The 125,430-nt window shown below is 40.6% G+C and overlaps 2 protein-coding genes across 6 annotated transcripts; both read right to left on the bottom strand.

Annotated features, from left to right (window-relative positions):
* Positions 1–4,676: 4,676 nt before the first annotated feature.
* On the bottom strand, positions 4,677–25,592 carry FBXO38 (F-box protein 38). 5 transcript variants are annotated; one of them, XM_072347996.1, is made up of 22 exons: positions 25,480–25,592; positions 23,072–23,213; positions 22,065–22,198; positions 20,797–20,960; positions 20,231–20,396; positions 19,741–19,878; positions 19,363–19,500; positions 19,116–19,209; positions 18,615–18,745; positions 18,127–18,297; positions 17,356–17,498; positions 16,528–16,750; positions 15,710–15,829; positions 15,109–15,285; positions 12,623–13,342; positions 10,245–10,345; positions 9,465–9,567; positions 8,281–8,447; positions 7,040–7,185; positions 6,126–6,229; positions 5,785–5,898; positions 4,677–5,316 (listed from the first exon to the last, which is right to left on the bottom strand). In XM_072347996.1, exons 2-22 carry the CDS (start codon positions 23,197–23,199, stop codon positions 5,138–5,140), a joined length of 3,561 nt encoding a protein of 1,186 aa, XP_072204097.1. In that variant the 5' UTR covers positions 23,200–23,213; positions 25,480–25,592; the 3' UTR covers positions 4,677–5,137. The 5 variants fall into 5 exon arrangements, with proteins under 5 accessions (XP_072204097.1, XP_072204098.1, XP_072204100.1 ...); XM_072347997.1 differs by having other exon boundaries at positions 18,220–18,297; XM_072347999.1 differs by having other exon boundaries at positions 20,797–20,884; positions 22,065–22,182.
* Positions 25,593–44,895: 19,303 nt separating this feature from the next.
* On the bottom strand, positions 44,896–78,021 carry IL12B (interleukin 12B). Its single transcript, XM_072348478.1, has 12 exons — positions 78,004–78,021; positions 67,255–67,398; positions 55,439–55,504; positions 55,110–55,301; positions 53,743–53,946; positions 52,846–53,023; positions 50,887–50,968; positions 49,408–49,689; positions 48,359–48,476; positions 47,161–47,354; positions 46,288–46,433; positions 44,896–45,021 (listed from the first exon to the last, which is right to left on the bottom strand). Exons 7-12 carry the CDS (start codon positions 50,966–50,968, stop codon positions 44,896–44,898), a joined length of 948 nt encoding a protein of 315 aa, XP_072204579.1. The 5' UTR covers positions 52,846–53,023; positions 53,743–53,946; positions 55,110–55,301; positions 55,439–55,504; positions 67,255–67,398; positions 78,004–78,021.
* Between the last annotated feature and the right edge of the window lie 47,409 nt (positions 78,022–125,430).

Below are 125,430 nucleotides of genomic sequence, written 5' to 3'. Positions count from 1 at the left end.
GTTTCTGCAAGCCCTATCAACAATCATCTGCGTATCACTGATTTCTAAACCCAGTCCCACTCAGGGGCATCCCTCTCTCTGTAAGAAAACAAAGTAGAGTCAAAGGAATTATTTCAATAAGAGCACTGTCAGGAACAGAAAAACAGCTATTAATTCCAAGGTTACTTTATGGATGACATTGATTAACACAAACACCTATGGAGATCCCAACAGATTAACACAGGTATGTTTATTCCATGCCAATTCCCATGATTGTTCTCCACTACTACGTCCAACCCTTACTCACTTGCTACCACTCCCACTGCCTTCAACAAGCAGCCCAAGATCAGTATCAGCAATCACCTTCACGCAGAAAATCAAGCTGTGGACATCTGTGCTCCTCCTGCAGAAGCCTGGAACAGCCAGGCATTGTGTCACCCACCCCAGGAGCCTACACTGAGCTCTACATTGCCAGGGCTGGCCCCCTGTGGACAGTCATGAGCACAACCCACTTCCCACTTCAAAGACAGATTGTTCTCCCTTTGTTAGACCAGGCATGTTTAAGCTGATAACCTCTACTTACTTGCTCCCATCCTTGCTACTACTGAGTCAGAAAGAGAAGTGCAGTGAAACCAGAAGCTAAATCCATGATTTTTTGACTCTCCAATCCTTGAGAAAGAAGAGCTTGAAAGAAAGATACGGAGATCAAACTCATATTGTTGTTGGTTTTCATGGCAAAGAGTCACTGTGCTCTCTCACTGTTGCCATCAGACTCGTGTGCTGATCTCCAGTTCAGCCACAGATCTGGCAGCTTGTCCTCACAGTAAAACTATGAATATATGCAGCAGATTGACCCTGCCACTCCTCCTTCTGTGCCAGAACTGCAACGTGCAGCTCTTTGTATGTACTTCACAGCACTATTTGTTAAGTATAAAACATAAACTCTGGCCCATCAAGAGAGAGATTTGCTGAAGGTGTACAGGAACCTCTTCTGTGCCTTTCCCTTTGATTCATTTGCCCCATGGAAGCATGGATATTTTAATGGTCCATTCTGTCACAGTGCTGGATATTTTCTTGCAAAGGGCTGTTATGTAAAGTGTTCTCCAAGCATCCTCCTTACCAGAAATTCTTCCTTTTCTTCAGCAGCTCTTCTTCAGAACGGTCTATCCCTGAAAGCTCAGGGTCTTTAACTGAAGCACTTCAGAACAAGTTGTACTTATTGAATGCAACTTGGGAAGAGCTGCTAGCTTGCTGGGCGAAGAGGAAGCACAAAACAGCTCACAGACTTGTAAGCAGTGGCACAAGACACCTCAGACTTGCTTTGCAACTAGTGGAGAGTTAATCAATACCTACCTTTGGCCAGCAAAATTATCTCCTGGATTATTTTCACTGACAGTAAGAGGAGATCTTGGTGACAACTTCAGCTGTGCTACAAGCATATAAGTCTAACCTATATCCCACCCAGGAAGTCTCCTGTTGGCAAAGAACTGCTCGGTCAGAGCTAGCCAGGAGACACAATCCTTCCTGTTTAATCCTTTCCCTGAAACCACATGCACTGCAAAACACATGGAGGAAGAAGGGGACAGAAATGATGCAATCACATCGGGGTTTCCTTTGTCATTTTCAGTACTTATCTGATTCAATATCTGCAAAACTGCCTTTGGACTGCAACAAACTGCTTGCTTTGATATCGAGATGCAAATATCACTGCTAAGTGTGCTGTAAACGGATTTTATTGCTCACTCCAGAGCCAGCATGTATTAGCACAGTAAAGCTAAAAGTCCTGGCTGGAGGGCTCTCTGTGGGAGAAAGATGAGCAGAGCAGGATCACCCAACCTGCTGCCACAGACCAGCAGTGGGGCGGAGGGCTTCACTGTGCAGAGTGAAGCCTGTTGCACACAGACGGAAGCTTAGAAACCAGCCAGAACAGTACAAACCATTTTTATGCCCTCCAGGGTTTGACATGGACATTGAATAATAAATTGCCCCAAAAGGAAACAAAACAGATGGGGAAGCTCAGGTGCAAACAATCATACCTTCTTGCAACATAACTGCAGGAAGCTGCACAGCAGCATTTCTCAAGCCTTGCATATCTACATCTGCTTCTGTAAGCCTGGTGGCAACGATCCAGATGTACACAGATATCTGGAGATACATGTGGGAATGGAGAAAATGCAACGGACAGGTTTTCTGGATCCACCAATCTCTTTTAAAGCAGAGCATACAAACAGTCCATGGCATGCAGGATACCACGCACGGTACCATAAATCATACTTGTAAATGTCTAAATAAACTCCCTTGTATCTCCATAACCTGCTGCTGCTCGAGCACCAAACAAAGGGCAGGAAGCAATCGACGGCACAGAGCTCACCCAGCTCTGAGAGCACACACTGTGCGTGTCAGCTGCCCTGACCTGCATGGCTCAAGAAGAGACTGCAAATCTGTGCCACAGGAAGGACCTACAGCCCTCAGAGCCAGGGAAGGGAAACGCATTCCTTGAAAGAAGGAAGAAAACCAAGTTTCACTTAAAGTTATAACAAACGAGCTGCTCTTGACCGTGAACGACGTCACCCTAAGCCTCAGCTTCCCCTGAGCAGCCAACGAATGTATCTCATTCTGAAACCTCGCGAGCGATATGGCCTCGTGCACCCAGCGCCGTGCTAACAGCTGGACGCCAGCTGGGCCAACAGCGCAGCGCCGCCTCGATGCACAGCGCCCCCTGGCGGTCGGAAGCGGCGCCGGGCCCCGTTCGGTCGCTGTGCGTTGCGGTCACCCGGCCAGCTCAGGTTGGATTAGACGGGAAAATGATCCTAAAAGTTCGTGTTAGCGAGTTCAAATGCAAACACTGCGTCCCACATCCTGAAAAGGAGAAACGGTGCTCAGCCCTTGGAAAAGGGTTTAGAGTAATTTAAGAATCTCTGAGATTTCAGCACACAAACCGAAGGTATGTCCATCAAACTTGCTCACTACCACTGGCTCCTTTGCTACTGCAGCTCCAATAAACCACCTTTAGCTGACAGAATCAACAACAACCTGCAAAGTAAGCTCCTGTGACTCCCACACAGCCCAGCACTGTGCTGATGGCAGCGCAACCCGTCCTGTTCACATGCACCCCCAGCACAGGTGACACAGAGATCCACAAGGAAGAAATCAGACACCCAGACCACAACCTCCTGTTCTGTGCTGTTCCCAGGTATAACTTCAACCACCTCCATCACCCACAGCTCTTATACGGACACAATGAATTCAGCCAATATGTTACTACACTGCAGAATGGGAGTCATGTTGAAGAGGTTAAAAGTAGTGCAAGTTTCAACTGCTTACACAAAAGGAATATTGAATATAAATAAGTACACTATTTGTATAAAGACTTCCTCAAGAAGCTCTAGTTAGAGATACCAGATGGAGATCTGGTGCAATACTCCAGGAATGCAGCACATTTTCCTGTACATGCTGTGTTCAAATGGTAAACATGAGTGACCCTGACTCAGATTGCTTGAAACACTTCTGGGAAGGGTCACATTCAGATTTTACACTGTTAACTATGGTTAAATATATTTGTCACAATCAAACTATTAAGTCTGATCCTGTATTAAAGTGAATACGTGAACAGCATTGACAGTTAGACACCTCTCTCTTGTTGTTTCCATTATGCACCATTCTATTCCACTCATCTAATGTATTTTTAGTACCTCAAGAACTTCTGCTGAGGGATGGATATGGAGAAAACAAGCACTGATTTTGCTCTATGGAATGGCTTTGCCTCTCCAGTTCTACGGGGCTAGAAATCCTTGTTAGTCACATTCACACCAATGTTCAAAGAAGCGAAATCACTGACAGTGATGAGTAAGGCTGTATGACAGCATGAACTAATCTGCTTTACAGTTTTACCAGCCTATTAAAACACAGCCGTGCTAAACTCTCTAACTCGGAATAAAGCATCAACAATACATCAGGCCATAGCTGACCCCATTGGCACATCTGAAGGTGAATTTGTGCAGTTGTAGCTGTGTATGCACACAGATGTCATGTCACAGTTAAGCTGGCCTTTAACAAGTCTCCCACTTCAAAACAAGCCAGTTAGTTTAATACTAACATGCATTTTTATATGGGATTGCTGTATGGATGGAGTTACTCATGGACAGAAAGGTAAGGAATTTTAATTTGAAATTAAGTATAGAGGTTTGCTACACTATATCACCAAAAAACAACATAAAAGCAGTATTTGTCTGTGCAGGGAAGAACTGAGATTCCTATATATGTTAGTTCCAGATTGATATTGCTGACATATGCCTAAACACATCCAATCTCTATCACAAGGACTTCAGTGGGGTGTACAGAGAGCAACACCCATATATGGGACTTGTAGCAAATTCCAGACATACACACAAAACATCTCTGAATACTGTGGGAAGGAGAGGTATTTTCTAACTACAACGAAAACAACCCTTCACTGACTGTATGGAAAACCTGCATTCATGAGTGAGCATGAATCAGCCTGAAAGCTCACTGAGCCAGATGACTTAAGTGTTTTTCATAGTTGCAGCCCTGACAATAATTACGTATCCCTTTTCCTGCCTGTCTTAAAGAAAACTCTCATTTCAGCTCATTATTTTGCTACTTCCTTCAGCTTTTGGCCTTCTTTGCAACAACCGTAATTCTCTCCCTTTGAAAAACGCACACAAGACACAAAAGTTGTGCTCAACAGGTTTACTCAGACTGGACTCTTAAATGCTCAAGAAAAAGGCACAGATTAAAAGAGACTCTGATGACTCTTTTGAACACAGCAAATGGGATTTTGTTTATAAGGAAAAAAAAAAACAAAATGCAATGAATTGTATGGGCTGAAAAATTCAAATATTCTTCCCTGTTCCTAATTATTGGCCTTCATTAAAATGGAATTTAAATTAAATTGTATAAACATATGAAATAAAGTCTCAGTATTAGGAAGTTTTTTCTTTTGTTTCATCTATGTACAAACCTTAGTATACAATTTTTTACTTTTCATTATACATTTACTACATACTCTTTCCAAGCGGAGTAAGAGCAACTGCAAAGTACGTGTTTCAAAAAACCACTTTGCATTCAGAATGAATCCACCTGCTTCCTTGGCGGGCAGCGCCAGCCAGGACTTAGGAAGAGATGACAGGGGATCCACTCAGATGTAATCATCCTCGACTGGCTCACCGTTGACATCACAGTAATGGATGAAGATAGCCACCACACGCTGGAATACGCCCTTTTTCATCTGACGCAGTTCAGAGATCTCTTCTCCTATTGTTTCCATACAGATGTCTGCAGACAGCTGTCCTTTCCTCCGGGGTGCATAAATAGTAGCTGTGGAAAGTGTAAGAATAAAAACTGTAATCCTTCCTATTATGGAATTGACAGATTTATCTTCTCCTCCCCTCATTTAAACTTTTCAATAGCTCTAATCCTCATTTAATATACACTAAGTCCCTATACCTGTGGGTGAAGGGAACCTGAAAGCAGAACAAAGCCTTCCTTCTGAGACTTATCTGACATCCTTTCAGGTTCCCTGTTTCATCGATCACTTAAATGCTGTACAAACAAGAGTAATTAAGAATGAAGCAACGGTCTTTTTATGGCTTTAGTAACCTGTTTATGCTAACGACACCATTTATACAAATACATCATTTTTTGACATTTCAGACTGCATACTGAACTGCAATCACAGAGTACAAAAGTAGTGTAAGAAAACAAAAAAACAAAGGAGCACACTGTCAGATTTGGACCAAGAAACAAATTAAAGTTCTTTGAGGTTTTCAACAAAAGACTGCTCACTTCTCTCATCATCCTCAAAGTCGTATCTGGCATAGCTGTTTGGCTCTGCTGTCCTCAGTGATCTCAACCATGGGAAGTCAGTAATCATGGAGTAAGGGGCACCATCCACAACGCCTAGAAGACAGACAGGATGAAGATACAAGAGATAGCAGCACGCCTGTAGCATCAGCATTCTCGATGCAGAAGCATCTTCTCAACATAAACTTCTCCACTCTGTGCTAAAGGCCCTCCACTTCCCTCACAAGAATGATTATTTGTGCCTCTTATAACATGATGCAATCAAAGTTACTTATCTTAGCAAGAGAAAGAGCATCAACTCTCAGGTCTCTACAGACACACACCTTCTAGAGTGTAAATATCTCGTCCCCAAGGGTATTTAGTGTATTTCTTCAGGTCTTCTTCAGTTCGTGTTGCTTCAGGGAAGAACTCATATTTAATAAGCTCTCTAGAGAGATGGATGAAAAGATTACAGCCAGTATTGCTTGGAAATGTGAAGGGAGGAAGAAGAACCAAATGGGAAATCTTACTACATAACCTTTACTTTAATGAGCCTAAATCCATAGAAATGCTCCTCTAAGACCTTCACACAAAGACAGTATGCAGTCCCTTCACTTTTGAGTAACCACGGAGAATATGTCTTGTTTAGATCAAGAAATGAGTTAAGGTAACTTTTACACATAGCCTCTATCTGCAAGTACAACCCAACACAGTCGCATCTAAACAAACCTTCAAAATTAGATTTGTTCTTTTAACCATTTTAGTGACAAACCTGGATTTAAAGTATGTGGGCAAAAGCCATTGTATACAATTGCCTGCTGCTGGAAATTTCTGCTCCTCAGTAATAAATGAAATTGACTGTACACCATCTCCAAAAACTACTATTATTTCTTGAAGCAAATCAGTCTTCTCTCTTTTTTAAAAGACTAAATTTGTTTCCCAATTGAAAATATTCCTCAACCACCCTGACTTCTCCAATGTTAGATCGCATTACTGCTGTATGGAATAGAACTGGAGAATTCTACAGTACTTTTTATAGGACTAGTTTTATTTAACCTCAGTTTTTTGTTAGATTTATCGTGGCACTGAAATTATATCATTGCACCATGTAGAATTCAAACTTTGCTAGCCCACAAACTAGGGTGGTTTGGTTTGTTTGTTTATTTTGCAACTGAATACTACAAGTCTCCAGCTAACTGTAGCTTTGAATCAGGAATGAATATGTTTTCCATAAAGCTTCTGAAGGGCAAGTACTCACTGGTTAATGTTCGCTATCGTGTCCATCCAGCTCCGAATGCGCACCTTGTTGCGGACATTAGGTGGGTTACTGAACTCATGAATGATGCAAATATGGTAGGGATAGGGGCCACTAAATATCTTCTGCTCAAGAGTCAGTGTGTCAACCTGTGAAAGACAGGCAAACAAAGACTTGTGACCATGAGAAGCAAAGGAATGTGATTTTAGAGTCAAGAGCAGACTTCTATAAAATCTCCCAAATTCTGGGAGAAAACTAAATGACATTTCAACATCGTGCATAATGAAATACATGAGTAAAGCTTTCCTAGCACAGCTTTGCCAGTGACAAATTCCTAAGGAATTTGGTGGGATATTGCTGATGAGTTTTTCCAACTCCATTGTATGCATATCCATCATAAAACTATGTAACAGTCTGAACCACATTCACTTGCTCAGAATTGTCTTTGGTCCTGTTGTTTTCAATAGTATTATTACTGTCCTTCCAGATCTAAGATTCAAAGAAAGCTGGCTTTGATACCACATAAGCCTTCCCTTGTTAGTCAGGAAAATTGACCCAGAAATTTGCATTACTTCACACGAGAGAAGGGCCATCACTGTATAACACAGAACACTGTAGCTTAAGTGCAAGTCAAAAAATAGTCTGGATTCTAAATCAAGCTCGCTTCTTTGCTTGTCAAAATGACCTTGACAAATCACTAATGCCCGTGCTTAGTTCTCCTATAAGTAATACAAGGGTGAAAAAGATGGCTGCCAGTACCAAAACTTTATTCTAACATTGTTCAGTACCAAAAGAGGATGCAGCTTTTAGCTTTACAGCAGCATTCAAAACATTAATTGCTGTTACACAATCCAACAGGGCATCGGTAAAGAGTCCAGACACCTACACCTATGTCATACTTCTGTTTATATGTAACTACAAGTTATGTTAGTAGCATCTAGGTTCTTAAAGTTACCTTTAGTTATTCAGTTGGGAATTAATTCAATGCATCATGATTTTTTTTTAATATCTTGTAATGCAATGACTATTGGAGATATTAACATTAAGTCTTAAAATTCAGTATCATCCAAGTTCCAGAATCTGCAATAAAAGCCTTGATGGGACACAGTTTTAATAAACAAGTTATTGTAACATTCACATTTCTTTTATTAATTGAAGAACAAATGAAACCAAGAGAAGTGAAAGAATACAGGCAAAGAACTTAAGTTCTGTTTGTGATTAAAAAAGAGAAATTGGTTGCATACCTGCTGCATCGGACGAAGATAAATGATCCGGTTTCTTTCTGGGGGCATCCTGAGAATCTGATCCAGGACCTGATCCATGTTTAACTTCTTGCACTGGGCATAGTCAAACCGATTCACAACTGGTGCATTTTCTACTTTTAAGTGTTTCAATACCCGGCACCTTGTAGCTACAAACAAGCAAATAAAATTATTAAAAGAATCAAAAGAAAACAAGAAATAAATGACTGAAAAGGCTTTCTCCTTTCAGAGAACTTCAAAGCAGACCGTTTCAAAAGAAGGCAAAGAAATAACCTAAGTAACAATTACTGAAGTAATTTGGATACCTGGCAACTTAAGTATATTGAAGAAATACAGCATGTTAATTTCTTCCACATTCCGATCAAACTTTAATAAAAGGCCAAGTCAAATTTAATCTAATAAAACCCTTCCCTTCTCCTTTGTTTCTTTTTAAAAAGCCCCTTGAAACTTTTATGTATCCCTACAATTAAAATCCAATGACTTATAAATCAGATCCAATACAGAGTATTGCGAGGTAAAAGGAAGTTATTTCCTTTCTAGTAATCATGCTCACATCATCAAAATCTCATTAAAAGTTAATTTATGTTTTAAGAAGTATTCTCAAATAAATGAAGAAAAAATTTCCCCCTTCTCTGTTAAACAGAGATCCTTCACCTCAGAAGAAAACACACTGCTAGTATCCATGTTAGGGGAAACAATAAATGACACAACGCTTCACTTCAGGACTAGTCATACAACCTGGAATGTGAATCTAATGCATCTTAAGTGCCATAATTTAAAATAGATTTCTATCATGCCAAGAAGGAAGACATCATGTCAGCTAAATAATATGTGGAAGCAGGAAGAAAAGGGAGAAACAACAACATGCTTTAAAGCTCATTTCATCAGCTTGCAATTGTTGTGTTCTCTCTCTCTTCAACAAACATCTCCATCTTCGTTACTGTCATATAATTTCAACTGTTGATTGTCTGATAGCAACCTTCATTAAATCTGTTACAGTTTATAAGGAAAAAGGCATTCAAATTGAGAAACAGTAATTCTAAATATCATTTTGATTTGTAGCAAAGCAGCTAACAAATGGAAAACAAGCAGTGGATTAATTTACTTCCTTCAGAAACTTCTAATGATCCTGGATGGAGGAGACAGGCATAACATTAGCTACACACCGTGTATGAACATCATTTTGGGGCAGTCTTTCAGTACCAAATCTGTTATTCCACAGTTGGTCAAAGTGATTCCAACAAGATTTTTGGATTTCAAAGTCAGTACCTGGTGAAAACAAACAAACAAATCCATAACAGGGTAAAAACAAAACAAATAAAATAAGCTGCTACTGCCAGATACACAAAGATACTGAACGGATAGTAATCAGTACATTACAACTTGGGTTCACAGGCATTTGAGATGACTAGACACACAATGGCAAGCAGAAAAAAAAAGAATTCCTGCTGATCAGCAACATCACAAAATGCAAAAGAATAATTTCACAGGATCAATAAAAAAGATTCTCATCAGAAAACAGTTTCTATCAGAAAATCTACCATCTATCAGTTATTTACGTATTAAGAAAACCTTTCTAGAGCTAATTACATATATACATATATATATATATAAAAAACGTTTATTTTAACAACAGTAGCCTATGCTGTCATTTCAAAAATAAAGTGCCAGAGAATAAAATTTCCCTTTGCACATCACAGACAGCGCGGGAAGGCAGGACTTTATGCAGCACTGTAGCTGCGAGCATCTGACTTCAGTTTTAGCTTTAGCATTTACTTTGCTCTTCTCAAGCCAGCCCAAGTATCACTGCACCCACTGCACACCTATATACAGACCACAGAGAACAGCATCTAGCCCTAAAAGGAAGACAAGTCTATGTTACTGTATTGTTGTTCAAGAGCACCCCCAGCTGATAAACTTGTAGTGTGTGAGGAAAAACTTCTTACTTGAACATGATCATCCTCAATAACTGGGTCACTCGTGCTTGTGGACTTGTCAGCAGTCCTTTTCCGCTTTGTAGTTTGCCGTGGCCTTGGCTTGGTCACTTCTGAAAACAGAGAACCAAAACAGATTTTCCTCTGTTTACACTTAAGGAGAATATCAGAGGCATTTCCTAGGTGAGAATATCCATTAAGAACACTTTCATTTATGCAGCTATGTCAAAATACCTGTCTATTCTGAAAAAAAAATACGTATCTTCTCTTTGCACCGAAACATTTCCAGTACTTGAAGGGAGCATATAAGCAGGAGGGGGAACGACTGTTTACATGGGTTGACAGTGATAGGACAAGAGGGAATGGTTTTAAAATAAGATGGGGATATTTAGGTTAGATATTAGGGAGGTTTTCACACAGAGGGTGGTGATGCACTGGAACAGGTTGCCCAAGGAGGTTGTGGTTGCCCTATCCCTGGAGGCATTCAAGGCCAGGCTGGATGTGGCTCTGGACAGCCTGGTTTAGTGCTCTGCAACCAAAGATTTATAATCAAATAAACGCACAGAGTATTAGACGCAAAATCCTAATTACTCTATATTACTATTAACAAAAAGAGATCATTTTTAACATGTGTAACATCATCAACTTCCAGTACATGAGAGCTATTACTTACAAGTGACATTCAGTGGGTTTAGGAGCTGCAGAATTTGGCCTAAAATCCTTTAAGGGATCCAGAGGCTGAAATACCTGATGTTAAGTAGTTTATGACGAATGATCATTCCCATGTTTTGGTTGGGGGTTGCTCGATTTGCTTTTGTTGTTTGTTACTTTTTAAGAGTTCCCAGAGTATTTACAGACAGGAAGTATCTCACTGTCTATAACACAGGAAAAGCTCTCCAATTCTGTGTTGAATTGCTCAAGATACAGCCCACAGCCTTACATAACATCTTTAAACTCATGAAAACCTTGCTTCACTATGAATGAGAACTAACACATGTCAGAATGAAAGGATTTATTACAGGAAAAGTTGCGGCTTGCATTTTTACTGAGGTAAAAATCATAATCACATGCTGTATTTCAGCCAGTGGTCATTACTGGTCATAATGAAAGAAAACTTTTGACTATCAAAGAAAGGTTTGTTTCAGAATCTGAAAATCAGTTTCATTTAAGCCAGGATAGTGGAAAGCAGTGACTTTTACGGCACATTTCTAGCTTATCAATAGAAAAACAATTCAAAGCCTTTAGCAAAATAATATTAAGATCTGACTAAGCTATGAAGATAGAGAGGAAATATTTTCTTCTAATTTCTAGAGATTAATATTTAGACATAATGGAGCAAGGCAGAAAAAAAGTTAATAAGATCACTTCTTCTAAGATGCATTCAGCCATGGAACAATTTCCTACATGCCTTAGGTTTCATTAACTCTTGGGAACACTAAGATAAATTGGAAAGACATAAGGACTCACTGTGTTTGAATTATTCCATGGTAACAGAGATATGAATCTGCTATCAATCCTTTCTACCTCCATCACATACACACATACCATCCTGCAACCAGCACGCTTCACTTCTCAGTTTCATTTTTATGACCAGGTATTCTCAGCAATGAATGCTGGTTGTATGAAGTAATCACAAACTCTGCTATGCCAAACTAGGATGATTATTTTGGCAAGCAAGTAAATTCAGAAGAAATCGTAAGTTCATTGAATTTATTCTTCTTTCCCAACATTTCCAACTTCATTTCAGCCCCTCAGAACTTGTTTGTTGTTGTTTTATTCATACGTCTTATAATATGTGAATAGTGAACTAATTTAATAAAAGGACAGTTTTCAACACATTGGATTGTCATGCCTTACATGCTTGGAAATGAAATCCAACATGCAGGCGCACAAGCTTGTGCAGTATTACTTCTCAATCCTAATCATGGCTTTTGTTATTGCTTGATTAAGTATCAGTTATTAACTTTTGCCTTCCTTCTGAGATCTGAGAGTACCTGCCGTCTTCCTTTTAAAGGGAGAACTTTAATAGGGGAGGCAGTCTTATGTTTCAATGAATGACAGACTTCACAGGAAGAGAGATGCTGTCAAAAGAAGTTGCATTTGGTTTTCAAATGAGCAAATGAAACACTGTTTTGTAGGTATGGATAACATGCAGAAACACTTGCAAGGAGAAAAAAACGTCAGTGGCATTCTTTAAAGAGATACTTGTTAGTTTACGTAGCTAAGGCAGGGAAGCCAGTTGTTCTGAACCTCTGAAAACCACTTGAAGTTATTATTAAATATGTTTCATGCTTAACTTCAGTATTACCTGTGGGTGTTGCTCTTGTTCAACATTTTCTCATGGCAGCACGGTAGTTTACTCAGAAATGAACACTGTATATAAGCCATACCTGACTCTGACACCAGAGGGACATGTGACAGCTTGCTTCTAGCTCTCGTCAATGGCCGGCGAGGATATTCTTCTTTATACTGCATCTCACAGCTTCTCTGCTGTGAGCCCATGCTCTCCTCCCCACTGGCAGGCCCACAGGCACTCCCACTAGTCCTCTCACCACTTGACTCTTGGGGAGACCCACAGTTCGGCAGAGTCCTAAGTGCAAAATCTGACCCAGTGCTGCTCCGTCCATTCCTGCAGGCACCACTCGTGGATGGGCATTCCCCATCACAACACCCACTAGTCCTCTGTTGTGTGTCCTGTGGCTTGTGGCAGGAACACCTGGAACAAACAGATGTCTCCTCAGTCTCTCTCTCACTGGAACCTTCACTTTTACAAGGTGAGCAGACACATTGCCTGGATTCATCTGCAGCTGCTAGGCTGGTGCCAGCACAGTGGTTACTAGCTGTCTGTGCACAGTCAGGGCTAGAAGAAATAGCACTGCAAGAGCTGGATGATCCAGTTGATCCTGTTGCATTACCACAGCTTGGGTAAGAATCTTTGCCTTTGTTCCTTTCAGGCATGTCACTTGCTGCTTTCATGTCTGCTTTAATCTGCTCACTTGTTACTTGACAACCTTTCTCACAGCTGCTTTCTTCCATATGGAACTGCTTTGCCTGGCCCACTTGGCTGGCACTGCATCTCTTCCGCAGGGGTGTCTTGCCTTTACCACTCACTGTAAGTTAAATATCAGAAAACAATGAGACAACCAAATACACAATTCAAATAAATAACGAGTGCTACACTTTTAGGCTTCTTAAAACAGAATGTAGCCAAGAGGACAATAACAAATCCTATCACCACCATTATGCTATTCCTAACTCCTTCAGATGTTACGTGAATTAAGAGTAATTTGAGCAGTTGTTCAGTTTCTATGAAGTCTTTCAGCTATTTTTTAGTGGTGTGCTGGTGGGCTTGTCTCTCAATATGATACATATTTGCCTGAAAGGTTAATATTTTGACAAATCAGGTAACAAGTTTGTGAAAAAGACCTAACCGCAAAAATATGAAAAAAACACTGTAATTACAGGTTTCTCTTTTCTTAAATATGAGGAATAAATCTGAGGAATTAAATAATAATGTAGATGTGACAAAATTTCATGTTTCCAACAGTTATCCTTCAGTCCCCTCCTGAGCATGAAACACAGTGTAGGTAAGTACTAGATATTTCAGTTTACAGATGAACAAAGAAACACAGTGAATAGTGTACAAATCACAAGGAGAACCTAAAAGTCTACTAACTTATTTCTCTCAGGTAATTACACTAAACTAAGCGCCCCAGAATAATACTGGCTCTACAAAAGCTCAAGCCAACCGTCTCTAAATGCTTCTTGAGTTCTACTACAGGTTATTTCATCCTCCCAAAGAGAACTGATGTCTACCTTGTACGTGTACATTGTACCTTGTACCTGTATATTGTACCTGTAGCCCTCTACAGCCTCATGGAAATGTGCTAAAATGACAAGAGAGATTAGGTGCCGGGAGTATGATGGTTACAAGAAGATACTTCTTTCATTTCAGCTTTGATTCTTCTCAGGCCTTGCAGAAATGAAACCAGTATCAGACCAGTACATTCTCAAGTCTTTCATGATACAGGACTTTCATGCTAATTGCTTAGCTAAAGCTCACCAAGACTTAATACCACAGGCACTTCAACTGTCAAATACTTATAATTTGACTTTGACTTCCTCCTGTCTTGCGTACATATGAAACCACTTCACTTAAAATAAAAACTACAGGAAATAATAAGTCATCCCTGCTGCTGGAGAGGCAGCAAGTCACACAGTATCAGACACAGGACTGAGAATTACTGCCACAGCTGAGCATATTATAGATGTAAATTCTGTAAGAGAGGGAATGCCCATTTCTGCCTCTCTCTGTAGCTGCCATACTACCAGAAAGCTCCTGGCCTCTGACTCTTAGTAATATATTTGCTGAACAAAGAGTACTGAACAGAATCCCGAGGATTCTAAAGTTCCTATCAAAGTAAAGTTGAACTGGAAGCATCCCCTTCCTCCAGGACAATCCCACAAGTCCTGTACGAACCAAAATATGACTACAACTGTCACCTATATATATATATATATATATTTTAAACCAGCAGCAATGCTTTGGCAGGTGAATCATAAATACAAAAGAACTGCAAATTTGGCTTCACAGACATGATAAATTATGCACACTTGCAAATAAAAAGAGCCAGGTTTCCGCCTGCAGAGCAGTGCAGCACCATTACTTCTGATTTGTATCTATATAACAACTATATGATCAGAGCTCAGAAAGAGATGTCCTCGCATCTCCATTCTTTACTCATAACAAGGAAGAAAAGAGGAGAAGGCAAACAAACAGGCACACATTTACAAAGCTGTAAACAAGACTGAAAGACTGAAGTTTAAGAACAAATTTTGCAGAACACTGTCCAGCCCTCACCCAGCTGTTCCACACCTGAAGGTTCTTTAGTTTCCACTGGATCTCTGCTTTTCTCTTCTCCATCTGAGTAATTCTGTGCAATGTTGTTAGTGATGCAGGCTCTTGTTCCCATGTTTTCTTCCTCATCCTCACTGTCTGAATCATGAACAGTAATCGGTGCTGCTTTTACAACAGGTTGAATGCCACTTGGTCCTGAAAACAGAAGAACCAGAGCAGTTCAAGTAAAAATAAGAGAAGAGTGGATTAAAAGTGTGAAGAACTTTTAGAACTCCTTGAAAAAAGTTACAATAGATGAATTTAGTTCAATTTAGACACCTCATTCAACTTCACCACTCATTCTGTGGTTCCATCATTAAAAGAAGCATGAATTATCAACCTGGAGTACAAATACATATTGTTACCTAGTAACAAGAGCAGAAGAAAATTGGAAATTGCAATACAGACTTTAAAACAGATTAAATTTCTTCACAGAGGAAAGCTGTTCTAGCAACATAATTTTAAATGCACCAGATATTTCACCAGGAAAAAAGTAATTCATAAACAAACTTACACTGAAGTACTTAACACCTTGAGAAGGTGATAACAAAAGGCAGTTTCTTTCCAGAAGCATAGTTACCTGCTTGCTCTTCATCAACCTCCATAGGAACGACAGCCTGGCTGTGAGCAGGGACATCATTGTGACCCTGTCCAGCAGCCATCCCTTCTTCTGGTGCCACCTCCTCCATCTCATTTAGTGCTGAGAAGATTGAGATTTGGTTAAAAGAAGGAAATAAAAGCAACAAAGCCCATGCAGAGGAATTCATTCAACACCTAGCAAGTCAGTCACCAAGAAATAAGTAATAATTGCCTTGATTCCTTCACAGAGTCTTAAGGTTGCATGCTGAAGTCCTGCATAGGCCTGTACTACTTAGAAGAGCTCACAGCAACTTGTTCTACATAAGCCCTAACTTTTTTTGGTTTATTTCTCCCAAACTTTACACTCTTCAAAAGTCTTCTTCCATTGCAGTGAATAGTATAATCAAAACTTACATCTTCATTCCTTGAAATGACATCTGTCTTCACTGGTAAAGCTTAAAAATACACTATCTGACACTGTGACCCCAGTCCTGACCAGAGAAGCCAAGAAAACACCTCACACTTCCACAGATGAGTATCACACTTAAGCTCTACACTGCTAGCATCAGTACTGCTTCAAGTCATTGATTTTTAACGTCCCTGCATCAGCTACTAGATACAACAGAGAGATAGCTTTTATCACAGAAGTATCAGAGACATGCAGACAGCACTAGGAAAAGGTTAAAAAAAATTAAAGTTACATACCAGGAACCATAAGAACTTTAAACATATACTACGTGTTCTCTATGACTCTAGGTAAGTAGCAATACAAGCATACTGACTGACTGCCCAGTAAGGTTCACAAAGATCAGAGATTACCCTCAGCTGCAATCTGCTGCCCTTCAGCTTGCCCATCCTGCCGCAGTTCATTCTCCTCATTTTGGTCATTTGGATGTTGATGATTGTTGTGGTGGATGTTGGGATTGTTGTTGTTTTGGTGATTATTGTTGTTGTCATTGTCATTGTTAGAGTTCTGATTGCTGACTAAGGCAGATGAGACACCGATTCCTGTACCTGCACTTAAGCCCACACGAGCACAGCCCTAAAAGCAAAGAACAACTCTAAAGCTTTGAAAACACTGACAGATTACTTCTGTAATGTACCCTACTGCTAAGAGAAAAAGCATTCTGTCAGTATACAATACAGAGACCAATATCCACATGAAGAGCTAGGAAATGGTTCCTAATATTTCCCTGTGCTATACACTGCAAAGCTCTGTCTTAAGTTAGGCAATCCAAAAAACTTTCCTTGCTCCGTTAAGACTCCTAATGAAAGGAAACTCCATGAACTATATAATCTTAACTTATTGAAATATGCCATATGCTATTAGATGATTTTACATCAATACAGTGAGCAGGCTATCTAGTCTTCCTGGAACACAATAGCCTGAAGACAGAATTAATGATCACGAACCATGTTTTCTGGTCATATGTTCATACAGTGTCATAAATGTCACTGCTTTCTCTGCAGAAACTCCACCACTCTCCCTAACAGATGATAACAGCAACAGCAAACCTAAGTAATTTGTTCACCAAGCTATTCAACCTGATTACTAAAACTTTTAGAAGCATGCATAACTGCTAGAGTTCACTGTATTTCAAATGAGCAGGCACAAACAAAAAGCAAATTAATTCCCAAAATACACACCTTAGGAGGCTCACGGAACATCTGGTCCAGAGAAATAAATTCTAAGCTTGGCAATAACTCAATGAACTGACTAAATGAATCTAGCTTTATTGCGTGGCATCGCACCAACGTGAGGTCAACCAATCGGGTCCATCTTGAATGATCTGCAGAAGAGAGGAGTTTTTAAGGAAGAAGATCTCTTATCTCATTTATTTTTCACTATAGTCTTTCCAGATTTTAGAGTAGGCAGTTTTGGTATTGCCATTTTGACTGTTACCAGCAACATTCTGGTTCCAAACCATGCATCACTTATGACAAAACAGAGTACGCAGTAGTATGAAGATAAAGAAATCTGTTTTAAAATGACTCTATGGGGTTTTCATGTAGTACCAACCTTTGAATTGTAAAGAAGAGCAGATCGTTAATTCTGTGGATGTTCATTTTAGTTACATTGTACCATCCTGTGTACAGTTCTGTGAGTAATGTCACAAGTCATTTTATTATCTTACAGTTATTATCCAATGACTGCACAAATTCAATTTGTGTTTTCATTTTTAATTCATAGCATGTCAGTATTCATACCGAAAAGAATCCCAATCTGTTCCTCACACATTCTCACTCACACATTTACATTTCAACACTTACTTTTTTTTTTTTTTTTCTATTTAATACCTAATTATTTTGCTTTTACTAAGAGGATTTTATTTTTTAAAAGTTGAGATTTAGCATGAATTGCTCGTAATGTGAGCTATTCACACAATATTTCTATAAATTTCAGAAAGCGTGCAATACCTGTGATCCAATTATTTGGGTTATGTAGATGTGGACAGTTGTAAATGACCAGATACTTGATGCAAGAAAAAACCTCATTTACAGCTTTCATACCAATATCTGTAATAATTCCTGGATTTTCAACCACATCAGCCAAGCCATACTTCACCAAGTCTCCATTTGTCATTTTACCTATGGAAGAGACAGTAGAAATAATGGTAAATTTCAGAAAACTGCCCTTCATAGCACTATTTTCTAATTCCCTATTTCAGTCCAAATTGCGAAGTGTATCAGACAGTCACTTCAGTTCAATAACACTGAGACTTTCCTAACTTCAATTGCATTTCAAGAAGTGAAAAAATAAACAAGCATTTTGTTGTATGAGATCAGCAGCCTCGTTAAGTGTAAACTAAGATTACTTATAGTCACTCAGACACTGACTGAAAATACATTAACTGTTTGAATCCTTGTTTTCATCAAATAATATATGTATATTAAAAATGTCATACACTGTAGTAAAAACTCATCAACGTATCCTAGATGAAGTGTTTCAAACTGTGGAAATTCCAGTTCAGCCATCTTCAAAGCAGAAAAAACACCATCTTTGGTCAAGGAAGGCTGGATCCGCACTTCATGCAACCTGAATGCAATCAAGAATTGCTCATATTAAGAAGCATTCCTGAACAGCTGTCACAGAAACTACTCAAGAAGATGCACTCCAGTAGCACAAAGAAAATATTATCTCAACAATGGATTAAGAGAATATTTGTATCTTTATGATAGCATTTTGCAGTTACAAAGCGTATCAGAGTAGCAAGACTAAACAGCACAGCACTTTCCAGGCACAATATGATTCAGATGCAGAAAGAACTCCAGTTATTTTAGCCAAAGAATACAAGTACTAATTCCTTAAACTTTTGAACATTGCTCTGCTTCTTCATGTTCTTGAACTTTATTACTAAGACGCTTATTTTGAAAAGAGAGGAAACAAAATATCTGAAGGGCCATACCTTCGTGCAGCAGTTATGATGAGGTAGCCAAGATCCACTTCAAGTGCATTCTTGCAAGCTCCCAGAACTATAGTGTGCAAATTCCTAAAACCACCTGACAAAAAAACATTCTTTCATTTCATCACACAACCTCAACACTTCTACACTTCTACCAGTATTGACTTGACAAGAGAATTAACCAAATGCATCTATAATTTTTTTTTTAAAATCTATTTATTTAATGTACAAGGGAAGAAAAGTTTCATACCTGATCTCCAGCTGTCTTCTACCACATGCTGAATAAGTCCTCCAAGAAACGGAACACGAACCAGTTCTAGATGCTCCAGATTTCGGGCCGAAGCCAGGCCCGTCACTAGGGGAACATACTTCAGAGAATTTGTGGGTCCTACACAAAACAGACCAATGTTGGTAAAAGGCTGCTCACGTAACAAAATTAAACGTAAAATATAAAATAATTCAAAGAGGCCAACAGAATTACACAGCATCAAATAACAGAGAGAAATATATTCCTATACAATGCCTTAAATCAAACAACTCCTCTCAGATTTCCATTTGCAGCTGGTAGCTATGCAGCTTTAACAATTACATTTGCTATGTGCTGAATCAATAGATGAACCCCTCTTACCTGCACAATTTCTCATTACAAAAGTGCGTAAGCTGATACAAAGGAAATCTTTAAAAGGCTGTGGTTTAGTGAGTCTCACCCACTTCAAATAAAGGTGCCTCAGCATTGGGATACAAGGAATCTCAGGGACATTCACTCCTAATAACACATAAACAAAACAAAAGCTCAATTCAGGAACCACTTTTTTAAAAAAATGCATTTTAAAGTATAAACTTCAGGATAAATTTCTTCAGATTAATACTCTGGCTTTAAAAATGAAGCATTTCCTCTGCCACGCGACATGTGACAAAAGCTGTATACATTTTAAAGGCAAGACCTTCACCTCAGTTTGTGAATAGTTAAGAATTTACCTTCCTGCTTTTATATATATTGCAATAAATACTTCAAAAAATTCCACTAAATTAAAAAAAAAAAAGACAATCTCTCAGAGTTTCAAAGACTTTAAATCCACCTGTGATTAAGGCAACACACATCACCATTAAACACTCACCTACTAAGTGCAAAGTCTGAATTTTAGCTCCTATAGGAATTTTTAGCTTGTTCTCAGGAGGGATTGGAAAAGCACCATTACGATTACGAAACTTCCCTAAAATATGAACTTGTGGCATGTATGTCCAGATAGCTTCCACCAGCTCTAAATGGGAGGTCTCAACGCCCTGGAAGAAGTAAAGTAAATGCTTAAGCAACAATAAGCATAAGCAATAACAACAAGCAATAAGTTTAAGCAACAATATCTTATTAGCCATGTAAGTTTCTCAGCAACACTTTATAGACATTTGCAGTGAGACTTATTTTTTTAAAAGCAAGAGGAATCACAGTTTAAATTCATGGCTGAACTTAGCATTACCTGTGATTCCCACTGGTGCAACTAAAAATCCTTTTAAGCACTGCTCACTTGCATATATGGTCACAATTTAATGCTGTGCTGTACAGAAAAATCTGCCTATAAACTCAATAAATATGAATGCAAAATCCTCTAGGCCACATTTTTCTGTTGGGTTAACAAGGATTATGTCAGCTGTTGAAAGAATCTCTCTCTTGAATCTAACCACTCACCAACAGATTTGGACAGGCCTGCAAAGCCTCTAGAACTCCAGGAATGCTGAAAGCTTCATGGCCACGAACTCTGCGTCTTTCAAGATACCTGGGATGAAGACCATAAAGTTGTTCAATGTCTGGCATCTTCCTCAGCAGCGTTAGGAAACTGGAATCAGTGAAACCTAAGATAACAACAACAGATTTGGTACTTGTGTAACAGCAGACACCCAGCTGTAAAGGGAAAGCCAAATGTGTTGTCCTTTTTTTATAGCAGTATAAATTCTAACGTCAAAAGATGTACTCAGTGAAGCAATAGCTTGTCATCTGCTTCTAGATTATAGAAATTATATCAAGGCTTCTGCCTTGAATTCTGCAGGCTTGCCATGTCCCTTTCAGTGTATTTGCATAGCTACAAGGCTAACTATACTTCCTCCCATTTCAGATGATGGCCATTTGCAGACAGGCTTTATATCTCCTTCTTTTCTGGAATCCCATTTACGGCTCAACAACACCCAACTAGATCAGTTGTCTGTATCTGTTGCTATTCAGCAGAGCTCATAACTCCCCCAAAAAGGAAACAATATTTTTTAAAGCAAAAGATTATTGTATTCTAATGTAAGACAGCATATAAGAAGGATTTTAAACCAGTAAATTATCTCTATTTACATCTGTCTTTGATTAGGTGTAATCATCTACCTGATATCAGTCCTAATAAATTTAACTGCAGATTCTCTAAGTTATAGAATTCACTTATTTTAGCTCTCACCCCCAACAAACTTCGACCAAAATCCTAATACTCACAGGGGTGACCTAAGTTCCCAAACTTATCTACTGATCTGAAGATAGCTTGACGTGTGACTTCAAAACTTATTTATTCTTACATTGTAAAGTGGCGGCAGATGAGTTGCTCTCTCATTCCATTGTATTTTTTCCTGCCTGCATGCAAACAGACTCTTTTTGGATTAACCCTTGGTTTAATTCCCTTACAATAACCAGACAAACACAGACTGTATTTACAGAATGCTACAGAGAATCCCCATTTCTGCTACAGTAACATCCAGTACACATACAGATACACACACAAACACAGATAAATTTTCCAAGTCCTGAACCTGAGGAAGCCATCCAAACCTCACAATCAGACAAAAAGTATCCAAAGCCTAATTCCTTCCACTGCTTTTGAAAATTCACCCTGTACATGTCAGTAGAAATAACAGGACAGCATGCACAGCCAGTTTTGTTCAATACTACTTTAATGCCAGATCTTGAGTGAGTGAATTACTCACCAGTGGGCATGTATTCCCACCAACGGCCTGCACACAAATCCACAACCTTCACTACTCGCAGATAAAGAGTGACTGCTTCCTTCAGCTTCCGGGACAGGCATTCCATGCACATGATATCCTGCAAGGGAAGGTACCTTTGGGAGAGGAAAAAACACCCCTCTGATTTATCAAATGTGAATTCCTTCAACTTTTTCCAAAATAAAGAGCATCTCAAGGACGGCTACATGAGTTCATACATTTCTAATGTCTAATAACATTAATTCAAACAGAATTTTCAGACAGTACTATGCTAGAGTATGAAATCTGGTACAGAGAAAAAAAGATCCATTTTTGATGCTAGATACAGGATATTTAATGTACAAATTGAATACTAAGCAGGACACGTTTTAGCTCTCTAACTAATAATGTCAAGCAAACTCTGCCACAATAATTTTGACACAGTTTAATCAAAAGTATTTTCAGTGCCTAGTACATACTATCATGTTAAAATTGCAAATATTTTGTGGGAGCTACCGTTTTCAAAGAACTTATAACAAAAAATGCTATCTTTCAATATAGTTGGCAAGGGTGGACACCTCAGAGGATGACTGTTACATAGGTGAGGTAATGCACTCATCCAAGTTCCCTTTGTATGCACTGTGAAGCAGATACAATTTCAAAGAAAGCCTATCAGCTATGTAACACCTGAGATACATTTCTGCACCGAAATCAATATTTAAGCACTGGTTATCACACGCTTGTGAACGAAATTAAATCACTCCTTTTGTTGTTTCTCATTTATTATACTTCCCATCACACTCACAAGTTAATTCTCAAAGTGTCTAAATGAATTCTACAACTGAAAGGCTGGTCCCTCACCCTTTTAAATTCAGGTTTTATCCAACTGTTCCTACGTGATACCTCAGTACTTTCTGCGCAATTTGCGACTCAAGTATTAACGCAGGAAAGATTGGAAAACAAAACAAAAAACAATATCATAATAAACTGACTTCCGATAAGCTGCTCACCTGAAGATGTGGCAAAGCACTTCATGAGAGAGCTGGTTCATGTAATCTTTTGGCTCATCAGCTTTGGCAGACTCAGAACCTTCTCTGTTCGCTGAGCATGGTTTCACATTTTTCCGCCTGGGACCCATAGCTGCAATGATTTCTGATGAAAGGAAATGTTCACGTTACGCAAACTCAGCACAACTGAGAGAGAAAAGGACTGAATAGAAGATACACCATCTTAAGCTTATTTTCTCAAAGTAAGTACAACAGTAAGTTGTAGTTTGCTTGGTATATGACGCCTCACACATGACTTCCCAAATCTATCTTTCCTCACAGGGAGCAGAAGTGCAGGCACCTCATTGGTGACAGACAGAGGACCCAAGGGAACTGAATGGAGTGTCAGGGAGAGGTCATGAGGGTATCAGGAAAAGGTTCTGCCCAAGAGGGTGGTGAGCACAGGACAGGATCCCCAAGGCTGTGGTCACAACACTGAGCTGACAGAGTTCAAGAAGCATTTGGGCAACACTCAGAAATAAAGCTTGATTTCTGTGGGATCCAGCATGGAGTCAGGTGTTGTACTCAATGATCATCATTGGGCCCTTCCAACTTGAGACATTCTATGATTCTATGACCCTATGAAACCAGAAATTCCTTTTGAGGAAATTGATAAAGAGGAAAATCACCACAGATTATAGATTGTCTCTTTTGTGTGAATAAAATGTCTTCAGAGATACCATCCACATACTTGTCAATCAAGACATATCAAAAAAGAGATTACCAGACACCAACTAAACATCTCCCGGTGAAACAGCACAAGGCCTCTGTCCAGCAGAAAAACAACTTTCCTTTTTAAAGAAGCCAGGCTCCAGATAATTCCTGATAAAAGAAGGGCTACAAGAAGTGTCTGGCTCCTCTGAAAGGTTACAGTGCTAAACAAGCTACTCTGGTAGCTTAGTTAAAAATCAAAGTAGCTGAAAAACTCCAAGATCTTGCTTCAGCAGCAATGTGCAGCACATCCCCTCTCTACTCCCTTTATATTGCTTGTGCTTATACTGCCCAACAGCACACACTGGCACAGAAAGACTGAAATAACAATAAAGGAAGCTTTATTTAAAAGAATTTATTCTAAGAAATAAGAAATATATAGCTGAAATAAAGGTGAACTTCGTATTAATAACAGAGTAACTGAGTTAACATCTTACACAGACAAACAGTAAGAGAAATGTCCTAGCTACTGCTGTTCAGCTGAGGAATGCTTTCTGCTGAGTAGGGCAAAACTGCATTAACTCAGTAAACCTGTTTAACAGGTTGAATAGCAAAATTCAGTGGATGAGAGAAAACAAATTTAAAAGGATGGATTTTGGAAGATTTCTCAGAGGTGTTTCTGTTCAGTGCTCACTGTGATTTAAAACACCACAGGACTTGCTTGTTATTGGACGTAAATGGATCCTTAGTAGATAAACTAAGCGTCCCCTGGTAATTAAAAGAAAAATTCGGTGTTCTGGAACACAAAAGGTTCACACGCTGGCACAAAACTGGAAATACTGACAGCTTCGCTGCGATCTAATTACTGGAAAGCATATTCTTTCACATTTATTTGTTATCCACTTTCCATTAACAACTGCATGGCATCATAGCAAAAGATGATGGACTATAAATCAGAGGAAAATACTAACAAATCAGTGTGGAAAGGAAAAACCTGGAAAAATCCAGATTTAAAGGCAGCAAGCACAATTTTCTCTGAAGCTGGGCTGTAGCTTCACTTGGCTCCTACCAATACAGAATAAGTCTCCTATGCAGCAGTGCACGCTACTCAAGGTCCTACTTTGACAAGTTCGAGGTGCACATATGGTTCTATGCTAGCAACTTGACTCAAATATCAAAAATAATAAACAATAATAATAATGAAGCAGGCAAACGAGCTTGGCTCTTCCCGGCTCAGCTGCTGAGGGCCACTCTAAGCCTGAGCAGCTCCTCATTACCTTCTCGGTCAGCCGCCCCCGGTCGGAACAAGGACCACAGCGAAGGGCGCGGAACGACCCCCGCCTGCCGGGTCCCGCAGCTGTGACCACTACGGAGACAGCACGGAGGAGAGTGAAGCTAAGAGCAGTGCTCGCTCCGCGGGGGTGCAGCTTATTTTGTGCTGAGATACGCGGCTGTGAAGGCAGATTCTCTCATTTCCCGCAGCCGGCCCCAGCGCCGCCGCTTCCCCGCCTCAGCGGGCACCCCACGGCCGCCCCGGGTCCCCCCCACGTTCCTCAGGGCCTGTCACGCCGTCAGGGTCTCCACCGGCCTCAAGCGACAGCAAAAGGAGACAGAGGCGCCGCGCCAGGCCCGGCCTAGCAAAGGGCCGCGCACCGGGCGGACAGCTGCAGCTGACGGACACAGCCATCCCTCCGCCCGGCCCGCCGCCCGCCGCCCCTTACCTGCCCCTCAGCGCCGCCCTGTTATTGTGGCCGCGGGGATGAGTTAACCCCGGCAGCCTCTTCCTGCGCGGTCCCTTCCGCCAGCGCCGTCGCGCTTCCGGTCCCGCTTCCGGTCTGGGCGGAGAGCGGCGAATTTCGTCCCACCCCGCCGCCATCTTGGCGTGACAGCGAGGAGGTGGAGCTTTGCTGCCGCCATCTTGGATGCGTCCTCGAGTGTACGGCCTACCGTGTGTCGCACGGCGGGCGCCATATTGGTGGTGGCGGTAGCGGCCTGCTCTTCCCTTTATTGTGTACCTTTATTGTGTCCTTCCAAAGCGATGGAATAGAGAATAACCTGGAGTATTCATTGCACAGAGCTGACATGACAACAAGCTGAATACTCCTTGCCCTTGTTTTCTGTTCCTCTGCAGTTTATCTGGGAAATGGAAGAGTTTAGCCATTAGAAATCCATCCAAAAGAAGCCATTTGCACATTAGAGCCTCTTATAACAACACAAAGCGTAATCTGTACATGTAACTGATTGCCACAGTCATTTATAAACATGTGGTAAAATTAGTGAGTTTTGATTCGTTAGCTGCCATGAAGCGTTGCACTCCTATAAGATTTTAATAGGAAAAAAACCTTACAGTATAAGAATGATCAGTGTCAGAAACGTATATAGAATAATCTGAATTTAAGCTAAGTTGATAAAGGAAAGAACTGACTCTGTTGAGCATAGAACAGTTAATGTTGGAGCAGACCCTCTTGGCAAGAAACGTGAGGTTTGTCAGCAACAACATCCAAGCATTTAGTCCCCCAAATAGGAGGAAATTAAATGAGCCCTCCTAAGGAGAACCTACATAAAAAAGAGAAACTGGATAGAGCAGTTTATATGAGAGAGTTCAGTTCAACTGAAGTGTACGAAAGGTTGGGCGGTTTAAGATAGTAAAAACCAAAACACCTTGTTTTTTCTTGGAAGAAACCCAATAACTTGTCACACGGATCGGTAGTACATGCATCTTTGGAGGTTGTTTGTTGGCTCTATTTCTATCTACTGATACATTTCAGAAATTGTGGGATTTGAGATATTATACTTAAACAAGAACCAAAAGTAAAACATGTAGGAAACAGAACTAGTAGACAAACATCAATTTAAAAATTATGTTTCTGATCCTGATCCAATTTAAAACGAGATAGCATGCTACGTTACTTAGACATTACCATAGTTAAGAAGATAGTGTTACTTAAACTAATTTTAGAGCATTCACTTTGCTTACTTTTATCCAGAGTGTTGAGTCCTCTAATTTAGGGCTGGGGGATACTGTTCAAACATGCATCTCACAAGCCCCTATTTTAGGAAAGTTTGTTATCTTATTATTTAATAACCTACAGACTCTCAGTACTTACATGTCTCCCAAAAGTTGTTTCTAACCATCAGTTTTCTGGGATGCTTTCTATTCCATATTAATTTTCTAAGATGCTTCTCAGCTCAATTTATGTCAGAATTAAGAACTAACCACATGCAAAGTGGCTAACAAAGACCCATAAACATTTCAAAACTAAAAGATTCTAGGGAACAACTGTTGAATATCCACATGGTCACAAACAGAAACTACAAGCTGAGAAAATCTTTAAAAGCAACATATTCACTGTATCTACAACTGCTAATTAACAACTTATGTATCACTTTCCCCAAAGCTTGCCCTTTCTCTACCAACACAGTTTCTAGACATTTTCTTCACACATCCTAAACTCCAAGATATCCTACTTCCTTTCCAGAAAATTTTCTCCGTGTTTTATAAGAAAGCCTAATGAGTTTCACCTGCATCACTGAGTCAACAGTGTTTTGCTCCTCTCTCCACAGCTGATACCTGCAGAAAGCGAATCCATGGGATTCTGACATTGAGTCCCTCTTATTTGTCAGTAATGCTCTCATCAAGATTTAAATTTTTCCACCCTCATTTCATGCTGTCAATATCCATTTGAAGCAATAATGTTCATTCATGGGAGAAAGTATCTGTCTGCTGGTATTTGGACCCGTCAGAACTATAATGACATCTTAATAAATTGGTAGACCTGAGAGATCATATGCTGCCAAGGTGTTCTGGTTGTACGGAATGCAACTGTCTTGTAATCCCCAGTAATAAGTCACGCAGGAGTGTCCTCTGCTCACTGTCTGGCTCCCCAGTTAGCTCACAATAGTCATTTATCTGCTTTAGTTGCTTGAAAATGTGGAATCGTTGCTTAGAAATTCACATAAACTGCTGGCTGTTTTAATTTCATTAAGGTGGAAAGGCATATTTGGTTTGTGTTGGTTTACAGGGAGCCCTTTGTGGAATGTGTTGTTGCACTGGAAGGTGCGATCTGCTGACAGCCAACAAGTGCAGCTCTGCTCTCCTTTAAAAGCGTGCAGTCTGTTGAAACAACAGACCTAAGAGGATGTGCTGCAGGGCAGAATTGCAAAGCAAAAGCATCTTCCAGAAATAGCATAAAATCTTAATACAGTATATAACAAAAAATCAAATAGTAAAGCATCTCTGTGTCTGACTCTTCCCTCATGCCGGTGTGGACTAAAGGAATTGCTGCAGGTGGTGTTTTGTGATATCAAATATTTACAAAGGAAGCAAAGGAAACCTTGTCCTCTTTTGAGCTTCTGAATTTTTCACCTGTTCAGACTGGAAAGCTACAGTAAGTGTTGGACTTAAAAGGGAGCTATAGTTAAATGTATTTTTGGAGTTGAGCGATGGGGATAAATTCCCATTCCATTTCTGCAGGTTAGGTAGGGATGGATTGGGGCAGGGAGCTAAACTATATATAGAATTCTATCAGCATTGCTTTCTAGTGAGAACATAAATCTTCTACTTCCTCAGTCACCAATTTCTTTTCCTCTTCTAACAACAGTGTAGGACAAGAATTCAGATCCATAGCATGTATGGACAAAAACTTTTGTGGTAAAAATTGAACACATTAATAGAAGAAAATACTTCAAATGGACATGAGGTCCTGCACTAAAATGAGGAGTTTTGCATAACATTAACATGTAACATGGTCGCTGTGCTATCTTGAAATAACCAGGCTTCACTGTATTATGGTGGTGGCATTTTGTTTACCGTTTCTCTTTGCAATCACAAGTTAGTCTTATAAAGTGAGATGTTGTGGTCTTAAGATAAAAATAGGTTGAAATATCTTCTGTGTTTATTGTCTATATTTGAGACACTGAGGGCCTGCTTCCCCCCGCCCTGAATATGTAGTATTATTCAAAGATTGAGAAACCCTGAATAATTGTTGTAATTGGAAACGCTCAACGAGCATGAGATAACCTTTGAGCAAGTTATTGTAAACAGCCCGAGCACTATCACGCTATTTTTAGGGCAGGGTGAGAATCCAGCTCTCCAGGCTGACCAGACGCTGATACTACTGTAATGAAGCCTGTTGAATTATGTTCCATTATACTTCACCATTCAGTCATCTGGTATTATCTTTTGTTCAGAGATGAGGAATTCTGGTATGATCTAAAGAATGCTTTATGCAATAGCAACTACAGAATACAGCTGGCAATTTTTCATGTTGCCATTAATGCCTTTAAGAAGGTAATTGATAGTGTAGGAGTCAGGAGGCCTGGATTTTGGTTCTGGCTCAGCTTTATGTCTCTGGTATCTATGATTGAAGTGACTACATTCCCCCTCCACAGTTTGTCTTCCAGGTCAATCTCTGACATATCTGGGGCAGGGCTCATTTCTTACATTGAGCATGTAGATCAACAGTGCTCCTCATCCTCTGTACTCAGACATGTCCTACCTGCAGCCCGCAGGACACGTGTGACCCAGCCCCACTGGCAATGCATCCATGTCCTGCTCCATGCCATCATGGTGGTGGCTGTGCCCCATTGAGTGGCCTGGCCTGGCCCTTCAGCACCCACAGGGCAGCAGTGTGCTACAAACCCTGGCTGGGCTGGAACCAGGCATGGGATGCAGTGTTGTGCCAGCTCAAGTAATATCTTGGTATATATAGTGATATACCTACATTTGTGAGCAACTGTTTTGGAGGATGAAGTACAGGAAGAGTAAACCTCTTCAAAAATCTCTGACAAACATTTTGAGATCTCACCGAGAAAAACAAAGCAAATGGTGGTGACTATGCTGAAAAATAATGTTTTGTAGCCAGGAATTTGCTCAATAATGTAGTGTTATTGTGGTCTTTGTTGTCATTTCCATGGAAATATATAGGAGGCATTACTTTTGGAGCGAACTACAAACACACAGCCCAAGACATGTCCTCTTCACATGCTGCAGCCCAAGAGAGCCAAAAGGTTGGACATCCATGACTTCCATGCTAGAGCAATGACAATAAAACAGTATTAGAAAATACAGTTTGGGCTTTATGGACAAATGAGGTAGTTTTATTACAGCACCATCTTTTCCAGGAATCCAAGCCATCTGATTTTCAGGCCCATATTTCATTACCTCTTGTAACAGAAGGGAAAAACAAAGCATAAGAAGACCTTACTGTGAAGCTTCTACCTTCTCCTCCATGTATGTATAAAAACACATCAGTGATACATCAGTTCCTTTTCAGAAGAGTTTTGAAAACTCATATGCTCTTTTAGTGCAAGGACGTGCTCTGTTTTTCTGTTCTATGCCAGTATCTGGCTAGTCATGTTTCATTTCAAGCAAACAGGATCTGAGCGTGTTTCATCAGCTCACTCAAGCTATGTACATTTTTTCTTCCCCATATTTCTATGTCATTGCTCCATTGCACAAGCTTGACTGTCCAGATTGTCTGGCTGCTTCAGCTTTTATTTCCAGATGTCATTTAAAGCAGTATGCAAATTCTTTGGTCTGGTATGTGGCAAAAGCTGATGTGCTTCTCAGTGTTATCTGCAGCTATGGGCCACCACGTGTTGCTAGTAGAAGCAGATAAAGGGCACAAACATGCCATGCTGGAGAGTGATGCTCTCAGATGCTATCTGCTACTGTTTCATGTCAGAACTGATCAGAAAATCATTAGTGTTTCAGAAGTCTGTGATGGATGTATATACTGTGCATTTTAGGCCTTTAACTTGCAAGGTTCTCCATCACCCCCATGAATGTGCATGCCAAGCTACAAGACAATCAAGATGGACGGCAGTTCTGGTTTTAGTCCCTGTGCTAGAATAGGCACAACAGTTTTCTGTCAACATCCTCCATTATTCCTTCTCATTCAATACAAAGAGAATGAGGTTACTTACCTTTCTCAGCTTGTATATTTTAACAGGTAACAACTCCAGCTGATGAGAAATAACCTGTTGGCAGATATTTTTGTTGCCACCGGTTTATCTTTAGTTTCACAATCTGCCTACACGTAGATGCTTCATACATATCTTACTCCAAAAAACAGGCAGGGATGTCTGACTGGCATCTTTCACCAGTCAGTGCACTCAGACCTTAAGTCTCACTGTTCACATGGACACTTGTAGCCCTACCAATGACTTCTTCTTAGAACAGATGTACAGTTTAGCTCTTTACCAGCAGCATATCTAATTAATGCTGTAAGTACTAAGGTGAGCAGTCTGACTAAAGAAGAATGAATGAAAGCATTAATAGAACCTGAATACTCTTGTGGCCCAGTGGAGGTATTTTTCTAGTCAGCTGTCGTAACTGCAATTTCAAGACATGACAACATAACAAAATATTTCACTACTGGGTGATGTTCCTATCTTTGGCCAGAGGGAAAAATAATAATAAAAACCAAAACCCACTAACATGCATTCACTTCAGTGTTTTCATAATATATGCCACCATTGCATTGATCTCCAAAGACTGTAGGAAGGCAGTCATGCAAATCACTAAAAGGTCCATATTTCTTTATTTGTATTAGAATTACAAGGATTTCCAGCCTCTTCTATTTCAGAGAGAAAACAAACAGGTGCCATTTGTACCTAACTCTTGCTCCTGAAGATGATGTTCTCAACCTCTTTTCTCCCTACACACCACACATGAAGTCTGAGTGTGCTGAGAAGAATATGCCAAGCAGAAACACACACTGGGAGGTGCCATGAAGAGAGTGACCACACTCTGGAAGCTTTCTGTTCCTCACATAAGCCACTTATGTGATCCTGCATTCATAGCAGTAGTTCATCCTTTGACACATGGAGTTGCTAATTAATGTTGACTGTACTTTCAAAGAGAAGGGGACTGTGGTCTGCTCGGAAACCCTTCATCCATCTTCATTAGTCTGAATGTTTAAGTTTCCAGTTTTATCCTGGCACTTGGCTCAGACTGTTGGTCTAAACTGATAACCTCAATAGGACATCAAAATGAGTATCTTCTGCTTATGCGTCACTTAGAAAATAACACGTCGATTTTCTCCCTTCTGAAAGATGAGAGTTAAAGCCAAGGTCATAGATAGCCCGATATCGATCTTAATGACGTTTGAATTATATAGAGAGATGAGAAGGTTTTTCATGTACCACGAGTACCACTGTCCCTTAGAAAGGAGTCTGAAGCCTCCCACATAGGGGAAGAAACCTCACTCTTGTTCTGTGATTTCAGGGGACACAGAGTGAATGGGAATAGCATATACTAATGCTGACTAGGATTCCCATGTGTTTCGTAGTAGTGTTAACAGGATAGGTAATGCCTTCATATTATAAACCTGACTAAAGACTAGAATTGTATATACATGTAGCAGCAAATTAAATGGAACCTCTCTAACGTGGAGGATGGCAAGTCTGCATATCAACTAGTTTCATAGTGTATCTGTGCCAAGAAACCTCTTTCACCTTCCAAAACAAGGTGCCTTTATGCAGCTTCCTGTCTGGCAGTGACCCTGAGCCTTCCAGTTTGTGCCTGAGAAGTGTTGGGAAGAATTGTGATCCAAGACAGAGTCATGGTAGGATCAAGCTAGCTATTTCAAATTGAAGATGATGGAGTCTCAGTACTCACAGCAGGGTCCTGGCATGGTTTAATTCTATGGTAAAGAAGTAACCTGTGAAAGACCATCTCTTTGGTCATTTTCAACATCACATCATCTCAAGTACCCTCTTTTCCTGCATGAGGATGTTCTCAGTTCTGACAGGACAAATGGCAGATACAGAATAGACCAACAAATCCTCTCAGTCCTTCTCTTATGGAGCTCTGTCTGCCTGGTACTGCAGTGCTATTCAGCCAGCAGTGGGATGGTTCAGCTTTCTGATATCTCACCTTCAAAGGCAAGGACAGAAGTTTCCTTTCTCATTTTATGTTCCTCTACTTACTTCTGCCTACATTCCAGTTCCAAAGTTTTCTTCAGGCATAATCCCAGTAAATTCATTCATTAATAAGCTTTAATTGTGGAAATTGCATTCCTTTGGCCGACTGACTATTGAGGTGTGAAAGATGCAACAGCAGAGCACAGGTCAGTGAGCAGCCAGTTTATCAGAAATTAAAAGAATCATTCATAGAGCACATTACTGGATTCAACAGAGACGCAGCTACGAGGCTTATACAGCCCTACATCTTCGTGGATTTGTTTCATTTGAAGGGAAAAGTGGGCCTGATTGCAAGATAAATTTCAATAACATGGGGCCATCTAGTGTGTCTTGCTAATATTACAACATTTGGCTTGAGCACACGGCCTCTGGCTCCTACTCTGTACCTATTTACTATAATCTGGGAAGTGTCTCATTTGTGAATAGCTGATATAACAAACGTATTCTCTAGAGAGGTCACCACAGACAAAAAGAAAAGAGCCTACATTTGTTTTAATAAACATGCAACCTGAGAAGTTACACAATGTACGTGAATCAGAATTGTACAAAGTCAAAAGAAGAATGAGAATTAAGAATTTAGCTACAAAACTGGAGGAGTCTGAGCACTTCATAGGAAAGCTGAAGCTTTTGAAAGGAGGTACCTGAAAAGAGCAAGTGGGAGCAAACTCCAGCATGGAAAACTGAGCAGTGCCTGCAGGTGGCAATGTATGGATTTGAACTTTCACTATGGAGACAAATACATCATGCAGCGCTCACGTGAAAACCAATGTGCTACAGAAAGAGGAATGTCTATGGGTATCCTGAGGAAGATTTGCAGGGATGGCAGCAGTGTTGGCCCCTGCACTCCGGAGCAGTGAGAAGCAGCAGACATGAGAGCACAGCTGAACGGTGTATGTGGAGCTTTGTTCACTATTATTAGTACAGGCAAGATGAATGAAATTAAATTAGGAGATCATGGTAAGGCAGTGTAAAGCTGTTCTTGGCATTCTTCTCTGTCATGCGGAATTAATTCAGCATACGCCTGCTTGCTTCATATGCAAGGCTCCTCTGCTCCTCCTGCAAAGGAAAGGAAGGACAGTGCGGACAGTCAACTTTCCATTGTGGACTAAAATCTTTATGAAGTTCTCAGCCAACAGTTTGCTAACAGAAAAGACACTGTGAACATTTGCAGCAGATATATAATAGTCCTGTAAAGCTTTTTCTTTTTAAAAATGCAGAGTTTTATACATAAGAAGTAAGAAAGCTCTGATATTTCTGATATTTCCAATATGAAAATATTTCCAGTATTGGAAATTCCACATTTAAGTTCTGCTATCACTCAATTTGGTGCCTTGTTAGCCCAGTGCTGCTCAATGGACTCTTCTCTTGCCTGTTCCAGTTTCTGCTAGAGCTCCTACAAATACCAGAGACCCCTTTGGATCAACTAGGCCTTAGTGGGGGGAGAAACAGTTACTCTATAAAGGTTAAGCAAAGAAACAGAGGAGCAGAGACTCTGGATAAAATGAAGTGAAAATACCAGATAGCTCATATCAAATTTGAGCTAATTCAGAAGCTGATACTCAGTATATTACTTACAGGACTGCCTTGCAGAAAGAACATTTGTTGTTATATGTTTTCCCATCAGAGCCACAGAAAGGTTGGTAGAGCTTTTCACAGTAAATAGGTCTTCCTCTCTCTAACCTCCTGTATTCACTGCAGTCTACCTGCAAATACAATATCATTTTTGTTGGAATAAGTCTTTCTCACATTCATCATTCACACACAGAAATAATGGATAGACAACACCTTTGGGCAAGGCTATCAGCTGTTGTAGAGCTCCACCATCTGCACTAGCTGAGCTCAACCCATAAAAAAGCAATGTATGATGGCAAGTGTTGAGCACCTTTGGGGACTTTGCTGTGTACTTGAATAAAAAGAGGGAAATAATATAGCCCATTTTCCATCTACAGATTTTGAGTCTTTAAACATATTTACTCCATGCATGCAATTGTCATTAAATTAAAGTAAGATTATTTTTCACGGATGTGAAGGGTTTCTGTCTTTTCATTCCACAAATACAACTTTTCACAATGGTGAAGAGGATCCAGCCTGGCAGAATTAGACAAAGTCCTGGGTAAATGAAAAGAAATTGTTGAAAGGCTTTCTCTCATCTGACAATGGGAGCGTGTTTGTTATAGAAGCGGGAGTGCAAACTAACAAAAGAAATCCCTGAAAGAGCTCCTGTCCTCTTTCTGGAGCTCAGTCTTCCTTTGTGAAATGAATGTCATTCCTGGTATGTGCCAACTGAGGAGTTTCTTGAATAGTTCACGTGTTCTATTCAGTGTATTGTTTGTTAGCCTTGAAAGCTTGGAGTTTGCTAGTCTGGGAGATCACCTCTCTTTTTATGTGCTGCTGCAAGTAATGTTGGCTCAGCTCTGCTCACTGCCAGTCTTGTGAGAATTTGAAGTGTTAGACTTGGCAGGGAGGCTTTGACTGGAGCTTGTTCTTTCTAAAGATCTATCAAAAATATGTATTATACACAGTTAAAATAGAACCTGGCTTTGCTGCTCTCTTGTTGTAGCCCCATTTTTTACCCTTCATCCCGTCTTTTAGCGAAGGAATATTACTCCAACCAGGTCCTGGAGCTTATTGCAGGTTGAATGACTGTTTTTGTGACAGTTGTCGTCCAGGGGCTGCATGTGAGTGGGGAGCAATGAGCCTTGAATGGTCAGCTCCTTCAGCAGGCTGTGCTGTGGCTGCAGCGATGATTGGCAAATTGAGAGGGCTCCCCTGGCAAAAGGGTCATTAACCAATTACTCCTTGAGGTATTCTGGGCTCAAACCCATTGCCCCATAAGTGAAGCGTATGGGACACTGGTTAACCCAGTCTTTTCCTTCGGTTGGTCATTTCTGTCTCCTCCAACACATGTCAAACACTGTGGCCTAAGTTGCAGGAGGAGGTCAAAGACCTAATGGACTGCAATTTTCTGCCATATAACCCAACAAAGGCAGTGGAAGGGAAGGGAATCCATATCTGGTCAAACACTAACCTGGGGGAGGTGAGGGTCAGCCAACAAAACAAGCTAGAAATCTAATGGATTTGCCTCATATATACATAACAGTTGATAAAATGGAAAAGAAAGTGGCACAGGTTCCACCTGGAAAGGAGCATGTGCCTTAGCCCCGAACTAATCTAAGAACTGTCAGAGCAACTGTATGGAAACCACATATCTCAGACCTGAGGATTTCTTTTTGACTTCGGCAGCAATTGGTTAATGTGTTTTTTCTGACCCCATTGGTCTCTGCACACTGTTGTTACAAGCTATATATTTTTATTCAGAAATAAAGAAGAAAATGACTCACCTCGTCCTCTTTGGCAGCATCTGCAATACAAACAGAATCACAAAAGATGAAGAACATGGTTGGTGAATATTCACTTTGCAGCTGGGCTGCCCTCATTAGCACCAGCCCTTCCAGCAACACCACCTCCCTTGCTTTCTTGGAAGTAAATAGTTACGTAGTTTATCAGTGTTGAATAAGTTAACCTGTGTCAGAACTAATCCAACAAGTGGGTCTCATTGCCTCGTTTACCTTAGAAATCAGCGTCGGCAGCTTGAACAGCCTTTGCTATTTGGGGATATTTTTCCCCTTTTCATCAGAGAAAGATTAAAGACCCAGGAGTTAATATTACATCAAATGGCTCATGTTATCTGGATGAACTGGTTGGGGATGACTGGGTTTTAATTCCTGGGTCTTCCAAAAAGCTCATTTGTGGTGGCAAGCAAGTCACATGTTCCTTAGATTCTTTTTTTCCCCCTGTTTATAATGAGGATAATAACTTTATTAAAATATAATCTAGATTGTGATGATAACAAAATTAGGATCATAGGACCAATTTAATAACGTGTTCTCCCTTGCCCTGGGTTCTAAACTATTTGGCAGAAGGACTGTTTCCTATTCCATATACACATCGCACCCAATATAATACAGCCCTGACTTCAGGTGGGGCTTCAAAAAGCTCCTTCAAAACAGCTACTCAATGTTAATTACACCTCCCAGAAAGTAACCAATTAACACTGGAATGCCTCCACTGCAGTGACGCATTCATTACTTTCTTTAGGAATGTATTTTGTTCTTCTCCTGTGCCTGTCATTCAGTGGCTTCTAAAGGAGAAAAGTCATCAGGCAGAGGCTTTTTGTACAGAAAGGAGCAGGAAAAGAATGCAGTACGTTAAAAAGAGCAATACAGGCACTAGCACTTGTTTTTCTGATTAAATGCAGCTATTCCTGACCTTTAAAGACAGGCATCTTTCCATTAAACCTTGCTTCCATCAAACTGCCTACGTCTTCTGATTAAACAAAGTCATCCAAGGTAAAGAAAACTGGTATAAGTTACACAGCACAAAAAGATCTGGCTCATAAAGCACTGGTCCATAAAGTTTTGAAGTAGATAAGATGAACTGGAATGTCTAAGGAAGGGATTTGCTGGAGTTCTTATGGGAGCAATAATTGTTGCTGTTACTGCAGTGAATGAAACTGCCTGAAAGCATATTTCTCATTATAAAAAATATTCTTTAACATGAATAATACCATTGGACTTCTATACTAATAGCAAAGTAGTTTTGCATTCCTTTCCCTTAGTCCAAGTGTACTTAATTTTCTGTCTTATTTTCTTTTTAATATATTTCAAGTTTGTGCTCCAAAAAAATCTAAACTGCCAAGTGAAGGCTCAGGAAATTCCTCCCAGCTCCGTATTATATGATAGAGTAACTTGTGCCTCAAAGCTATCTCCAGCAGGGTAAACTAACCTCATAAAGAGGCTGCTCACAGCGTATTCTGTGACTGGTACATAATCACCTATCTCCTGCTTGCTCACTTTGGCAGGAGAAGGATCTCATTAGCTCCAAGCAACCCACTCAGATTGAAGAAGAAAATGAGTAGGTTAAAACCTGTTTGAGTTCGGAGGCTTTACAGATCACTTCTTGGTTACAGTGCAGAACGCAGCTCTGATTCACACTGCTGTCAAGGAATAGGTTTCATCTGCACAAGTTGGCAATTGCAAAGCTGCTGAAATGTTGCTTGTAAATGGTGCATGAGTGTAAAATTTCACTTGCCTTCTGCCACACGAGCCCAGCAAGCACCGCTCTCTATCATAGTCTCTATCTCTATCATATCTCTATCCAAGCAGATCAAGAATTTTCAGTAATAAGGCATTTTAACTATAGCATGTTAACCAATAAAAAAGGTTACTTACTTGCTAAGCAAAGAATCGCCAGGGCGAGAAGCACAAAAACACCTGTTATCTTCATGGCAGACATGGGTTCTCGACAGTCAGCCTGCGCTCTAAGTATCCCAGTACACGTAAATATCTGCTTGTGCATCTGTGAGTGCATATATATACACACACACACCAAGAGCAGAAACCTTGATGACGAAATCCTCCTAACAGAAGGTAATTAGAAGAAGGTGTTGCCCATGGGTAGTGGCAGTAAGAATGTCTTCTGTACAGCATGAAGGTCATAAGTACAGGGCAAGGATGAGAGTCACATCATGGATTGTGTTGATAAAGGAGATGTATTGTATTTTGGCTAATCCCCTTGCCTAATTAACTGTTCCATCTCCATTAGCAAGTTTGAAGAGTGACTCAGTAAGGTGGTTACTTACTGCTGATCTGTTATTGCCATATTGACCCTTATAGCTGAATGTAGTTCCCACGGCAAAAAAAAAAAGTAATATAGTGATTTCTACTGGGTGTGTTCCAAAAGACCGATATGAGAGCAGCTGCAATGTTCATTTCCCATTCTCCTGAAACTTTGGAGGCCCTTGTTGCTAGCTGTGGGTAAATCTGATGCTGGTTAGCATGGCCATGCTCTGAGTCCTTCCAAACAGTCTTCTGCTGATTGGAGAAGTGCATGTTTTGTGTGGGTATGCACTCACTATCACACACAGCCCAGACGATCCCCCACATCTGCCTTCGGAGTTCCACCAGTCTGGAGAAGCAGGAAAAAAAGGAGCAAAGATACTGCAGTACATAGCTTTGCAAAGAGAAGTGATGAGTTCACAAAGCCAGCATCCAGCTGAGCTGCTGCCTGATTTGCTGCCATGGGATGTGCAGAAGGTCCCTCTCCCTGCTCATCCTTTCCTTTGTTGACCGTTCCAGCTCAATGGCAGTCAATGGCAGTCATGTGCAGCATTCTTTAAACAAATCAGCATACCAGTGTGTGTTAGTGACTCAATCAACTCCTGTAATACAGAGAAGGGGTAGCATCACAATGGAGATCTCAGATTTGAGTATCCATGTTCATGAAGTTCAAAGAAATGTGAAGTTTTGAGCCCATATTTCTATTTACTTTTCTGCAGAGTCAGAGGGATACTGATGATCTTGTCTTTGAAGAAAGTAGGTGATGAATAAAATAAAGGATGCCATCAGATTCCATTTTCACATGAAGATAAGAGAAGAAAATGACAGTTGAGGATCTGGTCTGAGCTGGAGGCCTGTATATGTTTTTTAATGCCTTTACGTCTGTGATATCATTAGAAGTTTTTCTTTGTTCTTAATTTAGAAATCCAGGTGTTTTCCTATGGAGTTCAGTCCACGAAAGGCAAGCTCTGGTTTATATGGCTTGGATTCAGCTACTTCAGGCTGTCAATGGAATTCTGGTTCTGGGAAGCCCAAAAGCCTGATATGGGACATGAAGAAATCCATGGGGAGTACTCAGGAAATGTTTGTTGATTAATGCTGACTGTTACCTCTAGGCAAAAGAGCAAAATCCAGAACAAACCAGAAGATGCTCCTGGTCCAAATAGTTTTTTAGTCAACAAGACTTTGAGGGCAACTTGAAACTACAAAACTGCAGCTTGACAGAACATGCAGCTTCCTTGACACCGGTATGAGGAAACATCCCGCTTCGGTTACGCCGCCTCGCCTCGTTTTGTGCTGCAGAGCATTCTGTCTGATGCAACTCTAGTATCCATCCCATCGCCCTAGAAAAAGGGCATAAATGTCTGTTTGCAGTCTTCTGAGTTGGTGTAGGAAGATCTTCTGAGGCCTAGTGAAGAAAGGGGTACGGGGCACTTGGAGGCGAGAGAGGGCTGGTGAGGGAGGCAGATTTTGAATCATATTTTCTTGGCATTTGAAAGTTATCTTACTAACAGAAGGATTCCTGATGCTTATTCTATGCCCTGTAGTAGCAGATCCACGGTGTGAAATCCATTCTTTCCACTCTATTAATGTTCAGGCATTTTGATTAGGGCTTTCATATCAAGATGACATTTACTTTCTAAGCAGCAGCCCTGAAGCTCTACTGGACTTTCCCAGACCACCGATGAGATGGAGAGATACAGTTGTGATGAGGAGCTGTGATGTACTGCAGAGTGGGAGAGGCTGAATGCTGCAAGTGGGTGTCAGCCGGAGTTCAGGGGCTGTGTGCATTTCGAAACATCAAATCTATCTGGAAGATTTAGGAGGAAAATGCCATCCATAGAAAGCAATGTTTTGTTTCACTTTCTGCAGCGAGGTAATACGCTGATTCAAAATCTCAAAATTCCGTAAAATTAATGCCACGGAGCATTTATTGCCAGTCTAATTTAAAAGGTTACCAAGATACCATAATATCCATGTGCATCACTTCAAGAATGGGAAGGATATGTATCAGCAAATTGGAGAAAATACGTACAAGTCAGCTGAAAACATGCCTCATTTGAGGCACTTTTCTGTCCAAACTTGCAGGCACTTGTTTGCCTTTGTAGTCTTTCAGCAGATCTGGTCTGACAACCTGAGACCTGTCATCCCCAGGCAGGCTACAGGTTCATCTAGGTCAGTGTGCTGCCTCCAAGAATGCTCAGCAGCATATTGAGGGGAGAATATGGCGTGGTTCTTCTTGTGGTAGACAAGCTGAATATTGAATATAATGGTTTGCCCGATGGCAAAGTCATCTGATCCCACATACTGGGCTGTATTTCTAACGATGCCATTATCACATCGAAACAAATCACTATTTTGCCCTGTTAAGCACTTATGAGGATGCACGTGGAGGGCTGTGTGCAGGTCTGGGTTCTCCAGCATGTGAAATACACCGGAATACTGGAGCAATTCTAGCGAAGGTGAGAACATAAATCCTATTGTTGTCTTCAGCTCTTCTGCAGGGTTGGGATACAGAGGAGATCAACTCTTCTTGGAGGTACACAATGAAAGGAAGAGAGAGAGAATACTGCAAATTGCGGCAAGAGAAATTCCAATTAGATGTGATGAAAACAAATTTCATAATGAGAGTAGTCAAACACTGAAATAGATTGCCCAAAGAGATTATGGAAACCTGATCTGCTCCAAGCTGGCCATGGTTTGGTGGTGGGGCAGGGATGTGTGGAACCAGGTGATCTCCTGTGCTCCATTCCAACCTAACCTGGCTCTGTGATTCCTGAATGTGAGCTGTTGCTGGCACTCAGCTGCTTAGGGATTTTGTGGCATTGTATTTGTCCTAATGAGGCGGCATTTCTCCACTTGACAAAGCAGATGTGCAACAAAGTAGCAATCTGGATTGATTTTAGACACTTGAAAAACACAATTTTATTGGCTGAAAAACACATCTTCAGAACTATTTGGTTATCTCTGCTTCCTGGAGGTGGATGATTAGGAAACTTTTACTAGGAATTACTGCTTTGAATATATGTATGTTACTGGGGGCATCTGGAAGTTTTTTACTTTTATGGCTGTATCTCGTCTTGTCCCAACCTCTCACCTCTCCAAGTTGTTACTATGTAGAATAAAAGCTAATTACTTTCTGAGGAAATGTTTATTTGCTTTAATGGACCTTTTACATCTGATAAAGATGAAATACCTACTGCGTGCTTTCCTGAGAGTGATAATGTGTCACCGTCATTCAAATACTGCTTTTGTTTTCAGAGCTTCGGATGGAGCCAAAAGTTGCTGCCAACTATGCTGCTGCAGCAGGTCATTAGTTAAGTGCCTGCTTTATTCTGCATGGGAGGATGTTATCTGGCTGCATTCCAGAAGGTATTGATGTACAGTAGCTTATGCTCATTCATATGATGGAGTGCCTTACTCTGTTGACATCAACAGCGCTGAAAAGAAAAGATGCATGGAATAGCTGAGAGGGTACTCATGCAGCCACGTCTATCTGGGAAGAATGTACAAGCCAGGGTAGATACTGAAATTGTCAAGAGCGAGGATTCTGACTTAATGATTCCGCTGCATGTTTGTACATAACCTAGTTCACAAACTCCTCCAGTTTTTTCATGTGGGGGTGGTTAGGGTTGTCCACCCATGTGCAATCAATTAAGATATTAAATTCTTGCTCAATGGAAGGCATGAGAATCAAGTGATGTAACAGCGTCAAACTGTGCCAAAACTGTTGGGTATTTGCCTGAAGGAAAGTGAGTTTCCCATTTTCCACGCCTTAACAAATAGCAAAAGATTCCTTCTGTAAAATTGCAGGTATCCAGTTGGGATGGATCCCAGCTGAACAATTCACATATTAGTTTAGAAAGCAAAAAAATAAAAATAAAATTAAAATAAAGAAATAAATATTCGGCTTGAGGACACAGTTTGATTTTGCTTTCATTACAAATACGATGGTTTTCATAAAAGAAAAGATGCAGCTCACAAAGAAAAAAGATGAAGGTCAGCATGGAAGGATGGGTGTCTATGAAGCATTTGGACCTGAAATCTTAACACGCGTTCTCTCACAGAACCCCTAATTAAATATAAGCCGTTTTTCCTTCTGATGTCAGCAAGTGCCTGCTTACCCACCTCTAATCACTGAAGCACATAGAGGATAGCAAGATCCTACTGCAATCTATTAGTGCCTCATTAAGCGCACCAACTATTTGTAAAGCATTCTTCAGGATGAGGAGCACCCACAAAAATCCCTGCAGGGAATTAGTCAGTCTCTGTTCAACGCAAATTTATTGAGGTGTGGTAGGTAAAATCTAAAGTCTCGTGTTGTATGATGAGCACGAGTAGAAAGCAGGAGGAGCTCCCATCCCCAGAGACAGGCAGATCACCAAGTAAAGCAGGGGTCTCACAGAGCGATCCTGTTGGACCATGAGATCCTCAGGATGAACTTATTTCCACCAGGATTTTAGTTCTGCAACAGCATGAAGTTTTTGTGCATCGTACAGTCCAGTGAACTGCATAGGAATGGTGAGCAGGGCTAGGGAAGTGATCCTGCTCCTGTACCATTGGTGAGGCCTCACCTTCAGTACTGTGTTCAGTTTTGGACACCTCAGTACAGAAATGACGTTGAGGTGCTGGAGCAGGTCCAAAGAAAGGCAACAAGGCTTGTGAAGGGCTTGGAGAATATGGCCTATAAGGAAAGACTGAAGGAACTGGGGCTGCTTAGTCTTGGGAAAAGAAGGCTAAGGGGAAACCTTATTGCTCTCTTCCAATACCTGAAAGGTGCTTACAGCAGAGTGGGGTTGGTCTCTTCTCACTGGTGACAGGACAAGGGGAAAAGGCCTCAAGTTGTAGGGGAGCTTCTTTCACCTGACAAGATCATGGCACAGAAAGGCGTATTCTCTTTTGTCTGAATGAAAACCAGAGCAGATCAAAGTTAATAAGAGGCTTCAGTGATTGGTAGCAAGGATGCTTCATGTATCTGAAGAACAGGAAGGCTCCACTAATTCTGTTTGAGAAGTAACATGTGATATTAACCATTCATCTTAAAAGACCACAGGGAAATGAGTGTTTTTTCAGATGTCTTTATTAGCTCCTTTATAAAACAAGCATGTCACAAAGTAAGTTGCGTTTACAGCAGAAATAAGAATCATATGCAATAGCAACAAATACTTATTAATAAATAAATATCAATACTTAAATAATAGGACAGCAACAAGCACTCACTTGTAGCTAGATTAGCAATGCTTTTCTGAAATATCAGATACTTCCTATGTTTCAATGTTTAAATATTTAAATCACCACCCATTTCTAAAACTGGAAGAAAAAGGAAGCATGGTCACAATGGAGGATTCTTTCAGTTCCAATGGTCATGTATCAAGGATACAGACCGCAGCTCTCACAGATATTTTGAAGCATTTTGTCCACCTGAAACTTCGATGGGTTGACAAAACAAATAAATAAATAAATAGGGGCTTCAACACATGCTGTGCTTTTCTTTCCAGACCTGGGCACTTACACTGTAAGTAGTTCACAATTAGGATTTTATTATTTTCCTAAGGTTCTGTGAAGACACAACAGCACTCCCGGCAGTGCTAGAGAAGCATCTTCAAAACGATCTATGAAAACCCACATTCTAAAGTTCTAACTTTAATAAGATGCTCAACATTCACGTACAAAACCAGTTCTCAATTGCTTTCTGAAATATCAGATACACAGCAGTTGAACTATTAAATCATTTCAGCTGCCTGTGCTGCGCAGTGCTGACCACAAACAGCTGAAAAAGTGCAGCAGTTCACACTTCCAGGACTCTGAACCTTCAGTTCCTTCTTCTGCAATATTAACTGTCAGACTGGAAGATGAAGGTAGCCCGGGTGTATGATACAGAGCTGCCTCCGTATCACACTGTGCTGTATTATATTCCAAAGAAATAAATAATAACAAATAAATAAATAAATAAATACCAAAGTAATTATATAAGTTAACAATAAAATAATTAATAAATAGCTCTCTCAATAAGTTACATTCCGTATAAGTTAAACACATGAAACATCCTGACTAGCAGCTGCCACTGACTGACACTGCAATTCATATCAAGTAAATAATAAATAGATCAATAAATAAATGCAATACAAAAATATGTGGAGCCAACAATATTAGCAGACAGGAATCAATATCAATATACCAGACATGTTAATATAGCCTGATGTGTGCTAGTGGTGTTACCCAAATCTGGGTATCATAATCTCATATGCAGATTTTTCTTCTAATTAGCATATTTACTTGTCTTAGTCCATCCTTTGCTTTCTTGAGGAGCACTGCACCAATCTCTTGGTGCTTATCTGTAAAATAAAAGAAAGGCAATTACATAAGAATTATCTTCATTTTCCTCAGGCCTGTTTTTATTCAGTTACTCAATAAGGCTGTGATGATCTCATGAAGCACCACTGATCTCTATAAAGGACTCAGAGGCAGATCACGCCAGGCTCAGATGTTCCCCCAGTCAGCCAGGAATTGGGAATCTGGCTTCTACTAATGAGGGCTGGGCACCTGAACAGCTGTGGTCCTCTGCTCTACCAACAGAAGGCTCTTGGAGTCTTACCTGCAATGTTTGGACCACTCACTCCAGGATGAGTTGTAATAGCGATCCCTGGCCTGCACAGAGATCTTGTCTTTTGGCCCAGTCTTTGGAATCTGAATAGACTGCTCATCAGCATCATAAACCTGTGAACAGGGCACAGCTCCATAAGTAAGGATCAAGCAGAACACACAGTAAAGTATCAGACAGACAGCACCAAGTATATGTAACTGCAGAAAACACTTTGCTGTTCCAAAGGCACCAGTCTTCTCTCACACATGCCAAAGTCGTGAACAGTTGTGAGAACCTTCGTCTCAGTGGAAACAAACTATGACTCCTATTGAAGTTAATGATGTAAAGCAATCCAAACACCAAACGCAAACCAGCATTAAAACAGAGGGCTTATTTTTAATCTTTCACTCTCTCTCTCTCTTTTTCCTTCTTTTTCCCAAACAGGGAACCCTAAAAGGCAGAAGGTGCTGGTTTTCTCTGAAGACTTTTGACTAATACAAGAAGCACCTTGTAGACCGGCCAGTTTCTCTGTGGGATTGCACAATACAGGCCTGCTAATATCAAGGAATCACCTCTAGGTGAATGGCCCCATCTGCTGGTACAGGTTTGCTTATTTTTTCCATGTATAAATATCCTTTTGTGTCCTTGGTTTAACCACATTTCAGACCATAGTGATTACATTCCTTTACTTTCTGACTTCTGGACCAAGGAAGAGCAGCAAAAGACCTTCGCTGTGGTCAGCTGCTCTGTGCATTTCTTTCTACTTCTGCTGTTGATTTCTTTGACTACCAAGACAAATCACCCTGATGCTGTTGTGTGCCCTTTAGTGTACCCATGAACATTAACAGCAGAAGCAAAACAATCTAATTATTTCAAGCTAAAATGGATTAGCGATATTAGAGTTAACAACTTGTGGACAATTAACTAACAACAGGAACATGAGAGGCAAAGACTTCAGCCTTCACAAGTATCCACAGAAATGCTACCTAATGAGTCATTGATGCCTTATTTGACAATTCATGTATAAAGTCAGATACAAATGACATACAAGGAACTCACTGCAGCAGATCCCAGACCTGTGGATTTGGAAATTGGGATTTTCCCACATTAGGATCCACACGGTCTACTAATGAGTTAGTAGATACTTTTCTCACGCTAGCATGGCTATGCAATACTGGACTTGATTTTATCTCCCCGCTTACAACAGGTTTCATCCACCCCAGGTTGAATCTTAGCACTCACAGAACTGGGGAGGAGGTCATTTTCTTCCAAAACAAAACCTTTCTACATCTGGAGCTCAGCAGCATTTTTACTTTATTTTAATTCTAGTCCACAGTTCGTGTCCTCTAAGCTTTTATTTTTACTGTCTGCTAAAAGCAGAAAAACCACACATCAAATACCTTGCTTTTGTGTTTCTTTGTGCTTTCAACTTTGACCCTGAAAGTCAAAGGGAAATAGGACTTTGGTGTGCTCCAGGTCCTGGGATATGTCCAGGTCACTGTTCCATTTGCGCTTGTATACTGACACTGAGGTGGGTCTGGCTTTACTGCAAGAGAAAATACAGAAGGAATTCATATGCATTAGCAGCATAAGATCATGTTGGTGTACTATTATTGATAGTTTTATATGAACTGGCTGTTGGAGCCTCTATTAGATTATGACAGGAGTTGGCATGATGCATAGAAACTGCACTGTATGCTCCTCATGGAAAATTAACAACACCCCACAGCCTCTCTGGGTAAGATCCTTCTGGGTTGTTTTTTTCACCTGGAGAGCTGTAGGGGGCTCTGTTAAAGACAGATGGTTATCTTCACCCCCTGCGGACTGCTAGGGCACTTAGCAAAACAGATTTTTGTCCATCTGTGAGAATGGATTAGCAGCGAGGCATATCCGGCCTTAACCATTATCTGAGTAAATCTCCAGTTCTCAAAGAATAGCCTGCTGGGTTGTTGGCTATTCTCTGACTTCCCCCACATGCCCCTTCCAAAACACATCTATGTAATAGAGAAGGTTACAGAAACTTCTGGCCAATGTGGGAGAGAGAGACTTGGAGGTCACAAGCTATGGATACGTTGCTTCTTCACTTCCTCATCCTCTTCCAGACTGCTGCTATGATTTGTTTCCCCCTGTTCCTGTAACTGGGGGCAGGATACAGATTTACAGTAGAATAGAGCAGGGATTCCCAAGCTTGGTTTGGTCAGTTACCATTGTTAGTTCCACTACCAGCAGCGAGAATAAGGCTAAGAACTAATGATGATTTCTGGTCTACTCACTGATATCCCTGATGAAGAAGCTGCTAGTGTAGTTCTCATATTCCACCTCATCAATGACCTCCAGGAACATCTCAGTTGGCTGGTGCTCTTCAGCGAATGGACAGTAGTTTTCCTTCTGGCACTGGGCAGTGTATTCAGTCACAGATTTATCAGTGTGAGCCACAGGGCTGCTGCAGGTCACATCTCCTTGAGAGCTGAAAATACAACAGAGAAAAAATATACACTGGTTTGTTTTGAGAATCTTGTTGCAATAATTATACCACATTATTGATAAGAGGATGTTTGGTCCTGTGCGTATCACACTATGTCTGCACTTCAGGATCAGCAGAAATGATTCTTATATATTCAGCAACTCCATTACGTATTAATAAAATAAAAGCTCATCCCAACTTCTGCTTAGCAGAAGAAATTTGTGTTTAAATATAAAATGAGATAACTACATTTCTGAACACCACTGCTCCATGACGAGCTGTTGTATCTAACTTTGTTCCTCAGCCCTTTCCAAAACCTTGCTGGAACAAATACGGCACAATTAAACCATTCAGTTGGGAATTAACAAAAAGATGCTGCCAATAATAGACGACGAGTCTTAGTCTACATTTACACTCAACAAAATTAAACATTTTGCTGGTTTTTTTTCCCCTCTCTAACAAACTCAAATGACCTTTGCCCAGGCACTCCATGTTTTGGAGAAACCCTCAAGAGTGATGGGAGGTAGGAAATTCCCCCAAGGTTCCCCTCACACATTTCCCTTGCAGGTTTCTGCAGTGTTCCTCAACAGAGACTTGGCAATGGACGTGTGGCTTCTGTCGTGGGTGCAGCCTCCCACTCCTTCAATTCCACTGGATCTGCCGGGACTCAGTGCTCTGATTGTTTCTGCTTTTGGCTCAACTTCCTCTCTCTCCCCTGCATGAACTGCTTTTGTCATTGCTTAAGTGGCTGTGCAGTAGCAGCTGTGACAGTCCAGTGGGGATTGTTCCATTTTCAAATCTGTATTAATTTCAGAGTGACTTCCATGCTCTTATTAAGATCAGTTCCAGCAAAGGCTCAAAGTATTTTGCAGATGTTCAGATTCTGAAAGCAGGATTCCTTCCCTTCTTTGTGCTCTCAAGAGCTTGCAGTGCAGCATCTCCTACATAAACACCAAGGGCTCTTCTGGCTGTACTATGAGGTGTTTAAGGAAAGTACAAGCTTTTACCCTTTTAGGCTCCTGATTGTGAACTTCACACTTGGACTCTCATTTTCTGTCATCCATGAACATGTGAAAATTCCAGAGTAGTTCTTTGCCTCACATTTTAAGAACGTCTTACTTGGCTCTAATTGGACAAAGAAAGAAAACGTGATTTATTTACTTCTGCGTAAAATCTTTTGAAACAATCAAAGCAGAGAGAAAGCAGCAGTTCAGTAAACTCTGGTCTCCTTTGGCAGGTGGGTTTGCAGGCAGTCACAATTTCCTGCTGCCCACTGAGCAGCTACCTCTACTGAAAAAGCCATGTAAGCACAGTTAGATTCTGAAGACTGGTCTCTACACACCACACTAACCATATCTACACAGCTGTTGGCAGAAACTAGAATGTACCCAACATGCTGCAGAGAGCTGTCAGTAAGGAACTTATTTAGACAAAACCATTGGTCCTTTTGTAAAGAAAGTGTTTATCTATTTAGCTGGAAAAGTTTCCAGCCTCGGAAGTTCCTATGTTCCTGTGTGAGGGACTGCATGCTGAGTAAGCTGCATTGCAAAAATGCAGAAGATCACAGGTTTGTCCCAGTGAATTAATCATGAATGGAAAAGCTCAAATGGCAGTACTTAAAATGTAGATCAGTCCCTCATTCTGACATATCTTACAGCCCTGGCTTTCCGAGGATACGTTACTTCAAGGCAGATCCTTTCCTGAGTGCTGTGTATGTGAGATGGAGGCAAAACAAGTCAATATTGCCTGTACCAGAAAAGCAGTGGTGTAGTTCTGATAGTATCCCATGTTTTCTATACCAGTCTAATCGTTCCTATCATCACTCCATCCTATGAGTCTAGAGGGCCCTAAGTTAATTCCATAACAGTAACAATCCTGTGCTGCTCATTGGTCGCACCATACACACAAGAAAGGTCATCTCTCTTTCGCTGTTAAAGCATTTGGAGGCAGCTCAGGCACACATTTCCCATACATTTCTGCAGAGCTCCCTCTAGTCTTCACAAAAGTGCAATGCACAAAACTGACCACAATACATCACATCATGCCGTCACTGTACCTTTATAGCTTTTCAGAATTGACCGTATCATTTGCCCATTGGAATCTACTTTAGTTATGAGGAAGAAACTGTAGCTGATCATCTCGTGGGTCTCAGCTGACAGACAGGTGTAGTTGCCAGCATCCGGGAACTCCTTCACTTCGGCGATCAGAGTCTTTCCAGTTCCTTTCAGTTCTGCTCCCTTTTTCCAGTAAACTGGCAGTGCTTCATCGGATGTGTTACAGGTGAGCTTCACTTTTTTAGCTGGCGTCTCATCGTTCCACTCAGATTCTATGACGTACACTTCAGATATTGCAAAGAAAGACATGTTAGCACCAGTATGAAGGCTGAACTGAGACATTTTTCCAGCTCTGCTCTCTAGGAAGACTGCTACCAAATCTCTCTTTCTTCAGATCCCTGCTGTCATCTGAACATCGTCACTACAAGGACTTTATGTTAAATTTATGATGGATGTAGAACCCACCGACCATTAGGGATGACATTTTAGTTGAATAAATGCTTTCTTTCCTGGGTTCCCAGAAAATCTCACAGTGGTTATTTACCACGGCAAGTAGGCAGGAACTTTTCTTTTACAGGTGAGGATTCCAGGACACACTGAGCCCAGATAATCATGTCCCTTGGCTTTCACACACAGAATGCCATGTACAAGCCCTCAGTACTATGGTGTTTGGCTCTGTAGCAGGACCTCCTCAATGTTAAAGATCTGCGAGTGAGCAATGGGAAGGAGGGCAGCTCTCAGTAAGGGGTTTGCATTTGTCAGTAGCTAATGTTGTTTTCCATTTTCTAAAGGGATCAATCTGTTCTTCTATCACTCTGGTCTAAAGGAAGCAATTACTGAGGGACAGAAGACCTCTGAGTTACAGCAGACATAAGTGGACTACAACAGGGGCATGCAGTCTTCTAAATGCCATCTAGTAGCTCTGCAGTGCCCTAATGGTCCTTCCAACTTACCTGACACACCTGACCACCTAACAAAATGCTTTGGAAATATTCCATTAAAAGTACATGATCGAGTCTGTTTGCTACGGTTTCATGTAGGAAGTGAAGCAGGTGTCAAGTTGGCTGACTTCACCTACATTTCTGTGTGGCTACAGTTCTCAAATTTAACTGCTACTGCTCAGGTATTATACCATGGTCTGAGGCTCCTCAGCCACGTTTAGTGCTGTCAGAGACTTTCTACATACAAGAAGGGGCAAAAATTTGTCTCTCGTGGTGCCAACACAACAGCAAACACCACAGGAAACCAGAGTGAGCCATAAAACATTTACACCAGGACACTGCGTTAGCTTCAAGACTTTACCACAGAAAAGAAACACTGAGAAATCCATGTCAAATGCTTGAAACGTGCAATTCCAGAAAGCTTGGAAGCTTAGCAAACTGCTGACAGATTTTTGAAGGACAGACAAAGTCAACCTCTTTCAGTTCAAACACAAAGATAAAGAAGTATATTCTCAAGATTTTGACAAGCAGATTTCTTACCATTCTCTCTAAGTTTCCACTGTGCTTCCAGAAGGGCAGCAAAGGAAAGTAATGAAAGTACAGCAAATAGCAGGTGAGACATCTGTAAGTAAAAATATATATTACTTAACTTCATTAAGGATTGTTGAGTGTGTACTGAGATCGAGCTCAGTGCAGGGTAAGACAACAGATTCAGTTCCAGTGAACTAAGAAACATCCTCCCATTCTAATAATTCTTAAACGACATCAAAATTGCATAGCAGGAATGCACTGTAGTTCAAGGCAAAATGTTGATCTGCTAGTTATTCATATCACAAACCAGTATGAGAGAAGAAATCGTGGCACGTGGAGGCAATTGTGTGCACAGGTATTGACCTTTATCTGGTCAAGTGAACCAGATAAAGAACTAGACCTGTTACTAGGTCTAATATCCGACCTTTGTCTGGTCAAGGGCTCAGAAGTATTCCTAGATCCCTGAGTCAAATATTCCTTGAGTAAAAGAAGCTCTATGATGCTAGTGAGGCTTCTCACAGAGTAAGGCACTGAACCAAAGGATTGATGAGCATAAACTCCAGTCCTACAAAGCTTTTAAATGTGTCAGTAGTCCTATATAAAAACAGCATTGTGACTAAACAAAACATTCAGTGAAGTATTTTTCTAGGCTTCACCATCTCTGTGAGATCAGGTGATAATAGTGATAATGCATTGTAGAGATGGCTTCACGGCTGACTAAATGATAGTAGGTCTGGTATCCATCTCAGGCTGCACAACATCATTTATTTTGCAAGCAATTTCTGGAAGAATCTCAACTGATGTTAGTGCCACAGCTGTATTTCAGAAATGGCTAGATAGGTATATCATTGTTGCTGTGCTCACATGAGAAGTATGCATATATTTCATTTGATTATACAGATACAGATGTATATAAAAAGAATTTTGCAGGAAATTAAAAACATGAATATATGTGTGTATTCGATATGCAGCAGATATACTTACTAAATATATGTTATATAATATTTATTATCTTAATCTCATGTAAAATACTCCATCCTGAATTCAAGACACAGTGATATGGCTTCATTAGAAGGTAAACATTCTCAGCTTCCGATTTCTACTGTGGACAGGATTATCTGTAATTTGTTAACGAAAGCTACGTTTTGTCTCTTCCCCAAAGATACTCATTTGTTTCACAGCCATGTGGCTTTCATCACTGCTTCATAAAGCTGATACCTGAAGTATTGATTATAAATTTGGAGAGAGGAGAAGGGAACAGAGAGCTTTCTTTCCAGTATCACCATCAAAATTTAGAGCTTTCAAATAGAAGTATCTTTCGATTTTAGGAAGATGCTCCACAATTTGGGTTTCCAATGGAAAAAAAAAAATTAAAAACTTCCATGGAAAATTTTTCCACCTGTTCCCAACTCATAACTGTCTTGAAAAATGAACCCTAACCAGACATTAATCATTAATCAGTGCAGATGCCTGAGCACTTCACAAGTGAGAATGGCGTGCCAGCTCCATGTGCTCCCTGAGATCCAGGGTGCGAGCTGCTAAAAAACAGCACAGATTCCTTCACTGAGCATCACAGGGTGGTTTGTGTCAACCAGCACCTCTGCAGGTCCCAGCTTGGCAAGGCCAGCTCAGGGGTGATGCATTTTTTAAAAACCAACAACAGTTTAATCATAAATACCAATTTATCTGAGCACACAGCCTGGTAACCTGAATATGAACCTATAAAAGATCACTTTATTGCCAGCTGTTCTGTTAGTTAGGTGATAATGCTGTTAGCTATGCGCAGGCACACAATACGCCTTTCACTTCAGGCATGTCAACATATAAATTCCGCTATGAGAAAAACAGCATGAGAATTATTTAAGCACATTCAAAGAGCTGATCTGTAAAGCTGCTGGTAGTTTCACATGCAATCAGCAACCGCTGGACTTGTGCAGCCCTGGTGGTAGAGAAGAAAGGAATTCGTACCTTTTCCTGCGTTGCTGGGCGCTGAAGTCGCTGGACAGGTTGGTTCTGTGATCTGAAGGAAGCAGAGCGCCGGCCGCCTTATAAACACTTGTTAACTCTGAAAGGGATGCTCCGTTTCACCGCAATACCACAGAATTGCAACATGGGGCTTGAGTTCCTTTTTTACATAGTGGCGGAGCTAAGGCATGAAAAAAAAAGCTTGGGACTCCCAGGTAAACTTTAAAGAGGAAATGAGATTATGAGATTGTTACAATGACCTTTATGGCGTGCCAGAGGCATTTCCTTTCCTACTTGATTTTCTGTCTCATCTCATCATCTGGGGAAGAGTAAATACACACTAAATAAACTTCCAAAACCGTCTGATGGGAAAAACATTATGAAGAATGAAAGAGAAAGTTAGATGAGCTACATCTATCACTACCTGGCAAACACTAAAGAGATCATCACATGAATTAAAATTCCAGCTACCACATCGGTCAGCACCAGAGGTAGGGAACACCGACTTCCAATTGCCGCTTCAGAATTGCGTTTATTCTAAAAACGGAGACTTAGGTCAACCAAAATACAAACCCACAGTTGTAGCTCAGAGAGAAAAACCTGAAATTGCCATGGACGCGATTTTTAAGGTTGGCAATTTTTAAATGCAATCTTTATTTTATTTTTTCCCTTTGAAAATTGACATTAATCTTAGATACGCACTAAAGCATGAGAAAAGCCCCACACGGAACAACTACCTTGAAAATGAGGGGAAATGTTTCTGTTATTTATTTGTGATGTTAAAAAAACAACAAAGCAATTCACTTCATTTGTCAGACCAAACAAAACCAAATTGTTCTTCCGGCCCGGTGCCAAACCTAAATGGTGAGACTAACAAGTTGTACACAAGAAGAAACTCACCGCTTATAAAATCACAGCAATGGATTGAAATTCAATGTGAACACTTTAGGAATTCATCAAGAGGCACAGCTCCAGCCTGCGCGCTTTCCAGAGACACGAATGTTCCTGCAGCCTGGAGATGATAGCTGTAATGTAGCCATAGGGCAATGAAAAGACGGCGCCTGTCTCTTCTGCTGCAGTCAGGGGTCTTTTACAAGTCACTCCCTGAGATGAAACAAAATGAGCATGTGTAATACCTTGCATACCTGGTGCCCCCACACGTGGCCAGCAGATAAAACAAAAGGGGAAACAACCCAATTAGCAGTCAAACAAACTTATAAACCCCAGCAGTTCCCAGCACATGAAGTTCCTGCTCATTGTCACACAGCTGGGAAGCACAATAGTGTGGAGGGTGGCAAACTTTGATTTGGAGAAGGTGGTTTCAGGACTCTGCATTAACTGTGCCAGAAGCTTCACGCAATGATCCTAGAGGAATCCTTTCCTTCCTTTAGCCACCCTCAAAGAAACTCCGAGAGATCTCACACAACTTCAGCAGAGGAACTTTAACTCCCTCTCATCTGACAAAGCATGTAAGTACAGCACTGCAATGGTACGCACAGACAGGCCTCCCTGCTGAGCCCAGTGTCTCTAACCTGTTACCCAAATCTCAGCCTCAGATCTTTCTTTCCTCACACGATATGAGCGCCACTTTCTCAGCCAGGCTTGCTCCATTCACATACAGTGTCCTGAATGTGGATCAAAGCTGTTTATTGATTTATTTTGGAATGGAACTGACCAGCAACCAATGAGCCACATATTCAAGATCATACTGATAATGCAACATATTTCAGAGTACTAGACACTTCAAGGATGTTGGTTAATACCTACACGCTTCCACCCTTCCAAAACTTGTCTCAAAAAGCTCTAGCCCCTACCTTCTCACTGCCCTCCATGTCCACATAATCACAAACACATACACATGCTTGGAGAAAGTGTGGGTTACAAGCATGTAACAACTTTGGGAGCACGTGTTCACATCCTTATCTCCTTGGTTCTCTAGCCCTTAGTACCCACGTTGCTTGCTACAATCTGCTATGGCACACACTGATGAGAAAGCACCTCGTGATGTCACATAAGCATTACCAAAATGTTTGCCCCTGTGTGTTACCTCTTATACCAGCACTCCACTTGCTGGCAGGTGCGGTGTTCACAGTGCCTGAAGGAGAGGATGCTCTGCCAGGCCTTGGCAGAGGTCATGATCCCATCACTGAGCCCATGGCTGATCCCCTGCTTTCATTCCACGATCTTATTTGCCAATATCTCAGATTTTTATTTACTTCACATTTCTTTCTGAGCTGACTCCTTCCTTTCAGTTTCTTTGTAATTACCTAGTTGTTAATCTGGCTGATTCACATCTTCCTCTCTTAAAACGGCCATTGGGGACAACTGTATTTTCATCCAGCTTTGGGTTCTCCATTCCCATATACTGTTTATATTCTTGCTCTTGTATTAACAGCTGTTGTTACTGAGGCCAAAGACGATCCATGCAGACACTACCACTTCTGTCACTGTTGTTTCAGCTGTTCAGAAGGAGAAAATGGCAGTCTGAGGAAGGAAGTTGAGAAAGATGTGGCAGAAGCAGTTGGGGCAAAAACAAGTGAAGGGTATTCAAACTGTTATAGGAGACAAAATCGTACAATGACTATCCTTGAAGTACCTGTCAGAATAGGAGTGGGCTGTGCACCACCTTCCCTTTCATCTGCTGCTCCTTCCAGAAGAAACCCTGTAGCAAGGGCAGAGAGGAAGCCTCAGCGTGCTCTGAAGCCTCTCCCACAGCAGACACTCTAGACACAAGACTACGAGATGCACCATGGAGCATGCTTTGTGCATTAGCATCCAGGAACCAGGCCTGAGAGGTGAGAAGTGAATTCTGTTTCACCCATAGTCTCATCCTGTTCTAACTACAGCTTCCATTATGTGCTTAGGGCAGCTATCATAAATGAGAAAGACTCCAGGCTCTGTCAAGGTTAGAGGCCTGGCTGGAGGCCTGTGACTAGTGGTGTCCCCCAGGGGTCTGTGCTGGGTCCAGTCTTGTTCAACATCTTCATCAACGACCTTGATGAGGGGATAGTGGCCACCTTCAGCAAGTTTGCTGATGACACGAAGCTGGGAGGATTGGCTGACACGCCTGAAGGCTGTGCAGCCATTCAGAGAGACCTGGACAGGCTGGAGAGCTGGGCAGTAAGAAACCGGATGAGGTTTAACATAAGCAAGTGTAGAGTCTTGCATCTCGGTAGAAATAATTGCATACACCAGTACAGGTTGGGGGAAGACCTGCTGGAGAGGAGCTCTGCTGAGAGGGACCTGGGCGTCCTGGTGGACGACAGGTTGGCCATGAGCCAGCAGTGTGCCCTTGTAGCCAAAAAGGCCAATGGCATTCTGGGGTGCATTAAAAAGAGCGTAGCCAGCAGGTCAAGGGAGGTGATCCTCCCCCTCTACTCTGCCCTGGTGAGGCCTCATCTGGAATACTGTGTCCAGTTCTGGGCTCCCCAGTACAAAAAAGACAGGGATCTCTTGGAAAGAGTCCAGCGGAGGGCCACAAAGATGGTGAAGGGCCTGGACCATCTCCCCTACGAGGAGAGACTTAGGGAACTGGGTCTGTTTAGCCTTGAGAAAAGAAGGCTGAGAGGGGACTTGATCCAGGTTTATAAATACCTGAGGTGTGGGAGCTATAGTGGCGAGGCTGGTCTCTTTTCAGTAGTGCGTGGGGACAGGACTAGGGGCAACGGGCTGAAACTCCAGCATAGGAAGTTCCGCACGAATGTGCGCAAGAACTTCTTTACGGTGAGGGTGACGGAGCACTGGAACAGGCTGCCCAGGGAGGTGGTGGAGTCTCCTTCTCTGGAGATATTCAAGACCCGCCTGGACGCCTACCTGTGCGACGTGGTGTAGGGAGCCTGCTTTGGCAGGGGGGTTGGACTCGATGATCTCTAGAGGTCCCTTCCAACCCCTATAATTCTGTGATTCTGTGATTCTGTGAAGGTTAGGTAACAATTTCTTCCCATTAAATACCATCTCCAACTTTGAAGCAGGCCAGCACTGACAGGGAGAATTTGAGAGCTGTGTTCAGTCACTGATAGTGCACAGACAGCTTTACATACATGTTGCCAATTCCTTCTCAACACACACTAACTTGCCCATTTGCTTATATCATCCATGCCTTTTCCTTTTTGACTGCTATGCCACTAATGCTTAGCTCAGCCTGGTGTCAGTCCTGTCAGTGCTCTATTCTGAAGCATAGATAGTTAGTGATGAACGTAAAAAGGTTCATATTTTCAGAGTATACGTTCTGCCCGCACATACGACTCCAGCCCACATGACTGCCTTTGCACAGTTATTGCTACAGGGCAAATGGAGTAATGTGGTACCCAAACTTTATATCAAGAATCCTAGATGGCATCTGTGGAGCACAGACCCATCTGCGGAACTTCCATTGACAGGATAGTTTGTTACAGTCCATCAGAGTGGAATTTTTAAATATTAAAACACAGAGATTGTGAAAATGCCTTTTGATGACAATCTGGTTTTCCATGATGAGCTCATATATTCTTATGGGGAAATTTGGAGGACAGCAGCATCTCTCTCACTATTTTATCCTACTTCTCTATGACACTGAAAGAGAGAAACTCTATCGAAGAGTGGAAACTCTACGCCCCCCATTTGATTTTCTTCAATGCAATGGAAATACTCTTTTTTGGAATAATTGGCCTTTCTGAAAAGGGTTTTCTTTTCTTTCGAAGGACAAATGATTTTTGCTGTGTGGAATGGTGCACCTATTTCATCACATTCCAGGAGGAAATACATATAACATTAATAAAAGGAAGATTTAAATAAATTGTATCATCAGTATGACTCCACTCTTGGAATTTCCTTCAGCAGCTGGCTAGTCTTGCATGGAAGGCAGTTTGTTTCATTAACTCAAGTTTCATTATTAATTATTAACATAGTAGCAGTGAGAAGGGAATTCAGTTCTTTACATACCATTAGTTAAACAGTAAATTATGTGACTTCATCAGGAAACACTATCTAACATTAACAATAAATGCTACTATATGCAACCAAACACTGGACCAAAATCAAACCTTCCTAGAAACATGAAAAAAAATAGAAGGGAAAAATATATCCCATTTCTATTGAAAAAATACAACAGAATCTAAGCTTTATACAACAGCGGTTCATTTGCATTATGATACATCTAGATCAAACATTCGAGATCACAATCACAGGGTACACAGAATTAGAAGGGACCCACAATGATCACTGTGTCCAACTCCTGGCTCAACTCAGAACTCCCTAAAAATTAACCATGTAATGCTTATTCTTACTTAGATAACAAGATGTTTGCCTCATCCATGCTCCAATCTGGTAGGTCACCTGCTACCTCCAGCATAGAAATTGCATAGTATTATTATCAGATCTTGATCTAATTAATTCGTCATTATCATGCTAACGTAGCTACTCAAGCTTCTGATTAGAGCTAACTCTTATTCAATATAGTGCTGAATAGAGATATAAAATACATGCGCTGCACTAGCTGGTGCTGAAGAAGGGAAGTTGTAAAGAGGGGCTTTTCATCTCTTAGTTCTAATGCCTTCTTCCCCACTACATTCACATCTGTCCAGGTCAACTCTGAATGCACAACACGTGTCTCCAGACTACACTGCACATAAAACCTGTACTTAGACACACTTACTGCCTCAAAAAATAAATGCTAAAATTAAAAACAGAATGAAAAAGACAAAACCATCACGAATGGGGAGAAAAAAGCAGAATGAAGTACAATGTTTGAGAAGTGCTTTAAGACTGAATTCTAGCTCCTCTAGGAAATGATTCCAGAGAGTCAATGGGATTTGGGTACCTGTGCAAATCATGCACCTTTTCAGATCTTTGTAGCCATTCACAACATGTGGAACAGAAGCACAAAGGAAACTCACATCTCCATAAGATTCATTGCAGAACTACAGAGATAGCGGTCATCTTTCATACTCTAAAGTCCCTCTCTCAGAGCCTTTAAACAAAGACGGCTCATTGTTTTTCAGTAAAGTAATGCAATGCTTCCTATTGCATCAGTCTGCTGTTTCTGCCACAAGCCTTTTATTTGCATTTGAAAGGCCTGATATGCTGCTCTCAGCTCTGGATCTAGATGCAAGTTGCTCATTTTAAGCGAGGTTCACTCATTTCTTGAGTGTGATGTTGTAACTACTTGAAATCCATTCTCTGTTGCTCAGGCTGGAATAGAGTGCCAGAGGGGTGGGGGAAATGACATATCAAACAGAAAGTAAAGGGAAAAACCCTGTAGTAACTAATTGACTTAAATTCAAGCATCCTTTTTATGTTTCTGAGGCAATTTCTGTGGAAAGGAGGCAGGACACTTCTGGGTTTTTGCCATTCAGAAGTAGCATACAGCATTATTTCTTCAGGCATTCACAATAAGTTAGTGATTGACAAGGATAAAATCCTTGGGCAGCAAATGCATTAGCTGAGCACATGCCCAGAGAACCTGCCAAACTACTTGTTATTTTTAGCATGCTAGTAAGGACTGCAACTCATTTTAGACATGACAGAGATGGAAAAAGGTAAGTAGACAAATAGATAAATATATCAGAGAACAGATCATTTGTTCTCATTTTTAAGAGACAGTGACTGTTAGTGGTGGGATGAGATGGATTTTTAAAACCTAGAATCACACCAATGGCCAGGGATCAGTGAGTCTGCAGGTAGCAACTATGGCCTCTTTGTGAATACTTGAAGGTAATAAAGGAAGTAACATCCAGTGCAGTCAATTACATTATTCTAAACCATAAGAACATCCATAGAAATCTGCATTCACCAAAAGCCAGTTCTTATGTAAGATTTTCCTGTTGGTGTTAAGATCTTAGAATGCAGGAAAATCATTTCAGCATGGGCAATTACTAGACAGCATCTAAGACGTGCTCTGGAAAATGCTCTGATGCTTTCACACTGCTCTTCAGTTTTCCTTGGACACAGCTGGAGAATGACCAATGCAGCAGAAAGATAAAGTGGATACTATAGCAAGCTCATGACACTGAAGAGATGCCAACCAGCAACATAAGGTTTTGGAATTATATTAATCATTTTAAATCATTAACTTTTCTTCAGACATTACTCGATTTGCTCATATGAAATACATCTATTTCATTAGGCATCATTACAACAGGTATTTGCTGACAGATGGGAACCTACCTTGTGCTAAGTGTTGGTTTTGTAAAGCAAGAGACATTATGCTTTTAACATATACTTAAGATTCAGTGAGTGACTTGAAGTAAAACAGATACAGTAGGGAAAGAGCTGAAAAGCTTAAGCATGCCTCAGAGATGGAAAGAAATCGGTTATAACAACGCCTTCCAGATATTTTATACTTCAGGGTTCATTCAGTTTTATTTCCTTTTGTGAAATTATTGGGAATATTCTATTTTTAACTGCCCACCTTCCACTTAATAGCACATTACTTGAAGGACAGCTTATAACCTGTATTATGCTTCAATACAATTCATTTTGGCACTGTGATTTGCAAACCAATCTTTAATGTCTCAGAAGGAATAATTTGAAGACAATAATAAGCTGTAGGCAGCACCAGAAATTACTCTCCTATATTTTAGTATGAGTTTATGGCCCCATGGCCACATGCACTATCAAAGGGCCTTACGAAAAACAGGCTGCATGTGAACCACGAGCTGAGGGACTGCTGCTTTTGCACCAGCAAGCACAGGCCAAGCTGAGTGATCTGCAGCCCTGGAAGAAGGAAGGGCTGGGGAAAAAGAGTCCTAGTTTTTGGGGGATGGGAAAAATAGTCCAAGGCGCTGACAGACACCTGGAGCCACTCAATGCTTTTGGAATATTTTGCAAAAAACTGACAGCATTTCCAGTATTATATGAGACCTGACTCGCAGGGCCCCTTTCCTGTTGCACCAGAAAAGCTAAAACAATACCTGGTGTGCCAAGAGGATGATAGTGGTTAAATGTTGTTTATTCTTCTTAATGCTAATAAACCTAGATGTAAAGTTAATGCATCTTTTTGAGAAAGGGAAGAAGGAAAACAGGTCTTTCTACAGAGATGGCCCAAGAGATCTAATGAAACGTTCCAGGAAGTCAGCAAACATCACTGCCTTCCGCTCCTGCCTGCAATGTGTCTATAAAGAACAAACAAACCCTCCTTCTTTCCCTCCTGAGCTGCGCACACTTCCTCCTCTGGGGAAAACAGTGTGTGCTATACACATGCACATTGCCTGGATACCATGCTGCTATCATGGCATGAATGTGAGTAGAGCAAAGGAGACGAGTTATTCTTGGTACTACTTCCATTTACTGTGGCTGTTTACATGGTATTGCACAAGGAGGTTTTTAAGCTCTTCTTAAAGAAGGAATATAGTTCAGCCTTGGCACTAATAACTGCCCCTACAACCTCTGCAAGGTCTGTGCAAATATGCGACAGCATTATATACATCCACACTAACACATAAAATACATGCATAAATTCTCCAAGGGTATATGTGTCAGTACAAAGTGTAATCATTGTAAGAAATAGTTACCTCATCGACTTTTACTGCTGTTTTGAAGGGGAAGGTGGACAACTGTAACTTAGAGATATACCTTGAAGAAAAGGAAAGTTATGACAATTTGCTATTGCTATATTGCTGTATAATTATTAATATGGATGTTTCTTTTACGCTAAAGCTAAGAGGCTCAAACTGAGCACGTGGGCCTATCCTGTAAGGGTTTCCAGGAATTGGCAGTGAGACTCAGTACACGGTCACAATCTAAGCATCCTGTTACATCATTAATCATCTGTCAGAAAATTCCAGGTTCCTGGAGGTTGTGAAAAGGTTTTAAGTCATGTAATACAAGCTTCAGCACCTCCGATGACTTAATGAATGAGGTAATACAAGGCCTGTTTGGAAAGCAAAGATGTTTCACAAATGAACCACTGAAGCATCCCTCAACTTCTGAAAGCCAAAGGAAATTTCTGAAATGACTTCAGAGGTTGTTTTGTGACATGAAATGAGCTCATATAGCTTCTGTGTTTTGCTGAAGCCATGTTGTAATAAGTGGGACTACAGTATTTCCAGCCCAAGCTGCTAAAAACTCTTGCCTTGGCATGTGGTGATTTCTAGCAACTACAGTGGAATGGGGAAAAGAAAGGGACTGTAGACTGGTGAATCCTCCTTGCTGCTATATATACCATGTTTGTAGCCTTGGAGGTGCTTCAAACCCACTAACCTTCCTCAGGCTGTGGATAGCTCTGCTCCAGGAAGCTGTTTTTTAAACAAGGTTTTCTGCTTTCTGCTGGGGCTCTTTTAGGGTGGAGCCGGGTTACATTCTTCAGATATTCTTTGTTACCACAACTGAGAGAAGCTGTGATTTTAGTTCAAAAGTGAAGATGCAAATTCAGTCTCATTCACCTCCTAAGTAAGAGCTTTAAGATTAATTGCCACGTTAAGAAATGATAAGTACCTTTAAAACTGTGAGAGTTATTAATAGCGTAATTAGAAAAACAATAAGAATATTTGGTACCAGCCCAGGAGTAATTAAAACCATGTAATTCAAAACCTCACATAGTTTCTATGCTAATAAGTTGCCAAAGATAAAGTAATTTATCACTGGATCCTGGAACTTTACAGCACCCACTTAAAAGCTAGAAGAAAAGCCTGATTGGGCATTAGATTGTTTCACACTTAACCACAGCAATTCCATTTCTTGCCACCACACATTTCTGAATGAAAACTTCATGGAAGAATCCGTGCTCAAGAAACAAGGGCAGGTGAGAGCACCTGTATGTCAGCTATGAGATGAACAGTTTCATAATGAAGATCACAGAACGTACTTCTCTGTGGTCCCATCCTGAGTTTTCAATACTAAAATGATAGAAACGTGACAACAAATAACAAGACAAAAAACTGCCACCTTTTAAGTACAGACTCTAAAACAACCGAGAAATCCAGCCTGTTTTTTATGTCGCATTTCAATGCTGAAAGATCTGAATGTTCACCTGATCTCATATTGGCAGGGGAAAAATCAAGAGGATAGTTCCACTGCAGTGTTCTGTGTCTTTGTGGCTACATATGGCACAAGACACATCAAAGTGCACTACAGTGGCCTCAGCAGCAATGGAACTAACAGAAATTGTCACATATTCCAGCACTGTTATTGCTACTCCTACGCACTTTCAGGCAACACAACATGAGCTAAGAAAGCAAACAATGAGCCAGCTAGTACGACCCCCCAATGCTGAGATACCAAGTAAGAGAGGAGGAGGGTGAAGACATGAAAATCAGTTGCTTCATTAAGAGCAGGTTTCTATTGCCTGAGCTGCATATGTGCAGAAAGATAGGGAGCAAAGAGGCTGATCACTGCCCTACGGTTCTTACTGCCTCCTAGCAACAGAATTGGACTGGGTCACAGAGGAAGCAAGACAGGAAAGATGACTGCATTTCTTTTTGAGCACAGCAAATCAGATGCACAGATTTTCATGCTATGATGGACTACCTATGAGACACCTTTGGGTGTGAACCTACCTACTGTTCCTTATTCAGAGCAGATGAACGGTTGGCCAATAACTGCTATTCAACACAAAATTTAGGTGTCAAGGTGAGGAGAAAGCCTTGTGTGAAGGGACTTCCACTGAGTACTTTCCCAAAAGAATGATGAAACTACTTTCATGGAGTGGCAAAGTTTATTTCTGCCTCACGTCATGCCACGGAGTATGAGGATGTGTCTGGAGTTATTCATATTGGGAACAGGGCTCTCCTCCCTTGGGTCTGACATCATCCCAAGGTAATGCATCACAACAGGTCCACAATGTCTGTCACAGATGTAACAGTTGATCAATGTCAGTAAATTCCTGGACCTGAGCAGGAATGAGATCTCATTTAAACCTATTTAAGATGACATAGATTGGAAAAAAAGAAAAGGAAATGTGTTATATTTAAGATATTCATGGACTTGTAGTAAGGATTTTTTGGGTCAAGAATGTAATCCAATGCTTTTTTTTTTTTTGTGATCCTATACACAGGGCTCCTTGTAGCTGCCAGTGGGCTATCAATACTCAGTTCCTGTTAGAATTGACTATTGGCACATACAAGAGCTTGTCTGGTCCTCTCTTTTATAGGCAGGTCACTTAGTACCTAACCTACTAAACATTGGCTGTACCTGCCTCTCACAAATCCAAGAAGAGGATGGTCTCCAAGTGGGTTCTGCTCTTGTTATGAGGCAGAAAAAGATGCTGATGGGACCTGGACTTTCTAGGCTACTGGGAAAAGGAGCTGCTATCTTGATAAGTAAATAGCAGCTATCACATAGTGACTGTTGACACTTCTGTATCACTCCCTAACTCTGCTCTGCCCAGCAGCTTAATTTTGTTTTTCTGGAGGGGCAGTCCTCACTCTGTAGGTTGGAGAAGGAATACACAGAACATATTCAAGTCATTCTTCCCAACAGTGCAAATATAAAGATTCACTGGCTCCCCACGTTCCACTTGGCTTTAAATCCATTTAAACCATGAGTTCATTGCTCCATTTTTTTATTTTTTTTTTTACCTTACAGCTTTAATTGGATTTTTTTTGCCTCTTTCTGTAACCAAATTTCCAAGTACAATCCTCCAAGTACTCAAAATACAACTTCAATCCCTCTGTGCAAAGTTAAACTAAATCACACAACACATATCGACGTAATGAGCACACCATGAAGTTTCTCCCTACCTCCACTAAACCTTTCCCCAACATTAGAAAGTCAGCAGTCAGTCAAATGTGGGTTCCAACCACAAATAACTTTACTTCCTCTCCACAGTAATAGCTAGCATAACGAAACGTCATACAAAATCAGCACACCTGATATTCACTGTTTATTCCTCTGACTTCAGATGACCAAGCAAACAGCCTACTTGCATTCATGACATTCCAGACTGTAAAACCCCTAATACAGTGAGGCAAAGCTGTACTATCTTTCATCTGGTTATGGAATTTCTAAGTCAAGTAAGAAACAGCAGGAGAAAGCCCTGCATTGCAGAATCTCTTCCATAAACACACGCCTGAGTACCTCAGGAGTTAATCATTACCATTCCTGTACAACGCTTGTCTGTAGAAGTAATAATAATATCAGTTTTAGATGTCCTGTGTAAATCCTCTCCACCTATAAACTAACACCTGAGAGTTAAAAGCAGTTCAGAGAACCTGACCATCATAACAAACCCCTTTGTCAAAGGAATTGTTTGCCCTAAGTATGTCACTCACAGATTCCAGCCGAAAACCACTTTTCTCCCAGAATGCAGTCCAGGATAGGTAGCTTAATGGTACAGATAGACCAGAACATCTATGAAATATCATGATGATATCATTCATATGAGAACTGCTACCTTCTTTCTTTTTGTGTTCAACAAGCTGAATTTAGTGGATGCAAACATCTTTGTTGAGAAAGGTCCCATTTGACATGTTTGGTAGTGCTCAGGCTTTTGCTAAGACTTGAATCAGAAGTGCCAGCAAGCAAGGCAGAAAGAAATGTAGTAGGAAGAACGCAGGTAGGTTTCCATTAGCAGTACATATAAAAGCATGTGATACGGATAAGGTATCAGTACAGAACACTGTGTGCAGCTGGTGTATAGGTTATGCTTGTTATCACTATCACAAATATTTAGGCATGAGGCTCTATAGCTCCATTTCTCATTTTATATAAAAAAACATCAGTAACATTAAGGTCCAGCAGAACAAAAGTAAGTTTAACATTCTTCACAAACAACTTTAGCACACAGAAAGGAAAGCAGAAAGCTGCTCCTCTTAAAAGAGCTGATCTGGAAAGGAATCCTGGTCAAAGTTAAACACATCCTGTTCGCTTGCACTTAAGGAATTGTGATAAGAGGTTCTCTTACAGAAGCAAGCACTTTTCATCAAGGAGTATGAAAGTGGATGCCTTCTGGAAGCTCTCTTTCTCTGTTACTGCCTGTCTTTTGGAAGCTCACACCTACCCCATGACCATGTGGGAGGGCTCCTGCATCAGAGATGTAACAGGAACCGAGGGATGAAGCAAGGCATTGCCAGTAACACTCTGCAGCTTTTGACCTTTGCTACGAGCTTTGAATCAGAGACTATTTCTTACCCTGGCACCAACAGTCAAGTTTCTGTTGACCTTAATCGTGATGAAGACCAGCCTGGTTGGAGCTACTGCTTCCCCTCCACATAGCTACTTCGGTACAAGTCAAACACATCCTAGGTCATGTCAGCTGGCAGAAGCTGCCATTTGCAGCAAAGAAGAAAGCCTGGAAGATTTGCATAAGCACACAGCAATGTTGGCCAAATGCAAGTGGCTCATGTCATTCATCACAGAGTGCAGGACAACCCCACCACTCCCATGACATCCATCACAGACCCCACAAATTAGCTGAAGCACATAACTTCCTCCTTCACTGCCCCATCCCTGTCCACTGAGGTTACTTTGAGTACTGACTGCATATTCCTCCAGGGGCACAGTACAGATGCTGCTCTGCTCTGAGCAAACCCAGGACTTCAGCCTATTCTCACATGTGTTGCCCCGCAGACTCTTTGCAGCCCTCCTGTGAACACCCTAATAGTTTTATGTCTGTCTTGTATTGTGGCACCCAGAATTGCACTCACTGCTTAAGGTGAAGTTGCACTGGAGCAGAGCAGAGAGGGATGAGCCCGTCTCTTGCCCAGCTGGCAGTCCTGGCCCTGAGCACTCTGGCCCTTCGGGCTGCCAGGGCATGCTGCTGGCTCACTGTTTGAAGTCACTGTAGGGGACTGAATATTATTTCATAATAATGACTTTTTCATGCATTCCCAACTTCCCCAGTTCCAATTTTAATTATGGCCATTTTGAAATACAGCAAGATTTGTTATGTTAAACAGGTTGCCGTTTCCTTCTGTGAGCAGCCAGAGGTGGAGTACACACAGTCCTTAATTTGCATATCCTCAGCTTTAGTTCAGCAAAGCTTCCAGTTGCTGATGGGTTATCTAGGGATGTAATAACCAGCTCCAGTCAAAACAACTCTGTGGTTTCATTTACATATTAGGGGAAATAAAATAACATGATGAGTCAGAAGAGGAGCTCTCTTTATTATGTAATGAAATAGTAAACCTTTCAAAGAAGACAATCTGTATTTGCTGTAGTACTTCCCCCAGAACTCTCTGTAAGACCTAACTTGACCACAAAACCAGAAAGCCTGAAACTGGTTCCTTATTGTCACAGGAAAGTGAGCTGTCATAAGCGTCATATGAACATTAAGAGCAGCATGGTTGTCGCGCTTATCAAAGCAGTGGGTTGCATATAGGCATGTATGCAGATGAATCTCTGTATCTCCTCCTTCAATATCTGCAACCTTCTCATTAAAGGAAGAACTCAAGGAACTTGGAAATTCTCACCTTGAGTTATTCCTCCACACGTCTCTCACAGACAAAGAAATGTTGTTTGATAAGGAAAATACATGAAAAATATGGCAGGTTTACTCACTTGGGTAAATGGTGTTTCTGCTTCCAGATTGTCTCCACAGCCAGAACTGATGGTCAGGAGAAGGTCATATTTTATCAGTATGAAAACTCTTCCTGTCACGGTAGCCAGCTAATAGAATGAAGGGTATCTCCACATAGATGCCATCTGGATAACAGGGAGAAAGAAAGAAGTTTCAAGACCTTTGGATACAGTAAATGAAGTACATTCAAGGGGGACAGGTGAGTAATTTAGTCCAGTGAAACATGAAGGGCAAACCATGAATCAAACCTACAAATTTAGTGACTGATGTCTTTCAAAAGTTCCCTGACAGAGGAAATGTGCCTGCCAAGCTCAAAATTCACTAGGAACGCCAAACACTGCATCAGAAAAAACACATCTCACATATTAATTCAAAACAACACTGGAACCCAAGCAACTCCTGACAGTATAAAGGGAGAGAACACGCACAAACTCTACAGCTTTGCAAGTGTTGTGTGTGTCTTGACCTGCTGACCAGTTCATCAGTTGCTCTTTAAAAGTTTTATTACCATATTCTAAGTAGACTAATCTCTCACACTGGAAAATGGATGTTATCTGTTCAAAAAAAAAGGGAATTCCTTAATTTTCTGACAAAAACCTTTGAAATACCAATTTCATATTCTTACGTGTCACACCAGACATCAATCTTGTCACATTTTTCATGTCAATACATGGCCATGTAACTATGAATAGTGACTTCACACTGACCTCTTTGCAATCAGGATATGGCTGATAGTTTCTGGGTACTTAACTGACATAACTCTGCTCCATCTACATAAAGGGGTATATAACTTAATGAAAAACTGTTTATTTCACCGGGTCAGGATTGAACTCCTGATGTTTACACATTACTTTAGCTGTAGAAAATGTAAGAACTTGTGACTGTTCAAAGGGGATTTTCACAGCCCAGATCATATCCAATAAAAAGAAAAAAAAAAAATGGATGTATCTCAAAAATGATCAGTGATTTCAATCAGTGATGAGCTGCTGGCAAAAGAAAACACCAGAATATACTATTTTTTCCACCAGTTTCTGATTCCACAGAAGATCACAAATGATCTGATAGAAACTTCTTGTGCAGCAGCCACACCAGCTACAGAGGAGTTTGATTTTCTTCCCCTCCCACACCACCACTTTCCTAATGGAAGTTGTTCTTCTAGGCTTTGATTCACTTCTTAGTAATTGACCTGAAATTTTAGTAATTTTTGTGGCTATTCTGTCAGTACTTTTCAGTACTCATAAAAACCAAAACCAAACTGGAAATACAGAAGTCCCACTGTGTGATATCATTTTCACAGTATTCATCTTCAGGAGCCTTTGGATACCCACAGACAAGGTAAGGAAAGAGAGCTACAGAGGGCCAGCATCAGTTCAAGCAGGATGGGATGTGGGACATACTGAATAATGGTTTTTGTCCCTGTTTGCTGACAGTGGAGTCACACTGACCAATGGAAGCCCCATATCCTTCTTTGTGTCTGTGAAAAACTTGCTCCAAAAATTGCAGACCACAGTTGATGTCACTGTCTCTTAGTCTTCTGCCCTCTCACCATGATAGAGGGAGACACCCTGTCAATATCTAAAGCAGGGGGATGTAAGAAAGAACTCCAGAGGCAAAGAAAGACCAGAGCCTTTAGTAGAATCTGTTGTAATAGAAGGGGAACTAGTTTCGAACTTAAAGAGATGTAGTTTGAATATAAGGAAACAGTTTATGATAAAGGCAGTGAAGCGCTGGCACAGGTTGTGCAGAACACTGGTGGATGCTCCGTCATTGGAGACCTTCAAGGTCAGGCTGTAGAGGCTCTGAGCAGCCGATGGAGCTCAAATCAAATCAAAGGATCCTGGCTAAACTTTGCATAACTCAGCTTTGGATTTTATATGCAGTTCTTCACTTTCCCCATATTTAGTCCTGGTTCTGCGCCTTCCTCAATCAAGATGTCATCTGCAGCGTTTAAAACAAACAGATCTCAAATTCTCAAACCTCAAAGATTCTCAAAAAGCTGAACACAAATTGTGGTTTGAATCTCCCCTGTGGATGTTCTCACTAAATCCAGATCTCATTAAAATTTGAGACCACTGCTGAAACCAGACTGCCAGAACCTGAGATTTCAGATGCATGTGTGACAAAATTCAAGTTGAGCAACTAATGTATTTTCCAATATGACTAAAAGTCTCACTTCTGATGTGCCAACAAAGCCCATATGACCAATGCAATTATGCAGTTACATAAGATGATATCAAAACCAAATCTTGCCTCTGGTTTTACAATAAGATCCAATTATGGGAAATGAACTGTTTCAGCTGAAAACTTCACTAGCTTTAGAATTAGAGAACTAATGCTGTAGATGACCCAGAAAAGGACTTTTAGTAACTTACACTAAAAGTTGTGCTGGTCTCTGCATCACACTGCCTTTTACTACTACTTAGTTGAGCAGTGCTGCCTGTCAGGCTAATTAAGTGTAAGAAAGAATCTATTGTGAGCGAACATTACTTTCTTGGAACCAAAACGACCACCAGAGTGTAAAAACACAATTTGATTTTATCTCACTGTTGCAGATAATAACTTGAAATACAAGAAACAAAAGTGAGGAGTGGAAAGGAGGAGGAAAAGGAAAGGAAAAAAATGGAAAGGTAAAGAAAAGGAAAATTATACAAGAACCACGTGGCAGATATTTTTAGTAGCACAAATATAAGTTAATATGATTTTGAGATGTGTCAGGGAACAGAAAAGCAAGCGGCAGTATGAAAGAACTTTTGAAATGGAATAGTGTTGGAATCCACAAAACAGAGCATGGCATCCAGATATTCACAAAGGCAGACTGATAAAGATCAATCTGTCCAGAGCACAGCCATAAGTTCAATGCAAGACATGTTACCTGATGTCACCTTCCCTTTTGCTGACATTTGAAATCGATATACTGAAGGATTAATTTACCTGACTGAAGTAACACAAAGCTTACAGCAGACCATGTATTTAAGTACAAGATCTGTTGTGGTCACTGTTAAAAAAAGATTTAAAGTGGAGAAAAGGTCATGAAGAACTTGCAGAAGTTGACAGTGATTCTTTTACCTATGAATTAGTTCTAACCTTCATCTCCAGCAACCTACAGCCACTAGTTCCAATGGTAACTTCATAGAAAATCTGAGTAGTTCCAGTCTACGTTCTGTTGGATAAATCCCTGTTAAAGAGCCATATCACAGATGAGCTTATTACAAGACCAACAATCGTAATTCATAATTCATCTCAAAACTAGTGAAGAGACTCCAAAAATTAAAAAAGTTCAATTCTTTTCTTTAGGCTACTTCCCTTTTCTCATTATCCCCTCTACCCAGCTCATGCTTTTGGCAGAATAGGACCCACATGGCCAGCAGTGCTCACATCCAAATGCAGTACTGCAGTACCACAGAGCCCTCAGAGAACATGAAAAGGCCTTCCCAGAGCACAGAGACAGAACACAAGAGACTTTGCTTTGCTCCAGATGCACTTACAAGACCTTCATGCTGGAAACATTGCTCCCCTCACACTCAGCCTGTATTTCCAGCAGAGGCCATTAAGCACCACAGTCCAGCACAAAGAGCACACGGCCGGGGAAAAAGAAGCAAATGTAGAGAAACACCAAGATTGCTCCACTTTGCAACAGTGCAACAGCTGATCGGTGAGCTGAAGCAGCCTCTTAAATTCACCCAGAGGTCACAGGAGGCTGCAGTGTAGCTCACCAGCACAGCCTGGCTCACCAACAGCTTGCAGCCACCTGAACTCCTTACAGCCATTCTGTTAGAGCCGTCACCCCCTCCACACCACATCTTAAGAGTCCCACATGTCCTCTTCAGTTTAATGGTCTTTGTCCATAAGCAGCATTCACAAGGATGAAGCAAGTATCAGAATGACTATGGAAGTGTTTGGAGCACAGTGATGTGGAATGCCATAACTTCTTCAGTGTCTGATACCATTTACTCCATGTTGTCTCCCTTCACAAACGTCAAAACTCTTGCTTCAGTAAGAGTTCTCTATTCTTCGATTGCTTCATGGTTATAGGAAAGCACTGAAATCCTTACACACTGGACTTTCTGTGTTGTGGGTGCGTGAAACAAGTCCTCAATAGCTTCAGTTCCATGACCTCAAGAGACCTCCAAGACTAACATAGGGGTATGAAATGGGGAAACTCACTGGGGCGACTTTCTTCCTCTTTCATTTTCCACTTGCATGAATTTAGTACCCTAAAGTAGAAGATACAAGCTGAGAAAAAAAGCTTTGAAAAGTGATAAAGCCTTTCAGTAATGGTCAAAATATTTGTATGTCTATCTTAGCTTAAAAACAAACAAAAGAGGTGCCTCAATCACCAAGATCCATTCCTCATCACCACCACACAGAGACTTTGCACAGAGGATCCCCTCAACAGTCTCCTCCCAAGCCATGAAACACCTCCTCGGAACACCTTTGATATCAAAGGGTATAAAACCAGTGTCCATGACCAAGGACATTTTAATGAGCTCGCCAAGAATCCTACATTTCAGATGTCTGATCTCAGAGATTCCCTGGAAATAAGAAAAAGACTGACAACGTCTCCTACTGCCAGAAACAAGCAAACAACTACTAAAACCCTTTCTTGAATCCACTCTAGCTCTCATCCTATTAGTTCGCAAAATATACTTAATTATCCTAATAGCATGTGAGCAAAATATGTTCTTAATAAGCAGTGCTTGGAAGGGACCAAATCAAGAGGTTAGACTTAACCAGCATCCTTACAAATATATATATATATATATATATATATAACCTAAGCAACAGTAGAAGCATATCACAAATTCACACCGCCACTGTATCATAGTCTACAACCCTGTCATGAATCTCAGTCTCGTTCATCTTGGCAGGCGCATACCCACAAGTTTCCCTGGAGGTTTTGCTGCTGCTAAAAGAGAACTGCTTTGTGGATCCCCTTGTTAGAACGCTGTCAGAACACCACTGACACACCATTCCCAAAGCAGATTCTCAGTTCTGCAATGTTTTCTCTGTAGTCTTTGAAAATTAGGCAGTTTTGACAACAGCGGTGTGGTTTGAGGAAAAACTCAAATGCACACAGAAACCCATATTTAGAATTGAGGAATGGCATAACCTTGAGGTGAACAAAAATCCCACCTTTTCTGTTAGGATTATAAGAAAGGCATCCTTTTCACTGAAAAAAGCCTTTTTCAAATCTCTGGAGGCCGCTTTCAAATTCAGATAGTAAAATAAGCTCTCAGCTTCCTAACCCACAGATGTCACATTTTATGACAAGCACTTCCACCTTGGAGGTGACTCTCCAAAGCACAGCATATCCCAAACTACAGTTTTCAGCCTCAACTTTGTTTTCTTGGTAGGTCCCACAGGGTTCAGACTCCAGCACTGTGCACCTCCTTAATTGGTGTAATGGCCCAAAACAGCTCTAAAAAACAGAATCTCAGCTGCTCAATAGGATGTTCTGTTAAAACAGTGTATAATTCACATTACAGGCATGACTAGCTTGCGGATAAAGGAGGGAAAGGATGCGCTGCCTGTGGAAGTTCCCTTAAACATAGTAGAAAACAAAGGAAGACTTAAATCCTATTTGCACATCCCTAGTTTGGAATTACAGCCTAAGCCAGGAAGAAAAGCTAGAGAACTTTCCAAGGATTGAACCAAACCATTTAAGACATGGACTCCACTAATGCACCTGTATCATAAGGATTTCACACGGTACTGAAGGATATCCTATCTCGAGGCAATATGTTGCTCTTATGTATTTCTCTTAGCTCTGAGCATTTAGCCAAAGACCATCATAAGCAGAAATTGGCATCATATTCAGGTTATGGATAATTCAAAATCTGCCCAATTAACAGCGAGTTCAGAAAGTTTGAAAGGCAGTTTCTAACTTACTAAAATGCTGCTAAGGACTCAGCTCAGCATTTGTATCACGGTTATATTTCATTAGTCCCTCAGCTGCAGCAGCTGGCACAGGAGAATTTCTGAATTCCACAAGCACTGCATTTTGATCCATGCATCAGGCAGGCTTGGGAACAAGTCTGACTTTGATTCCCTTCAGATACTGTTGTTTATAAAGCTACTAAGCACCAAGGAAAAATAAGCCATGTTCTTATCAAGTAAACGTTTCCATGCCAAAAAGAACAGTCATTACTGTTCCAGTGCCCACCTTTCTCTAATTACAACTCTGGCTCTCCAGCGTGAAGAATAACATTCCACTATTTTGTGGAACGCTCTGCACTTCAGCTGGCAGGCTGGACACAAGGAACCTTGGGCTGGCTGGACTCTGTCAATCAGGGGATGAACAAGGAAAGTTCCTCTTATGTTACATGACCCTGAACGTCACTGAGCTTAACACACCTTAACACTAGGAGCATCTAGAAGTGCTACACTGTTACCTATGAATGCTCAGAGTACCCAGCTCTCAGGCACTGAAAAACCGTGATGTTCCAACAGCACCTGAGCTTTGCTATATTGCAGTTCCATTAATGAGAGGATGCTCTTTTGGGCAGCCACCTCATTTTGAGAGAAGCAAAAGAAACCCAAACCAACAACCTGGACTTTGGACTCTTGCACTGACTTGGCATGAGAAAGTTCTGTATATTTTTGTTCCAGATATTCATCTGGTCATATTTCAGGAATGGTTTTGTTATTCATTAATATTCAAATCTTGGTGTTCCAAGCTTCAAAACAGCCTGAATGAATTTCCAACAAATACACTATGTTTATTTGAAAAATCCTCATCAAGAAAACTGCTGAGTTTGCTTCAATATAATTCTTATGGAAAGGCTTGCTAAAGGAAAATCGTGCCATTAAACATATCGCATGGAATGCATAGCTGTTGGACAGGTATGAACATCTGATCGAATTGTTTCTGTTAGTTCCAACCAACAATGGAATCACTGGATAATCCCAAATTGAATGTTCTGTTCTTATATTCATAATTAGAATCACATTGGTTGTTTACATAAGTCATTCTGCCAGAACAGAGCTTATATCACATAACTGATTAATCATGGCTGTGCAAACAGTACATTGTGAGCGTTCATTGAAAGCTTCTAATGTAACCAAAGAAAAAAGATAAAACATAACTGCTCTGAAGTACATATTTGAATCTCTTTCTACATAAAGTGTGAAAATTACCTGATCGTTCTGAGATTTATATTCTTGGTTTAACTGAGATTAAACTGATGAGAGAGTGTTAATCCATTAATATTAATGGGCACATTGTTCTGGCTGATAATTTTAGAATAACTGAGAATGAACAAACTGAACAATTACACAAATCCTTTCAAAACCCTTAAAAGAAAGTGAAATCAGAAATAGCTGACATTTAAAACAATTTTATTCCCTGGGAACCTTGAATGATTGTGTCTCCATGACAACCAGCAGTAAAAACACAAGTTTTTAATATACACATCCCTTCCTAAGTTTTTAATATTTAATTTCACTGCCATTTTTGTGTCTCCCATTGCTCACTTAGAACAGAAAGATGTTAGAGAATATAACATTCCTTACTGATTTTTAGGGTGTATTTTTATCTTCCTACTGTGACTGCTTCACCTTTGGTTTTGAGGACCGTTCTTACAGCTTCGGTTAAAATATCACTTCTCATATTTATCTCCCCCAATTATTTGCTGATTAGAAATTCTGCCCCCCCCCCCCCCCCCATCACCCCCTCACCCCGTTTTTCTACTACTTTGAAGATTTTGTTTTTCTAATAAGTTAAAACATATAAAGATTTTAGAGGTCAGGGATGACCAGTTAAAGGGCATAGCATGAAAATCCCAATTAAATTCTCATCCTTACTTTAGATGATGATGCTCAAAGACTCAACCACTAGAGGGTAATATAACACAAGGAAAAGGAAACCCAGCGCCCTCCAATTTGAGCCGTGGCCTTTTTCCCCCAAAGCAAGCTCAGATTTCGTTAAAGTTCATTCAGGCCAAATGGAATCCCATCTCCCATCGTAGTTGGGCATTTCATTCTCCCACAGATATATATATATATATATATATATATATATATATATATATATATATATAACTATAGAACAAATAGAACAAATTCCAAGAACGTTTCCAAGTATTTTTCTTTCTAATTGCTGCTGGTGTCTCCCTTAGCTGAACTACAGCAACAATGCAGAGAGAAACCTCATTTGAGCAGAGGGGACATGTAGTCTGGAGTGCAAGGAAGTATTTTGTGAACTCAAAGGGAGCACAATTTTTTTAGGGTTCCTTGGGCACATAAAGGAGATGTTGCTGCATACACTATGGCAATGCTTGGAGCCACAGCCAAGAGCAAGGAAACCGCACCTGTACAAGGTGATGCGTACTTGAGAGAACAAGTATGATCTGGTATTCACATATACGTCAATTTTCTGTACTTCAAAAGCTACACTGATAGAGCAACCACTTGGTATACTTCAGTGAATACTGAAGTCCTGAAGACAATTGCTGACATTTAATTTTAATAGCCTGCCTCAGGCAGATTAGCCCAAATTCCTCTGAAGATGCTAGAAATAGCATACCATAGCATTTCTGCAAAGTGAAAGTAAAATATGACCTAATGAAAACTTGGCTTTATGAATGAGAAATGAGTTCCTCTCATGTAGGAAGTAGAGTTAGAACAGACCTTCAGAGTCGAGTCTAAAATTCAGCCAGAATCCTCAAGAACGCTTCAGTGACTTTGCAGGCTGGATGGAAGAACCTCCAAGTGCTTCCCAGACATTAAACACTAGTTCAGGGCTATGGACCACACTTTAGAGCTTACTTACAGAATATATGATTTCAAGTGCATCATCCTCTCCACTTTCAAATGATTTAAAAACCTCAGGTTTCTGCCAGTTTCTTGAGGATAAATACTTTTTTACTGACTCATACAGGAAATTGCTGAATGACATGTAATAGCCGTTACATTCTCAAGCCTTTATGCACAAGGCCAACACAAAATGTTCCAGGCACCACACTCTGCAAGCTGTTTGATTTTGGTGGGATTTAATTTCCCCAACTTTTCCTTGTTTTCATTTATTCAGTGCAAATTAACTTACAGATACGGCTCATGTCAATAGGATCAGTAATGAAAGCTAAGAACTAATCAGAAATATCTATAAACACGACACCAGACTGACCTGTATTGGATTCAGATCCAAGGCACAGGCAAGAAAAAGGACGTGTCAGAGCAATACTTTTAAGATAATATGAAAAGAAATGTTGTGATTACAATTACAGATAAGTAACCTTTGCTATTTTTTCAGAAAGAAAGCAACACGTAGCCTGTACAGGTAGGCCTATACACTCAGATGACCATAGCCCTATTAACAAATCCTAGTCTGTCAATAGATTTGCTTTTCATTCTTGGGAGTCCCTGAAATGCTTCTCAAGCCCTAAAGAAGTCTGGGGGCTATAAGGTGATGTTTTTGTGGTGATGAGGACAAAAGGTGTGGATGAGAGGAAAAGAGCATTTCCCACTACCTGTCTACAGGACCCTAACAGATTAGTCTGTAGTCTACACAGGCAGCAGAGTGAGAGTAGAAGAGTCTGTTCTACCTGCAATGTCTGCTTTAAACCTTCCTTTATTTTATCACTATCTGTACCCTGAAGTTTGGCACATGCTTTTTTTGTTACAGGAATCTGGGAGGCACCCACCAGATCCCACTAAAGGCCTCCAAGCCTGAAGTTGTACACAAGGCCTTATCTTGTCATCCTCTGAGATCCAAGAAAAATCTCACAGTTTGAGCTACTGAAGTTCACGATGTGAAAAGTGAACAAGATTTTGCACCAAGACTGCTATGGACAGCCAGCATGATTTTGTCTAACACCTCCCGACACGTTACTCCACTGATCAAACCTGCCAACCAAACTTACCAACATAGGATCCTGAAGGATTTCCTGAAAGGAAGTAGACATAAATAAGCCATTTTTGGGAGGAGAATTATGGGTTCACAACCATATGTGAAAGACACTCCTGCAGTGCCAGATGACATTGCTGTAGGAAATGAATGCTCAAAACATGTTTCTGACCTGTCACACTTACATAAAGAGGTTTGGTCGAGGTAAATCACTCCTAAATGTAGACATGTAAAACCAAGAGATGCCATCATCCCATTAAAAAAGGAGATTGGAGTTGTTAAACTTAAAAGCTCTGAGCACAGGTATGTATTCTGCAGTAGCCATAGTTCACACACTCCAGGATTGTGTCACCACACACAAGCATTTCAATAAACTAATTAAAAAGAAGTAATGAGAATTTGGAAGATCAATGCATACTGGGATTTTCAAACACAGTTGTAAACTTCCACCATATCACTCTAATTGCCACTGAAAACATAACTGGAAAGGAAAACATTGCTATTATTCAGACTATGAAAAATACAGTCAGCACAAGCAGTGAGGTAAAGACTTCTCAGGCCTCTGATTAAATATTAATGGGATTTTGTAAGAAATGTTATTTTTAATATGGTCTGTGGTATTATATTAATGATTGTATCCCGCAGTTCATCCTTCTAGGGAGCATTTCAGTTGAAAGAGAATGCATTTGTTTTTAAATGAATAGCACCGGAGGGCAAATCTCTGTTGTTGAGTTTCCAGCCTGCAAATATTTTAAGCTTATCAGGATTTGTTAAGTGTAACACAAGGGAAAACACAGCAACAACAGCAGAGTAGCAAAGTCCCAGGCTGCAGCAAGTAAGAACCAGCTCAAATGCAAAAGCTGCAGAAACAAAAGAACCTGCTTACCTTCAGACAGCCTCAGACACACACTGACCTCCAGCAACGTACCTCACCTCCACTGCCAACACTTAATTGAGGTCTGTGAGGCAGTGAATCCTGATTCCACCCTTTCTGGTCATTCAGCTGCATTGCATTCACCTGAGCTTCCCTGGGTTGGCCCTGCCTTCCACCAGGTGCTCCATCACTGCTTCGGGCATTTCCACTACGGCTTAAGATTAGCTCAATATGACTGGCTTTCTCTTTCTCCACTAAATAAAACAAAATTAAAAGATACATTGATCTGGTTACGCTACCTCTTTCTCTTTCCCTCTAGCTTTCCCTTTCTTCTCTACTTCAAACTGGCTTTTTCAAGTCTTTCTTCTCTTGTCTTGATTTTACTACTATCTGTAAATCAAGGGAATGGTTTGTCCATTTATTTCACAACTGCAGTGGACCTCAGCACTGTTGTTTGGTTTCTTTGTTTAATGGAAACCATAGTCAAAATGAAATCAAAGACAAAATGTCTTCTGGAGAGTCAGAACTGCAGATCACGTGAATGCTTAAAAATGGAAAAAACCAACTAGTAGGATCTCCAGTCACAGCAGAGCTAGCTGATGTATTAAAGTACTTATTTGAAACTTAAATAACTCCTGTTTCTTACCAGACTCAGCAACATGGAGGTCATGCTGTGGAACAGGGCCAGGACAGACAAGGCTGGAGAAGCACAAGGACCAAAGAAAGCTCTGTGCTTAGCGGGGCCAGTGATGTCAGGCTTCAGGGTGTGGGCCAACCTTGTGCCATGATGCCAGCACACGGATTTCCACTAATATTTGTATAAGTGCAGGGTCCTTTGCATGGACAAAATAAATTGCTAGTAACATTTCTCCTGCAGGACTGTAATATACGCTCTGCACCTCCCTTCTATGTCAGGAACATTGCAGGCCCCCACTTCCTCCTGCCCGTCAGCTTAGCAGAAATGCTCAGCCTCCTAGCTGGCCACTTCACTCAATTGCCTTAAAATCCCCATTTCCCCATGCCTGTGAGGAAACAGGTGGATGAGTTTAGGCCCAAATTGTCCCACTGGTTCAGCTCTCCAAAGACTGCAATAAAATATAACACCTGTTCTGTATGGCCTTATAATAATAGAAAAAAAAGGAATAGGATGTCTTTTTCCCAGCTATTTACATGGGCGGGACAACAGCAAACCAATCTCTAAAGGGCATTTTTTCTTCCTTGCAAAATGATTCAGTAAGTATAATGCATAGGATTAAGAAACTTTTTTTTTTTACCTTCACTAACTATGCTAATCCCAGAACTTCATGGCCCTCATGTTTAATTGCATGACGACTCCAGATGAATTTGACACACTTTCTATTGCTCAGACAAAAAGAAAAATTAAAAAAAGTGCATATTTTTGGGATGCCTTTAGAGCAATTTTGTCCTGCGCTGACCACATTATCAATAGTCATTCATTTGCTCATGGCATAACATCAATCAGCATTCACCGTAGTTGTACTTTGCCAGTACCGCTGCAAAACACATCCAGTGCCATACACTATGATATCACAGCTACCCACAAAATTAGTGATACAATTAGCAGCAGCCTCTGGGAATTTTGATGTCAGATGACTTGCTCAGCAGCTAGCCCTTTTGTTCCTGCAGGCAGATCACTGAGTCACTCAGTCTGTGCCTTTCTGTGCCTCCAGCAACAAGGCAGTCTTGCACACAACAGTGCTTTGCTATGCAGCTGATTTATCCCACAGAGTTCACTTGATGAGACAGATTCTCCAACAACAAAGTATGCAATCAAGTAATTAAAGACTATATTGCATTGCATAAACAGAATGGTTGATTTAATGCTCAACAAACAACAATAGTTGTGGTACCTCCTTGCTTCTGACACCCTCATGACTGATCTAGTAACATGAACTCCACTAGTTTCATGTAAAATCTGTGCACCCAAACAAATACTGTGATCCAGGTCACGCAGACCTTCTCCAGAGTCTTCCATCACATCTCTAAGGGTGTCCATGTCTTCCATCTCCCCCTAAGGGTGCCCCATGACACCAATTTCAGCTATGAGGTGTTTTTTGAAGGATCACTGATGACTGTTTCACCATCTGCTGCACTTCCACAATTGACAGCACGACAATCTTGTGTTAGTAGATTGCAAAAAAAAATGTTTTAATAGCCAGAAACACTGTTATTTTTATATCTATTCAGGATGGTATCTTCTGTATATGCTAAGTAAAGCTCTTGAAGGGGAGAGGGGAGCCATTAGCTATTCCTCCAGTTCTCCTTATCAGAGAACAGGTTTGGGTCTAGTTTGGGTTCCCGTATGTCAGCCACAGAGGATCCTCAGTTTCATGCTTGATGCTGTAGTCTCTACATGCCATAATGCCAAGACCTTTGAAGTTCATTGTGTACTCCTTCCTAGTCCTGTCACATTCGTATACTGGAGCTAATGAGATAAAGTGAGCATATGGGGAGCCCTTCCTGTCTGTGTCAGCAACAGCAGTGATTCAGTCTCATAGCAAGAGGCTTTTGGCAGTGAAGGATTTGAAAGCAAATGCAGTTTACAGTTTGTCTCATCCACTGCTGAGAAGTGTGGCTTTACTGCCTAATTACCCAAAAAACTCACATTTTCCCCAAACTCTCTCTTCCCTTCTCATTTATCTCCCACTTCTCTCTCTCACTTCTGCCACATAAATCCTCTCTTCTTCCTGAGACAGGAGAAAGTCCAGCTCTTAATTCTTGACTGGATGTGGCATGATGGTCTAGAAATCACCCCACAAGCCAGCAGTGTTCTTTTGTCATATCTAGAAGGCCTCTTCCAAGCAGATGGATCATCAGTCTCACTTCTAGTACTTTCTGTCCTCTTTGTCATGGCAGTTGATAAAGTGGAATTACTACCTACAGACTAAGAGGGGAATCAGATGTGTTCATTACATGGGCGTTGAGTATCTATTTGCAGAATTAGGTACATTCTCCTGCCAGGTATCCATATTGCCAGTCCTACTGATTAAATTATGAGCAGTGGCAGCAGTCAGCCTAGATTTCTGTCTGATCCCTACAATACTTCAACATTTCCCTCTTGGCTGAAAAGCACAGTAGCTCCCATTCTATGGGTCAGAAGTGATAACACCGGCTTACTTAGGTAACACCTCTAACTATGATTAACAAAGATATAATTGAAATAGCACATACATCAAGCCAAAACATCCTTCTTTTGATCCACAACTTCAATTTAAACCTTTATATCATTTAGAAAACAATATAGTCTTAAGTAAACAGCAATATCATCAGTGCAATTGAATGATTTGGCTGGGAGTTGCTTGCAGCAAATCACCTTATTTTTGCTTCGGCATTCATCTTTCTCTAGAAGACTGTAAACCAGTCACTGTTCAGTTGTGCTGAATTAGATGTATGGCATTTTTATATAGTTTTCCGAGTTTGTCATTTTTTCTTGATCGCAACCTGTGTGTCATTTCTGTATGATCAAGCCTTTTTCAGATTTAATTCCCACTGTTTTGCTCTTGGGTTAGGAAAATTTGAGGTCTGTGGTTTATTGTAATAACTATTCACTTCTGAACTGCCCGCTTCATACGCTGTTATTTTTCCAAGCCTGATCAGAAAAATGATCCTTGAAATGGCAAGTAGTTCTGCACTCCAAGTCTCCCAGTAGCTTCCAGAGCCAAGCTGATGGCCCCAGGTGCTGCAGTGGCCGTGGGGCTGAGGAACACGTTGGATTTGGGGAAAGCTCTGGGCTAGCTTTTACCCCCCATAGCTCTCCCAGGGCTCCTTGATCTCAGCAATGGACAAGCCAGCAGAATGGTGCATGTAAGGCAGTGAGAGCTCTACGTGTTTGCAATGTAAAAAAAGAAAGAAAACTAATCTTCAAGGCTGCATTGATTAAAACCCTAGACATGCTCTTGCTGAGCTGGCTCATCCCCCATTCTTCCCATGTAAGTACAGCATGGGATGAGCGAACTGTATTTCCATTCCAAGTTGGGTTGTGAGTTAGAGGTCTGGTTGCCTACTCTGCCCTGTGGTGGCTCCCAGAGCTTTGACTTTTTCCACGGCAAAGAAGAGGGAGTCCAGAACAGGAAAAAAACACACGATTTCATCTCTCCCTTAGTCTTCATAAGGGTGAATCCTAATATCCAACCAGAACCCCCCCTGGTGCAACTTGAGGCCATTCCATCTTGTCCTATTGCTAGTTACCCATAAGAAGAGGCTGACCCCTACCTCACCACAGCCTCCTTACAAGGAGTTGAAACTCTGGCCTTGGTGCAGCAAGGGATGCTTAACACCATTCTGAGCCATAGCAAAACTTCAGACTGTCAGACCAAATCTCTGCCTGCCTTGAAGCCAGCTGCTGTGGCTTTGCTTACGCATTTATTAACACAATCAGAAGGGGAAGGAAGCTGATATTTTTAGACATTTAAACTGACATAAACTGCTGCCACTTGCTCAGAATACCTGGAAAGCTTTAAAGCTATTGAAAAGATCAAGGATTCAGCATGTGCTAGGAAACTTTCCCACTGCTCTTTTATAAAAGGGTCTGGGACCTCTGTGGGATCGCCACATCCAGCCCTCATGCTAAAGAGGGTTCCCTACAGTAGGATGCAAAGCTACCAGTCTACACCGCTGCTAAGGTAGTAAGGGAGAGGTTACTTTAAAGCTTTGAATGTCCCTGTGGGCAGATGATTAAGGTCAATATTTTTTAAATGTCTGCTTTCCAGTCAATGAGGTTCAGTGTTCCACCAATGTAATATCACTCTCCCAGACTTCTGCCTTGTCACATGCTGTGCAAGCTAGTCCTTAGCTAGTAAAACCAGGTAAAGCTGTGACTTCCTCCCACATACTCACACTTTATAGAATTATCCTACTGCCTGCAGATGCTCTGTGCTGTATTCCTGCTCTTAAAAAATCTCTACTAATCAGATTTCCTAGCAGACTGGCTCTGTTAATTCAAACAAAACCATAGCCTTCAGCAGAGTCTGAGCACATTAAATGCTCTGAAATGGCTTCAAACAGTTATTTATTTCCAAGGTCACAATCACTTCAGAAGAAAAATGAGAGAAATGCTGATGGCACTGAAGACATGAAGATTTTCACTCCATGAAAATGGCACTTCTTTGGCGCTTCAGCAGCCCCAAATGTCTGTAACCAGCAGAGCCAGAGGTTAATGCCATGCAAGGAAGGTGGTTAATAGTGGCTCCTGAAAAGTAGGAACTCCTTCACTAGCTCCAGGCACTTACATCAGAATCTGATCTTTTACATGAAATGCTTCATTTGCTCTCTGAGGTCTGGGGAAAGGAATGTTGGGTAGGTGAGTACTGGAGCAGCAAGAGGGAAGATGCTGGACATCAGGTGCTCTGCAAGGAGCCTCTTTCACTAACAGGTGCAAAAGGCTGTGAGAAGAGGTTTCAAGCACCATCCGGAAAAACAGTGCCTGTAATTTGTATGTAATTTGTATTTGTCTTTCCTTGCCACAGCCTTCTTTCCCCTTGGAATAGCAATGAGATGGGAATGAAGGCACAGAGGGCCTTTGTGAAGTGATATAGCAAGGAAATCATCCTCCCATGGACCTGGGATAGGGCTGCTATCTCTTTGCTGGGACTGGTTTTGTACCTATCTTCTCTAGACATACCACATGCGTTTAACAAACAGAACCAAGCAGCTATGAAAAAAATTGTCCAGACATGATCTCTGCCTCCTTCAGAGCAAACTCCATCAGGAGTGTGTTGGGACAGATAAGGACTCATTTCCATATGTGTGCAATTCAGTCATACAGTGCTGCTAGCATAAAATCCAACTTAATAAGCCTAAAAATATGATTTCTTTCCTCAAACAAGTTCTACTGGAAGATGAAATTGGGGACTGTAACTGATGACTTGTTTACTTTACAAGAGCAGTTCTGAGCTTGTTGCCTTTCTATAAGAGCAGACCTCAAATTGCTGCAGGAGATCTGCAGTGAGTGAGATTCCCAGACCTCCTGCCCCCAGAGCCTCTGTACCAACACATAGCTAGAAGCTGCTTAATGTATAATCCTGCTTGCCAGTGTCAATTAGGAATTTCTTGGCCTCTGGGACAACCTTCATTAAAAGAATTAAAAATATAAACCTTCAGCAAGAAACTGAAGGTCTGGAGAACAGGGGGTGCTGGATTGCTATTAAGACTCTCTTCTGCTCCACGGTTTCCCTGTAATCTCAGAGGCGACCTTCAATAAGGCATGGTACCTCAGTTTCATGTCCTGACAATTAACTTCCTGACCAACAGCGAAGCTTGTTTCAGTTGAAATTGCTGCAATTGGCAAAGCCCCTCAAGCTGCACAGACTTCTCCCCATCTCACAGCTTCGCAGGCCAGACTGAATTTGAATCCAACATATTAAATTTCTAAAATGTTCTAAAATCTTCCACCAGAAGAAACCAGTAAACTGGGGAGAAGCCTGGACATTTTGTTTTGAAAACATGATTTCATTTGCTTTCCTTTTTTTTCCCCCCAGATCATCAAAAAAAAGATCTACTGGAAGGCTGGGAGTTGTATTAAGATAATCAAACAGTCCTTTCAAAAGGAAAGATAAGCTTGTTGTGAGTGCATTGGTGCTAGGTACCATCTTTATTCTTGGTATGGTACATTTACTTGATACTCAAAACCTTTTTTTGCTGAAGAAGTGCTTAAAGTCTTTGTACCTGCTTCTTAAAAGGTGAGAGTGAGAGAGGTCACGTAGACCTCTGGAAGAAATTGTCCCCACTACTTGAAAAGGAGTAGGGTATAAATCCTGAGCATAATTCCTCCATTGAGATCAGAAGAAGGGAAAAGTTTGTGAGAATTAAAGATTCTTCAAACCCATTCTCCAAGCGCTATATCAACAGCCTATATAGCTCCATAGGGTAGGAGCATTGACTAAATATATTCTGGAGAGAAACTTAGCTCATTTACCTTTGTTTCTCAATACGTGAAAGAGCTCAGGCTCCATTAGAGGCACACCAGGCTGTGCTGCCCACCTCTGTGCTCTGCAGAGCCCATGTTAGGAGAGAGGGACTTGGGACAGGATGGGGGTTGCAGCCAGAAGTGTGTTTTCTAAGAGAAGGGATGTCCAAGAGCAGAGGGAACTGAAGGTTACCTGGCAGAAGGAAGGCAAGAGAATATCCAAATGGTGGCAGCTTCTTATCTTTTGATCAAATTGCGAGTGATCTCACAAAGTGTGACTCTACTAATTGGAATGAATGCCTTGTTTACCTACTCATCCTTCCTGTCAAAATCACACAGCCATCTGCTTTGTCTTTTTTGGGTCTGCTTGAATTTTTGCCATTATTACTGTATTTTTAAAAGTCCAAGGAGTGCGGTGGTGTGTTATAGTTTGACTTATCTTTATTGCTGCCACTGGGAGTGCTGGGGGATCCTATGCTTCTCCACCTGCCTGAATTTCAGAGGGATGAAAAACCAGTTTCCCTGAGGTAGTGTTACAACCCTCAGCTTCAGTAATGCAGAACTGGTTCTATCACTTACAGACACTTTATGTCTTGGCATTGCTCAGTAAATCTTTTCAGAAGTGGCATAAAAGAATCCGAGTTTTATAATATTTCCTCATTAGACTGCTGGCACAAAGCTACAAAGATGGCATCTGAAAGCATGGGTTTTCTCAGTTGCAAATAATAAGCAGCGATTTATTCTTCTGTTGGAAAGAAGTAAAGATTTGTTTCCATGGGAAGTATTACAAACTCCAGAGGAAGTTATTATCTGGTTAAATACCTTTCCATGAGTTGGACGCTCTCTTCTTTCTTGAAAATAAAGAGAGCTAGTTCAGAACTGATAGCTGATTCTGTAGCAAAGGGAGGGTCATACAGTAGGAAAGAAGTAGTTTCTGTTATCTGCACTGTAGCAATAATATCAACAGGATTAGTAAAGTCTATCAGTTGCTATCCCCGCAGGGCAGAACTGCTGAAATGTCTCTTGCAGGTGCCAAGGAAGAGAAATCACTTTTCACACCCCGTAGTTCAGCAAAAACGACAGTGGAGAGTGAAGGAGTCAAAGATGAATGATGATATCACAGTCCTGGGAACTACTTGGAGCTGTTGAATCCCCCACAAGGAAGCTGCATAAAGCTGTTGCTGCTTATTTCAGTTGATTCGGTGCTGTTCCTCGTGGTTTGTTTCTTTTTCCTAAAAAGCTGCATTTTACCTTCAGGCAGAATTGCAGGAATTGGAGGTGATAAGCAATTCCTCTTTTTCCTTCCTGGGCTCATTTCAATTGCCTGTCTTTTATCTCCCTTAACTTGCGTCAGTCTCCAAAAGAGCAAAATTGTTGTCATTTCTTATTTTTCTCACTGGTGTACACATGCACAAAGACACATTTCTCTTTGAAAAGAACAAAAGCAACTTGAATTTTAGCAAGCAAAATTACAATGAATTTAAAATGACAGAAGCTGGCTTCCTTCTTGAATACAGTTAGGGTGCTTTGGCAGAGCCCTAAAACAGGTTTTGGGGTATTGCTATGTGTGGTGACCTATGTTTTAGGAGCAGTTGCTGCATGCTGTAGTATTCTCTCTCACGGTTCCCTCATTTTTTATCCATTCATCCCATTTTATAGAAAAGTCTTTGTACTATTCCCAGTTACTTGAGAAAATAGTGTGTATTTTGGGCAGTAAAATGTGATCTACATTTTCCATCTCTTTATTGACCCATACCCTCATTGCAGGGTCATATAAGGATTTCTGGCTCAGTCCTTCCTTCTCAGCCCGTTATGAAATCATGTGAAATTGTTGCAGTGCAGGCTGGTGGTACCACTTGGAAAGCACAGCAAATGAAGATCTGGAACTGATCTGCCACTGTGCAGATACTTACACAGATCTGCCTCCTGAAAGGCTTTGTACAGTCATGGTGTAGTAAGTGCAGACTCAGAAAGTTTTTTATACACCTGTGCCAAAGGAGGATCATGAAAATGAAACTTTTGGGACATTTGGCATAGTAAAGGAGAGGAGTGTGTGACTTGCTGTGGCAAATGACCAAAACAAAGGCTCTGAGTGATAAACAGGATTCCACCTATCTTTGAGACTTTAACCTGAATAGTCTTCCTCCATAGAGATACCAGCGAAACAATTCTACCAGAGTTCTTGACAGTGTAACCTGTTAGGTCTTTCTATGCAGCCTCATGGCCTCTATTTTATCTCCTTAGCATCAACTCCTGGCCATTTTCAAATCTCCAGAGCAGTCACCCTGCAATGGGAACAAGTTGCATCAAAGCAGAGGATACAGGGTTTTCAGAAGTGCGAGCTTCTGGGACCTGAGGCATTGCTTGTTTTCTTGGGGCATCTGGACAAAAGCAACAAGGGAAGGTAGATTTGGAAATTGAATCTCTGATAAGAGGCTGAAGTTGGAAAGGGACTGGCAGCAGTTGACTCTGCCAGTGTGAACTGATGAGTAGTAGATCCCAGGAGGGTAATGACAGGAAATAGTGTCCATTGAGCGTCTGAGCCAAGCAACCACCCTTAGTGGAATCATTTACATAGCTGGCATGCTTTGCTGTCCTCTGCAGCAGGGACAGGATATGCTAGATGTCTTCTGGACAAACACATATAACTATGCAGCCCTGACTCTGAATGATAGTTTTCATCACAGTTTCAACAAGTATTTGCAGTCACCTTGGTTAAGCCCATTAGAAACTCTTCCTCTTTCCCAGAACCTCTCTTCTGCTATTAGCTAACATGCTGCTGCAAAAGCTTGCGGAGGAAATGCTGACTTGGTCTAAAGATAAATGTTACTTGTTCCATTCTTTTGGACCAAACACATGCAGTGTGTTTCTCTATAGGAAATGATTTTTCAAGCTATCTGTTGACTCTCTAAGTAATCAACCACAGGTTTCCAAATACCTGGGAACTTTCTGCTCGGTGAAATCCCAGTTCCACGTGGCCTTCTCATGTCGTCACCTCCACAAATGCGGACCACAGTTTGGCAAAACCAAAGAAGTGATTTTCTGTTAAGAAACGAGACGGAAACTGTAGTTTAAAAGCTTAGTCAGAATCAGAACATTCTTTTCTGCTAAACAAAACTGTGTACAAATGATGTTAGAACAATTTATGTTCATCATTAAAGTGCTATAAATAAACAGACCCTGGCCCTGGCCCAAGTCACATGGCTCTCCCAGTGTTATTCCAGTTCCTGCTGCCATCAGAATGGAATGGCTGGGATTGCACCAAATGGATCAAAGACCACAGCTGACTATTAATAAGGACCATCTATCTACTCTGCAGATCTAGTTAGCAGTTTTTCTTTACTAAATGACTCTTGTGGGCTGTAAGTCATACTCAGAATCATTCAGAAAATGGGGAAATCATCACACCGTATGTTTTTACAAAATAACAAATAAAGAAAAAGACTAACATTTTTTTTATCACCAAAAAGGCTGATTTCTCTACAGGAAATCCCCTTCACTCCAACACAGAGAACTACAGAATTACAAGAGACAATTAAACAAACAGGCATTTGAATAAATATATGTATACATTTTAAACAGTAGGAATTCAAATTCTGTTTCTGCTCTTACTGTCACCATTCTGGAAGAATAGATCAAATCTGATAAAACAGAAATTAGAAGCCAGTGTCAATCCTATATTGGTATATAGGTTTATTTATGTACAAGTTGTCCATTCTGAAACGCAGGTTGGAGCTCTGTGGTCACTGCTTTCTGCTGACACTCTCAGCTGGCATTAGATTGTTTGGGGATTAATCTCACACTTTATTACTTTGTCCTACATGGGTGCAGTGTTGGCAAAGGCTGTCAGACATGATTAAAAGTGCTGGCCAAGCAATCTGGTGCATTCTGGCAAACCTTGTATTCCTTGTCCAGCAGCTAAGCTAGCATCTTCCCCAGGATCTGGCACAATTATCTCATGCTTTCAGACAAACTACTATTATTGAAGTAGAAATGGATTTTTAAAACAGTGTTTTCTTTGCATCTTTACATGCAAGCCACATAGCATAGAACCAAACTGTCTGGTTTGCTGTTGAACCGAATACTGCAATACTTCTTTCTCAACAGAATCTAGCAAAGTAAGAAAAACGGAAACCTTTCTGCTACATATTCATCAATTAACTGCTTTCTGTGGATGCTGTACACTTTCTGTTTGCTTAATTATGGATATTAAATTTCCACTCTGACTGGAATTTATGCAGATCTGAGCTTCAAAGTAAAAAGCATGGAAAATACCTGCACTTCTTTTCCATTCTGAAACATCTTGTCAAATCCAATTTTATTTTCACGGAATGGAACTTCATAGAGTGAAAGTGATGCTTCCACCTTTACTTAAATTTTCTTGTTCCGTTTTCACAAGTTTTATTCACTAATTTACAAAGTGTGGAGAAGATGAAAAATGCTTTAAAAACTGAAAGCTGCCGAGCCTTTTGCATCTTTTCTTAGAGTCTCCTGAAGGCTGAGGTTTCACAGTTCCAAGAGAATTAATGAAAAATGGAGATGCTCAGGAAATTAAGCCCATTTATCTTCCTCTCTTTTCTGTGACCATTGTCTGTCTTGCAATTCAGAAACAAACAAAAAGGCCGAAAAGCTAAAATCAGCAGTGAAATGGAAAGTCCCCATTCTGAACAATTTACATCACGCTTAACCATGTAAACTAACTAGAGTAACAAAATTCAGTGTGCTCAAAAATCAAGCCCAAGCTTTGAATTAAGCCTTTGCTTACATGTTTTGCTAGATCAAGGCATATCTCAAGAGATTGAACTGACTCAATGGCAGTCACTGGAATCCACATTCACAACCCCAAATGCCCACCCCATCCTGCTGAAACTTCAGTGGTCAGCTGCACTTCCTTCTCATTTTACAAAGACTTCCATTTCTTGAAATAAGTTTTCAAGCGTAATTTCTCCTTTCAGGAGAAATTCATTATTTTGGGTAGAAGAATAGAACATGCAGTTATTCAAAATCAGAGTCTTACAAACAAATGTTGAAAGTGTATTTGACTCAGCGCGTGATTAAAACAGGATGGTATTCCCCCACCTCACCAATTGGACTGTCCCTAATGGCTGCTCACTAATTGCTAGTGGGACTTTGAAAGAAAAAAAACACTTGAGGACTGCACAGGACACAGCAGTCCACACACTGCATGTGACTCTACCACATCAAAATCACATCTGCTTGTGGTAAAGCTGGTTTTCCCTCCATCTTTTATCTCTGTCAACTTGTAAAACCACTTTCTTACTCCTGCATATGCTCTTAATCATGCCTCCTTAATACAGAATAGCCACGATGTGAGAGCCTATCTACTCTTTTCTCACAACAGGTTGGCTGCTGCCAGAAGCCTACTGTAAAACAACTCTATCAGTGAAGGGTCAAGAGAAAAACATTTTCTCTTACAAAATCAAGAAGTCACTTGGCCTCTATGACAGATTCCTATTCTTGCAATTTGTCAGTATTTCACTGCAGCTAAAAATAGTGGCTAAGATATGAAATAAAAATCAATGAGTAAATGCACACAGGTTCAGCGGCAATTATGTATAGCCCTTAAATATGGACAGGAAGAACTGCACTGTGGCCATAAGTGTTGTGGTTTTTGTTCTTCTAAAACGAGAAGTGTATAATGCCAACTCACAAGGAAAAGCTGAATTGCTTTGCCTATATTTGGGCATTCATCCAGTCATTCTACAGGCTGTCTTCCACAAACTGTGAAATTTATGATAGAGTAAATGAATTATAAGAGTATTCATGGCTGGCAGGCCTGCAGATTTCTGTAACTCTAACACACCTACAAAATGGATGTGAATAACTTGAAAATCTTGCTGCAATCACCCGGAGAACTCCTGCATGTAGGCAGATTCTCTCTTCTAGTCTTCATTCCCATTCAGCTTGTAAATGCTGCCTATCTCAAAGCAAACTGAACATTGATCATTCAGAATTATAGAATCATAAAATAATTTAATTTGAAAGAATTTTCATAAAAGTTGGATTAACCTCTGTTGAGTATAAGGCCAACTTCCAAGCAAGATCAAGATGCTTATGGACATGTTCAGTTGAGTTTTGAATATCTTCAAGGATGGAGATTACAGTCACTCCAGGCAACCTGTTCAACTGCTTGATCACCCTGTGAAGAATTTTATCCTTAAATCTATAAGAACTATGTCTTGCTGCAGCCTGTGTCTGTTCACTCCTCTGTTTTCACAGTCAGCCTTTGAGGAGACTCCTGCTCTAGCTTCTCTAATACCTTCCCTTAAGTTATCAAGGGTGTTGGAACCACTGACTGAATTATACCCAGAATTATACCCAGAATTATACCTAGAATTATACCTAGAATTATAAACATCTGTGAAATCATGCTCATTCAGACCATTTTGTAGTCTGGAATCCATCTTCTCTACCACCCATGAGAAGGGCCTTCATCTGTAACAAAAAAGCCTTTGTATTCTCAAGGATTGCCAAAGAGCGTGTGGTGATGATTTGCTGGCAAGCTGCCTTTTGTGTTGGCATGAGGCATGTGTCTGACTGTTGTGATGGCGATCGTTTCTGACAATTCATTTCAACAGTGTTTGAAGAGTTGGGTAGAGTCCTACACCTGGGGAGGAATAACCACGTGCATGAGAACAGGTCAGCAGGGGCTGGAAAGGAGTTCAAAAGGTTGTCCGTGAGTCAGCAGTGTCCAAAAAGGCCAATGGTACCCTGGGGTGCATTGAAAAGAACATGGCCAGCGGGACAAGGGAGGTTATCCTCCCTCTCTACTCTGCCCTGGTGAGGCCACATCTGGAATGCTGCATCCAGGTCTGGTCTCCTTGGTTACAGAAAGACAGGGAACTGCTTGACATAGTACAGCAGAGGGCCACAAAGGTGATGAGGGACCTAAAGCTTCTCCCTTATGAGGAAAGGCTGAGAGACCTGGGACTGTTCCAGTGAAGAGAAGATGATAGGACAAAGGAAAAGGGGAATTGTCCTTGCACCAGGAGTCTATACTCAGTATATCTGACGATAAAAAATTGAGTCACCAAAATGTTTAGTGAGCACCAGTTGTATCTTTACAGATTTGTGTTCAGTAAAAACAACACTGGGACTTAGAAGATCTGGCATTTTTGCTAACCTATAGCAGGACTTACACTCCCACAGAGTACAACACTAAGTCAGAGTCAACTGTGACAACTGCGTAATACGCCATCCATGAAGAACTATGTTTTGGGTGTCCAAAACAATATCACTCAGCTGGGTTGTTTTTGTTTTTTTTTTCCTTCTTTTTTTTCTTTTTCTTTTTAACTTGATTGGCAGCATTTGTAATATCTACAAAGAAAACTGTTACTGCTTCTCATTTTAAATAGCTATCAATTCCATAGAGGTCTGACTACAAATAAGGTTACATCTGAAGATCCTTGAAATGGCTCACGCACTAGACGGGAAATTAGAAATAGCTCTGAAGTGTTTGTAGTATAAAGCAGGGAACACCAGATCATTAGGAACAGTGCAACTCGAGAATACACCAGAGGAATCCTGCTTTGCCTCCTCTTCATGCTGTATGTTGAAGATTTATTCAGTGGCACTGCCCTCTCCATTAGCTTTGCCTGTTTACATGCAGCAATTTTGTCAAAGGGCGTCTCCAGAGAATACTTGAGCTGATGAGTCACATTGTTTTATCAAGGAAAGAAAGTGCTTCAGAGGGAGAGGAGGTTGGGGAAAAAACACCACAAAACACCTTCCATCCAATAGAAAGGCACAGCAAACACAGTAAGATCTTTGATGGATTTGGAAAACCCAGCAGGAGCTAGTATTAATATCAAGACAATTGATGAGGTACTGAAAAATCTGAGCATCTGAATTTAGATGTTGCAGAATAGCCGATGTTCAGTGACACACCGAGAAGATGAACCTCGGGTATCTCAAAGGCAATTAAAAAAAAATCAAAAGCATTGAAGAGAAAAGCCATCATGAGCTATATAAAAAGGGCTGTGATGCCATTCAGCCCTCCTGAAGTGCTCTTCCAAGTCTATCGTGCAGACTCCCACCTGTACACCTTCAGCATGTGTCACTGAGACACAGCCTGTGGAACAGGGTACACTGTGATGCAGCACAGTAAGCACAAGAAGCTATCAGATACACACAAAGTAATGATGACTGTGGTTGTTCATGAGCCAGTTGTAATTTTCTCAGAGAATAAGTAATAATCTTGCAGGAGCAACAGAGCAGCTGTATCAGTTCATCAGTCAGTGTTTTGCCCCTGCAATGGGAAATATCAAACACCTAGAGAAGAGAATAGAAGCAATCTGCAAGCTCTGGAGCTGTGACATGCTTAGTTATTCCTCTCTACGTCTGGAACCCTCTATACTGGCAATGCACGGACTGTTAGCCCTGTTTGAAGGTCACTTCCTGACTCCCTGCTGTGTTGTACAAAGCAGGGCTATTAATGACCATTCTGCATGACATGTCTTAAGGTATCCTGACTCTACTCCCACAGTTGTCTTCTGCTCACTGTAAAGTTCTATTAGTCAGCTCTTTTCTCTAGGGAGAAAAGATGACAACACAGAGAAAGCGATGGCATCTTCAGATATCTTTGCATGGATGGTGAGAAGCAGGATCTGTGTTTGAAAGGTGAGACAGGAAGAAGCAGCCAAGATGTCAGAAGTGTTTTGTCTGCTTGGGCAGAGAGACCACTAATCTCCAGAGTGTTATGGAAAAGGGACTAAAGACTGAATCAAGAAGTCACTGAAAAGGTTTTCAACAATAATAGTTATAGCAGTTTTTAATAGTGTGGTTTCTTTGTTTGCTTCTTCTGCTGCTCCTGTGATGAAAATGTTTAATCTCATCTTCTGACTCTTCTCAGAGCCACAGCTGTGGTCTATGACAAAACCAGTCAATTCTCATGGAATAGGAGTCAGTACAATTTCACAGCAGGAGCAAGGAAAGACACAGATAGGCCTGGTTAACACATTTGCTAATTCACTGCACTTTGATTTGCTAATTAGCAAGCATGGCGGAAAGAAGGAAAGCCAACAATACAGGCCACAGCCTTGGCTACTGTAAAGCACTGTAACTCATTTCCAATTGAGGGAATCACACCAATTTACATCAATTAAGATTCTGCTCGCTTCATACTCCATTGGAAAAGCTACTTGCTTGCTATTTGATTCAATCTAAGTAGCAATTATCCTGTGGTTGGTGAGCTGAACTTTAGAGTTATGGGCCAAGTTACATGAGCAGACACATTCTAAGTTATGCATCACACAATATCCTTTGAGCAGAGCTGCAAAGTTATCACTAGCAGCGCATTAAAATAATCTCCCTTCTTTTTAGTCATACTGTAGTGCCTCCATATATATTTTCCCTCTCATGAAGCAATTTTGCTTTCCTGCAAGATGACCTATTTGGGAAACTAGTCACCTAAACAGCACCAGCTCTGGTTTGGCCAGAAAGAAACACAAATCATTGCTTAAGGAGAAAAATTATGTGCATTTCCAGATCAGTAAAAAAAATAGAGAGAGAGAGAGAGAGAGAGAGAGAGGGCACTGGTCACAGCTGATAATATCTGTGTATTAATAAGGAAATTTTACTCCTGTTGGCACTCAGAGCTGAGGTAGCTGGCTCCAAACAACCCCAATTCCTTCCAAACAGAGCATTTGTGAAGTCGGACAAAATAAGAACGATACCAGTGCTATTTTCCCATAACTGCTCAGAACTTCATGCAGTAGCTCTGAACACCCACTGTACAACCAAGCCATCTGGACATGTGTTTCAAAATTGTCACTACACAGAACATTCAAGCTGGTTTTGTTATTCTAAACCTATCTAGAGTACAGCCAAACAGACAAACTTTATGCAAGAAAAGAAGCTGTGCTGCATATCAGAACACTCTTGTTTACTGGTAAATCCCACACAAGGACCAATGCAGGAATGACTTTTAGAAGGATAAAAACATTAATCTTTCTCTGTGCTCCTGCCAATAAAGTGAGGTATAAATTACTTATTGACATACTTACTAAACAGACTGACTGCTTGAGATGTTTCTCTTGTCTTAGATAGAAGCTGCTTTACAAACTCAAAATAGTTTGTACTTATTAGGTGACAAAATATGTTTTCATACTAATTATTCCAGTAAAAATTCTGCTATGCTGTCACTCAGTGAAAAATTATGAAGGTCAGAGGCCTGAACTTTTCTTTAAAATGGCTATGTCTAGAAAAAGAGAACATTTAAAGAATTAGAAACTGCATGTGATAAACCACATTAATTCCAATCATTTTATTTTTCTTTTAAGGAAGAAAAAAAATACAGGGCCACATTTTGACATTGATGGAACTATGCTTATGATGCCGTGGCAGAATGTAATTTATGGTTGCATTTTTTATCCTTTCATTCCCACTGTGCTTGTTTATTCACAAAGCAACATGGACTATCTTAGCTAAAAATGCAGCTGAGACACTTTTTTTTTGGAGGCAGCAAACATTTTCTTATATCCAACCAGAAAATTATTCCTGAATGAGCTCCACGGAGCCAAAAGTCCAGCCAGCACTCAAGACATAACTCATCAGGAAAGCACTTCTGTTGCGTGGATGTGGCTATAAACTGAAACATGGGGGACTGTTTCTGATGGTAAAGAAAGAATAATTACGAGAATAATTAAGGACTGGATCATATTGCCCACAGTTGTTACAGAGTCTCTGTCCTTGGAGGCTTTTTTGGTCCTTTCTGAATGAAATTCAGAGCAACCTGATCTGAAGTCAGTGTTGATCCCAATGTGAAGGAGAGGCCAGGCACGAGACCTTGTGTGGTCCCTTCCCACCACAATAATTCTCTGATGCTATCAGGCATGAGAGCAATCTTTGCTATTTATATTTGTGTTTAAAAACAAAACCAGAGAAAACAGGCAACTCCTCCACTGAGAATTTTACAGCATCTTCACACAGTTGTTAAAATCTGACTTCAATAGTTTTGACATTTTACCTAGATGAAAGCACAGGCAATGCAGCTATCCTATGGTGAACCATTTAGGTTCTAGGGCTTCTTTTTTTTTCTTCTTCCTTTTTGGTTTTTTTTTTTCCTCCATAGGTTCTTGCTTTGAGGAAGGAAAAGTAACATCTGCTCTTTTGGCTTCAATTAAGGGTTTAAGTCTAAAGGAGTGCTTCATAAACAATCTCTTGCTGTTCCCACCAAAGTTTGTGTAATCAGAAGATGGCTGCAAAAGCAGCAGCACAGAGGCTGCCATGCAGTAGCAGAAAGCCTGCAGCAGCACGTTATTGATCTCTTCAGTCTTGCCTTTTAGATAATGAGGGATCTGAGGACACTCAATATTATAAACCAGCCCTAAAACAATTGTTATTTTTTTTCTAAAAGCAGATCTTAAAATTTCAGACACCCTCATGAGAACACAAGAATTGTCATGCTCCAGTCAGCAGTTCGCTGGGCAAGAAAAGGGAAATGAAGACTGGCTGGCATTCATATCTCATTCTCCGAGCCTCCCAGGACTATTTTGGTTATTCAGGTGACTGGTGACAGTAAAGCTATGTAAAATCCCTTCTCTCCTCTCCTGTGACACATATTGTGGTAGCTGATTGTGCACAGGGGCAAGAAGCTGCTTCACATCCCTCATCTCTCCACCTCCTGCTACATGCCTGGTAAAGCTGCCCCAGGCCGTGGCTTGTCTTTCTGTGCTGCATCTCCTGACTCTGAATGAGGCAGTGGGATTTGAAGTGCTGGAGGCAGTTCCAGCAAACTTACATATTTCCTTCAAATACTGGATACAGAAAATTACACAAATGTTTCCTATATGCCCAGTTCTGAAAATGGGGCTTCAAACAAAATGGAGTTAGTACTATTGCATCAGAACAGTTGTCTTTTCTCATCTCTAGATGCAGGCAGAATGAACTGGGGTTTTTTTCAGTGTGTTTTAGGAAGTCGGTGGTGCAGTACAGAAGGAAAATTGGTCTCTAGAACTTTGGAGGCAAGTCTGCATCTTGTCAGTGAGCCACTCAGGGGGAAAATACTCAGAAGTTTCCTTAGCAAAGTTTCGTAGGTTTTAGTGAAACTGAATCATATCATAATGATTATTTAATAGCTGGAGGTTCCTGACAGGAATGCTGTTTTTTTTCTGTGCTATTAAACACTTCATATCTCAGTATGTCTAGCGGGGAGTTTCCAAGGAGCCCAGAGCCTGCAGCCCAGGACAGGCTGTCAGGGACTGCTCATCCAGACTGGGGACTTCAGATAAAGACTGATTCCAATGGGACCGGGTTACCAGCTTGCATGGCTGAGAATTAAGTACCTAGAAGCCATTTTAAAATCAGGGTTATTGACCCTAAGCAAAATAAAGCCATTTGTATACAAAACAGATTCTGTTTTGTCTGAAGAATTCATGTAAAGCAGTCATACTTGGAATTTTCTTCCGCACTAAAAAGTGAATGACCTTTTCTACTAGCCCTAGTCAGTGAATGCCATGATTTCTAATCAATCTGCTACACAGTCGGTTTGACCAGCTGCATTGGGTGGGAAATTAAAATGCTGTCATTCTTCGCATCCAAGCTGACGGGCGCAAAAACTTAAAGGATGAGGGAGTAATCAATCCTGAAAATGCGTTGTGTGGGCTTTGGGGAAGTGAGAGCAATTACACTCTCTAATCTCTCCCTGAAGCCCTTAGCAGCATGTGGCCAGATATTAAATGAGTAATTCAGGAAGGGCGAATATAAAGTAACCAGTACACAGATGCTAGCTTTCCCAAGTAAAAATTCTTCTTTTAAAGTTCCTTACTTCTCAGCATGTAATACCAGCTACCTCCAAATATCCATCACCCTCCTAAGGCCTTGTTTTGCCTTACATTGAAGTCCCCCCAAAAAAGCTTTTGGTCTCCTATGATGCCTGCCTGTGAGACCCACAAGTGCCACTGCTGGGCCCCTGCTGAGCCTGCTGGCCCATATTCAGACTTGCTGCCCAGGGTAGGCTGGGAGAGACTGAGACCCATGGACACCCCATGTACTGACACTGCCCTGCGCCTGAGACATGGCTTGATACCTTCACTTGCATTTCTAACCCAGATACAGGGCACAAGTATGCCAGTCCGAATTAACTTTCCCAGCAGTACTGACCTCAGTGTTGACATTTTAGAACAAAACCGTAAATCTCTTTTATTTTCCCCTGGGAGGCAGAAAAAAAAAAAGCATCTGTAAAAGCATCTGTGATTATTGCACACATATGTTAAAAGGCGATCACTGCCATTCACACAGGGCCAGCAGACCATGTGCTTTCCCATGCATGCTGCTACAAGCACTTTCTCCCACAGCCCGCACCTGTTAAGGCTCAGAAAAAGTCAAAACATGATCAATAAAAGAGGTTTCCAGGATTTTCGGTAAAACTATGTAGGATTTCAAATAGTTTGTGGAAAACATTAATTGCAAATATTTTACAGTAATGGAAATGAGAAAGTAATAAATTCAGCATTGAACAGAAATGTGTATTTCCCCAGGGACCCATGCAGCAGTTTTATGTAGTGGCATGCATTTTACATAGTTGATGAAACGAAGCAGTTATCTATCAGGAAAATGAGGAGGCACAGTTTCATTGTTTGCTAATGCAAAGCCAAGAGATACTTCAGCAAAAGCCTGTGTGTCTGTGTGGAAAAAGCTTTCAGAAAGAAGGTATATATCAAATTCTCAAGTACTTTTTGCCTAGAGCTGATAATGGCTGCATTTATGACTATTACTGTCAAGAAAGCTGCTTTCAAACAAAAATCACTCGAACCTCTGAGGAGAAGGAACTGAACTGATTCCAGATGAAAGGGCTGTTTGCAGCAACAAGGTACAGCCGGCATCTGCGCTGGTAGACTGACACCCTGATGGGGTATAAGTCTGCACAGACAAATGAACACTGAATGGAGATTTATTTCTCTCAGGTGCTTCCAAAATGAAAAGCTGAACATCATTTTCCACACACTGTATGTGTCAGAGCTATTAGTGACCTCCAGCTGTAGTTATGTAGGGAGGGCCAAACACCTTATGCTGCGGCTGGATCTCCGCCATTGCACACAGCCTGTTCTTTCTTATCTGCTCCCCAGGAAAACTACAAAATACACTCAGTTTTCTTTCTTTTTTTTCTCTCCATAGCGCTCTCTGCTAAGGGCTAGACAGCCTTAATAAATATTTGACACAAATACAGCTAGGAAAAACGACTGTGCTTACAAAAGCAATAGAACACATGCAGGGCTGAGAGGATGGATGAAGAAGTGTGGAAATGTAAATGACTGGGTCATCTCTAGATACAGGGCCATGCTGCTCTGTGCACAGGTCCTCCAACCCCCAGCACTCACAGGATGAGCAGAAAGAACTGTCTGATGCTCTTTTCCTGCAAGTGTCCCCTGCAGGAAGCAGTCCTGGCTCACACCTCAGGACCCCACACCTCCCATCTCCAACCATAAATAACATTGCTCTTCTGCTCTTCTGGAAGGAGCTTAAGAAGGCAGGCATAGGCCACTGTAATTAAACCCCCTGTGATTAGCAAAAGAGGAAGAAAAAGAGAAAATCAGTGCACAAGTGAAACCCCAGGGAGAGGTCGATGTCCTGAAAGAGAAACACAAGATAACTAAGCTTTCTAGTAGCTTACATGGCTTCTGAAGGAGAAACATAAAACTTATTGGCTTTGTGATCCTAAAACCTATAGTGTTGTTGAAAAGCTCCATTTTACTTTGCCTCTTTGGTGCCCAGATGTGTCAGAGGTGTCCGTGTCATTAAGAAAAGATGCAAACACATCTGGAACAGACTTCCTTTTTCTTTAGACTAACCAGATGCTCTTACTGTCTCATAAAACAGCCTGGAAAACTGACAATTGAAGCTGACAATACATGATTTTTCCAGATGTGCTTTGATATCCTCATATGAACTCTACCTACTCACTGGTAGGAAATTATCTGTCAGAGTTCAGGTTAGTTTATGTACTGACTGTTGCCAAGAGTCAAGCCAGGCGCAGCTCAGTAATCTGCTTACAGAAGTAATAATTGTAATATTCATAATTAGATACTTGTTACAACTGTGTCATTGTCCCACCCAAGAGTTCAATCGTAAGTCACAGCCAACACATCCACTATATTTGTAAAGGAACAGCCCCTTTCCCAAATAGTTACTGAATCAACCGGCACTGATAGCGTGGAATAAAGGCTGCCCTGTTTGTTCAGCATGGAAAGGCAAAATTCATTTCCTATTTTGTCTTTACCAGGCTTTTTTGTTTTCCTTTATATGAAGCAAATAACAATCAACAACCCGGTGGCACTATATATCCTGCTTTCATTCTGCCTCCAGTGTCAGATGCCCCTGAAGGCTGTGATTTTAGCATACAAATAGTCCATCTTAAAACAAACAAGTCCGTGAATTGAAAGATGTATGATTCAGAGAAGAAATTGACTTGGAAACAAGTGGTAGACTAAACTGATCCTATGCAAAACTATAACAGCTTCCCCATGACTCCAGCAAAGAGGAAATGCTATGCATGAAAAACAAGTTACAAAAAGATGGAAAAACGTTTCATCATGTGGCTGACAACAACGTATATCATCCCTAAACAGTGATAATTCGGATGGAGACACCAGCCTGTATGAGTCAGAAAAGTTTTATCTGAATACGCCTAAAATAGGAAGAACGCAATAAAATAAAAACACAGAACTTAAGAGATGGAGCAAAATCCAAAATCCAAACATTGAGGATATTTAAACTTCTGGACTGAGTCCAGCTTCGTATTTACAACATTAATCTTTGCAGGATGAGAGAAGGCTAAGGAGACATTCTGAAATTTTGGGACACAAAAAATAAAGCAAGAGATGCGACCAGTTCAAAGAAAAGCTTGAAAACCTTAATCCAAATGGGCAGCCAGACGAGAGAATGATATAGAATAGTGTTTAAATGAAAATCATATCGTATTTCCTAAGAGAACTGCAGACATGATCCTATCCGTGACCCACGGATAATAATTAAGAGTGAACTATAATCCTAAAATGGAAAAAACATTGCAAATGAAAAAACAAAAGGTTTCTGGTTTACAGATTTTAGGCATAAGAACAATTTTAGTTCATGCAACCTCCCTGAAGGTTCTAAGTCATTTAGCAGTCAAAGGAAGCATCACGCATCACAGTGAACTTTCCCCAGAGCAAACTTCTTGGAATGTTCTCAGACTGAATTATTGCATTCTGACATGAAAAAGGAGACCTGGTTATTGTTTCCAGTGATATCTAGCTTTGTTGGTAGCTGTGCCAGTTCGGATTGCAGTGGCTGCATGCCATACGCAGAAGCAATGCATCGCAGAGCCATCAATGCAGATGCTGCTGTATGAGGATATATGCTGTATGGGGGCTGTGTCAGTGCAGCCAGACAAATTAGGTTATATTGAAGTAACAATTAATATTTCATTATTACTATAACTAGCAAACTGCAGACATCCTACACACCTGTAAAGAAAACACGTAATAAAAACCAGGTAGGCTGCATCAAGTATACTGCAGAAATATTACTTCCAAACTGTGATGAGTATCTTGTGAGGGTTTATGTCTGATTTGCTGTATTTAATGGGCTATGACTGCACCTTAATAATGAGGAATCATCAAATTCAAAGGGGTTATCTGAACGGCAGGGATATTTTGATATTTTTCAACTTTATCTTTGATATCATTGGTATTCTTCCATCTCATTGAAATGCAAAACCCATACACCAGACATACAGAGAAAATGAAAAGATTTATGGCTTATTCATCTACTCTCACAGAAACTATCATAGCCTCGGCACCTGCAAGCAGTAGATCTGAGTAGTGTTCCTTTTCCTGCCAGTTTCACTGGACCATCTGACCACCCAAAGATTACTGAGACATTTAGATTACCAAGTGGCAGGCCTTCATGAAACACAGCGTGAGCGGCTTCCCATGCCAGCTTTGTAGCTGAGAATTTTCTCTCTCAAACAATGTTATTGTGCTCTTTGTTTCTGCAGTAATTTCCAAGGAAATAAATAGGAGGCAGTATTTTTGGAGCACAGCACACAAGCGTGAATGACACAGATTCACACAGAATTGTAAAGTTGGAAGGGACCTCTAGAGATCATCGAGTCCAACCCCCCTGCCAAAGCAGGTTCCCAACCATCATTATAGCTGTTCATGACCATAATCCTAGCTGTGCAAATTCTGAAAGATGCCTTGGATCTTTCATGATGCTCCAGCATGAGCAGTGGCTTTGACTGCTCTTGCTTGAGTAGCAAATAAAAGTCTAAGAATGACATGGCAGCTGTCACAAACTCTGAGTCAAACGGCATATTTATAACCAGCTATCTTGCCTTGCTCCCAACCATAGCCAAAAATCCTAGGAGGGAATTAGTCCCATGACCTTTGGGAATGAAATCCATCCAGAGCTTTGGGCAGCTCCGGACTAAGAAGTAATTTGTTCAAATTATCAGGTTAGTTCTCAGTCACATAAACAGTCTTTGTCTGATTGTGTCTATTGCCTTCTTCATGCCATCTCAAATTGCAATGGCTGCTAATGGAAGAAGAAAAACGTTTGTACAGAATGTTCATTCTGACTTTAAGTACTGATTCACAGGTAAATCCTTGCCTTGTCCATGAGGGAAGCTATGGGAGCAGTGAACAGAGCTTCCATTTATTCTTCCAATTAATACTCTCCTCAGAGACTGATATGCACATATTCCTAAAGGTCACTGCAAAGCAGAACTGAAGAGGTACTAAGGCATTGTGGGGAGCCACACAGCACCCTTGGCTCTGTATCTGTCCCTATTCTTCCATCTACCTGCTTTCTCTCTGTACCGAGACTGTAATGGTTCATCTCACAAATGCTGTTTTTATTTTATCCAGCAGAACTCACTCTCTTTTATTCTGTATTTATGGCAACTTTAATCAATTTTAAAAGATTGCATTTGTAGCCACATTCTTCTGATTGGGAAGTATTCCTCTCTGTCCCTCCACACCCCTCTCCACCATTATCATAAGGTAGCTGCATGAGATGTGTTTTGTTTGGAAGAGGATGAGCTTTGTACCCTGGGCCAGCTGCCGTCAGCCCTGCCAGTTCTGCTCAATGTTAACATCTCTGTAGGGCTGCAGCACCTCAGGTCACAGCACAGGAGTAGAAAGTCTGCACAGAACAGTTAGGAAGTTATTAAATCATTTGAAATCACTTGAAGTTATTTGCATGAATGAAACCATCTGTAGGAGAATCATACTCACAAACCACAGACTTATCTGCAGATGATTGTATTCAGCCCCACACTTCCAATAAGCTCTTGTTGGATGATAATTGAAACAGACCTTTAAAGCTCAATAAATACTAACCATCCAGTGCCAAACATTTAGGATTCTTCTGGGATCAGTGACAGCTTAAGGCATGATAGTGAAGCTGTCTATAAACTGATGTCTTCTAGGACTGCAGATCTTCATTAAGTTGGCCAGTTATCATCATTTGACCTTAATTACCTGCTCTTTCTTCCTCCTCTTTTTTTTTCCTTTGGCCCAGTGTCTAGGCAGATGTTTTTTATGACTACAGGCTGATGATATCATGGGCTGTCCACAGAGCAGCTTAACTACAGCAGAGTTTCTACTTTGTTCACAGACACTGCTCTGCTAGGCTTCCAGTTGAAACATGTGGGATGTTGATCTTGAGGTGCAGAAAGCAATGGAAAGACGAGAACTTCCGACACAGTTTGAAAAGGACCGAAGGAAAATGGTTGGTTGGTTTGTTTTGTGGTTGTGCTTTTTTACGTTTAAAATATTTACTTAACAGCTCATTTTCTAATGCTGCTTTCCTCAATAAAGCAAGTACTTCTGCCCTTATTCAGGAAGTGTTTGACTTCTGCCTGCTCACAGCACCACCCCATTTCTCCTCTGCCTTTTCTTAGTGGTAAGAGGTTGTTAAATCAGGTGATGTTATAAAATCTTCACAGTCCCTCATTTCTCTGCCTATCCCACTATGAGCCCTATTCAGCAAAAAAGTGAAATTGCAGTTCATATACATAGGTATGAAAATATCATGGACAACTTGGGAAGATCATCCACTGCAGTGTCTGCCCTTTAGGAATGAGGTCAACTGATTGGATTATTCGGTTTCTTAACTACTGAATAATTAATATAATAGACAGATAATTCGTTATACACAGGTGAGGCTCAAGATCCTTTTAAACAAATTATCATCACACTGAAACAGTCCATTGAGAGAAGGCTAGAGGCTACAGTGTGAGCCTTAATCTCTAATTAGAGACATCATTTCTTTCAGTAAAAGGCTCCTTAACTGACCAGAAAGCCACTTTTAATTTCTTCATTGCCATCTGTAAAGATAACACACTGGCACTTCCCCAACTCAGAGCTGAGCTGGAAGTATCCAAATATTAAATATTAGAGATTCACTCTAAGTATATTCAAGTGAATACCTTCCACTTTACATTCCAATCAGTTATAAATATCGTAATGCCTATAAATTATAAAGTTATAACGTCATAAATTCTCTCTGCAGAAGGAATTAGGCATTTTCTTTAGTCAGTTATGTAGATTTAGCATATATTCTTTTTAGTTTCCTAGAAGACCACATAGAAAAGAAAAAGACACTTTGCATGGTCTGGGACTGCATGGTATATAAAAATAGAGCAATTGCCTAAGAGTGCTACGAGAATTTTTCATTTCCTTCCTCTAAAACAAGAACATATTAAATACTATTTCTTTCTATATAAAAACCTCTTTATGTACTTCTAATAAAAATGACTATTTTCTTTCATGGAAACAGAATAAAATAAAACAAAACAATTTAATTTCCATATGAGTTGTAAGATTAAATTAACTGTCCTAAAAATTAGTTGAGAAAGTGCTTCAAAAATATAATGGATAGTGTAGAGAAAAACAAAATCTCAGTCACGATGGCATTTTCCCACTCCATAAAAGCAGGCTGAAAGTCCCTGCTTTCTGCCGCAGGTTGCAGTCACGCTGCCAACATGATGGTATCACTCAGCAGCAGCCTCAGACAGCAGTGCTCCTTTACCTCAAGCCAGGGTCCAGGTCAAAATCACATTGCAAAGCAGACATCTGCAGGAGTCCCCACAGTGGCCAGCCAAGGAATCAGAGAATAAGATGATCACAAGCAATGACACTGCCTGCTTTTATAAGGGTCACCTGGTTTTGAATAAGCTGATGGAGGACATGGAAAGACTGATCAGGTACATGTCTTTTTGCAGCTTGCTTTGCAGGATGGGAAACAGGATGTCTATTTCATTCCTGAACTCCCCCTTCTTCCCCATTGCATGTGCTTTGCAATGCCATCCCGATACGTATCTGCTTCCCTTTCTGGGTGTGAGATGGCTGCTGGCTCCACTTTATGCTGAAAGTCTTTGCTACCTTTGCACATGGAAGCCTCTTAAAAACCAGGGCTCCGCTCTAACACTGAATCCTAAGTCCAAGGCCAGTGATGTGAGCAGAGATAAAACCAGTCAGCCCAAGAGAAAGCCCCATTACAGTGCTGCTTAATGTCATCCACAAGTAGCTCAGGTGTCCTAGGGTTCAAATGTTCTACACTAACATCAAGTACGGAATCAGAGCCAGAGTGAGATGTCACACATGAAGATTTAACAGTCAAAAATGAATATAGTGGGGGCAGGAGAAGGCTTTTCTCACTAAACCCTAATTAAATGAGCAGCCTGGTGAGGTAAATGCACACACTTCTATTATGACAGTTCAGGAACCTCCTTGCTCTTGAAAACAATTTGTGCTACAATCCATGCTACCTCTATGCTTGAATAGATATAATAAATCTTCTTGACAACAGTGTTGAACATATTTACATGCTGTACAAGGAAAGAATAAAATACACTTCTATAAGTTTTTTCAAGCTTTTAGTTCCTATCATATCATTTACAGAAAAAGAAGAAACAATGCCAAGTGGCTGCATGGAGAGATTCTGCTATAATCAGGTGTTTTAGCACAATCTGTTCTATTCCAGTGGAGAATATTTTCTAAAAGAAAACAGCCTGAGAAAAGAATCATATTTGTTTCCAAATTTGCTTAACTTAACACAAAAGAGAAACCTTGCAGTAAATGGGTTTTTCAAAGTTTGTAGCAGAGGGAACTATTTTAGGAAAAGCAAATTAAAAGTCAACATTACAGACTTTGCTCTGTTATGTGGAAATGAGACATGGCTCAGAGCTGTGACATCTGATAGAAACTTCAGCAAGGTTTGAACGAGGCATGAGATCCATGGAGGGAACTGTCTTGCTCTTTTGCCTTGACACTCCATCATTTTTGCCTATTCAAGTCTTTTACCATCTCCTTCGTTTCTTAAATTTTGATTGTCTCTTGGTTTTATATTCATTGCTGAACCAAATAAAAAACAAGTCACCATTTATTTGCATCAAATAAAGAGGAGAAAATTCAGGAACGATGTGAATTTTAATTGCAGATGGGGGACTGGAAATTTTCACACAGCACTTCCTTTGATGAAAACCAAAAATAATGTCAAAAAAGTTAAAGAAAAGTGTGTTTGTACTGAAGAAACCAATTCTATTTGTAAGCCTTGTTCTGAATTGTTGGGGATTTGGCACTCATGTTTTTCTCCTACAACAATAAGACATCCCAGGCACGAGCCAGAAATCCTTGGGGGTGCTCAGGAGATGAGCAGGGTGTCTTTGTGTAAGTCAGTTACACTTCTTAATTGCCCATCCAGGGGTCATACCACATCAGAATACTGAGAACTCACAAGTTCGCACTTGCAATATGTTGTCAATGCAAAGAGTGCTGAGTTCTTGCAATAATTACCTTCCACAAGTAAACAACTTATCCCCGTAAACCATCGGGATTTCACAGGGTGAAAGAGGAGTCAGCAAGACAAACAAAAGAACAACAGTGAAATAATTAAGTAACACAAATATGAAGCCATGAGGCCAGTATGAAATGTAAGGGAGCACTGCCCGGTGTCCCTGCACACCGTACATCCCAGAGCAGCCCAGTGAGGTTCTTCTCTTTCTCTCAGTCCAAGCTTTGGTCTTCCCTGAGATACTTCAGTTCCCCCGAAGTGTTACCATTCTCTGCGGTTGCTCCTGAGGATTCGTGCTTCTGCCTTTCTTCTTCTCTGAACATACAGTGCAATTGCTTTTCTATAGTGTTCACCAACACATGGCCTGTTAGGTCTTCAGTGAGAAAGGAGGAAGAAGAAATTGCTGCTTTGATTTTAAACCTCTAAACTTTCTGTTTCCTTTTTTGAAGGCATTCTATTCTCCTTTCAGATTCTTTCTTCAGAAGGTTTCGCTAGTAATCCTATTGAAGTCCACACTTCTCACACTGTGCAAAATGAAATGCTGTTCTACTAACATTTCTTGAAACCCCTTCCAGAATTTCTTCACAACAGTGCTATGGGTGTAACTTCATTCTATTTTGCTTCCAAAATAAATTGCTCTCTCTGCCTTGTTTGTTCCTTTTCTGTTCCCTACATGTGGTTCTAATTGGGCAATCATACATTCATCAGCCAAGGATAAAAGGGGACAGCAATCACTGCAGGTTGCTGCTCTCAGCACTGAATAACAAAAGAAGAAATACCATCCTGTTGTACTCCATAGTGTATGCCCAGAAAAAAATATCACCCTGAAGGTTGGTAGCATTGCATTTGGTGCAAATAAGATCAGCTGAATGCAAGGTGCCTTGCTGTTGTCCTTAGCTAAGGAACAGATTTGCTACAGCTTGGAAGTTCATTGAGTCATAATCAAGACTGAAAGTCAGTTGCTTGGAAGTGAGCATGGCCAGTATTCAGGCAGCATGTACTTAGATTTAATAGCACATACTAAACAATTCAGGTCTGAGAAGACAGCAGCATTCCTCAGAATCAGAGAATATGAGCAACATTACTACTTCAAGAGGAATAAGAGAAAAAAAACTTGCGGTTGCTGAAACCTCAGCCTGATGGGCACCCCTTCTCCACCACTACTGCTCTCAGTTTAGAAGCTGCACATCAGCCATCAGATGGACTCTGCTCTTTCAAGAAAACAGAAATCCCCACAGTGCTTTTTTCCCTTTACACAGAGTAGAGCCAAAAAAACTAGTTCCCACCCAGATCTGCAAGTTGTCTTAATTAACAACAGTGTTGATGTGTGAAAAATTGTGTTCTGTGGTTTTATCACACATTTTGGCAGTGTGTTTCTCCTGCTGATATTCTCTGCAGTGAAGGCAAGGCCTCTGCATGGGTGATATCTGCTGGATGAAAGCAGCGATGATATCCAGTAAAAGTACAAGCATGTCAAGCGAGCACATATAACTTGATGTCATTAATTCAACATCATCCATTTAAAGAGGCAAATATTCTTTTATAGATAGTCTTGTGAGTGCTAGAAAGTACTTACATTATAATTAAAGACTATCAAAACATGTAATCTCTTTCCACATCCCAGTGAAGCTGATGCAAAACACAGTAAGTGAGAGATCAGGGTAGAAGAGATTTGAAGTCACTTTAGGTTTAGCAACTGGAATGCAGCAGAATGAAACCATGCTAAGGCAGAGAGTCAGCTATGAAGATGTTAAAAATTTCTGAGTTAATTCCATGCAGATTTTTCACAATTTGGAAATCCTGTGATATCAAACATTACTATTTTTGACCATCCCAATACAGTTAGTTTAGGCCTTTCAACTTCCAAGGTACCTCATGATTTGAAAATCAACTTTCCCTCTCCCTTTCATAGAGAAATCTTCAAGCACCTTCTGAACTTCCAGGGTAGAATACGCAGTGTCTAACCTCTGGGAATACTGTTGATTCAATAGGTCTACCCAATATTTTCAACAAAAAATAAAGCTTGCATGACCTCTGGCAAAGAAAAGCATGTTTGTGTTAGTCTCATGACGAAAGATGGCCATGATAAGTGGTAGCTTGTGGTGAGGGATCTGGACACAGCCTTCACATCACTTCTCACTATTAATCTGTGTGTCTAATGAAGAGGCATTTACTGGCCAGCCAAATATTTGATGAATAAGCTGGCTGGGTGCAGTGCTAATGTGTGACCTGGCTCTGGTTTTGTATTCTCCCTTGTGAAAGGCCACACACAATTATCACTGCTTGTAAAATGCCACAGAAAGCTTACAGTTGTGGGAGCAAGGAGTTTGCTTTAGGTAGTCACATCTCAGGTCAACAGCTTTGCAAGTGCAAGCTCTGATCTCCATGTCTCCTGAAAAATGCTATAGTTTTACTCCCTCACTCTAACAAGGAATAGAGAATAGGGGTAGAATGATAAAACAGAAGGAATCTGTACTCAGCCACTTTCAGAAACTCCACGTTACTATGCAAGAAGCAAAGAAAAACCCCTCTCCATGAGCCAAAGATGTCCTTCCAAAGTAGGGAAGGATTAAGGATGTTTCATGTTGTTCCTCTTTGTTTTGGGGGGCAATGGACAATTCAGCCTTAGTTGTATAATACCCAAATCCATGAATACTGTGGTGCTTTGCAGATTATAGACCCAATTTCTTTGTTAAATACTAAAAGAAATTTTCTGTTTCTGAAGAAACCTGTGTCTTCTCTGAAGGCTTCTTCTATCAGCTCAGAGATGTTTCCCAGAGCGTGAGCTGAGTTACAACAGAACGAAAAGTGAAATTTCCACCTGTGTCAAAGACAATACAAATCACTGCTCCACAAAGCCTCAGGGATCAGCAATGACAGAAAAAAACATCTGTCTTCATTAGCAGCAAGGTAAGTGTAGATAGGGCATGAGGCAAACACAGCACAGACAGCTGTGATTTTCTCCCTTCTTTTAGTTTGTCATCCTTCCTCAGAAAAATGAGTTTTCAACAAAAAAAATATTGATTGCAATCTACAGTCAATGAGACCCAAGTGGCCAGCTGGTCTGTGGAGACACTACAGTTGTAAGACCTCTTGTAAGGGAAGAAAGTCAAGGTGGTGGTGTGCTGCTCCTGAGAAGTGTAATTTCCAGCCATCCTGTAATTTTGTGGCAATTCTGATACATCTGTCTGTGAAATCAGGTTTGAAGTGATCAGAAATTTTGCTTTCAGCTTCATGCAGTGATTCATTCGGAAACTGTTGTCTTTGGCTTGTCTACATAGCATTATAAGATCTGTCCCCTTGCCCACAAGTTTGTCAAGAATGAATTTTCATCCAGCTATCTTTCTTCCCAAACCTTATGTTTCAGGGTTCAGACATCTTCCTGAGCCTTCTCCAGGCAACAGAGTGATGACAGCAGTCCAAGGTCCCTCTAGTGTAAGACTCTTTGGCTCCGTGAGGTACAAAAGTGAAGTTTTCTCCTCTAAATTTCTTTTTGATTAATTCAATCACAATGGGGAAAAAAAGACCAAAAAAAAAAAAAAAAGGGAAAAAAAAGGAATTTGCAAACTGATTAAAATTTGAAGTCTTCGGCCTTGAAACTGTTGTTACAGAAAAACAGTCCTGGCAGCACCTCAGCCCTCTTCCTCATCTCTCTGACTGTTCTATCTTTGAGCCAGGACTCAAGGCTTCTACTCTCCCCCATCAGCCCTCAACATTTTGCCTCCATTTCTCTTGTGTTTATCTTGTTCACATTTGTTATGCACTGGTATGTATTTCCATGCTGATCAAGCAGGTTTGACTTTGTTTCTTCCTTGTGGCAAGCAATGACTGGGGAAACATTTTATAGTATATTAATTTTTATGCAGCAATGTGAGCAATAGCTGAAGATAAAATATGTCTTTTAAACCAACATGATAAGGTGAGTCTGACACACCCATACATGTACACTATACATGGCCTATTTCAGAGCACTCCATTATCTCCAGTGAAAGTGGTTCAGTAAACCAAAGATTTTTGTCCCCGAAGCAGTCAGCAGAAAGCAACTTGTTGCAAAGCATCACCTCTCATCTTGCAGAGCCTGAGAACGTGGCTTTACTCTCTGTTGCCTTGAGGACTCATCTTCTTCTTCTGCCAGCCCTGCCACTGATGGGGATGGGGACATTGCCAAGGAAAGAGAAGGTATGATAAGAAAGCTGGGACACATTAAGGCCTAAATCACCAGAGATCATCTGTCAACAGTCTTACACTCCACTCAACACAGTGATGTATTTTAAGTCTTTCTCCTTGAGGTTTGGTACTCTTTTCATCCACTTCCTCAAGCAGCACTTTCACCTGACCAAAAATATCAATATACAGCATTCATCCATTATTCCAGCCTGGTTCCTTTGCACAGAGAACTTCTGCTTCAGTGAGATGGAAGCCACAGGAGCTGCATGCTCTTGTTGCTGACTAGTAGTACGGGCTGCGTATGGAATAGGGCCATCTTCCGACTCTGGCAGCTGGGAGCTCATCAGCCTTCAGCATCATGGGAGAGGATCTCTTCATGGGAGAGGATCTTAGGTAGGTCCCAAAGGGTAGCTGAAGGAAGCATAAAAAAGGCTCTCTTTTTTAAAGCCAGCAACTTGGACAGGAGGACATTTCCTTACTGCCAATTACTTTATGTTCTTCTGGGATTCATTCTACAGTTCACGTTATTATATATAGCACATTTCTCTTATTTATACAGCATGTTTTTATTTATTTATAGAACTGTACTTTGTGGTGTGGTCCAATAAATATTTGTGGCAGTGAGTTCCCAGAGTTAATAGCAAATTGTGCAACAAGCATTTATTTTTATATTTCCATTTTAAATTGAGTTAAGGTTTAATTCCATTGACTGCTCTGTAGCTGTCTGACTGTTCTTATGTGTTTTTTGTGCTTACTGAGAAAATACACTCTTTTATGGTTTTGAATTCCTTCTCCCAATGAAATCTGTTCTCTTCGTACAGCTGTTTTAAAGCTCAGACAAGAATAAGAAGAGAGATGGACTGTGATTAAATGCCAGCGAACAGACCTCTGTCAGATGGGCTGGATTCTTTCAGGATACAGTTTCTTAGGGTAAATAAATAGATAAATAAGAGTTGGGCTTAGCTAATTTTTTTCTTTTTTTCTTTTTTTCACTAAATAAGAGTAAAAAATATTAGAAGAAGTCATATTCTAGAGGTAGAAACCATATTGCTTGTATTAGTGATTACAGTTAGGCTTCCAAACTAAGCTAACTGACTTTATTTCTTTGAAAAGAGAATTGTCCGTCCGTCCACCCATGATTAAAACAATACCAGGAGTTGACACTTGGTTCTAGTTTTCTTTTCTCTCATGTGGAGGCTGTACACAGATGCTGTACTACAAGGATCTTTTTTGAACTGGAATTATTAAGTGGGAGTGTGTGCAGCATGCCTGCTTTATGATGCTTTGTCATATAAGGAAATGCAAAGCCTGGTGACACTCACTGGTAGGAAAGTGCTGCAAAAGCTGAAATAGAAAGTGCTACTGAAATGCAATAATACTTAGGAGGATATCTGCATAACCCTTTGATTTTATTGGTCAGTAAACCCTACCTTGCCACGCTGCCAGAGTAATATATCTTTGCTTTTCTTCACTCTTGTTTCCAGTTTAACAGTAACGTGGCCTACAGCACTGACTACGCTCCTCACTGTCTGAGCTTGGACTTATTTTCTCTAGAATAACATTCCTGGAAGATCCTTCCATGGGAACTGAATTTTGAAGGCAGTTATAAAGCTTTGGTCAGTTCTTGTCTCTTAATACTGACAAATGCAAAAGTGGATTCAGAAGATCATCATCACATTCCTTTCCACAGCAGTAGAAGGTAATACAAAGCAATGCGAACAGGAATTGGGTTCCCAACCTGAACTTTACACCATTTTTAACTGCACAAGTTGCTTGGAAAGTTCCTTATCCGGCACATTTAAAGACACTTCTGGCTGCAATGTCTGCTCCTTCTTTTCTCTTTGAAACCTAATGCTGTACAGTAAAGTGCTTTTTCAGTTCTATGAATCCTCAGTGCTCCACTCCTGTAACGTAGATAAAGGTAGCTTATGGTTAATGTTCCTGTTTCTTATTGTGGACACTGTGTGGTTCACCCCTGGCACAATGAGGACACCGTTACTAGATCTGTCTGCCCAAAATGGAAGGGAAATGTCAGATTTTACTGTGTGAAACTTTCCACTGCTTTTTAGATTAATGCCTGGAAACGCTCAGTTGTTGGCTTCACCTCCTTAAACTTTATCGAGGTTTTCTTATTTGTCCAATTGCTTTTGTCAGTTTTTATCAAGTGAGGTACGTGTGGAGTTTGGATCTTCTTAAACTGCACTTGGCAGCCTGCAGAGCTTTGTGATATGGTGAGAATTGGAGATGGGCTGAAAAGTCAAATTGAAGGAGTCTGCATACAGCTGAGAAAATGTCATTAATTATGTTGAAACAATAAGCAGGTAGTGATGGAGGGACACAATATATCGGATGCTAAATTTTCCCTTGTTGTTACTTCTTATGTAGTGCAGCCATTCAAAAAGGTGCATGCAAAATTCTTCAGTGTACTAAAAATGGTATATTTTGCATATTTTGATTCCAGGTGGGGCCATTTCACATTTTGCCTTGAAACGTGCTTATGAACTTGCCTGCAGGTTAAAAAAGTTGTTATGCTTTGGAGTAAATGTTTCTACTGTCAGCTGACAAGATCTCATTCATGTACAGTAGGATTCACCCAGCTGTACCTGCCAATGAAGCAGAGCACAGACAGCGACTTAGAAAAGCCTGCACTGAGCTCCAGCTCCACATGGCTGAGAAGCTCACAGCATATTCTGATAAGCAGTCACTTCTCACGAGTACAAAAACATAAGAGTTCTCCTTTGATAGAAAGGGATGAAATGGGGCATTTTAATTCCATTCTGAGGAAGTAAAAAGTGATGTTAAATATTACCAAAACTCTGAAGTTTTGGAACACGGGGACAGGCTCAGTTAAAATTTGGTTAACATCTTGCATCTCTTTGCTTTTCACTCGTATCCTCACTGTCTGATCACAGAGCCGGGAATCAGAATTTCCTGAGTTCTGTCCCTGGTTCTGTAACAGTATGTAACGCATAAACCATACAGCTTACTTAACCTCTCTGTGGTCATATCTTCTGAAGACAAATGTGAGGAGCAAATGTCTGTCCACAGGATGCTGTGAGGACTAATTCATTAATGCCTGCAAGGTTCTTAGATAGTACAATGCAGTCTCTAGGTAAGACCATTACATTACAAATGAATTTCTATAGTCATTACTAGTGCCTTTCAAAAGCTTCACAAGAACTGTAATGTCCAGAAACACCTGGTTCTGTCTACACGTGGTTCTCTGTACTGCCTATGGAATAAGGCTAAGTTAACACACAAAAAAAGAGGCAGCAGAACCTTTCCATGCTTGGTTCTGGTTGTGACATATCAATGCCAGGTGCTGTTCACCTCATCTTTTATTTCATCTCACTCTTTAACCTACATCGAACAGATAGAATCTTAATGATTTAAATAAAAAATAGAAGACTATTCCCCTAGGGTGAACTGGTTATGCTGTTCTGTTTTCTCTGACCCTGCCACCTTTAAAAACTGCCCAAACTGGCTGAAGACCTCATCAATCCTTTTGTTTTTCCCTCTGCCCTTCTAATGAACATTAGTATGCCTTCCAGCAAAAATACCATGCATGAGCTGCATCATACCAATGGGTTTGCAGAAATATTTGCCCAAAAGACCAACCTGCCAAGATGCAGTGTCAAACTGTGTACATTTTCATAGTCCAACTGCATCTGAACCCAACTATTTTCTGTTTGTCAGCACAGAAAACAAGCAATGGCATTGCCATGGAACTGATGCTGGCATATAAACTTGGCATTGACCTCTGCAGAACGTGAGCACTGGAGAGCAGTGTGAATGGTGACAGCTGACTGCGGTGCTCCAGTTCCCTCTCTTGGTCACACTGCACAAACTGACTTTTGCATTCAGTCGGGATATGCAGATATCCTAATGTAGAATCAGACCCATTGACTGCATCTAATTGGAAGGTGGAAGAACTAGCAGGAACACAACACTGTATGTGATATTATATAGAACTGCTTCAATCTAATATTGTCTAATTGAAGACAGATCCTTGATGACTCAGAATTTGCACTTAAAAAGAAAACGTTTGTTCCAACCAGAAAGAAAAACTCAGTAACACTTTTGCTATTAACAACAGTGGAAATCAATCTGAGACTTTTGATGTGCAACGAAGAAACAATATTATTACTAGTGTATTTTAAAACGATTGCAGCAATCGTGTCCCCCTAGTCATGACCCAATCCTGGTCAGCATTATCACTACAAAAATTCAACAAAGTAGTACACTCAAGATCTATATTTCCAGGTTCCTAATCACCCTTGGCCTAACACTAATGGTTTATTTCACAAATGAGAAACGTTTTGTCTCAGATTTTGGTAGTACGAGTGATAATTCTAGAAACATCTGGATGAATCTGGTAAAATCATTTGAAAATAGTGAGCTGGCTAAAAGTCAAATTATTTGGCTCCATCTGTTGGACCAAAGACTGAGTCTGATCTTGTTTGTTTTTTAAAACAAGTCACATTTAGGCTCCTACCCCATGGCAAATTTCAACCTCTGTATATTGTAAAAAAAACCTAAAAACTTTTAAAAACCAAAGTGAGGATGGGAAATCTATACTAGCATGTCTGAGTAAGAATTTAAGGGTCAGTTTCAGATATGTTTCAGTGAAAAAGCAGATAGAAAACTTCTGGAATGGACTGAGCAGCATTGCTTTAGGGCAGGCAATGTATCAGGGGCTTGTATAGCCAGTTGCTCCCCTCACTCCTACCTTGCTAACCGCAGCAGCCCATTAGTTTGCTAAGAGTGGAAAAAAAGTCTAAGCCAAGTAGTAAATGTCTGCTTTGCTTATTGCCTTAGCAACTCTTAGTAATGTTGTAAGGTAACTTGGCTCTCAGGAGATTATGATTGTACTTTTGCTTTGTAATAGCCTTTTATTTTCCACACGAATGTTGTGTTAATGAGTTAGAGCCTAATAAATATGTTTCCTTGGAACATAGTAATTAATCAGTTATGAGTTACTTGGACCTTTTGGTTTAGCAATATTTACCAAAGTGGAAGGTCATCAAAATCCTGTACTGTCTGTGCTGACCTCTGTCACAGGAACCATGTTACAAGCAGCTCTTCTGGCAGAATTGTCCCTGGCAGATTGCAATTTCAGCAGCAGTGAAGTTACAAAGTCCAGCACTTTTTTCACTCTGGAGAGGCTCAGCTTCATCTTGGGTGAGCTGAGATGATAATTTCTGTTCAGAATGTGATGTCTTAACAATAGGTTTCTTGATCTGTCCACACCTGGGACATGATCGTGAACAAGAAAGATTATCTGTATGTACTTTAGTCTCTGGTGGAAACAGAAAAGCCATTTAGATAGGTAAAGCACATGATAGGTCAAGCCTTAGCAATGGATACCCATCTATCAGGACAGACCTATGCTAAACATTAGGAGAATTCCTCATTTACTTATCAGGCTGTATCAAAAAACAAAATTAAACAAAACAAAACAAAAACCACACAGTAAAGCAAGTCAGTTTTCTAAATTATCGCATTCCTCTCCTGATCGACATTGAAATGAATTGATTAAAGTTATTGACCCAAACAGATCGCTTAAATGCACTAAGTTCTGCCAAAGGCAGAATAATTAATTACTCATTGGCTCATTCTTATGATCTGTTTTGCAAGACAAGCACTCATGGCTTGAAGAATTTACCCTCTGATTTTTATTCAGCACAGGAGTCAGAATAGCTGTACTCTTTCCACCACTTATAGATGGTTTTGCTACTACACAGCTAAGCAGATCCACTGAATATAAGAATTACTCTGAGCAACAGAATCATTTAATCACAAAAGTCAATAAAAATGCAGTTTTCATGAAGTGTTATCTGTCACCCTCCTCAGAGCACAGAAATTAGAACTGGAAAGGACGTTCAAATCAATGACCTTCTCTCCTTTACATCAATTAATCTAGACTCTCACCCTTGCAAGACTTTTTTTCTACACTAAATTTACTACCATTTTATCCAAAATGAGATAAAGATATCATAAATTACAAAGCTCTACCACTTAGTCTGCTGGGTAATTTCTGAGGTCTCCTATTGTCGGGAAGCTTTTCAGAAATACTCAGCTGAAATGTCTGTATTATTAATCATTAATCAAAAGAGCAAATACTAGAAATAGAAAAATATCAAGCAAGCTTTTTTCCTTCTTTTACTGTTTCTGTTGATATCACCAACCAAACAAAATCAAACTATTTTAGAGATTCTATCTCATTCTTTTGTAAGTCACATGAGGGTTAGACCACAGTGCTTCCAATCAGTGGCTCCAAGACACACACAAATGTCACCTTTCCTAATGAAGGGCTTCTAGAATCCACAGACTGCTGGCTTTTCAGGTTACCAGTCCCTTTAAGGTTATGCAGAGGTTCATTACCCTCTTCATGGTATGGACTCTCTTACAGAGCAGACACAGCTTTGGTACCCTAATGGGTAGGATTTAGCAGGGTGTGCATGCTTCCCCACATCAGTACATAAAACAGGCCTGCAGGTAAGGAAGTAGAAAAGCTTCTATAGTACCTGCAAAACCAGACCTGAATGTAAAGATGAGGAAACTATTTGAGCCATTATTTTTGAGCCACATCAGAACCTTTTCAAAGGCAGAATGGTGCTTGGAGCTAATTAGCTGATCTTGTAGTTGCTCCATATTATCCAGTGCTGCTATTTCTGTATCCTCCAGATTTTACCGTATGTGTTCATTTTTTGTAGATGAATTCTCAGTGTGATAATCACCCTTCCCACTTGCCGCCAGCTTATCCATATTCACATCAGCAGTACATTAGATTTCCTATTGCACACTGACAACAAACAAGCCTGGGATTTTAAAAGATCATTTGATTTCTGTTTATCATCCTAACATCTGAACACTCTATGGAGAATCTCAATGCATAAGAACTCCTTACTGCTCAAACACAAAGCAGAGACAAGAAGAAAGCAGAGAGAGAAATATTTCAAAGGCAATGTAGGTTGTAAAACAGACAAAGATTGCTTTTTGAAAATGAGAACAAACTTTATTTCTTACTGCTGTATGCAAAATCATTGCATTTTACCAACAAGAACTGGAGAAGTAAATTCTTTTGTAGAGAGGTGAATGAAAAAGATTCCAAAAAAAGGCAGATTTTTTTTCTTTAGAAAAGTTTCAAGCGTGCTGCTGTATTTTGTTATCCATCTGAACTGCACTGGCAGAGCCACTGGGGTTATTATTCCTTTCCACAACTTCAATTGTTCTGTCATCTCTGTGCAATGACCACAACCACAATTACCCAGAACACTAAAATCCCTCTGCAGCCACTTCAAACATCAACAACCTGCGGATCTTTCCTTTGCACTGCATACAAAATCTGGCCCAAACTGCTGCTGCTCTGAGCTTCTCAGGTCTTCAATGGCCACTTGGCCTGAGGAACAGCAGAACCAATCTTTTTCAGAAGACCTACAGCGGGAGATCCTTACAACCTGAACTACTCAGCCATCCCCTTTATTTCCATTGAGTCAACAAAACATTAATCTTACCCGTGCTCTCTGCAGAGCTTTCCTGTCATGGTTACACCCAGAATTTACATATCTGCTCTTTTAAATTTGGTCAAGTTGCTAAAACTTCACATTTTTTCTCTTCTGTTGAAGAAGCAAAGGATATATATATCAGAGGAGGGACTGATGGGACGTTGGGGCCTTGGAGAGGACTTTCTGATGGATTTTGTTTACAGCATTCAGAGCAGTTTGGTTTCATCTCACTGCAGCAGAAAACAACCTCTGAGACAAAGACCTCCATCTCATCTTACTGCTGTCCTGGCAACACAGTGACAGCACCGGGGCACGCAAAAAACTGCATGGAAATGTAACAGTGAAGAAAAATGTTCATCACAGCATATCGTGTGTAACTACATCGCTCAGCAGTAAAGCCGTTTGTCGTGTTTATGAGTGAAACACACAAGCAATGATCTGCAGGCCCTTTCAGCTCATTGCTCTCCACCCACACAGTGCTACTGAATAACAATGATGTTTTGCTGCAATTGCTTCAGGCAATGCACTGAAATGCAGTTTGTTAACATAAACTCTTCTATTAATACTAATTTTCTGAGGATTAATATAGTCGCAAGTTTTCCTCAATATGAAATTAACTATATCCATGCTCTATACTCGGGTTTCATGCAGAGTCTCACCAAGTGTTAAATCTTGGAACATTTATGCATGTAAAACCAGCAAAAGCAGGGCAAAATTTCTAGTAGACCCTTGTTCTATTTTGCAGTAAGTGACATTAGTCATCATCAGTTCTTGTAAATCCAGGATTATTTCAAAGGTAGGAAATTTAAACCACCTCTCTAGTTAATAAACAGTTAATTTATTTACCGATTCTTCAGCGTAGATCATGTTTCTTTTATTTGATAAATGAAATAAAATGCTAAAATTGGATGAGTTATAATGTGGACTGTTAAAGCACAGCTAACACTGAATGCCATCAGGTTGAACTGTTGCACAGCCAACTTGATTAAATCCTAAATTTAGTACTGATAGTAGAGAGCACCTTTTGTAATTCACATTCTGGGTTTTGTATATTCATTTCTAAAGCGCTGCAGGCTTAAAAGAGAAAATCTATAAGATGGGATATATAATTAATGGAGGAGTCCTATTTTTTGTAATCTTTCTATTTTTACCATTTACACCACACTAAATGAAAATTAAGAGAAATCAAGTGCAGTAAATAGTTTAAAACTAGTTAGAAGTTGCTGTATATTATTTTTATTTAGCATAAAAAAGCTGTTGAAGCATTTGCATCTTATATGCATAAGAGCGTTAACATAAATAATATGCCTGAATTATGCACTGCTTAAAATAAATGCAAAACTGTTCTCGTGCTAATTTTGCACACTTCTGTCAAGAACATACACTCCACTGTGGATTGTTTTTTTCAGCTTTTATATATTTGACCTTGGAGCTCTGGACAAGAACTCCTGACTTGGTAGTTCCACTGCAGTTCATCTATCTTTTTCATTGCACCACTTCAGGAATCAATTGGACTCAGTGTATGAATTTGCCATTTACTGTGCAGTATGTTATCTAGAAATTCTCCAGAAGAAATCTTGCTTTGCTTGCAAGGCACAAAGCTTCCATAGTCCATACACTTGCTCTCAGTAATTGCAAAGCAATTTGTCTGCAAATCACCATAGAGATTAATAACTGATCTTTAATCATTTTTTTTCCCCTGACTCCCCTTATAGAATAATAGAATCACAGAACCATTTATGTTGGAAAACCCCCTTCAGATCATCAGTTTCTATCATCAATCTACCACTACCAAGTCCACCACCTAACCAAGTCCCTAATCGTCACACCCGCACACCTCTGAAACACCACCAGTGATGGTGACTCCATTGGGTTCACAGCTTCATGAGGAACAGCCTTCAACATTTGCTGTGACCCCAGCCCAGGATGCCTGGTTCAGAAGTTTCCCTTAGAGTGTGCCCCAGAGCTGAGCACCTGTGCCATCAGCAGGTGCTGCTGAGCACCTGGGAGCCTGCACTCCCAGGGACCCCTCAGGAGCATTGCAGTGCTTTGGATCAGGATGCCACTTAGGGCAGGTAAGTCCCCATGGCATGTTGCCTGAATGCCAGCTCTAATTTTAGGAATATTAATCTTCTCTTATTTTCCCTGTGTAATTAATAGATAAACATACTGAACACATAGTAAGAAGAATGCTTGAGGCTGCTTGTGCTCTCCTAATTCATAACTTGAATACTAATGAGTGTTGGTTTTGCTTGCTGTGAGAATTCATACAGATAAGAAACTCACTGGAAGTGAGAAAAAGAGATTAAAATGACCGATAAAAGGAGCTGAGTCAGATTATTTTTCTTGTGTTGATGCAGTGTTTTGAATCAAGTGACCAAGCTTCCCTCACAAAGACACGTTTCATTGCCATACCATCAGCTCTTTCCCTTGTCCACCTGCACCATAGCCCCACAAAGGGTGTTGTATCCCAGCCTGCTCCCATGGCCCCTTTCATCTCATCCTTAAAACTTTCAAATTTTAATGCTATATTAAATGTGCTACAATATGCCACCAGCTGCAGAGAACAGGTAACCCCACGCCCCTTGTAAACCAGGGTGAAAGATCCAAGGAGCAACTGGAGTCTCAGCAATGGACTCTAGTTTAAAAACTAATAACAAAATCCATATTATCTTGAGGTTGAAAAAAATCGAATAAGTTGGGAATAATCACTCTTTTTCTTTAAAGGTGCACATTCAGTCTGTTAATTGAAGAGCAGACACTGGAAATTATCAGATAATTGGTTCTTGCTTTAAATGATTTACTGGGCATTGTAATATACATAACAGCTCTTTCTGCTCTCAGGCCACAGATTTCCTCACCCAGCTGCTGCTGCTGAGTTAATTGTCCTTGCTTGCAAACGTATTTGTATCATACAAGCCTTTCCATTAATGCTCTGACTTGAAAAGTCATAAAATTAGATGTGCTTTTCAATGACACTTGAATTGTACCTTAATTACAGCAATGGCCACAGTGGTGCAGCTGTTAAGAGGACACATTGCCATGAAGACTCGAACTCTTACTGATCTTAAAAGCTTCCATGCGGTCAGAATTTACTGTTGCAACAGCAACATCGAGATTCAGCAAAGAATTTATCCCAAATCACTTCAACAACCAGAGCTTGTGCCTTCCCAGAAAATGACCACAGTACATATGGCTACCTAGGCCACGGTGAACCGCAGTGTGAATACAGATAGATACACGTATATATATGTGTGTTTGTATATATATGGACACACATAACAGCTTTTAAGTTGCTGCTCTTAACTAAACTGCTTTATATCTTCTTAAGAAAATAGACATGAGAGAAGACACAATACTGTATCTCCAGGATACTTAGAAAAAATGCACTGTTATCTGCTAAATTAAGCTGGTTCTTTCAAGGAGAAAGTCAACCTTCAGTTACTGGAGAGAATGAACATGTATTTAAGAAAAGAATGGGGGAAATATTGTATTGTCGAGAGATTTTTTCACTCAGTTCTCAGTTAACTATGAGGAACAAGGGCACATGAGCCCGCCCAGTCCAAATCGTTGTGTCTTAGAGAAATGCATGAAAGGAGAGACTGAGATTCTTGCTGGCCAATATTTCCCGCAGTGCCCTGGTATTGAATCAGGTTGTTTTTTCTGCCTTCCTTTTTTATTGTGTGCTATGAATACCATCTGCAAAAGAAATCATGGTACCCATCATTAACTGAATCCCTTGCTGTAGACTTGGGTGCTGCCAAAACACACTCCCCTGCATGATGCCTCCCTGAGCCAGCTCTCCTTCTCACTGCCTGGTTACAGCTCTCCAGCCTCCACCTGTTCTGACTATTTTGTTGTTGTGCAGACTCTGGTATAAAAGAAACAGCTATTGCTGGAGAATAAGAGTAGGAAAGTCACAAATCCTGTTGCGAAACAGTAATTCTGTTAAGAACAATCTGAGCATTCAACATCACCTACTGCCAGCCCCAATCAAACCTCTGTTAGAGTACAACTCTGTTTCTCAGCCTAGGAAACATATTTCATCAGCTTAGTTATTTCAAAGGAAACTTGAATACGAATCTGACATTAGGTGGGGAAGCAGATGCATTTGGTGAGAGTCTTACGGCTGTGAAAGGAGAGTGATGCAATGCTATTTTTTCAATTTCTTTTTTCCAATTATCGCTTCCAGACATTGAAAACTGCTGTTTTCCAACAGGAAAATAACCAAAGCTGGAAGGCATCACTATTATTGTGCCTAGATGACAAAATAATGCTCCTTCCTTCCTTCCTTCCTTCCTTCCTTCCTTCCTTCCTTCCTTCCTTCCTTCCTTCCTTCCTTCCTTCCTTCCTTCCTTCCTTCCTTCCTTCCTCCCTTCCTCCCTTCCTCCCTTCCTCCCTTCCTCCCTTCCTCCCTTCCTCCCTTCCTCCCTTCCTCCCTTCCTTCCCTTCCTTCCCTTCCTTCCCTTCCTTCCCTTCCTTCCCTTCCTTCCTTCCCTTCCTTCTTTCTTTTCCATTTTTAGAATAGATTTAAGGATTTACATCAACCACACCAGAAAACAAACCCTTGTGTATCGCTCAAGATCTAGACATGTAGTAAGAGCACTAAAGGGTACACATGCACCCTGAGTCAGTTAAACGTTTTGCACTGATCTGTGAGCTCATGCTAAAGAAGACTTCAAAATCCCTGCATTATATTCCTGAAAGAGGTACAAACTCTGGTCGTTTCTCATGGAGTGAGTCACAGCTCCAATCAGCCCTTCTCTCTCTTTCTCTGTCACACATGAAAAATCCCTGAGGCCATCTATCCCTAATCAGACTGATTATAATTCAGTTCCACTTCAGCAAATTTAAGACAACAAAAGCACTGGTACAGGACAGAAATCTGGCCCTGAGAACAACAAATCTATGAAAAATAATACTGTTCAGCAGCTGTCCAGATTTAATTTTAGGATAAACTCTAGAACACATCACCTGGGATTGATTTAATATTTGTGGTACTAATTTAAATCATTTAATTTGCAGAATTTTTAGGTTCGTCATCTGTTCCCACAGCTCAGTCAATACTGTGGCTCAGCTCACAAAGGGAATTGATCCGAAGGCCATTCTTTACAAGACAGATTAATTTTTGTTGATTGATTGATTGGACTCTTTCCACTACGCATACTAATTCTGGACCATTTAAAGCTTATAAGGTTTTATATTGAGATTCATCGATTTCACAGTTACAAAATGATGAATGGGTTTTCAGCCAAGAGAAGGCAATTGAAGCAAGCTTGAGGAGAGATACCAAGATAATCAGCATATAGTGGAAAAGTGCAGAGCTGCAATGTTCCCTCTGTTTCTGCCAAGATTTTCCCCAGATGGAAGGGGATCAAAGCAACTGTAGGGCACTGCTGGGCACTTTTACCAAGTCTGCACCTCAGGCTTTGCTGCCTCCCAGCCCTAATGTCCAGGTAAAGATCTCCTGATTAAAACACAGCTAGAGGAGCCAGCCTATCAGTGGCTTCATCATACTCACTGACCATGCTCTTTCTGCAGCCTATGCTTCTGCCTTTTTTCTTTTTTTTAATCTCTTACTGGGGCATTTTGAGGGTTTTTATCATTCTTCTTCAATGCTCTAAAACCACATAACCTCCCAGCAAAGCAATTTAAGTATTCTGATTTTTCATGTAGAAATACAGTATGCATGGTGCAATATACACATATTTGTGTACCCAAAAAATATCATTTTAAAATACAATATTGTCTTTAAAAGTGTTCCTGTAATTAATTTCCTGGACAAAGGAAATTGCCTTTTCCAAGACAAAGAAATTAAGATATCTGCTAATGCTTCAGACGGTTTTGTATCCATTAAATTATCTCCTACAATTTTCAAGTTGGTGGAAGAATTGATCTCAGCATCCATTCTTCTGTAGTCAGCCCCAGCACAGCTGGGAAACATCAACCAGTGCTCTTTCCAAGCAGCGTTTAAGGTGCTACCAAAAAGTCTAGGACTTGTAGCACTCACAAGGATCTTGTCACTGAGGAATACCAGCTGAGAGAGCACTTAGCCTGTTTGTATCTGTATCAGCTGTTTGGTTTTCCAGTAAGGATGGAGGACTGTTCTTCAGAGGCTGAGCCTCATTTGCACCTGGTTCCTCTCATCAGACTGCTAAATTCAGTAGCCTTTGGATTACAAAGATGTCTTCAGTTTGGCCTGTGTGATTTGGCAGAGTACTGTGCCTTATAAACTGAAATGTCTAACAGTAATCATTCTTTCTTTTCAGCATTCCTCAATATTTTAGATTATAAAATCTGGATGGCTAGGAAATAAGCACCACCACAAATAAATAACAAAGACGTGAATCTGGAATATGATCCTGCACCGGACACATTAAGTATCTTCTCCAGAGGAAAGCCATCCAGCTTGGAATATGTAGAATTCTTTTGGTTAAAAGAACTTGATCTCAAGCCTCTTTCTTGCTCTGTTATATTGTCAGGATTTAGTTTCACAGACCATCCACACCTTTAAGCTCTCCTCACAGATATCACGTTGGAAGGAGATTTATCTCTCTCTACAGAGAGAGAAATGCAAGCTGCTTCAATTTTATCTGGCTGTCATACCATATGTATTACAAACTGCCACTTCAGTCCACTTCCTGTTCCATCAAATGGCTTCAAAGTAGGTGATACATAGATGGCCAAGGAGGAAGGCACTTCAGGGCAAAGTGTGTTCTGAGCTACACTTTGTAAATGAGCTTTTTGATTTCATTGCAGTAACACTGGTTTCTACACCACTGTCACTTTATTTTCCTCTTCCATCAGAGAGATTTGTAGACATTTTGTATTTAGAGACCTTGTCACGCTGAAACATAAATCTACTACCCAACATTTTACTAGTTATAATTTGTTTTTAAATGCATCTTATCAATTTGCATAGCACTGCACTATAGCCTTTTCAATTACACCATTTCTTTGCAACTCCAATTAAACTGTTAATTGATGTTATTGTTGTCACATTACAAGCTCTTTTTTACATGCAAATAGCAAGGAAAAAAG

Source organism: Excalfactoria chinensis, chromosome 13, assembly GCF_039878825.1.
Source record: "Excalfactoria chinensis isolate bCotChi1 chromosome 13, bCotChi1.hap2, whole genome shotgun sequence".
Lineage (NCBI taxonomy): Eukaryota > Metazoa > Chordata > Aves > Galliformes > Phasianidae > Excalfactoria > Excalfactoria chinensis.
The sequence above is the reverse complement of the archived record's forward strand: the minus strand, read 5'-3'. Positions and strand labels throughout refer to the sequence as shown.

Bases quoted from the DNA above. Each gene is read 5' to 3' on its own strand.
- IL12B (XM_072348478.1), bottom strand. From the start codon at position 50,968: ATGTCTCACCTGCTATTTGCTGTACTTTCATTACTTTCCTTTGCTGCC. The intron at 47,355-48,358 runs GTAAAAGCTTGT...TTGTATTTTCAG, and splicing joins ACAATCAGGAGCCTAAAAGG to CTCTCAAGGAGATGTGACCT. The intron at 46,434-47,160 runs GTGAGTAGACCA...TTTCTCTTGCAG, and splicing joins CTTCTTCATCAGGGATATCA to TAAAGCCAGACCCACCTCAG.
- FBXO38 (XM_072347996.1), bottom strand. From the start codon at position 23,199: ATGGGTCCCAGGCGGAAAAATGTGAAACCATGCTCAGCGAACAGAGAA. The intron at 19,501-19,740 runs GTAAGAGGGGTT...TGTTTTGTGTAG, and splicing joins TGTAATGAGAAATTGTGCAG to GACCCACAAATTCTCTGAAG. The intron at 19,210-19,362 runs GTATGAAACTTT...TTTTTTTGTCAG, and splicing joins AGAAGACAGCTGGAGATCAG to GTGGTTTTAGGAATTTGCAC.